The following is a 128,158-nucleotide window of genomic DNA, read 5'->3' on the forward strand; positions in this document are numbered from 1 at the left end:
TCATAAGAAGGCAGATTTACCGGATCAGACCAAGGGAAAGATCTCACCGCGTCTCTGATGAACCTCCGCTGCATAGTTTCAATTCTAGATATCCAAACTTGCGTATACGGGCTCTACACTACAAAGATTGTATCAAGAATGGAGTGTGCTAACGAAAAGTAAAGGGCTCGTAAACAGTACGGACGACGAAAGTCTTTAGATTTGCGCGTTATGAATCTCAGGTTGCAGTTTGCTTTCGCTATAATGCCAGAAAAGTGGTTTTGGAACGTAAGCTTGGTGTCCAGTTCCACTACTAAATCTTCGATGTTCGCAACACGTTGCAGAATAGATCCAACAATCCGATATGCATATGAGTTTGGAGTTTTGCTTCTGGTAAAAGAGATGACTGAACATTTGGGCACGCATACAGTGAAGTTGTTCAACTTCATCCAGTTGTAACTTGCATCCAGATGTATGTTAAAGTCTATTAGAAAAAGTGGTGGTCCTATTTTTTTGACTCGGTCGAGTTTATTTCATGAATGGTCGTACCGAACCGCTTAAATAATCCATGGTCGCATTTTTTATTCAACAATGATCGTACCGAATCATTTAATTCATCTATGGTCGTACCGAACCATATACTTCATTTAATAATGACCGTACCGAACCATTTTACTTATCAATGGTTGTACTGAACCATTTAGTTCATTTATGGTCGTACCGAACCATATATTTATTTACGCAATGAACATACCAAAATATTTCACACGTATCGAAGTTTTTTTTATAACAGGACCAGCATAACGTATGGATATTTGGAAAAAAATACTTCAAGTACTTTTCAAACTTCAAAGCTTTTAAAAGTTTGCTTGGGTGAGACGGTACTGTCGAATGAATAAAAATTGAATCACAGCGATAGAACCATTTCTGTTTACGTCTGATTTGTAGTTGACCGAAAATATCAGAAAACATCACGTATATTGTTACATGAAATATATGACGAAAAGCACATTTTCATCAAGCGATTGGATGGTTTTGCCACATCGTTAGAGCGGAATCAGTTTAACCTAACCGTTCTAACCTTTTCCGCACCGAAAAATACCGCACGATAAATAATCTTCATCATTCTTCCTTTTTATTGCAGCTTACGTTTGGCAGCACTCAAGTAATAGGACAAGTCTTCCGCCGTACCGAATCACAACTCGAGCAGTGGCAGTTCATAGAACGAGCGAACAATTCCGGCAAGGATCAAAGTGTGAGGAAACACATTAATTCAAGCAAAAATATAACACCATTTTTATACGACTCCTGTCTGAACGAGTGCAGTAACCGGATAAACTAAACTGAAGAAAGTCCGGGGAAAAAATCAAGAATAATGTGTCAATAAAGTGAGAAAAAAAAGCTGCCGCTACCTTTCCCCCCTTTCAAACAAAAGAAAACAGGCTCCACGATGTTCGGCGGAAGGAAATCGACGTTACCCGCCTACTAAGCACTCACTTAGGCAGTAGTAGCAGCAGCAGCAGTAGGCTTAGGCCGGTGCGGTGGTTCCTCCCCACCGACCGGAGTGTGTTTTTGCTTTATTTTCCCGGTGGGAGTTCGATACGTGTCCCGAATCGTAAGATGGTGATCAACAACAACAACAGCAACGACGGAAGCGGCCGGACAAAAGCGACCGCCGCTACCACCGATGCCGCCGCATTCGGCCGCAGTTGGCACTGCTGCGAGCGGCAACGACGCCGTCGACGACGACTGGTGCCCGTGCCGGCAGCAGCGGTGATGACGGTGCTAAATCCAGTTTCTACCGGAGCAGCGGCACTGCTGGTCTGGCTTGCGGTGCTGGCCGTGTTTGTGAACGGTAAGTGGGTTGGGTCCATTGAGCGGGACGTTTTTCTTTTTATTTTTCCTGGGAAAGTGTGTACCTTATGGCACGTGGCCGCACCACCGGACGCAGCGCACGTGGGTGTGTCTTTCATGTATTCCAGACTGCAGGAACGTTTTTCCAATCGGATCCGGACAATTTTTAACACATTTCAACATGTGTTCTGTATTCCGTATTTTTTGGGTTTTTGTTCGGTGATCCTATTTAAGCTTCGGCTGTTGTTACGGAAGTCGAATATTTTGAAAATGAGATGGCATTTTGTAAGGGAAAGCCGGATGACCAGCAAAGTTTAGTCAGAAGCTAAATTTGTTGATTTTGGGATTGAAGACGAAATTGTTTATCTTCCGGTTTTTATCTAAATTTTTAATTTGAACCTGTACCTTTTCCTAATTGGAATTAAAGACATCTAAAATACGAAGCTTCGATTAATTTTAATTTTAATTTTAAATTCAGACTTAATGACGCAGAACTGATTTCACCTTTTGAATGTATGAAAACATGCAAACATCCTTATCGGGATGTGATCTTTCCACCGCACAGTTATCAGCAAAATACTGTGGTAGAATGGAAATTGCTTCCGGAAGAGATTGTCACAGCGAGAGTCACACTAGTGTTTGGACGTCTTCTCACCGGAATTTAGGTGCTTTCCGGGGCGAGGCGACTTTCTACCCGGACCAACGGACGGGCGAACGGACGCAGCCACTTTCGTTGAACTTTCGTTAGTATGCTGGGATTAATTAAGAGATGATGTGCTTTCCGCTGTTGGGACGTTCGCGTTGACGTTGGTAACACCGGCCGGCTAGTAACGGCAAGGGCGGCAATCCCACAGGCATTTTCATGGCTGCTGACAAGGCGTAATCCGACGAAGTGAAGGTTCATTAAATATGCCAAACTTACACAGGCACGAACCGGAGCGAACGGAACGGTAGTGCAGTAATGTCGGTGCAGGAACTTTAGCCCCTCGGCTTAGCAGCCGTCATGCCGCCAAGGAGGGTGCGTTCTAGGCTGCCGCTGGCCGCTGCTGCTGTAAAATGTCGGAGATGGAGGTTTGCTGTTGTAATTATGAAGATGTTAGGCCTTCCCATTAAACTACTGCGAGTAATTTTAAGTGGAGAGATACTTGACACCGAGAATCTCGGTATTAGCATGCTTATGAGCCGTGTTTTTATGAGCACTTTTGGGGTAATATATTTTGGCTCACTGCCGAGCTGAGTATGAAAACGGAGAAAGGATACTTGATATGGCTTTAGGCTTCGTTGAGGTTTGCTGGAGAATTATTCGTGATTTTGAAATTAACTTCATTTTAATTTCTTTGTGCGATGTTACTTGCAAATAAATTGGCGAGGCCAACACTAAGTCAGCATGTTTATCATAATGAAATCATAATGAAATCTGATGAAATCATTTAGTTTAGTCATCTGAATTCAAAAACACGTATATACGTGCACAGTTTCAAAAAAAAAACCAAAAAGAAAACTACAATAAATCTTATCAAACTTACCGGAAAGTTATTTCCTCACCAGGAATCTGTCAAACGATTGCACGAGCAACAAGCTCGCCGCCCCCTGAAGACAAATGACTTCGTCACTCGGGTAGAGGAAGAACACAAACATTTTTTTCCGCGGTTAGAACATCGAGCCGTTTCAATTCGCGAAGTAACAGTAACGATTTTCCACTCTGGTGCCCCGGATGCCGGGATAGTACACTGACATCCGTGTAACGTTTCTCTTCCACGGCACTAGCAATAAAGTGGTCTGTTCGTCTGACCATTTTTTTTCAACATCCTCGCCTTTTGTGGGAACATTTGTTTCGATTTTTATCTTGAAATAGTCACATTAATCATTTCTTTTTTTCCCCCAAATTAAGATTCACGTTTTGAAAAAATTTCATTCAATTGAGATCACTGAGACGGTGTCGTCAATTGAAAAATTAATTTACATTTAATTGAAAATCTCAACAAAGCTTTAAAAGGTTCATTCCCGGTAAATGTTGTACTTTTTGCACATTTATGTGAATGCAAAGTCAAGATTTTTAACGCCGAGGAAAATGCTTGCTCAAGCAAGTCGTCAGACTTGCTGTGTCAGTAATAAAAGTCAATGTTTAAGCTGGATATAAAAATGTTTTACAGCTGACAATAATATCAAACTGAAGTATGGTATTAAAAATACTGTTTGAAGTATTTTGTGCATGCGGGCTCCGGGCCGGTTCAGACTTTAAGTGAAGGTGGAACACTGACGCATTTTAATATAGCAAATCATAATTTAGAATTGCACATTTTAAAGAAAACGCTGGCTACACCTGTAATTCGAAATAGAATTAAGACAAAACTGCAACAAATCTTAACACAATTTCTACACAATCAATGCAACATTATGAAATCGTAACGGAAAGCATATATGTAAGTGAAATAGACGACAAAGCTGGAGTAGAATTTAAATAAAAATTTAAAAGAAACAGTGCTGGGATAAAGCTGTACCACAACTGAAACGAAGTAAAATCCATGCAGATTAGGGTGCCAATGAGCATGGATTTTAACGGATCAACCAGCAAAATATTCATTACCATGAAAAAACCCTCTGTGCAAAATTTCAGCTCAATCGGATTTGATTTAGACTTGGTGGACTATGGGGCAGAACCCGGAACAAAACCTCAAAAACTTTTTTTGAACTCTGAAATATAGGTGAAATGTAATGTAGAAAAGACTTGAAAAATGAAAAAATGAATGTCACTTAAAAGTAAGTAAAACGCTAATTTTTACTACAATATTCAATACGAACTAGCAAAACAGGGCCGACCTGAACCGATGTGATCCTAATTAATTTCGTAGGCTAATATATTACTAAACATCTGTACAAAATTTGATTTGCTGCTTTTGAGCAGTTTTTACGTTATTGACATTTGAAAAAACCATATTTTTTTAGAAAAAATGCCTGTAGCTTCCGAACCGAAGGAGCTAGCAACTTGATTCCTTCAAACAAAATGTGCGTTTTTCATGCGTGTGAAAGTGCTCAGAAGGCATGATTTGTGAGAAATAAACACGAAAGAAGATATAAAGAAAAAACGGATTTTTGGGTCCACTCCGACCAAAAAAATTTAGGTAGCTCCAGCCCATCAACCATAAGAGATAGAACTATGATTTCTTTAGCAAAGTTATTTAAAATTTATTGTTCTTTAACTTTGCTGAACATTTTATTCAGCTAACTTAAGCCATAAAAAAGTTTATATTTTGCACTCGCTTACTATGATGGTCACCCTAATGTCATTTACACCAAAAAATGCGGAAGATAAAATAACAAATTTACTCCGAACATACTATATACCTAGGACTAACAGTTTTAGCGTAAATACTTTTGTCCACCTAGATTTGGGTTTCATCCCACGGTGTGCCGATGGGGTTCTTGAAGAGAACCGTAGTTAGATAATAAGGTAGTAAAATTAATTTGTAAAAGATTAGCAATAATATTACAATGGCTGTGACAAGCCGGAGGTAGTAATTAAAAAAGGTTGTACCTTATACTTCTGGAAATAAACAAATGACAAATGAAAATGAATTGACAAATCGTTTTCCGGAGGCGGAATTTAAGTCACAATTTTCTACTTTCGACTGATAAATCTGTTGTACATCAGTTAGTAAATGATATTATCCCAAATAAAGAATAATTAGTTGAATATAACATTGGAAATATTTCCAATATTCATTGCGAATCATGTCATGTTTTCGAAGCGATGAGTTCTATCCTCAGTCACCTCACTAGTCGATTGCTAAACTGCTCGGTTGCTCAACTGGTTGACTAGACTGCTCGACTGGTCTGGTCAACTGAACTGCTCGACTGAACTGTTCGATTCGACTACTCCACTCAATTGGGTATTTTAGCGGTATATAAATTTTCACATATTATGGTAACATATGATGTCACTGTATCGTCACATGAAGACTTTTTCAAATTTGACGAGTGAATGTAATAAAAATAGCATTTTTTTAATTTAAAATTTTTTTTGGGATAAGACAATAGCTGAAAAGTATCCCACTTTTCTTCTCAGCTCACCTCAGACAACACAGTGAATAGATAAACTATGGTCATCGGACGGTACAGGTTTCATAAGGGAGCTGTCAAAAGCTCGGTCAAAATGAAGAGCTCTATCAGAAAGATAGAAGGGAGGGAGAGAACTTCTGACATCATTTCAATCAATCAGCTTGATCGATATCTGTCAAACAGCAAATCATTCTATTTTTGATTTTTATTAATTTTTTCATTAAATATTGACCTAGTTGAAATAAAAAAAGAACTGTTAGATGCAGAAAACGACGAGCTATCAAATAAGGTGAAAAAATCCACTTTTTTGGGGAAATTAAAATAGCCAATTGCTTGATTGGACAGATCGACTTGACTGCTTGACCAAACAGCGCGATTTAACAGCTCGACCTGACGCTCGACTTAACTGCACGATTGAACTGCTCGACTGGACTGTGCGATACGACTGCTTGACTGGACAGCTCGACTCAACTACTAGACTAAACTACTCGACTCAACTGCTTAACTCAACTGTTCGATTATACTGCTCAAGTCAACTGCTCGACTAACCTGCTCAACTGGACTACTCGGTTAAACTGCTCGATTTTGCCGCTCGACTCGACTCAACTGTTCGATTTCTTTCCAAAATTAACTGCTTGACTGAACCACGTGACCCGACTGCTCGACTAGACTAGAGGTTGACTAAACTGTATGATTCGACTGCTCGACTCAACTGCTTGACTCAACTGCTCGATTCGACTGCTCGATTCAGCAGCTCGATTGGACTACTCGACTCAACTGCTCGATTAAACTGTTCGATTCGACTGCTGGATTCAACTGCTGGACTGGACTACTCGACTCAACTGTTCGACTGGACTATTAGATTAAACTGCTCGACTAGACTGCTCGACTTGACTGCTCGATTCGGCTGCTCGACTGAACTGCTCGACTCAACTGCTTGCTTGAACAGCTTGATTCAACTGCTCGACCCAACTGCTTGGCTTGACTGCTTGATTCGACTGCTCGACTCGCTATAAATCAAACAAAAACTCAAAAGCTGGTAACACTGTTAAGACAAACTTTGTTATCTACTGTAAAAATGCTTTCCGGATATGCCAAAATATTTTCACAATGCCTAGAGAATCACTGCTTCAAGAAAAAGTTATTTTGTTCTTAGTTTTGCATTAAAAATGGGAGATTGCTTACTTTAAAACGCTGTATCTCGGGATCGGCAAAGAATACCTCGGGGCGATGAGTGATTCTTGTATAAAAAAAATCTGCGAAATACGATGAAGTTGAAATTTCTGAGATCAAATCCAATAAACAATCCTTCTGCTTTTTCGTAAATCACGTAGGATAAATCACCCGATTTGGTCGTTTTGGGGTATTTCGTCGGCAGGAAAATTTTCTATTGGGAAATTTGGCAATGTTGTTCCCATATCCAAGACACGAACCAGCAACATGTTTGCCACCAAAATATCCATGAAACAGCAGCGACACTGGCATTCTATATATACAGTCAAATTTCGTTAATTGCACGAAGGTTATCGCCGATTTTGAGAAAAACTTTCCTTAATCGGGCTGATCTAATAAAGTCAATCGATGACATGAACATCAATTGAACTGTTGCCTATCACAGCACAGCCCAATTAATGAAAGTTTTTGTGAAAATCGGTGATAAGCTTAGCCCAATTAACGAAATTTGACTGTATTGATTTTATGGGAATGACCATTATATTTTCCGGATCGTAAGATTCGGGCTCAACTAGTCTTCATAAATATAAGAGGCTTATGTCTGTCGCCAAAACGAGGGGCGCGATATGTATTTTCGTGGTAATAATTGCCCACATTAAGCAAAGGCTCAAACCAATCATAGCAGATTACATTCAAGACGAGCAAAAGTAACGTAGTTGCACTTCATAGAGTTACATAGCGTTAGCGTCCCGAGCAGGAGCGAAGAGCAAAATAATATCAAAATGTATTATTGGAAATCGAATAACTCATATCAAAATTTGGTCTTGTTTTGGCTGACATAGTTGGTAAAATAACAAAAAATAATATCAAAATGTTACTCCTTTAAGGCTAAAAGAATAACTACTGTGTTTTGGTCCCAAAAACGGCTTCCGAAATTGGGCTCTCCGACGAAAAGTTAATGATTGCTAATTTCCCGTTAACTGAACTGCTCGACTCAACTGCTCGACCGGACTGCTCGACCCAACAACTGCTTGACTCGATTGCTTGATTCGACTGCTCGACTCGCCTGCTTAACTCGATTGCTTGTCGCGATATCATATGGTCGGTGTTAAATCAGACAGGACCAAGTCGCAAAATTTAAAAAAATGAGTTAATGATAGCAAACGATCAAGAATTTTCTAAGCAACATTTTGGTTATCTTCAAGAAACAGGACTTTTGGAAATCTTAAGCAATCCGAACCGAGTGTTTAACGCAGATGAAACAATGTTTCTATTTGACCCTGCCACAAAATCGGTAGTTGCGACAAAAGGCAATCGAAATGTTTATGTGGTGCAGCATGCCGATGCTAAAAAAATACTACGGTCATGTTTACTTTCGATGCCTCCGGATTCATGTATCCACCTGATGTGATTTTACCTTTGAAACGATTATCAAAGCAACTATTGCTGAGTTTCTAACTCGATTGGGGTATCGGAAAGTCAGAAAGAGGGTGGATGGATCAGGAAAATTTTATTGCTTATATTCAAAACATTGTATATCCATCACTCGTACGGCGACAGATTTCGCTTCCAATAATTTTATTTGTAGACGGACATTCGTCCCATACGGGCGTTGAAACGGCTGAATTGTGTGTAGAGTTGGGCATTATACTTATAGCACTCTACCCAAATTCTACCCATATTATTCAACCAGCCGACGTTGCGATTTTTAAGTCACTCAAAAACAGCTGGGCAAAGTGTGTTGAATATTGAAAGCTATCAAATCAAGGAAAGGCGTTTACGTTGGACAGTTTTGGCTCACTTTTGCAGGAAGCTATAAATGTTGGTATTAAGACAGAAACCATTAAAGCTGGATTTCGCAAGTGCGGTCTTTTCTCATTCGATTCAGAAGCGGTGAACTACAGTCGTTGCTTGGCGAAGCCCGCTAATGGCAATGATAACGTTACCGAGGAACAGCAGAATCAGGTTGAACAAGCAGTTCTTGTTAACCTAGAAAAAAATGAAAACTGTCTAAAGGTTATTGGACGTGAAAAAATTCAGAAAATTAAAAATACGATTGCTTCGAAACCAGCCTGATGCTACTGATGAATTGAGCGATTCTGACTAAATCATTTCTTATATATATCGCGAATTATTAGCTGACTTTGATGAATGCCTTGGAGACAAAACTGTCGATAAGATTTGCTATGAACCTTTCTCTGTACAGACAAATTCCTTTGATGCGATATTAAACGAAAACACTTGCTCTTCAGATAATAATGAACTTTCACTTATTGACAGTGCTGAACCGCAGAAACTCGATACATTTTCAAAACAGGAACGTGATGAAAGTGGTACAACGAACTTGGGAGATGTAATTTTAAACAAGCTGGATCGCCGTATAAGCATTTCCGCTTTGCTAAATGTACCATCACCTACTCCAAAGCGTAAAATGGTAAAACGAAATTATTCGCAGCGACGTCATTTTATTTTAACTTCCTCTGAGCATCTTCTGGAACTCAATAAGAAACAAAAAGAATAAGAAGAAATTTTATTAAAAAAAACAGATACTTGTCGAAGAACGCGCACTTAAGAAAAAACTACAAGAAGAGAAAAAATTACTGCGTTTGAAACTTAATAAGGAAAAGGTATCAAAGACGAAAATCAAAAATGTAAGAAACAAAAATGTAAAATAACTCATGCAATCATTTAGTACTATGTGATGACCACTTATAAACACTATAAAATAAAAACGGTAACATTTCTATTATTCGTAAATCTATGTTTTCATTATCCTTGCATTTGTATGTCAGCATTCCATGGTTGTTAATTGTTCTTATCATTTTGTTCTTTGCGGTGCAACAATTGGGTTGAAAGTGTGCAAAATTAGGCAAATATGGCTAACCAGGTGTGCAACAATTGGGTCTCTATGCTGTTTCAGAAAAACTTCAATCACAATATTTTTTTAATTTTTTTACGCTAGTTTTTTTGAAAAATGAGAAAAACTGAAACTTACTACATTAAGTGGGCAACAATTGGCAAATCACCCTATATCTAGTGTTAATGGAGGGTAAAATCCGTCTGGTGAGGCACTTACAGAGGCGTTACAAAATACTGGTTTTCACATTGGTTCGAAAGAGACAGATCTCACGCCAAATCATGACTTTTTTCACGAACTGATCCCCAAAAACAATCATGCATCTGCTGCGAACCTTACCGTGAATAAGCCTGTAGAATTTAACCCCTTTGGTTAAAATCGGCTTTCTCTGAAACTTGGGGCTCTATTCTGTCACGTCGAGTGTCGCTTTGCTCGACTAGTATTATCACTTTTGGTATTATGTAAGTCACATGCGGCACGATTTTGTCGAGTTACTCGATTGAGTCAACCGCTAAAAAGCTAGTGACTCAACTGTCAACAAACGACGCCTGAGCTTACTTTGTTTTAATTATTCATCGAGCTGCTATGCTACCCGTTTTCCCCGCGCCCGCTCTCTTCACCCGTCAGTGACTGAGTCGAGTCGAGTTGCTCGATGTGACTTACAGAATAGGGCCCTAATTAATCGTCGAGTCAGACACATCTTTCGCGTTCCGCGAGCACTTGGACGTATAGCTTTCGAGACCGGACTTTAGTCACTGTTTATTGTTTTAAGCTTCGGTTGGACTCTCTACTTGCTCAGTAATACTTGACAATGTGATATATACAGGTATGGAAATGTTGGTAAAGTGATGATAGTGCATTGAAGAATCTTCATCATGGTGTGGATAGCATCGTAAATCGGCCAATCATGATCAAACGTGACTCCAAAAACAAACCCAATTGTCCGACGCAGTTTGGTATTGCAGTTTGACGTCCATAACTGATTTTTCGCTACTTTCACACCTCTTTAAACCTCATTGCAATTTGTAGCCTTTCCGAGATGGATTTGCCATATAGTACAGCGGACAGTATTCAGTTTTTTCGCTAAAGCATAATCCGTAATTTTGGAAATAGCCTTGACTTTCCGAATGACCTTCAACCGCAGTTGACGATCAAGAGTTCCATTCCAACGCTTAGTTTGAGCTTTGTGGGCAGCCTTGAGATTTTTCTTGTACTTTTTATTCCCTCGCACTACAGTTTTTAAGATAATCTGATAGTTTAGTCAGCTCGACAAAACGTTACCAAAAGTTTGCCTTACCGGCCACTGGAGCGCCAGTTTAGCAAATATGCCATTTAATATGTCCCGCATTTATCGAAAAAAAATCTGGTCACTTTAATCTGTTTTTTTAACGAGTAGGGAAATCTGCTATCAGACACCTGAGAAGACAGCTCAGGGAGTGGGGTTTGGTATCCCGACCCTCCTACTGGGACGTGAGGATCCAGACCCACTAAAACTCTACTCGAGTCTCCAACCTCAATCCCCCCTGGCACCACCTTATCGGTATTACTTCAGGGAGGAGCTATTGTGTTAACGCACTCTCTTAGATAACTACTGGGCTATGGTAGTTAGGCTGTTTATACGCCGTTGATCGGCTTTCCAGCGGTTTTGTAGCTCAAGTACGATCTGGGTAGCAGCCGCATTGACCGCTCCCCAGACGTCCGAGCTAGAACACATCCTTTGGGTCACTTTAATCTAGATATTCAGCAACGCAAGATACAGCTTGTATAAGAATATGACATATACGGTAGCGCCCCGTAGTGAGACACAATTCCGCAATAATATAATCCAATGAAAACCCGTTGAGGTACTGAACAGCTCTGTCGAAGACACCAACCTTCTATACGGTCAGGATCACGAGTTATTCCATGTTGGAACCAAATAAGTCAATTCCCATATGCTACGTAGACTCCAATAAGGACGTTCGACCGCATTAATGGAATTACTCGATACCGTCCTTATTGGAAACGTTCTTATTCGAAACCGCGTTATTCGAGGGACTGCTGTATTACATACTAGAAATGGAAGATCCGCAGAAAACTGCGTGCTCTACAGATGTTGGCCGAAGGAAAACAATGTTTTTCCGCTGATTAAACAAAAAACAAACGTTTGGCAAAGTTTCGATTTGACAGGGGCTGCAATACACCAGCGCAAAATGAGAAAGGTGCAAAATAAGAATATTCCTTACCGAAACATAACGTAGATTGAAGATAATATGGTTTTGTTAGCTACTGCTGTGCTAATTTCATGGATTCAAACTTCGCGCTTTTGCCCCGCGGCAATCGCACTTTTGCCCCGCTAGTGGGATAAAAGTGCGAATTTATTTATTTATTTTACATAACACTATTATTCCAGACGATTTATAGTTCAATGTGAAGACATTGAGTTACTGCATCACTATAAAATATATTTTGTTGTTGTCCTTCTTTATATCTCAAGAAAATTGATGACAACTTCAAACATCGCACTTATGCCCCGCCCAACTCTGCTATATTTTCATAGTGGAAAGGCAAAAAACATCCACTGAATTCATGTCATTCAGTTAGTGGAATGAAAAGCAGCACACCTAACGGATATGGTAGCAAATGGTTCTCTCATCGCGGTAGATAATCGCCAACGGATTTGAAGTCAGATCGGGAACCGGCAAAAAATCGCTACATCGAAGCATCGAAACACATCAAGATAAATGGGTTCGAAAGTACGCCACCTACATAATGTATGCTGGCCGCGTGCGTCCCGTCGTCGGTGTCGCTTCGGTGCATCTCAACCTACCTACTAACCTACACCGTAAAAACGATACAGCGAGCGAGAAAAAGTTTCCGCCCGGAACAAGCTTTCCGAAAACAGGAAGTTGAACGAATTCGGTTAGTTAGTCTAATGCAGTCTCGCGCTGGCTGTGCCCTCGTGTGCGTCGTTAGAAATGTACAATCGCGCAGTTTTAGAAAACTTTCTCCACAAAAGTTTACCGTGTCGATTGGATGATAGCAGTGTAGTCGGTCCCGTGTACGGTGGACCACCACCATCAGCCAGCATCAGCAACAGCAGGACGAATGAGAAATGTTCCCAGTTCCCGCTCACCGCACCGCTGGACACCGCCAGTGGAATTCGCTTCGTATCCGTCCAAGTGTTGATGCAGCTTGCTGAAGCTGTAAAAGTAGGGTGTGGTACGAACAAAAAAAAATTGTGCACTATAAAAAGGCACGCTAAAAATGCACACTCCGGTCGGTTGGTTGGTTGGTCGGAAGCTGTGCCGTGGCCTTCGCACCCTCCGCGCACGGGAACGGCCAAATGCGAACCACGAGAAGCGGGCCAGCTAGTGTTTGAATATGCAACTATCGTTTCCGCTGGTTTCTTTTCTCGCCTCGAGTTCTGTGCACTTTTCCAGCAGTAACAGCAGCAGCACCGTCTACCTAGTACCTACCTAGCAGTAGTCTTTTACATGCTGAAACATCGGTGCAAAATGTAAATTCTTGTGGTTCACTGAGCACCAGGGGAGTAGAGCGAAAAAAATGGAAGAATAACGAGTGGAAAACTGACGCAAGGAGAATGCTGAGTATTGGAATTTTTATATGCACGGTCGCTCGCCATCACGATCGTGCGGTTCGGGAAATATTATTCCATTATAATCACTGCATGCCCGTGAGCGGACTATCGGCTCTGTTCAGTCCGTTCGGTTCGGTCGGTTCTTCTGGGCATGTGTCGGTTGGGTTGTGGGTAAAAGTTTGTCCGATTGGGATGGGATGGGGAGGAAAACTTGAATACACACTTTTATTTTCTCACTGCACTGCACACGGAAGGTTGCTTCACGTATTTAGTATGTAGTTTGGTTAGTGGAATGAGAAAAAAAAAATTAACACCGACTGTGTTCCTCAGCTATCTCCTTCGTTGAACTTCACAGCCAAACTGTCTGCTAATGAAACATTCATGCTTTTACCACTCGGTGTTTTTCCGAATTCATTTTGCATTTAAATTCGCTGGGATTTTCATTCCGGCGGTTGATGACTTGGTGAATATTTAAAATGTAACTGCGAAAATGGCAACAAACGAATGGAATAGTCCCGGCAAAGGTTGTACCGTTTCGGAACGGCTGTTAATTTTCATTGCTCGGTGCGGAACGCGTTCGCTTTTTCCAAGAATTCCGGAATTTTTAAAACCAGACCGAATGAAATTCTTTTGATCTTATCGGCAAGCAAAAACTCCTTTCTTGTTGGTCGGAAATCAGATTACAGTTTGACAAAACGAACTCATTTGCGTTGGCTTTTGTTTTCAATTTTCATTGTTAAAAAGGTTAGAACCGTTCACTTATCAATTTGTTCATCTTGTTTTTACTTACTTTTTCCCAGGATTAATATTACTCCTGTTATCACTAGCGTGCCCAGACATCAACAAAAGGTGGGGCACCCGATCTTTCAGCTGAGTGTTTTAGTCTGGAAAATCGAGTCACAAGAATGACAAAAATACCGGCCGACTAGTTTGAAAACCCCCGGACTTTCGGGGTGCAATTGGATTTAAAATCAAAGTTGAAATTCAACTTTCAATTAAAACTAAACAAGACATTAGAGCTGAAATTGGATTTAAATTTAGAGCAATTCGGACTGGAAGTTTTACTTGGAAGTGGACCTGAAATCGGACCCAAAACAGAATTTGAAGTCTTTATTTGGAATTGGAATTGAATTAGGCTTCTAATCAAATTTGAAATTTAGCTCGAAAAGCAACGCAAAGCAAAGCCTAGGTGCTACATTGAAATTTGACCTTCTGTTTTTATACGACAGACTTCGCAGCCAGCTGTTAGAGTAGAGGACAATTGCAGGGCCAATTGCTACGATCCTCTTGACTCTAACAGCCTCTCCCAGCCAAAATTCGAGCGTACATTTACGAACATACGAATATACATCGAACATTTAGCTCGAAAGTGAACTTAAAATTGGACATAAAATTGGAATTTAAATTGCGCTTGAAATGGGACTTTAAATCAGAAATTAAATTGAACCCGTGAATTGAAATAAAGTTCGATTTGAAATTGAGCTTCAAAATGCATATAAAATTACTTAAAATCGAATTTGATATTGGACATTAAATTACATTTGAATTTGGACTAATTTGAACTCAAACTTTTACTTCAAACCCGATATGGACATTGGATTGACACTTTTCGTCTCATTCTCGTTTCATAGTACCTCTTTTCTGTTCCGTTTTTTCTCTTCTCCAGTTCCGCTTTTGCCCTTTTTGTTACGTTTTTTCTCCTTTTCTGATTCTTTTTGTTTTTCTTTTGGTTTTACTCCTTTCCCCTTTTTATTCTCGTTTTGCTTTGTTTCTGTCCCGTGTTTCCTGTTTTAATGTTCCGTTGGGTTTCACTCGCTTGTATGTTATCTTGTTTCTCGTTTTCTGTCTTTTCCGTTGTTCTCGTTTAAAGTTTTTGTCTTTTTTTTAACTCTTCTTATTTCTTTTCCTTCTCGTTTATCGTTTTTGTACCGTTCTCCCGTAATTTCTGTCACGTTTGTTCCGTTTCTGCCTACCTCTTTTGTCTTTCTCCTTCGATTTTTTATTTTTATCTGCCGTCTTTTTTCTTTCGTTTTACCCTTTTCTTTAGTCTCTTCTTCCTGTTTTTCTGTCCCATTTTCCGATTTTTGGTGCGATATTTCTTTTCTGAAGTTTTTTCTAAGTTTCTAAGACGCTCAGTAGAATGCGAATCCTGAAATTAAATAAAAGAAAATACCCACTTTGCATGCCCACACATACTGATTTTAAGCTCCTATAAAAACTGTAAATTTGCTTTGGTTCATTTAGTTCGAAAACAGACACTGATGAAACCTGCAAGTCGTAGGCGAAATACGTTTCTGTCGCGAATAAATAAAAAATAGTAGAATTTAATTTGGGAAAAGTTTTCTTTTATTTAATTTCAGCTTTCGTTTCTGTCCGTTTTTTCCTCTCCTTCTATTCCTTCTTTTCTTCTTTTCTTCTTTTCCTGTCCCGTTGTTCGCCTTTTTCCTGAGTCCTGATTGTTATTTTTCGTTTTTTTACCTTTTTTCTTTCGTTTTTTCCGTTTTCAGGTTAATTTTTCCTCTCACCCCCTCATTTTTTGTCTTTTTGTGTCTATCTCTCTGGTTTTTCCATTTTTTTCTGTCCGTTGTTTCCTCTTTCTCTGTCCCGTTTTTCACCCTTTTAAGAATTCTGATTGTGTTTTCCTCGTTTTTCGCTTGTCTTTAATTTTCCGCTTTTTCTTTCGTTTTCCTTTATTTCTGTCCCGTATTTCCTATTGCATTGTTTCGTTGGTTTGCAATCGTTTTTCTGTTATATTATTTTTCGTATTCCGCCTTTTCTCCTCTCTTTTTCATCCTCATCTTTTTCAACTCTTTTCATTTCTTTTCCGTCTTGTTTTTCGTTTCTAGACAGATTTTCCTCTTTTTGCTGCCGTTTTCCCGTCCTTTCTCTCATGTTTTTCCGTTTTTGGCTTTCTTTTTTTTTCTTCTTCGGTTTTCCAATTTTATCTTCGTTTTACGTCTTTTTCGTTTTTGCTTTTACTTTAATCTATTTTTACTGTTTTACTTTCCTTGTTTTTCTGTACCATTTTCCTATTTTTTGTCCGATATTACTTTTCTGTCCGTTGTTTCCGCCTCCTCTGTTCCTTTTTTTCTTATTTTTTGCGTTCTTTTCTTCTGTTATTTTTCTGGTTTCCAAGTACAGTTTTCCTCTTCTTCTCGCATTTTTTTGTCATTTTCTGTCTCATATTGATTTTTCTTGTTTTTCGGTCTAAATTTTTGTCTTTTTTCGCTTTTTCGAGTTCGTGTGTTTTGTTCTTCCAGTTATTTTGTCCTGTTTTCCACCTTTTCTGTAACATTATGTTTTTCTTTGCCAATCCCGTTTTTATCTTAATATTCTTTTTCTGACACACTTTTTTTCTGTTGCTTTTTATTTTCTTCTGTCCGTTGTTCTTTTTCTATCCCGTTTTTTGCCCTTTTTAAGAGTCTTGATTGTTCTTATCCGACTTTTTGCCTTTGTTTTTCTATTTTTATTCGTTTCCAGGTCCATCTTTTCTTTTTCTATATCTCGTTTTTTATTATTTTTTGTTCCGTCTCGATTTTTCGGTCTCGATTTTCGTTATTTTTTTCGCTTTTCTTTTTTTTGCGTTTTCGGCTGTTGCGTTCTACCTCTTAATTGGTCCTGCTTTTTATTCTTTTCTGTCACGTTTTTTTTCTCTTTTCTGATCACTTTACGTTTTACCTTTTTCTTTAGTCTATTTTTCCTGTTTTCCTGTCCCACCCAAAACCAAAATCATAAATGTTTTGCCTGATCTTTCTTTTCTGTCCGTTTTTTCCTGTTCTTTTTTTCTTTTTTACTGTCCCGTTTTTCCTAAGCCATAATTGTTCTTTTCCGTTTTTTTTGTCTTTTTTCTTCTGTTTTTGTCTCGTTTCTAGATTCATTTTTCTTCTTCAATTTGTTTGCCATTTTCTGTCCCATTTCGATTTTTTATGTCTTATGTTTTATGTTATTTTATCCTGCTTTACCACTGGTTTTTCCTGTTTATCTGTCCATTATTTCCTCTTACTCTGCTCCTGTTTTTCTTTTTCTGTATCGTTTTTCGAGAGACCTTCTCAAGAGACCTGATTGTTGCGATTTTTGCCTTTTTTCTTCCATTTTTCTTGGTTTCCATGTTAATTTTTTTCGTTTTCTACTTCGTTTTTGTCATTTCCTGCCCCGTTTCGATTTTTTTTGTTTTTTTTTCGATCCCAATTTTCTTATTTTTCCGTTTTCCGTTTGCTGCTTTCGTTCTTTTCTTGCTTTTCATCCTTTTCTGTAGCGTTCTGTTTTACTTTTCCGATCACTGAGACCGATGTTTTGTCTGATCTTTCTTTTCTGTCCTTTTTTCCGCTGTTCTTTTTTTTTACTGTTCCGTTTTACCTAAGTCATAATTGTTTTTTTCCGGTTTTTGTCTTTTTTCTTCTCTTTTTTCTCGTTTCCATATTCATTTTTCTTCTATCCCTCACATTTTTTGCCAATTTCCGTCCCGTTTCGTCTTTTTATGTTATGTTATACCACCTTTCTGTCACCTTTTGTTTTTGTTTTTCGGCTGCCTTTTGAATTTTATTTACTTTTTATTTTTTTCTGTCCCGTTTTTACTTTTTTTCACTGGTTTTTCCGGTTTAACCATTATTTCCATTTATTCTGCTCATTTTTTTCCTTTTCTGTTCTGTTTTTTGCCCTTCTTTAGACTGTTTTTTGTTCTTTTTTTTCGTTTTCAACCTCATTTTTGTCAGTTTCTGTTCCGTTTCCATTTTTTTCAATCCCAATTTTCGATGTTTTCCGCTCTTCCTTTTTTACGATTTTCATCTGTAGCGTTTTTCCTCTTACTAGGTCCTCCTCCTTTTCTGTAGCGTTCTGTTTTTCTTTTACGATCACTTGCTGTCTTCCATTTTTCTGTTCTCGTTTTTCTATTCCCCGTTATTTTTTACCGTTTTCCTCCTTTTTCCCGTTTCCCCCCTTTGCTGTCCAGATTAGTCTATTTTTCTTTGTTTTTTCGGTCTTCTTCCACTTTTTATCTTTTTCTCTCCGTTTCCTCGTTTTTTGGCTCGTTTTTCTTCCCGTTTACTCTTCCATTTTTTCTTTTTATGTCCCGTCTTACTTTCCATTTTGCATGTTTTTTTAGTTTCTGTCACGTTTTTCCAGTGCACTTTTCCATTTTCTCTTCTTCTATTTCATTTTTCCGTTCATTTTTGCTTCTTTTTCTGCACGGGCAATAGGAGATGGACGTCTTTAACTAACTAATGCTGTCTGTTGCGTTTTTCATCCTTCAGATGCTCCGTTTACCTCCTTTTCTGTCTCGTTTATACTTTTTTGGTTCCCTTATTTCGTTTTGCTCTTCGGTTTTTTTCTATTCTGTATCCCGTTTTTCTTGTTTTTCTTTTTATGTGTCATTTTCCTTTCGTTTCCTACTTTGACCCATCTTTTTATATTCCTTCTATATGGGGATAGACCTTTTTTTCTTATTTCTCTATCTATTCTTCTTTTTCCTTTTGGTAACTTTTGTTTTCTGTTTCGTTTTCTTTTTTTTTGTCCGTTTTTCCACCGCTTCTGTCAGGAGTTTTTCTTTGCGTGACAGACTTCCCTTATTTTCCCTCCTTTTCTTTTTTGTTTTTCTCTTTGTCTGCTCACTGTTTCCTCTTTCCTGTCCCGTTTGTCGCCTTTTCCAGTCTTGATTTTCCTCTTTTTTTCTTTCTTATCTGTTCCGTTCCTTTATTTTCAGACCCACTTCCTCTTTTCTAGTCTGGTTTTTGTTTTCTGTCCCGTTAACACCTTTCCCATTTTTTGTTTGCTTTCTTCTGTATCATTCTTCTTGTTACCACATTCGCCTTTTCTGTCGTTTTGTTTTTCGTTTCTTCACAGTTGTCTTCAGTTTTTTTCTCCATTTTTCACTTTTACTGTTCTGGTTTTTTAATTCTTCGGAATTTTCTTCTTATCTGTTCCACTTTTTCTATACCATTTTTCAACCTTATTTTTACCGTTTTTTCTCCTTTTCTGTCCAGCGCAACCACATTTTCTTCGTTTTCTCTATTGTTTTCTCTATTGTTTTCGCTTTTCTCCCTTTTCGCCTCTTTCGCGTTCCTTTTTTTCTGTCCAGTCTCCTCTTTTTTACTGTATTTCCTTTTTTCTCCCGTTTTCTTCTTTTCAAATTTTTCAAATCTAACGTCCAGTCCTTTTCCCTTCCATTCTGTTTCGTGTTTTTTTGCATGCCAATTTTCCTCTCCCGTGTTATTTCCTCTTTTGCTATTCTATATGTCCATGTTTTCCATGATTTCCCCCGTGCTCTTTCTGTATTGTTCTGTAGTGTTTCTAACTTAGATCCAAATTACACTGAAATTGTTTTTGGAATTGACCTTGAAACTCAAAATTGGATTTGAAATCAGTGTTGACATCGGGCATGAAATTAGAATTGAACTTTGAATTGAAATTTTTCAGAGAAGGGGGACACCTGTGCCCCAGCGTGCTTCAGCCTGGACACGCCAGTGGTGCGCTGTGTTAGCATATTTCCGTTATCATTTCCGAAATGTCTGCTGCTAAGAGAACGGTGCAGATCCACCAGATGAAGCTGGAAATAGAATTAATAATGCGATAAGAAGGCAAGATTTACTTCCCGAGGCAATGAATCCGTAGAAAACTCCTACCGAGTAAACAACTGTCCCATTATCGTTTGTTCAATACGCTAAACGCAGTCTACTGCGATGAAAATGATGATGATGATGATGACGACGACGATGATACTGAAAAGCATCAAATTAGCCTGACAGATAAGAGAACAGAAATATCTTTCCCACGCTTGAAATACCGACTATTAGGGAGGGCCTTGATGGGTTCCATCGTTTACGTGCCAGGAAAGTCGGTCGTCCGCGACCCGGAAGTAGGCGGATCAGTCGTTAATGTAAAGCAACCTAGAGTCATCCCAGCAACTTGAGCTGACAGTATTTCCATTTGAAGGTTATGAAAACCTTCTGGTGCATGCACAAACGGGACACCTATTCCATGCGATCCAAGTTAATTCCATTTTGCAGTTTTTGACTGTATTTTTGAATATTAAAAGTTGGCCCTAACGTATTCCACTAGAACGTTTTCAATTTAGAGTGCTACAATTCAATGAAATATTATTTAACATTTCATATAACAAAAATATATCCTTGTCATTCAAATCCATTTTAAATTCTTCTCAAGAAGTACGTACGAACCACACACACACTCCATCAATCAATCATTTGAATACCCGTCGGAGTCGTATATCACGTGAAAACGGCGCGGTTGTGGTTGCGGGAAATCTTCCCTGCGTCGCCGTCTTCGGTGCGAAGCGAAAACCGACGGACGGCAATCCGCTGTAATAAGCTAAAATATTTAATAAACGAATTCAATTTTCCATCACCATGAGCATCGTCATCATCGTCGTCATCATTGCCATCATCATAATGATTGTCGTCGTCGTCGTCGGAGGTCGCCAAACGCCAACAGGGCGGGCGGTGCCATTTACCGGGACCGGGAATCCCGAACGACGACGACGGCAGCCTACTGTGCGGTGGCATTGCGGAAAATTTAACGACACAAAAAAAAAAGAATGAAAGAAAACAGCACTTTTGAAATGAGAACAAGCAAACAGCACACACATACACACGTACTTACCCACACAAAAAGGCCCGCTTTTCATCCACCTGCTTCTGAGAACCTTTTCATCCAACTCAGCCTCAACCTAGCGTGAAATAATTTCATCAACTTGTCTGTTCAAGTTTGCTTCATATGTTTGCCTGAAGTGGGAACTTTCTCCGCCCATGCCATGCGATGGTTTACATTTTAAATTGCTCCAATTTGGTAATGCACCTAGCCTTCAGCACCTAGCCGAGTCCGCTGCTAGCGGTGTCCATTAATCAAATCATCGTTCGATTCCTATAAATAAGCGTCATTTTTAATTAAGTTAAAATAATTCGAAGGTCAAAAATTCGGAAACAACCGTATCAAGCGACGATATAATTTGATTGCCTTACAAAATCGGACACCCCTGTTCCCTTAGTGGTAATGAGATTTTTCATCTCACTGCTCACTTGTCAGTGTGCAATGAAAGCAACCATCTAAGCAGTCGTATTTTGTTCGGACATTCAGGGTAAAATCCTTTTCGGTGGCGCCATAACGTCAGCCAGTATAGGTATAGTAAAATCAGTAATATACAAACCACAAAAAAAAAAACTCAACAATCTCAAATGTATAATTTAGCATAGAGAGGACAATTACGTCCTTTCCACGTAATGGTTCATTTTTTTATGACAACTGGCGTTTCCATTGAAAGTGCAAAAAACCCAGCAAGCGACTTTACAACTTATTCGAATACGGACGCAATATAACTTCGATGCCCAACCTCGTCTGAATGAAAATATAAAATCTATTTCACTATATTGCTACCAACACAGGGACGATTTCAACAAATCTTCAGTGGATCTATATCTGAATTAGGCCAATGACTCAAGAATCAAGAGAAATAGTCAAAATATGCATATAAGTCTTGAACCCAAAAATTGAATATTCAAGAAGGTTTTTCATAATAACTTAGTTTTCAATTCTTGGTATCACCTTTTAAAACCGTAAATAATACTTATTGGTAGTAAGTAGCCGAAATAGGATACTTATTTTTATTTGAAATCTGCGTTTATATACTTTAGGGGATTCAATCAAGTTTTAACCTAGTTTTAGGTAAGCTCAACGATTTTTTCGGAAAAAATATTTAAGAGTGTACAACTTTTTTCGATTGAAAATAAAGTGACAAAACTTAAATTAATTTAGAAACTTCTAGCCGGAAAACCATTGCCCAGAATCTGATAGCGTAAATGGTAAAATACTGAAATTGATTTATGGCAACTCAAACTTTGCGTTGCAGCTCTGCGCTGACAATTAAACCGTGAGAAATGTTTCAAATAGCTTAATTAAATTCGTTTCGTTTTTTCGATTCGATTCAGAGTAGGCTGAAATGAAATTTTTCGTTTTTCTCCTTCCTAGATTATCCAATCAAACGTCCCGAAAAATGAAGTCTCCAAAACAGTAACAAGAAAAGTCTTTCGAGCAGTATCTTGAAAAATCACCCGTACAATTTCAGAAAATGTCGCTCTAATAGTCTTCCGAAAACTCTTCTGAAGTTTGCCGAAAAATGCTTCTCGAAAAGTCTTTAAGAAAAAACTTCCAAAAACTTTTCTGAAAAGTCTGACAAAATGTCTACGGAAAAGTCTCCCGAAAAGCCTTCCGAAGTCATCTCTAGAAAATTCTCCCAAGAAGTCTCCCGAAAAATATCCCGAAAAGTCTTCTGATAAGCCGTCTGAAAAGTCTCCCAAAAAACTGCTGAAAAATCTACAGAAAAGTCTCTCAAAAAGTTTCCTGAAAAGTCTCTCTAAGGTCTTTTCGTTTCTTTTTTTCGTTTTTCGTCTTTTCGTTTAGTAACACCAAGAGTCTCCTGAAAAGTATCTCGAATAGTTTCTGAAAAAGTCTCCCGAAGGGTCTTCTGAAAAGTCTTCCGAAAAATCCTTCGAAATGTCTTCCGAATGATATCTTAAAAAGTTTCCCGAAAAGTCTCACGAAATGTCACTCAAACAGTCTACCAAAAACTGTTCTGAAGGTTACCGAAAATGTCCCTATAAATCTCCCAAAATATCTCTTAAAAAATCTCTTGAGAAGTCTTCGGAAAAACAGTGTATTCTAAACAGTGTCTCGAAAGGTCCCGAAAACTCTCCCGAATAGTATCTTGACAAGACTCCCGAAAAGTCTCAAAAAGTCTCGCGATAAAACTCTCGAATAGTTGTTCGAAGAATATCGCGAAAAGTTGCGAAAGGTGTTTCGAAAAGTCTCTCGTAATGTCTCCCATGTAATCTTTCAAAAAGTCTTCAGAGTAGTTTCACGAAGAGTATTCCGAAAGTCTTCAAAGAATTTTCCGAAAAGCCTTTCAAAAAGTTACTCGAAATGTGTCCCAAAGAATCCCGCGAACAGCCTTCCGACAAGTCTCCCGAGACTTGTTTCACGAAGAGTCTCCTAAATCACAAGAAGTCTCCCGCAAAAAAACGGAAAGCCTCTCAAAAAGTCTTCTGAAAAGTCTCCTGATAAAATGCCTGAAGACTCTCCCGAAAAAACTCCTGAAAAATCTCCTGAACAATCTTCTGAGAAGCCTCCTGGAAAGTCTTTCAAAATTGTCGAAAGGCCCGGGAATTTTTTCAATAGATCTCCTTAACAACAAGATTTTCGAAAAGTCTGCTGAAAAGCCTATCGGAAAATCTCTTGCAGTGTCCCAAAAATTCTCAGGAAAAGTCTCGAAAAGTCTCATGTAAACTACCCTGAAAAGTGTTCTGAAATCCTCCCAAAAAATGTTTCGAAAAGTCTCGAAAAATCTCTTGAAAAGTCTGTCGAAAAATAGTCTACAGAAAAACCTTTCGACAAGTCTACTGGAAATTCTCTCAAAAAGTCCCAAAGTTACGTGAAAAATCTCTCATAAAGTCTTAAAGTTACACGAAAAATCTCTCGAAAAGTTCCAAAATTACGCGAAAAGTCTCTCGTAAAATCTGCCGAAAGTCTTTCAACATGTCTAACGAACAGCCTTCAAAAGGGTACAGAATATTCTTCTGAAAAATCTCTCGAAAAGCATCTTAAAAAGTCTCTTGAAAAGATTCTTGAAAAAACTTCCGAAAAATATGACGAAAAGTTTTTGGAAAAAATTCTCCTGCAAAGTCCCGCAAAATCTTCGCAAAATCAAAAAAGTCTTTCGAAAAGTGTCAAAGAATCGCTTGAAAAGTGACCCAAAAAGTCTTCTAAAAAATCTTCCGAAAACTATCCCTCCCCCAAAGACTCTGGAACAGTCCCAAAAAGTCTCCGCAAAAAAGAGGTCTTTAAGAATTTGATCCTTCAGACTTCGCAACCGGTTGTTATAGTACAGGAAAACTACGGAGCTAGTGCAAAGATCTTATTGATTCAATAGCGGCACCGCCCAGTCGAGATTCGAATCTACGACGACTGACATGTTAGACCAGCTTCGTATCCCAGAGCTAACCTGGCAGACAAATTCTTCCGAAAAGGTCCCAAAAAGTCTTTCGAAAAATCCCTTCGAAAGTGTCCCAAAAAGTCTTCTACAAAATCTCTCGAAAAGACTCTTGAAAAGTCACCCGAAAGTCTCTCGAAGAATTTCCTAAGAAATCTCCTAGAAAGTCTCCCGAACAGTCTCTTGAAATGACGGTTGCCGGTATGCCAGATAAAACTGGATTTTACCAGATTTTTGATTGCGCGCCAGACAAACAGACAAAACTTAAAATCTTCCAGATATTTGGCAACGTGCCAGATTTTTGCCAGATTTTCGATCCTCCGTCTTGCAAAAAGGTCATCACCTCTAATTTTGGACAAAATTTTGCATCTACGGTGAGCAAAACGAGCAAGATTTTTTCAGGAAAACGCCTCTCCATCGGACTAATTTACCACCAGATTTTTGCCAGACACTTTTATTCGTGTTCGCCAGATTTTCGGGAAAACCTGTTGGCAACCTTGCTTGAAATGTATTCTGAAAAGTCTCTCGAAAGGTCTTCTGAAAAATCTCCAGAACAAAACTCTCGAAATCTCTCGGAAAGTCTGCCGAAAAGTATTTCGAAAAGTGCTGAAAAAGCCTGAAAAGTCATTCAAAAAATCTCCCGAACAGTCTCTTGAAAAGTGTCTTGAAAAATATTATGAAAAATCTCTCGAAAAGTCCAGAAAAGTCTCTCAAAAAATAAAAAAAATCTCTCGAAAAGTCTCTCAAAAATTTTTGCAAAAATTGTTTCGAAAAGTTTTCTGAAAACCCTCTCGAAAAGTCTTTATAAAATTGCTTAAAAAGCTTCTCGCAGAGAGTTTCGAACAATCTCGAAAAGTTTCCTGAAAAGTTTTTCGAAAGGTGCTTCAAACAGCCTCTTGAAAATTGTCCTGAAAAGCCGTCTAAAAGGTCTGCCGGTTTTTTGTTGTAGTTTTTTGGAAAGTTTCCCTAAAAGTCCCCAAAGTCTTGCGAAAGGTTTCAATGTCTCTCGAAAAGTCGCTAGAAGTGTCTCTCGTAAAATCTCTCGGAAAGTCTCCCGAAAAGCTTTTCGAAACGTCTTTCGAATAGTCTCTTGAAAAGTATCTTGAAAAGTCTGCAGAAAAATCCCCCAAAACGTATTCCAAAAAGTCTCTTAAAATTTCTCCCAAAGACTCACCCGAAGAGTCGTTCGAATAGTCTTTCAAGAAGTTTCTTGAGGAGTTTCTAGAAGGGCTTCTCGAAATGGCGTCTTCCGTCCTTCCGTATGTCCCATTATCCCAGGAAATCTACTGAAAAATATCCTGAAAAGACCCATGAAAAGTTTTGCAAAAAATCTCTCGATCGATCTTCTAAAGAATATCTTGAAAAATCTCTCGATCGATCTTCTAAAAAATAGCCTGAAAAATCTCTCGAAAAGTCTCCCGAAATGTCACCGAAAAAGTCTTCAGAAAGTCTCCCAAAAAGATTCTTGAATGTCCCCGGAAGTTCCACGAAAATTTTTTCGACAAATCTCCCGAAAAGTCTCATGCAATGTCTCCCGAAGAGTTTCCCGAAGAGTCCTCCGAAAAGCCTCCAAAAAAGTAAGCTGAAAAGTTTCTCGAAGAGTCTCCCGAAAAGCTTCCCAAAAATTCTCCCAGGAAGTCTTTTGAACATTCTGCTGACACGCCTCCTAAGTAGTCTCCTGAAAAGTTTCCTAAAAAATTTCATGCGAGGTCTACCCAAAAGACTTCCAAAATGTCACCCGAAAAGTCTCTAAAAAAGTCTTCTGAAAAGTTTTTCGAAATGTCTTCCGCAGAGTCGTCAGTCTGCCAAAAAGATTTTTGAAATGTCTCCTGAAAACTTTCCTGGAAAGTTTCGTGAAAAATCTCCTGACCTCCTCCTCCCCCGAAAGGTATTCCAAAAAGTCTCCCGAAATGTCACCCAAAACGTCTCCCGAAGAGTCTTCAGAAAGTTTACCAAGAAGATTCCTGAAATGCCTTCGGAAGTCATTGAAAAGTTTTCTGAAAAATATCCTGAAAAGTGTCCCAAAAAGGCTCTTGAAATGTTTCCCAAAGACTCTACCGAAAAGTCGTCTGAAAAGTCTCTCAACAAGTTTCTTGAAGAGTTTTCAGAAAAGCTTCTCGAAATGTTGTCTCCCTTTCTCCCGTATTGCAAAATTCCCTGAAAAGACACCTGAAAAGTTTTGAGGTAAGTCTCTCGAAGGTTCTTCTGCAAAACATTTAAAAAAGTCTCTCGAAAAGTCTTCCAAAAAAATTCCTGAAAGTCACCGGAAGTCTCCTGAAAAGCTTTCTGAAAAATCTTTCGGAAAAAAGTCCCTTCAAATGTCTCCCAAAGAATCGCCCAAAGGGTTCGTCAGAAAGTTTTCAAAAAAGTTTCCCGAGAAGTTTCTCGAAGAGCCTCCCGAAAAGTCGTTACTCGAAAAATTTCCCGAAAAATTCTCCAAGGAAGTCTTCTAAAAAGTCTCCTAAAAGCCTCCTGAAAAGTCTCCTAAAAAGTCTCCTGAAAAGACTTCTGAAAAATGTCCCAAAATTTCGCCCGAAAAGGCAACCGAAAGCTTTCCGAAATCTCTCAAAAAGATTCTTGAAATTTCTCCGGAAGTCTCCTGAAAAGTTTCCTAAGAAGTTTTCTGAAAAATCTCCTGAAAAGTCCGCCGAAAAGTGTCGCGAAGAGTTTCTCGAAAATTTTTTTAAAAGTCTTCTCTAAAGTCTCCTGAAAAGACTTTTGAAAAGTATCCTGAAAAATCCACTGAAAAGTCTACTGAAAACTCTTCCGAAAAGTTACGAAAACTCTTCCGAAAAAAATTCCAAAAAGTCTTTCAAAGAAAAGTTTCTCGTGAAATTTGCAAAAAGCATCCTGAAAAGTTTCTCGAAAAGTCTCTCAAACAGTCCCTTCGATAGTGTCCCAAAAAATCTTCTTAGAAATCTTCTAAAAAATCTCTCGAAGTGTTTCGAAAGGTCCAGTAAAGTACCGAAAACTCTCCCGAAAAGTGTCATGTAAAGTTTCACAAGATCTCGCGAAAGATCTGTTGGAAAGCCTTTTGAAGAATCTCCCGAAAGGTCTCCCATAAAGTCTCTTGAAAAGTTTCTTGAAAAGTGTCTCAAAAAGTTTACTGGAAAGTCCTAAAATGTCTTTCGAAATGTCCCGAAAAGTTTTTCAAAAAGCCTATTGACTAGTCCCTTGAAAAATCTCCCGAAAAGCCCCGCAAAGAATATTTTGAAAAATTCCGATAAGTTTTCTGAACAGTCTTTCGAAAAGTCTCCGGTACAGCCTCTTGAAAAGTTTCCCGAAAAATCCTGAAAAGCCACAAGATCTCGAGGAGAGTCTCTCGAGCATCTCTTGAACAGTCACTCGTAAAATCTCTGGGAAAGCCTCTCGAAGAGTCTCTTGAACAGTCCCTTGAAAATTGTCCAGAAAAATCTTCCGAAAAGTCTCCTGAAAAGTCTCACCAAAAATCTTATAAAGTCTCCCAAAAAGCCTTTCGAAAAATCTCCCGAGAGGTTTTCCAGAAAGTCTTTCGAAAAGTAAAAGTCTCTTCCAAAGTCTCCCAAAGTTCTTTCGAACATTATTCCGAAAAATCTTCTGAAAATTCTGCCGAATAATCTCTCATAAAGTGCCGAAAAGTTCTAAAAAAATCTCGAAAAATCTAAAGGTCTAAAAATCTCTTGAAAAGTGTTCCGATAAGTTTTCTGAAAAATCTCGCAAAAACTTTTTCGAAAAGTCTCCAGCAAAGTCCTGAAAAATCTCTCGAAAAATCCCGAAATGTTTTTTTTAAGATCTCGAAGTCTCTTCAAAAATTTCCCGAAAAGTATATCGCAGAGTGTTTTGAAAAGTCCCGATAAGTCTTCTGAAAAATCTTCAGTAAAGGCTCCCAACCAGTCCCTTGAAAAGTCTTCTAAAAAATTTACTGAAAAGTTTCTCGGAAAGTATCTTGAAAAGTTCTGAAAAGCCCCAAGATCTCGGGAAAGGTCTCTCAAATGTCTCTCGAAAAGTCTTTCGAAGAACCTTTCGTAAAATCTCCTGGAAGGTCTTTCAATCAGTCTCTCCTCTCTCGAACAGTATCTTGAAAGTTGTCTGGAAGTATCATCCGAAAAATCTCCTGAAAAGTCTCTCGAAAAGTCTTTCGAAAAGTCCCCGAGAAATCTCTTGAAAGATAATCAAAAGTCCTTAAAAATCTTCCGAAAAGTCTCCCGAAAAATCTACCAGAAAATCTCCCGAAAAATTTCTCGAAAGATCTTTCTGTTTCACGAAAAGTCTTACAAAAAGTCCCCCGAAAAATATTCCGGAAAGTATTGCAGAAAGTCTCTTGAAATGTCTCCCGACAAGTCCCAAGATGTCTCATTAAAAGTCTCTCGAAAGGTCTCGCAAAATGTTTCCCGAAAGTCTCCAAAAATCTTCCACAAAGTCTTCCGAAAAGTAGGAAATAAATAAAATTCTCACTATTTAAGAATCTTCTTATCATAAGAAGTAAGAAGTAAGAAGTAAGAAGTAAGAAGTAAGAAGTAAGAAGTAAGAAGTAAGAAGTAAGAAGTAAGAAGTAAGAAGTAAGAAGTAAGAAGTAAGAAGTAAGAAGTAAGAAGTAAGAAGTAAGAAGTAAGAAGTAAGAAGTAAGAAGTAAGAAGTAAGAAGTAAGAAGTAAGAAGTAAGAAGTAAGAAGTAAGAAGTAAGAAGTAAGAAGTAAGAAGTAAGAAGTAAGAAGTAAGAAGTAAGAAGTAAGAAGTAAGAAGTAAGAAGTAAGAAGTAAGAAGTAAGAAGTAAGAAGTAAGAAGTAAGAAGTAAGAAGTAAGAAGTAAGAAGTAAGAAGTAAGAAGTAAGAAGTAAGAAGTAAGAAGTAAGAAGTAAGAAGTAAGAAGTAAGAAGTAAGAAGTAAGAAGTAAGAAGTAAGAAGTAAGAAGTAAGAAGTAAGAAGTAAGAAGTAAGAAGTAAGAAGTAAGAAGTAAGAAGTAAGAAGTAAGAAGTAAGAAGTAAGAAGTAAGAAGTAAGAAGTAAGAAGTAAGAAGTAAGAAGTAAGAAGTAAGAAGTAAGAAGTAAGAAGTAAGAAGTAAGAAGTAAGAAGTAAGAAGTAAAAAGTAAAAAGTAAAAAGTAAAAAGTAAAAAGTAAGAAGTAACAAGTAAGAAGTAAGAAGTAAGAAGTAAGAAGTAAGAAATAAGAAGTAGGATTATTATTAAATTTTTTATCACCAAATACTCAAAAACAATTAAAAAATCTTTCGAAGATGCGTTTAAACTCGTCAATGTAAGAATGTCGACTGACCAGGATTTTTTTTTAATTTACTCTGTAAAACCTGACAGGAGCAATATCAAGAACTATCGACAGATAATTTTTGAACCTCTCCAATCCATCAACGCACGGTTATATCTCAAATTTTGAACGTTTTGCTTTGTCTGCTTTCTAGCTTCTGTTTTCTGTATTGTTTCTTTTTTTGGTTTTACATCGACCATATTTCAAATATTCGATTTAGTTTAATAGTTGTTCATTTACCTATTAAACGACTAAACGGCCATTGTTTAGCCAATCTCCAACAGCAGCCATACTTTACTCGGCAGTGTATTTTTCCTAACTCGTGGTCTTGAATTTGGCACATTTCTGGACCGCTGCCACATTCCGAGTTCACTATCCGACCAGCCAGCCACCATTCATTCGCCAGCAACCGGGAAGCCAGTATATGGAAAAACAATGTTTTCACTTCTGCTCACTTAAACCCAGGCCCCGGCCCGGGGCAGAGCAGCTCATTGAAAGCGGGTTTTGCTATCTCTCGTTGGCTCGTTCGCTCCTGCCAGCCTCTGCCCCGGACCACCGACCGGGACCGGGATGTCGTGAACCCATTATTTTCAATTTAAAAGCCATGTTGGCACTTGTTCCAATTTCCGAACCAGATGCTTTCTTTTTGTGCGGTGCGTTTTTACGCCTTTTTCGTTTCACCCTTTCAATTCCGGGCCGAGCTTAAATATATGTGGGACGAAATTTTTCCAGATTCCAACACGACTTTACCAGTAATTATTGCCTGCACACTGCATGTCCGCTGTTCCTGTTCTCCTTTGTACTGTGGTATAATTTATTCTCGCAATTATGGTGAATAATAGAAGCAATTAGATAACTTTTGCCAACTTATGGGAATCGGTATACATACATACGTCTGATAGAGCGAATGTGTGAGCTTAAAAGCTTTTGATTGCTGCTCCCAACCGAATGTACGATATCAGCCCGGCGGAATGTCCCTTCGGGTGATCCCCAAAATAATTAAACATTTCGGTTTGCTCGCTTCATTTGGCAGAGTGTAGAATGAAGTTCGAACAAGCGCTCGCTCGCCATAAGCTTTTGGTCACATTTTCGGCCAGCAACCAGCTGAGGCTATCTATTTTTCTTTTCAGTTCGGTTAGGTCAGGATCGTAAATCAATATTTAATCCGCGTACACTGACTCTCCTCGGTTGGCGAGTGCCTTTTGATAGTTCGTTCGATCGTCCTGCCTGGCCTGTAGGTACACACAGAAAGATAGAGACAGAAGGGCACTGGATAGTGCGAAAATAACCACAAATCCACAACTTCTGGTGCATAAATTCCCCTCCATTGTCCGATTAGTTTGTGGCACTGCATTATTAATGTTATTAGTTTTAAATGGGACTTGTTTCGCTCTAGTTTTCAAACTCTCACTCGCTTGTTGGTCGTGTGAAGAGGCACTACTTCAAGTGCATAACAGGCCAGCAGCGCCGACGAGAGATAGAAATAGAATGAATTGGTGGACGCCGACCGACGGTCGGGCAAACGGAGTTCGGATTGTGTTATGTTCCTCTCGATTGCTGCCGGCATGTTGCCTCATTTTATTCGTTGTTATGTCGCTGTGCATAGACACAGGGAAAAGGATTGTAGATTTCATCCAACATTTTCGTGGCCTGCGGGAATACATAAAGCGCATTTTTCTCTCCTCTGCTAGCTAGCGCAGATAGTGCGCCCGGTCTTAGCCGGTCAGTGTTTGGTACGTCAGTTTCGTTTATTGGTCGTACAGAATGAAAAACACACATTGGCTTGCATTGCAACGAACGCCGGCTTGCGATAGACGCTTTTGGATAGGAGATGTTCACTGTTATGGGACAACAGAACTTGCTAGAAATTCAATGTCCTTCCTGGCAGAACGGAAGCAACGAATAAATGCATTTGTGCTCGTATAAACGAGCCGAGCAGTTGATATGGATAATTTCAACTTTTATACGGGTAAATATAATGGTTTTGGATTACTTAACATGGGACGTAACGCAGTACAGTGCAATTGTCTTTATGATTTCGAGATTACGAGGATTTTTAGGAATCAGTATGCAAATAGGTGTAGCTTAAAATGCTAATCGTTTTTGTTTGATTGATACATTTTGTTATTTTCTCTCGTTTACCGTTTACTCGTTTAAGCATTATAATTTCCAAAGCTTCCAGCTTCTTGTTTGCTTTTCTAATTAGAAGAACAGAGAAGCAGGGGAAGAGTAAAAGCATGAAAACAGATAAACAGGAAATCAGGAACTCAGCAATACAGGAATACAGGGACACAGGAAAACAGGAAAACAGGAAAGCAGCAAAAAGGTTAGACATGAGAACAGGAAAACGGTAAAACGGAAAAACAAAAAAAAAACAGGAATACAGGAGTCTCAATAATTTTCCCGAAGACTCTCCGAAAAGTTACCCAAAATGTTGTCTGAAAAAAGATTGATAAAACGTCTCCTGAAAAGTCCCCTAAAATATCTATTAAATTGTCTCCCAAAAACTCTCCTGGAAAATTTCCCGAAAAGTGTTCTGAAGGGTCCTCCAAAAATTGTATTGCAAAATCTCCCAAAATGTCACCCGAAAAGTCCTCGAAAAAGTTCGAAGTCTCCCAAAATATCTCTTGAAAAATTTCCCGAAAATTCTTCTGAAGTGTTTTCCGAAAAATATCTTAAAAAATCTCCCAAAATGAACCCCGAAAAGTCCTCCGAACAGTTTTCCGAAGTGACCCAAAAAGTATTTCGAAAAGTCTCCAGAAATGTCTCCCGAAGAGTCTTCAAAAAGTCTTCCAAAAAATTCCTAAAAAATCTCCTGAAATGACTCTTTAAGTCTCCTTAAATCAGTCTCTCGAATAGCCTCCGAAAAAGTCTCTCGAAATGACACACAGAGAGTCTCCAGAACAATCTTCCGAGAAGCTTCATGAAGAGTTTCCCGAAACGCCTGCCGTCTATTGGAAAATCTTCTGAAAATCACAAGACGCCTCCCGAAAAATATCCCGGAATGCCCCCCAAAAATCTCCCGAGCAGTCTCTCCGAAGCAGTCCGAAACGTCCTTTTTAAACAAATCTTTCAAAAAGTCTCTTGAAAAATGTTCCGAATGGCTTCTGAGAAAACCCCGAAAGGTATCTCAAAAAGTCTACTGAAAAATCTATCTAAACGTCTGCGGAAGAGTTCCGAAAAGTCTTTCGAAAAATCTCTGGAAAATCTCTTGAAAAGTTCCGAAGACTCTTTCAAGAAGTCTCTCGAAAGATTGTAAAGTGTCTCGAAAAGTTTGCTGGAAACTCAATCGAAACGTCTCTCGAGTCTCCCAGAAAATCCTTCAAACAGTCTCCGAAAATGCTTGGACATGAAAACAGGCAAACGGGAAAAAGGTAAAACGGTAAACAGAAAAACAGGTAAAAAGTAATTCAGTAATACAGGTGCCTCTCAATAATCTTCCCGAAGTGTCATCGTCTCCCAAAGTCTCCCAAAATGTTACTTGAAAAATTTCTTAGAACGTCTCCTGATAAGTCTTCCAAAATAGCTCTTGAATAGACCGAAAACTCTCCTGAAAAATTTCCCGAAAATTGTTCTGAAGTGTTTTCCGAAAAATATCCTAAAAAATCTCCCAAAATGAACCCCGAAAAGTCCTCCGAAAAGTTTTCCGAAGTCATCCGAAATGGCTCCCAAAACGTGTCCCGAAGAAGTCTTCAAAAAGTCTTCCAAAAAAATTCCCGAAAAGCCTCCCAAAAAGTCTCTCGAAAGGGCACTCAGAGAGTCTCCAGAACAATCTTCCGAGAAGTTTCATGAAGAGTTTCCCGAAACCCCTGCCGTCTATTGAAAAATCTCTTAAAAATCACAAGACGCCTTCCGAAAAATATCCCCGAATGCCTCCCGAAAAGTTTTTCAAAAAATCCCGCAAAGTCCTAGGAAAAGTCCCGAATAGTCACCAGCCCGGTGTCACCAATACACTCTCACATATGATTTGACAGTACCCCCATACTGATGGGCCACTCGCTGCTGGGCCCCAAACAACAATGGCCGCTCCATAGAATTTCAATGAACTGATTTCACGCCCAGTGCTTTTGACGTTTAGATTTTAGTCATAGAAAAATGGCGATGTGCCGAAGGGTCGATAGTCTCTCGAAAACTCTCGTAAGTCCTCCTGACCAGTCTTTTGTAAAGTGTCTCGAAAAGAATCCCGAAGTGTTCTGAAAATTCTACTGGAAATTCCCTCGGAAAGTCTTCCCAAAAAGTCTCAAAGCCTTGCAAAAAATCCTCTGAAAAGCGTTCCAAAAAGTCTTTCAAGAAGTTCCTCGAACTGTCCTCCCGATCAGTTTCTTGAAAAGTATTCCGAGAAGTCCCAAGTCTGAAACGTCTTTTTTAAAAAAAATCTTTCGAAAAGTCTCTTGAAAAGCGTTCCGAAAGGCTTCTGAGAAAAACCCCGAAAGGTACCTCAAAAAGTCTCTTAAAGAGTCTACCGAAAAATCTATCTTAACGTCAACGGAGGAGTTACGAAAAGTTTTTCGAAAAATCTCTGGAAAAATCTCTCGAAAAGTTCCAAAGGTTCTTTCAGTCTCTAGAAAAATTCCTTGTAAAGTGTTCCGAAATATCTTCTGGAAATTCGATCGAAACGACTCTCGAATTCTCCCGAAAAATCTCTCAAACAGTCTCCCGAAAAGTCCCCACAGAAGTCTCAAACAGTCATTCGAAAAGTCTTTTGAAAAGTGTCCCGAAAGTTATTCTGAAATTGGCAGCAAAAATTCTTTCGGGTAGTCTTCCGGACAGTCCCAAAGTCTCGCAATAAGTCTCTCGTAATATCTCCTGGAAAGTCTCCCAAAAGTCTCTCGAAAGATCTCCCGCTAAGCCTCTTGAAAAGTATCCCTAAAAGTCCTACAAAAGTCTCACGATAAGTCTCTTAAAATGTCGCATAAAGAATCTCTCGAAAAGTTGCGAAAAGTCTTCTGAAAAATCTTTTGAAAAGTTTCTTAAATAGTGCTCCGAATAGGTTTTTGAAAAACTTCCGAAAGGTATTTGAAAAAGTCTCTTGAAAAGTCTCTCGAAGAGTCAGAGAAGTCCCGAATAGTCTCTCGAAAACTCCCGTAAAGCTTAAACAGTCTTCTGAAAATTGTACCGTAAATTCTCTCGGAAAGTCTTTCGAAAAGTCCCAAAGTCGCGCGAAAAGTCTCGCGTAAAATCTCCTGGAAAGTGTTCCAAAAAATCTTTCAATTCTCATTCAATTCAATTCAAAATCACTAAAAGCTTCCCGAAAAATATCCCGGAAAGTCTCCCAAGAAGTCTTCTCAAAAGACTCCTGAAAAGATTTCCGAAAAGTCTGTTGAAAAAACTCCTTGGAAAGTTTCTCGAAAGATCTCCCGTTCAGTGTCTTAAAAAGTATCCCGAAAAGTTCCAGCATGTCTTGCGACAAGTCTGTCGAAATGTCACTCAACGAGTGTCTTAAAAAGTTTCCTGAAAACTCTGTCAAAAAGTCTACGGAAAAGTTTCGAAAAGTCTATCTAACTCACGAAGAATCTTTCAAAAATTCTCGAAAAATTTCTCGAAATGTGTCCCGAGAAGTTTTCTGAAGTGTTGTCCGAAACATATCTTAAAAAAATTATTAAAAAAAGTATCTCAAAAAGTCTTCCGAAAAGTCTGTCGAAGAGTTTCTCAAAAAGTCCCGAAAAGTCCCCGGAGAAGTTCCGAATAGTCTCTCGAAAACTCCCGTAAAGCCTACTGAACAGTCTTAAGAAAAGTCTCTCGAAAAGTGTCCCGAACAGTGTTTTGAAATTCTATCGGAAATTCTCTCGGAAAGTCTTTCGAAAAATCCCAAAGCCTCGCAAAAAGTCTCTCGTAAAATCTCCTGGAAAGGGTTCAAAAAAATCTTTCAATTCTTTCCTCGAACTGTCGCTTGAATTTCCCGAATAGACTTCTGAACGGTGTTTCGAAAAATATCTTAAAAAGTCTCCAGAAATGTCTCCCAAAATGTATCCCATAGCCTGCTGAAAGTCTTTCAAAAAAAAATCTTGAAGAGTCTCCTGAAATGTCTCCCGAAAAGACCTCTCGAGCATTCTCTCGAAATTTCACCCAGAGAGTTTCCTAAACAATTTTCCGACAAGTCTCCCGAAAAGCCTGCCAAAAAGGTCGTCTCTTGACAAACCTCCCGAAAATCACTAAAACCCTCCCGAAAAATATCCCTCCCAAGAAGTCTTCTGAAAAGACTCCTGAAAAATTATCCAAAAAGTCTGATGAAAAAACTCCTTGGAAAATCTCCCAAAAGTCTCTCGAAAGATCTCCCGTTCAGTGTTTTAAAAAGTATCCCGAAAAGTTCCAGCATGTCTCGCGATAAGTCTCTCGAAAAGTCACTCAACAAGTGTCTTAAGAAGTTTCCTGAAAACTCTATCAAAAAGTCTACAGAAAACTTTCGAAAGGTCTATCGAAAACTCACGAAGAGTCTTTTAAAAATGCTCGAAAAATTTCTTGAAATGTGTCCCGAGAAGTCTTCTAAAGTGTTTTCCGAAAAATATCTTTAAAAATCTTCCAAAATGTACTCCGAAAAGACTTCTGAAAAAACTCTCTAAAATTATCTCAAAAAGTCTCCCGAAAAATATACGAAAAAGTTTCAAAAAGTCTTCCAAAATGTTTCTCGAAAAATTGATAAAAAAGTGTCTCATAAAGTCTCCCGAAAAGTCTCTGGAGAAGTCCTGAACAGTGCACTATGGGCCAGAAATTAAAATTTCAGGACAAATATATTTGCGGTTAAACGGCGTATCTCAGCTCAATGTAGTCTTCGGCAACTTTTTGAATGAAAAAATGATGCATCTATTGAAGGGGTCGTCCAAGATTTACGTGTTACTTTAACAACAATTTAAGTAATAACTTTTTGAATAAATGTTTTTTCACATTTTTGGTTTCAAAATATTAAAGATAAACCAATTTCAAGTATTTTTTCTGACGATATGAAACTTCTACCTTTTACCCATTTTCAGCAATAGACCTTTGTTTATAAACGACCCCTCAAATCACATTTATTCTTGTAACATGTTTATTTCAACAGACAGCTTAATGTGATGTTCTAGACAATATTTTGTATATAAAATAGGAATATTTTTGCTGAAGACTGTTTTGATTTTTCTGTATTAATTAATAAGATATAACTGTTTTTAGGCTAAAAACCGTTTGATGAAAAATCTGTATTTTTTCAAGGGTGGTGTCTTCGGAGAATTAAAATAATAAAATATAGCGCATCTTCCTGCACTATTAGGGTGACCATGAATTCACCTATTAAGATGATACAAACTTTTGTTTTCTTAAAAAAAATTTAAAAAAAGGTTTTTTCTCCAAAAGTTGCACAAAAAACTAAAATAAGCAACTTTGCTGAATAAAGTAACTATCTATCTCTTACCCGTTACGAAATATAATGATGTGTTAAAAAAGAGCACTTAAAAATCAATTACACTCAATAACTTTGCACACGATTATTTTATTGCTTTCAAATGTTCTACAAAGTTATTTAGTATGTTGAAATACATATTTTATGCGAAGACTGTTTGACGCTAGGACGCATATTTATTAAGTTATAAAATGTATGAAAAAAAATCCGCTCTATTCCCAGGTATTTCCAGTCATGTTATTCCCAAGTATTTTCTGAAATACACATTTGGGCAGATAGCTTTAATAATTCCCTACAAATTGGTATGCAAACTAATTGCAGATACTTGCAGATGGCTAAGATATTCGGATTTTTTATCAGACGGTTTTTAACCTAAAATCAGTTATATCTTATTAATTAATGCATATAAAGCAAAACAGTCTTCAGCAAAAATATTCCTCTTTTATGTGCAAAATGTTTTTTAGAACATCACATTGAGCTGTCTGTTGAAATAAACATGTTACAAGAAGAAATGTGATTTGAGGGGTCGTTTATAAACAAAGGTCTATTGCTGAAAACGGGTAAAAGGTAGAACTTTCATATCTTTACAAAAATTACTTGAAATTGGTTTATCTTTGATATTTTGAAACCAAAAAGGTGAAAAAAAGTTTACTCAAAAAGTTATTACTTAAATTGTTGTTTAAGGAACACCTAAATATTGGACGACCGCTTCAAAATATGCATCAATTTTTTATTCAAACAGTTGCTGAAGACCACATTGAGCTGAGATATGCTGTTTAACCGCAAATATTTTTGTCCCGAAATTTTAATTTCTGGCCCATTGTGCAGTGTCTCGAAAACTCCCGTAAAGCGTCCTGAACAGTTTTTCAAAAAGTCTCTCGAAAAGTGTCCCGAAGTGTTCTGAATATTCTACCGGAAATTCTCTTAGAAAGTCTTCCCAAAAAGTCTCAAAACCTTGCAAAAAATCTCCCGTAAAATCTCCTGTAAAGCGTTCCAAAAAATCTTTCACGAAGTTCCGCGAACTGTCTCTTGAAAAGTACATCGAAAAGTCTTCTGAAAACTGGAAAATGGAAAGCCAGAAAAACAGGTAAACAGGAATCCAAGAATACCGGAATCAGTAATCTCCCGAAAACTCTCCTGAAAAATTTCCCGAAAAGACTTTTGAACGGTGTTCCGAAAAATATCTTAAAAGGTCTCCCAAAAAGCATTTCGAAAAGTCTCCAGAAATGTCTCCCAAAAAGCCTCCCGAAGCCTGCTGAAATCCCGAAAACTCTCCTAAAATTTCTGCTTATGTCTCTTGAAATGTATTTCGAAAAGACCTCCCGAAAAGTCTCCCAAAATGTCACCCAGAGAGTTTCCTAAACAATCTTCCGACAAGTCCCCCGATAAACCTGCCGTCTCTTGAAAAACCTCCCTGCCGTGCTCGTCTCTTGAAAACCCTCCCGAAAATCATAAAAGGCCTCCCGAAAAATATCCCGGAAAGTCTCCCAAGAAGTTTTCTGAAAAGACTCCTTAAAAGTTTTCCGAAAAGTCTATTGAAAAAACTCCCGGAAAGTCTCCCAAAAGTCTCTCGAAAAAATTCCCGGTCAGTGTCTTCAAACGTTTCCCGGTCAGTGTCTTCAAACGTCTTAAAACGAAAAATTCCAGAAAGCCTCGCGACAAGTCGCTCAAAGAATGGTCTTAAAAATCTTCCTGAATAGTCTATCAAAAAGTCTACGGAAAAGTTCCGAAAAGTCTTTCGAAAAGTCTCTGGAAGAATCTCTTGAAAAGTTCCAAGTCCTTTCAAAAAGTCTCTCAAAAAATTTCTTGAAATGTGTCCCGAAAATTCTTCTGGAAGGTCTACCGAAAGGTCTTTCAAAAAGTCTGCTGAAAAGTCCCTTAAAACGTCTCCGGAGAAGACTCTGGAAAAGCCGGCCGAAAAATCTCTCGAAGAGTTTCTCAAAAAGTCTCTAAAAGTGTCCAAGGAAGTCCCCGGAGAAATCTCTCTTAAGCTTCCGAAAAGCCTCTCAAACAGTCTTTTGTAAAGTCTGGAAAAGTGTCCTGAACAGTATGCTGAAAATTCTTTCGGAAAGTTTTCCGATAAGTCCCAGAGTTTCTCAAAAAATCTTCTGAAAAGTCTCCCAAAAAATCTTCCACAAGTTCCTCGAACAGTCTCCTTAAAAGTGTGCCGAAAACCCTTCTGAAAACAGAAAAAATAGGTAAACAGGAATTCAGGAATACACAAATACACAAGAATACAGCAAAACAGGATTACGGGAAAACGGGAAAATTGAAAATTTAAGCAAACTGAGTGCAGAAAATTCTAAAATTTAAAATAAAACAGAGAAAATTCTTAACAGCCAAGGAGGTTTTTATTAAAAGTTAAAAGTCAAAATATCAAAACGTAGAATTATCAAAAAGTCGAATATTAGAAAAGTGAAAAACACAAAAACGACAAATCAGAAGACGAGTGAAAAATCGAAAGTAAAAAACAGAATTCAAAGGAGGAGGAAAATAAAAAAATTAAAAGAGAAAGGAGAAAGGAAAAAAAAAGGAAAAACGTAGACGAAACACGGAAAGCACAAAAAGGAAAAAAAGGAAAAGGAAAACGAACAGAAGAGAGGAAAAAGTCAACAAGAAACAGGAAACATGAAAAGGAAAAAGGAAAAGTAAGAAGAAAAATTCAAAGTTAAACGCTAAAGATTAAAAGTCAAATATCGAAAGTCAAATTCGTCATTCGAGAAAATCGAAAGTCAAAAGTCAAAAGTCGAAAGCCCGAACTCGAAAATCAAAGTCAAAAGTCAAAAGTCAAAAGTCAAAAGTCAAAAGTCAAAAGTCAAAAGTCAAAAGTCAAAAGTCAAAAGTCAAAAGTCAAAAGTCAAAAGTCAAAAGTCCAAAGTCCAAAGTCCAAAGTCCAAAGTCAAAAGTCAACAGTTGAAAGTCAAAGGTCAAAAGTTAAATGTCAATAGTTAAAAGTCAAAAACATAAGTAAAAGTCAAACTTCTAAAATCCGAAATCAATTGTCAATGATTGAATCAGAAATAAGGAAATGAAGATTGAGCAAACTCAAAATTATAAAACGAATTTAAAATAAAATTTCATTCTCGTTAGATAAATATTCAACTTCGACAGTTTTTCTTCAATTGGGATGCTGCGTATTCCAAACTCTTATGAAGAATTTTGGAATTTTCAATTGCACTCGTTTCGTCATTTAATCCAATTTTGGAATTTGAAAAGGAAAAAGTTCAAATTCGCACAAACTTCTAAGCCGTATATATTGTGTGCGCCGTGAAAATGTGTTGATTTATTTTAAAGTCAACACTTGTTCCTGTTTTGTTAGACGAACGAAAATTCCTGCTACCGACCGATTCCGTTGTAGCACCGAGCAATACAAAGCGACAAACAATCGACAGACGGTAGCCCAGAATCCAGAAGAGAAAGAAAGTTCATTAAAATGTCTCCCTTCTAACTCACTTCGCAACTCAACAGCACACAGTTGTCTTGCTTCCGTTGTCTTGCCTCCTTATCAACAGCCACATCTAAGCCGGTGCTTGATTTGCCCTTCCAGCAGCCAGTGTGAAACTCGCTGATTTGAATATGCGAACAAACCCAAACTTCCCAACCAGCCCAACCCGCCCCCTCGGTCGAACCAATCCGGCCCGGGACGTCTTTCCCAAGTGACAGCTTGAAAGTCACAACAGGCTTACTAACTTGTACTCGCACTCGCAGCGCCCCGCACGCATATATTTGGCCAAAAGTGCGCCATTTAGATTACAGCAATAAACATACTCCCCCGCTCAGTTCATCCGAGGTTACCACGTGCCATGTAGGGAGAGCTCATCCGGGGTGGCAGGAAGCCGGGTTATTTAGGCTGACAGCTTAAAACACTCGCAGGAAGGCAAAAAGTTTAAATCATCCAAACCATTTCCGTTCAACCCCCGTTAGCACAGGACGAGTTTTCCTAAATGACTCCCTCCGCTTCTATGTATATATTGGAGTTTTGTCGAAGTGAAAAGGCCACTCCCCCGGGGGTGCCGAGGTTTACCAACGGTTAATGAGCAAGTTTAAAACCATTTAAACTTTTCACACACTTTTTACCGGCAGCGGAGGCTGATCTTCCGTGCTCCCGACCGACTCGGTTCGGCTCGGCTTTCGACCGACGCGACGCCGACGTTCCGGGAAAGTGAAAACGGAAGTACGTTGATCCTTTGTTCTGCCGGTGATAGGTTTCTTTCGCTAAAAGCTTTTTCCGCCTATGCAAAACAGGTATTGGATTCAGCTTCGCACTTTTACTACACGGATCCTGACTGACGACATTTCCCCCAGCCAACCGTGCTTGATAGTCAACCATTTCCGATTGTGCTTCTCTGTTGTTGTTGTTGTTGTTTTTTCTTCGTCACCCACTCGGGTCGATGCTTCCGGGTCGAACCACCACGTGCATGGAAACGTATTTATTGTGTCACTTCTAGTTATAGCGTGGGTAAACTAACGAGCACTCGCGCTGGTTTTTTGTTGAATTTACACAACCCTATCTGTCAAACGAAAAAAGTTAGTTTAGTGCAGACGCACCCCTCGGCGGAAAAACAGCGAAGTTGCTTTGATTGATTTTATTATCGCAGTCTGTCACATGTTACTATTGGTAACGGACATTAATATTTACACTCAATGACAGCAGTTTTGTGTCAGAAAGTTTTCGACATAAAATATATCCGATTTCTAGAAAGTTTACCAAATTCTAGTCTAGATTGTCAGAAAATGCTGAACAAATATTTTCGCCCTAAATTTTGGCCATTTGTGCTGAGTCGAAAAACCAAATCCAACCAAGGTAACCTGCCTGAGAACTCAGAGAATTGTATCGCAACCAGGCACAATCAATGAATGGAGTAGCTTAGCTAAACGCGAACCGGGGATGGGAGTTTGACAAACTCGTAATTAAGAGAACGGTCCTAGGCTAGGCGGGCGAATCCAGCGTAACAAGTCTCGCTTCGGTCGGTTGGGGTTGGTTTCCGGCAAATTCCATGTACCGAACGAACGGACGTACAGCAGAGAGTTTTCCCACGACGGAAAACGATTGCTGCGAGAAGTGGAAATCAAATTTGCTTAAAACATTTCCAAAGCTAACGGACGAACATGTCCGGGAGGCTGAGACGAGAGCCCACTTTTGGATAACGGGTGTGAAATCCTTGAGGCGATAGGAGCAAAACAGACCACTGTCGTTGAGATTTGACAAGCCAAAATAGATCTTAGCGCTCAACGTTTTACCACTCACTTCTTTCAGGGGTGCTCATCTGCATGCTAATGGTACCTTACACTATCTATCCGGCACAAATTCTACATCGCCCTTGTCTGCATGAAAGATAGAATGCATTGGACTGTACTGAATAGCAAATTTTCACGGCTAATATCAGTGAAGCGGATTATCCCTCAAAGACAGTCTAAACTAAGACTTTTGTTATCAAGCGTAAAAGCGATAGAATTTGTTATTAATTAACAAATACGAGATATAATTACAATAAGGGTTGCCAGCTTTCCTCCATGTTACTCGGCAAGGGGAAAATTGTGAAACCTCAAATCAATTCCGCGGTCCCGGCATAGCTACTAGTTACCTGACGTGAATTTATAACTACCTCCAAAAGGTAGCAGAACCGGTCCTGTCCTCCTCCCCCAGTCCGGAGAGCACCGAAGCCCCGCGCAAGACTTTCGGCATTAATTAAATTATTTTATTTGGAAATGCTTTATTCATTAGCCTGATGTAATGCTGCCAGTCAACCGACGAGGACGCTGCCGCCGCCGCCGCCGCCGCTCAGGAACGAGGTTTAATTTCCCGGATTTGCGTTCCGTTGGATCCACCCGAACAGGAGCTACTGGGAATTCTGTTGGGCTAATCTGTCCGCCGGCGAACGAATACGACTACCAGTATCATGATATTTGTGTTGTGTACGAATTTGCTTACAGCTTGTACAAGCACTAATTGTAACAGGAACTCGTTTGTGGACATTTGCATGACGCTGTCTAATTGAATCAGTAGCTATGGAATCGTGCGATTCTCGTGAGCTGAGTTTGCGATTCCGAACATGGCGGGTGCGGTTGAAATTCTGGCGGGTAGTTGACAATGGCAGTTGATATTTCTAATTTAATTGACGTGAATGCGAGACAAATAACGGTTTGTTGTTTCCGAAGAGTTTTTACTCTCATACAGTTAGGTTAGGTTAGGTTAGAATCGAAATACCTAGGAAAGACTTTTTATATGTGTCAAATGAAAATGCTTTCAACAAATCTTAAAAGTTTTTGGATAATTTTTCGAAATATCAACCCCTTGAAATGTGGTTTTCTTTATTCCACTTTTGTAATATTTCTGGATCGAATTTTGATCATAAAAATCATCACAAGAGTGTAAGAAAACCCAACTTGTTACTTGGGAATTATGAAAGAATATAGCAAGATTTTTATAAAATATAATTAGCCAGTTCTTTCCAGCAAGTCTAAAGTAGTCCAACTTACTAGTTTGCTATTGTTCTTTCGTAGTCTACGTTTTGTTGTAATATTAAATGCGCTTATTTTATGACTCTTCCTGTTCCTTGCTCTGCGTTTAAATTCAATATAAATTTGCGCTTTTTCAGTACGTTATCAAAATGCTGAAGTAACTATCTGCCCATATCAAACTGTAGTACATGAACTGGCTGGTATAAGAGTTTAATTTATCCCTGCTATGATCCGATTCTGTACTGTGGAAAGGTGACAATGAACCGAAAAAATGAAAATGGAACTTTTCGGGAGACTTTCCGAGAGGTTTTTCGGTAAAGTTTTCAGAAGATTTTTTGGACAGTTATCAAAAGTCTTCTCGAATGAATTTTTGGTAGCATTTTCGGGAATTTCGAAAGACTTTTCGGGACACTTTTCAAGGCACTTCGAGCAACTTAACGAAAGAGTTTTGCTTTCGGCACTTTTCGAAAAACTTTTCGAAACTTTTCCGCAGACTTTTCGGGAATTTTTGAGAGACTTTACCGGAGACTTTCCAAGAGATTTTTTGAGATACTTTTCAAAATACTTTTCGAGAGGAAGATTTTTCGGGAAACTTGCCGAGAGTCTTTCCGGGAGATTTTTCACAAGACTATTTGGAATTGTCAAAAGACTTTTCGGGAGATTTTCCAGGAGGTTTTGCGGGACTTTTCGGGACTTTTTGGCAGACTTTCCGAGAGACTTTTCGATAGACTTTTCGGGACATTTTTCAAGAGTCTCTTCGAAAGAGTTTTTGGGAGCACATCCGGGAATTTCGAGAGGCTTTTCGGGACTTTTCAAAAGATTTTTCGGAACTTTTCGAAATTTTTGAGGACACTTCGGTAGACTTTTAAGAAGACTTTTTGGACTCTTAAAGAGAACTGCTCAAAGACTTTTCCAAAGACTTTCCGGGAGAGTTTTTGGGACTTTCCTGATGAATTTTTAGTATTTTTCGAGTGACTCTTCGAGAGGCTTTTCGGGAGATTTTTCAGAAGACTATTTTGAACCCTTTTCAAGAGACTTTTTGATAGAATTGTCAAAAGACTTTTCGAGAGATTTTCCAGGAGATTTTACGGGACCTTTCGGGACTTTCCTAGAGACTTTTCGATAGACTTTTAAGAAGACTTTTTAGGACATTTTTCAGAAGTCTTTTCGCTTGAGTTTTTGGGAGCACTTTTGGGAATTTCGAGAGGCTTTTCGGGACTTTTCAAAAGAATTTTCTAGACACTGCCCACCAGAGACCAGAGACTTTTTGGAAGATTTTTTGGGAGTCTATTCGGAACTGTTCGAGACTTTTCCGCAGACTTTCCGTGACTTTTCGAAAAATTCTTTCGGAGATTTTTGAGGAGACTTCGGTAGACTTTTAAGAAGACTTTTTGGACATTTCAAGAGAATTGCTCAAAGACTTTTCCAAAGACTTTCCGGGAGAGTTTTTGGGTCTTTTCCGATGAATTTTTAACATTTTTCGAGGGAATTTTCGGGAGATTGTCAGAAGATTATTTTGGACCCTTTTCAAGAGACTGTTTGATAGACTTCTCAAAAGTCTTTCAGAGCGATTTTCGGGAGTTTATGGGAGACCTTCCGAAAGATTTTTCGGGACATTTTTCAAGAGTCTCTTTGAAAGAGTTTGTAGGCGCACTTTCGGGAGTTTCAACAGACTTTTCGGGTCTCTTCCGAAGGCTTTTAAGTAGACTTTTTAGAAGACTTTTCGGAACGTTTAACTAGAGTCTTTTCGAGAGAGTTTTCGGCAGCACTTTCTTGTCGGAAGAGTTTTTCTTTCAGCACTTTTCGTTGGGAAAGACCTTTTGGCACTTTTCGAGACTTTTCCGCAGGTTTTTCGGGATTTTCGAGACACTTTACGGGGACTTTTCAAGAGATTTTTCGGTAAACTTTCGAAGAGATTTTTCGAGTTGAAGACTCTTTGGGAAACTTGTTGAAAGGCTTTTCGCAGATTTTTCAGAAGACTTTTCTGGACCTTTTCAAGAGACTGTTTAATAGACTTGTCAAAAGACTTTTCGGGAGATTTTCCAGGAGATTTTTCGGAACATTTCGGGAGTTTTTGGGAGACTTTCCGAAAGGTTTTTTGGTTGACTTTTCGGGACATTATTCAAGTATCTTTTCGAAAGAGTTTCTGGGCGTATTTTCGGGAATTTTGAGAAACCTTTCGGGTTTCTTCGAGGATTTTTCGGGACACTTAACAAGAGATTTTTCAAAATATTTTTTGCGAGATTTTTCGGGACACTTTTCAATAGACTTTTCGAGAGACTTTTCAAAAGCGTTTTCTTTCGGCAGTTTTCGAGACTTTTCCGTAGACTTTTCGGGACTTTTTGAGAAACTTTCATGGAGACTTTTCGGCAGATTTTTAGGGACACTTCAAGATTTTTCGAGAGGAGGACTTTTCGGGAAACTTGTCGAGAGTCTTTTCGGGAGATTTTTCAGAAGACTATTTTGGACCATTTTCAAGAAACTATTTGATGGACTTTTCGGGAGATTTTCCAATAGGTTTTACCAGACTTTTCAAGAGTTTTTGGAAGACCTTCCGGAAGATTTTCCGGGACATTTTTCAAGAGTCTTTTTGAAAGAGTTTATGAGAGCACTTTCGGGAGTTTCAAGAGACTTACCGGGTGTCTTCCGAATAGTGTTCCAAATCGGAACGAAAATTGAAGTCCGGGTTCCGATCCGGTCCGGTTAAAAATCGGCTCGAACTTTGTTATTCCGATTTTATTCGGGTCCGATTTGGCTCTATTCCGGTTCCGGAACCTGAACAGAATAAAGTCGGAATAACAAAGTTCGAGCCGAACCGGGTCGGATCGGACCGGAACCCGGACTTGAATTTTCGTTCCGATGTCGAACACTACTTCCAAAGGCTTTTAGGTACACTTTTTGGAAGACTTTTCGGAACGTTTATCTAGCATTTTTGAAAATTTCGAAAGACTTTTCGGGTCTCTTCCGGAGACTTTTCGGGACATTTTTCAAGAGATTTTACGAGAGACTTCTCTTTCGGCACTTTTCGAGATTTTTTCGCAAATTTTTCGGGATTTTCGAGACACTTTACGGGGACTTTCAAGAGATTTTTCGGGACACTTTTGAAGAGATTTTTAGAGTTGAAGACTTTTTGGGAAACTTTTCGAAAGTCTTTTTGCAAATTTTCGCAGAACACCGTTCTGGACCTTTTCAAGAGACTGTTTGATAGACTTGTCAAAGGACTTTTCGGGAGATTCGGGGGATTTTCCAGGAGATTTTACGGGACATTTCGGGGGTTTTTGGGAGATTTTCCGAAGGGTTTTTTGGTTGACTTTTCACGACATTTTGCAAGAATCTTGTCGAAAGAGTTTCTGGGTGTACTTTCGGGAATTTTGAGAGACCCGAAAAGTCTTTTCCGAAGACTTTTCGGGACAATTTGTAAATGATTTTTCGGAAGACTTTTCGACAGATTTTTCGGAAGACTTTTCGGGACTTTTTTGGGAGACTCTCTGTAATTTTTCAAAAAACTCTTCCAGTGACTTTTGAGGAGACTTCGGGTGACTTTTCAAACGCCTCTAGAGAATTACTGAGACTTTTCCAAAGACTAAGGAAACTTTTTGGAACTTTTTCGAAGAATTTTTAAGGCTTTACGATAGATTTTTGGGACACTTTTCGAGAGACTTTTCGGAAGATTTTTCAAAAGACCTTTTGGGACACTTCATAAGAGAAGAGAAGAAAGCCCTTCATTAGAGAAGGTCTTCGAAGACCTTCATTAGAGAAGGTCTTCGAAAGATTTCAGGGCTTTTCCGGACTTTTCAAGAGATTTCTGGGAAACTTTTCGCGAGATTTTTTGGAAGAGTGTCATCAAAAGACTTTCCGAGACTTTATGGCAGACTTTTCGTAACTTTTCGAGACTTTTTGCGAGGCTTTTTGGGACTTTGCGGAAAACTTCCTGGGAAACTTTCCGGGTTATTTTTCTGGACGCTTCTTGGGAGAATTTTTAGTAGATTTTGTGGCAGATTTTTCGAGAGGCAACTTTTCGAGAGGCTTTTAGAGTCTCTTAGTGAGACTTTTGAGAAGACTTTGGTAGATTTTTCAGAAGACTTTTCGGACACTCACAAAATTTTTGTTTATTGTTATTTATAATTCACATACAAATTCTGGCGCATGCATTTAACTCCTTCACTCAGTAGTCACGTTTACTAAATTTCCTGTGCCCGCAGTCTAACGTTTGGATTCGTCATGGCAATGGCCAGCTGTTTCGCACGTTCGACGATCAGTAGAAACTTCTTGGACGACACGCCGTACACAGTTTCGGCACTGGAAACACGGTTCTGCAGCACTTCCAACTCGCGAATGCTGTGAACCAGGAATTTCTTGACCTCATTCGTCGGCATATGATTGGTGCGTTTGTTCGATCCACAACCGATGTTCGGCGTTAGGTTTTGGGTAATGACCTTTGAAGCGACGAAACACTCGATTGTCAATAAGTTACGCCAGTTTGGTGCAAGTTTATCATATCAATCCGAATTACTGAAAGACTTTTTCTAACACTATCCGTGAGACTTTTTAGGATTTTTTCGATGAACTTTCGAGAGATTTTTCGGGACACTTTTCGAGTGACTTTTCGGAAGATTTTTCAAAAGTCTTTTTGGGACACTTCATGGGAGGCTTTCCGGAAGACTTCTTGGGAGAGTTTTTGGGAGATTTTTTGGCGGATTTTTCGAGATACTCTTCGGGAGACCTCGAGGCAAACTGGATCGCAACCATTTAAGGCTTCAAATTTCAGGTTCTTGACAGTAATTTGAATATTTTTGACAAATTTGCCATTTCCTGTATCTCACTTTTGACATTTGACCTTCGACTTTCGACTTTCGGCTTTCGACTTTCGACTTTCTACCTTTGGCCTTTAACCTTTGACTTTTTTATTTTAATTTTTGCCTTTGACTTTTGACTTTTTGTTTTGAGTTTTAAGTATTGAGTTTCGACTTGTGTTTTTTGGCTTTGGTTTTTGGACTATGGACTGACCGTGGACTTGGGGCTTTCAACATTCTGACCTTCGACTCTCGATTTTCAATTTTCAATTTTCAATTTTCAATTTTCAATTTTCAATTTTCAATTTTCAATTTTCAATTTTCAATTTTCAATTTTCAATTTTCAATTTTCAATTTTCAATTTTCAATTTTCAATTTTCAATTTTCAATTTTCAATTTTCAATTTTCAATTTTCAATTTTCAATTTTCAATTTTCAATTTTCAATTTTCAATTTTCAATTTTCAATTTTCAATTTTCAATTTTCAATTTTCAATTTTCAATTTTCAATTTTCAATTTTCAATTTTCAATTTTCAATTTTCAATTTTCAATTTTCAATTTTCAATTTTCAATTTTCAATTTTCAATTTTCAATTTTCAATTTTCAATTTTCAATTTTCAATTTTCAATTTTCAATTTTCAATTTTCAATTTTCAATTTTCAATTTTCAATTTTCAATTTTCAATTTTCAATTTTCAATTTTCAATTTTCAGTAGTTTTCTGTTTTCTGTTTTCTGTTTTCTGTTTTCTGTTTTCTGTTTTCTGTTTTCTGTTTTCTGTTTTCTGTTTTCTGTTTTCTGTTTTCTGTTTTCTGTTTTCTGTTTTCTGTTTTCTGTTTTCTGTTTTCTGTTTTCTGTTTTCTGTTTTCTGTTTTCTGTTTTCTGTTTTCTGTTTTCTGTTTTCTGTTTTCTGTTTTCTGTTTTCTGTTTTCTGTTTTCTGTTTTCTGTTTTCTGTTTTCTGTTTTCTGTTTTCTGTTTTCTGTTTTCTGTTTTCTGTTTTCTGTCTTCTGTTTTCTGTTTTCTGTTTTCTGTTTTCTGTGTTTGTTGTTTCTAGTAAGAATTAAATTTGTAAGTTGCAACTTAACTAATTTCCAATTCCTATTTCGAGTTTTCTCTTTTGTTTGCAATCGAATGCAGTCAGTAAAAGGTTGAATTATATGACATGCTGAGCGTTTTTTCAAGCTACCATCGCACACCGGCACTCAACAGGTGTCAAAGGTAAACATTTGGACTGACGACACTGCACTGCTTGCCAGCAAAGAAGCAAACTTCTGTGACCCTGGGTAATTTATCAATATTTTCACAACGCCCAAGAGTTTCCCACCGGGAGCTGAACATAATTTCCTTAAACTACAGCGCACTGCTGTTGAGTGCCGCACATCGAATGGACGAGACGAGCGGCTGCTGGGAGCTTTGAAGAATTCCGAAGTTCATGAGCCTCATTTCCGGAACCGTAAGAAGCGTTCCGTTGCTTGCGGCTATGTCTGTGGAAAAAGTCCTGCACTGGAAGGAAGAAGACTCTTCAGCTCGTACGCCTCGACACCAATTTCGCAGTGTGTGTGTTTGTATGCTGCAGCAACCCAACGAAAGGTGCGGTCGGTGCCGGGTAGATGCCTAATGAAGTGGGCTTCTTGTTACTGCTGGATACACCGCTAGAAACATCATTTGCACCATAAATGGGGCTCTCATCCTCATTTGATGTGCTAAAATGACACCAGGCAGCCATTAGCCCAACCGAGGAGAAGCAGTCAGTAGCGAACCGACTATAAGTTAGTCACCACTCTACCCTCAAATGATATACCTGTATAGAAGTACACGTTCTTGTGAGATCCTTGCTAGCTAGCTAGCTAGCTAGCTAGCTCTCGAGGAGATCCTGTCACACTCTGCCTCCTCGTCGGATCACACTGCTGTTCCACAGGATGATTTGTACCGTCGAATCCTATCGCGCGAAGCTCGGGCTCGGGCTCCGGTGTGATCCTGAATGGCTTAACCGACAGATAGAGTGGGAAAATGTGGGGGTAATTGTGGTGCTTTCTAGTAAAATAACGATAATTAGGTGCACGCCTTTTGATGCTTCTTCATCCTGCCGGCGAAAGACGGGCGGAGCCGGTTTCGTGTAGTTTCACTCCTAACCAGATAGCTCCGGCAGATAGGTTGATGATAAATTATGACAGAGCGAGAGACGCTATGAAGAAAGCTTGTGGCTTGGGTTTGGGGGAAAACGGGAGGTGATTTTGTGGATGGATTAAAGTTGGTAAATTCGAGGGAATTTAGTGGAAAGTGCTTAATTGTAAAACTTTCATGGGAAGGTACTGAAAAAATTATACCCCATGAAGAGTTTGAAATGAGTTTCGAATTTGCAGTTTTTATTATGCAATTATATTAGGAACCCAATTCCTAGTTTCGGCTATAAGCTGCTTAACTCTACGGATTCTGTATCAAATTTAATTTTAGAAATTCACATGTTTTCCGACAGGTTGCTACGGGTTTTTCCATTCACCCGTCCTTGGCCGTCTTGTTGCCACATCCAGCAGTGCCTGTCCGTCGCAGGCAATAGATTACGTAAATTCTTTCCATTATTCAGTGAAGCACCGCATTAGTCGCAGCCGCATATGAAAAACAAATCACTCCAAAGTGGCATATCCATACATTTTACATTTCCATGTACGGGCACGAGCAATATGAATATGCCAACGGAACTGACTGTGGAACAGACTGTGCGAAGCACAGTGAGATGGGATCGGACGTAAAAATAACCATTTCGTTTAATTTTGTCAGTTTCAGGCGACAGTAACTAACAATTTTTTATTCTGCGCTGCTTTAATGAACCAGAGATTTCGTAAATTGACCAACCGAATTCACCTCACTGTGCACCGAAGATCTAAGCATTGCCAGTCACTGTCCTATTGTTTGCAGCACAATGTCTAGGCCAAAGTTTTTTCTTTCCTCAAAACAAATACAAACTAATCCGGAGTGATATATTCCCCGTTGGTGGACTGACTGGTTTTTATCATTCTGCTTCCAATTCTTCCCTCTAATCATTCAACCTCTTTTGTCGCGTGTAACAATGGGGGCCAGCAGAAGGAGAATAGATTGAGCAATCTCATTTCCAATCCCATCCTATTCCCAATAGAACATTATTACTACTGCTAGTGGATCCTTACAGAAACAAGATGGGAACGAGGGGAACGTGTTGTTCGAGTCACATTTACTTACTAATACCTGAAGGTGGGAGGGAGCGGAAGGAGACGAATGGCCTTTGTCTTCGTGAAGACTCACTTTGCTTTGCTGAATCGAGGTATCGGAGGGTACGGAATGAATGAGCCTGCTGGAATGTCTGGCAGGCGCATTTCCTCTCTATACATCCCCGAAACCGGAAGAACGACACAATATATCGAAACCACAAGCTGAGCAGCTTCCGACCGAAAGCATTATTGTTTTGCATTCGAAATTGGCAATAAATCTACATTTAAATGCATAATTCAATGATTGTGCTATCAGTGATTCTCCACTGGTAGGTCGGACGGTTCGTCGAACGCCAGTTAGGGACAACAATGATGGCAGCAAAATGGCTCCTGTTTTGCGGAAGAAAAGCAGAAATACATGTGCATATTTAGATTATGTGAGTAGCTTTTATCGAGCCAAGCAGGGCATGGTTTTTCTGCATAAAGAGTAGAAGGACCTAAAGGAATATCTTATTGTGAAAAAAGAGGTGCAATAAAATCAATCCAAAATATTGATGCTTCATACTGTCATGAAATATAAAAACAGACATTTTCTTTTCCATAAACTTTCAATTTGGACTCACATTTACTACTCGATAGTAGTTAATGTTGTTCGATTTTAACTACAATTAATCAAATGAAATATAGCAGTGCCATTCTTCGATTCTATTGGTTAGCTCTTAACACAAGAGTTCCAAGTTTGATTCAGATTTGTAGCAGCAGTTTTCATTTTCAAAGGATACGCCTCATGATAAAATTTTAAGTATTTATCATGGCCTTAATTGCCTCTGTAAAAGATACAGAAGGCCATAGAATTTAACATTAAATTATTTTAGCTAGGACCTATTATATCATGCACCTAAATCATGTGAGTTGCAAAAATGAGTATTTCTCGATCAAGCAAGCCTGCTGCTCACACGGATTCTTTAAATATTGGAATTTTTGTTCTTGATTGGTTGCAATGCTAAAAAAGACATGACACTTATACTTTCAATTCCTCGACACAAAGGACCTGTCGTTTGCCAACGGGGTTATGCAGTTTGCGAAAAAGTCTTCAGCATAATTTCACGTCTTTACCATTCGATTTTTCTTCTAATTCTGCTATGAAACAAGTAACAAATGACACGGTTTTGTTATCACCAATAATAAGGGTTTCAATTAGAGTGTAAATCGCCCCTTTTTATGTGTTAAAATAAATAAACTGCATTCAGTGAATTTAAAATTTATATAAATTACTAAAGATTCCCTCTATTCACATTTCTTTCACATAACTTGCAAACTACAAGTTCAATCACTACCAAATTTGGCTGTTAAGGGTTTAATATGGCTCCTTTATGATTTGCATTGATTTTGCTTAAATCAGCTAAGAAATGATTTTTTTTCACATGTCTTGATTACTTTTGAGTTAAAAATTCAATCAACATGAAACTCGATCTATGACGAAAGTAGACATTTCATTTGATACTAAAATCATCAGAATCGGTTCAGCCATTTCTGAGAAAGATGAGTCAGATTGCGGGGTGTTACAATTCCAATACCTAATACAGAAAACAGAAATTACTCCCGAAAAACTTTCCAAGAAGCCTCCAAAAAATAACCCGTAAAGTATCCCAGGAAGTCACCTGAAAAGTCTCTTGAAAAGACTCCTCAGAAGCCCCATGAAAAGCTTCCTAAAAAGCCCCCTGAAAAATCTTTTGATAAGACTACTGAAAAGTCTCCCGGCCAAAAAGCCTTCTGGAAGTTCTTCCGAATAGGCTCTTAAAAAGTGTCCCGCAAAGTCCCAAAAAGACTCTCGAAAAATCTCGAATAATCTCTAGAAAAGTTACGAAAAGTCTCTCAAAAAGTCTTTCGAAAAGTCTCTTGAAGCCTCTAACAGAAAAGAGTGCCGAACAATTTCTTGAAACGTGTCTTGAAAAATCCCAAAATATCGAAGTCCCTTTCTCTTTTCTCTAGGAAAGTCTCCGTTAAAGTCTTTCAAAAAGTTTCTCGAAAAGTGTTTTGAAAAATCTTTCGAAGAGCCTCTCGAAAAGTCCCGAAAATTCTTCGCAAAGGTCCTAAAAACTCTCCCGGAAAATCTTTGGAAATGTATTTCAGTATTTCTCTTGAAGTGTCCAAAAAGTCTTCTGAAAAGTCTATCGAAGTCTCCGGAAGAGTTTTCCGAAAAGTGACGGAAAGTCTGCGGTAAAGTCTCGAAAAGTCTCGGAAAGTTCCGAAAAGTCTCCCAAAAAATCATTCGAAAAATTTCTTGAAAAATCTCTTGAAAAGTGTCCCGAAAAGTCTTCTGAAAAGTCTACCGAAAAGTCTCCCGAAATTCTCGAAAGTGCTCCCAAAAACTCTTTCGCAAACTCAAATTGAATAAATATGCAAAAGAAGGGACAGGAAGAGACCGAAAATGCGCACGAACGTAGACTACGAAGAGCTACCTAGTATTATTTTATTAAATGCTGGCTATATTCTTCTATTTTCAAGAAACAATTTGGGTTTTAATACATTCTTATGATGGTTTTAATTACCAAAATTCAATTCAGCTATATTATAAAAGTGAAGTGAAGCATATACATTACTCATAAACAATTTTTGAGATCAATCGTCTCTTGAAGCGACAAGCCATAAGCTCAAATAGGTTTATTACGCTCGCTTGAGAGCAGGAATAAGACCGATTATGCCTTTCGCTGCCTGACGCCAACTTAATCTTGTGAGCTTCGTTCGACATTTTGCAATTTGTAAAAACCAGTTAGTTAAACAAAATAAATATATTCGATTAGTCAATCTTAGTATCTAGCAAAATAATTTTAGCTGTATTCTGGCATGAACACTTATTAATAATAACTTCCTTTCTGTAACTCACAGTTTGTTTTGCTGAATTGTTGTTTAGTGACTAAAAATATGCCAGAAAACGGCAATATTGCGAAGCCAAAGGGAAATGCGGCGCTGAACTCTCATATTCTTCATAATAGCAGCAATAAATCTATTTAATCAGAGTATTACCATAGTAATAGCATCATAAAATTAGCAGTTTTATTGCGGTTTGACGAACAACCGCAATCGGCCTTAGTTCCGGGATACTGACCGGATTAGGCTCCTTGGGAACTACAGTTTATTTATTTATTTATTTATACCGACAGACATATTGTTGTCCTAATGATAACTTTATTCTAAAAAGTACGGAAAATGTTTGATAAAAGGATATTCGAGAAAGTCTGAACAGCAACATTGATACAGTTATTCTCTAGAATCTCGTCCCAGTAGATCTCTAGTAGTATATCTAGAACACCGAAGAAGTCAGTTCGTCTAAAAAAGGAGCTAACGGCATCCGCTGTGCCACTGTGACATTCTCCGAAATATTCACCAGTGTCAGGGGTAAGGCGAGCTGATGATAGATAGTCATCACGAGAGGATGTAAAGCAGCAGTAAGTCGACGTGCGAATCAAAATTACTGACGAAATATGAATCGAGCATTCGACTGTTCTCATTAGTGGCAGAGTTGATTTGCCGTAAAAGGCTGAGATTATAGCTGTTCAGTAGTGCGTTCATACCGTCGTGGAAGATCGATTGCAATGGTTCTGCATATAAAAATCCATCAGACGAGGTCTTCCACTTCAAACTAAGAAAATTAAAGTGCTTGAGAACCACCAGTTCGTCGACAGGCAATACTCGCGTATAGATAACACGCAGCGATTCAGTATGAGTAAAGGCTGCTTCTAGGCCAGAATCTGGATCCTCAAATAGGCTAAAAGCGCAGAAGGGATCAACAGTTTGGTAATTTGGGATACGAACATACTTGCCATTCATGGCAGCTAGGAAAACCCTTTCGCCGCTCTCACACACAGCGTTGGGACGAATGATGATCGCAGGCCGCAGCTGCGCGACTGTGGTGGAAGGTTCCAGGGTTTCTATGGGGCCAACTGCAGTGCGTCCCGATGTGCATTCAACTACAGGAAACCCCTAGAATAAGGCGATGGGTGATGCTATATGGCCACCGTGATTTCTCAGCTATCTAACGGTCAACAATTATTGGCAACCCTGAACGTGAATCTGGGTTGTTAAAACCATATGGGATATGTGATATGAAGTAACAATAGAGCAAACAATGGGACTGGCGGGAGTATTTTTACCCGCTGTTTCTAAAGCCCAGTTTGCCGAAGAGGGGGATAAATTGTGTAGTGATAAAGCAGTTAACTATTATAAGTAACATAGATATCATAAAAAGTTAGAAGTAATCAAAATTATTTGTGTAATAAGCTAATAACAAAATTAAATATTCTCGGATACTCAGTGAAAAGGCCTTATGATTTATATTGCCATCCCTTTCGTGGCATTATGTGCAATACGAAATCGGAATGGCAGAAGTGATGTGAAAGTTATAAAAATGGCAAAAAAAGCAGGAAACGAAGTTGCCGACCATTATTATCAATGGCCCTAAGTACTGCTAATGTGCCTAAATAACAACAGAAAACGAAGCCTTATAGTGATTAAAAATTAACGTAGCAGTTGCGAAAGGGAAATAAGTATAGTTCTGGAGTTCAAGTTTTTTTTTTATTTTATATAACATGTTATTAATATAAATGAGAATTCCGATAAACTGGCAACCACCACAAGGCAAAAGGCCTTTAAATAACTAGTGCTATCTCATTGCATGTATATGGTCATCATGCGATGTTTTCTGTAACACTATCAAAAGAATGATCAGCAGGCAAGATAGTTGGTAAATCATGATTGTCTACTGCTTTACGCGATGCTTGCATACATATTCATCTCCTTAATTGCTAGAGATGGAATACAAATGCGTGAAAAAAAGCTTGTGAGGATTCTACTCGGTGCTTTCGTGGTGATAAATAACGTGATCAACAATCACCGCTTTCAATGTGTAGGTCGGCATAAGAACGTATGTACCAAGAAATGAGCATTACTTACCACAGGGAACAACGAATTTTGTTGTCAGTTGAATCTACCGCTGTTAGTGCATCTACGGGAAAGCTATATGCTTTATGGATGCATTAGTATACAGTACGGTGTAGAGCAGATTTTGTTGCTATGGTGGTCTATTGCTAGTGCAACCATTCGAATCATTCAAAAACAACATAAAACAATTTCAATTATAATCTAAGCATTGTTTACGCGTAAAAAAAAAGATTATCTATATATATTTATTTATTTATTTATCAATTCATATATTTAAATTTTTTCCTATATTTTTGTTTTAGTATATTATTTATTTATTTTTCTTTATTCGTCCATTTACTAATATTTTTTGTTTGTTTGTTTTATCGTGTTTTCAAAAAGTTTCTACGATGGAAAATATTAAATCGCGAATTCGATTTTGCACTCGATTTTAAATTTGGGAGTGCTCCAATTAGGAAAATAATCCCAAAACAAAATAAAACTGAAAAGATGGAAATTGACCATAACTCGGAGGCTATCCATGTTGAAAAGACCCCCAAAACTGGTGACGACAAAATGGTTAGAAGTAACCAAAATGTTCCAGGACCGAGCGGTGTCCGTAACATGCTAAGGACTCCAAAAAACACTTGTGAGGCCAACAGTGATAAAAGGACCCGTGAAAGAACTGGAGACGATATAGTGGATGGCAACACCACTACCAAAAATGTCCCAGGAGCAAACGGCGGCCAAAATACTGGACGGACTCTAGTTACACATGATTATAGAACAATCGATATCGAAGCAGGCTATAATGGCTGCAGAGTATTTATTGGGGAGCGAACTGAAGAACCCAAAAAATTACCAAATCAGCACATTCCATAGTCACAACAATATCAAATGCATCCAGATAAATCTCCATCATGCAAAGGGTGCAAGTGCTGTACTTTGCAGGAGATTTATCCAAAGTAAACTGGATATCGCTTTTATCCAGGAGCCGTGGACTAATAAAGCAAAAATATTAGGAATAGATACTAAAAACTGTAAGTTAATATATGATGAAACACAGCAATCTCCTAGATCTGCTATTCTATTAAATGGTAATATTAAATTATTACCCATCACAGAATTTATAAATCGCGATATAGTAGCAGCAGTAGTAGAAATACCTACCGCACGTGGAAAAACAGAAATTTATGTAGTCATTTTGTAGGTCTAAGAACAAAGCCTTCATTATAGGATGCGATGCGAATGCGCACCATACAATATGGAACAGTAACAATATTAACAAAAGAGGTGACTGTCTGCTAGAATATTTAAATGATAATAATATAAACATTTGCAATAACGGTACTGATTACACTTTCACGAACTCTATAAGACAGGAAGTTCTAGATTTAACACTATGTAGTAACACACTCTCGGAAAAAATTCATAATTGGCACGTTTCTGCCGAAATATCACTATCTGATCATAAACATATCCTTTTTGAATATAAAGTTAATGACATTGTTAAAGAAACTTTCAGAGATCCCAGGAAAACAAACTGGGAGCTTTATTATTCAAAACTAATAGAGGGGGGTACCTTCCCAGAAAAGAGTATTAGCACACACAGAGGCTAGAAAACACATCTCTTCAAATAACAAATAAAATAATCGAAGCATATAACAACAGTTGTCCAGTCAAAGTACGATCTACGAACAGGGACGTTCCATGGTGGAACACAAGGTTAGAAAGCTTAAGGAAACAGGTGCGTAAAATGTCTAATCGTGCGAAACGCACCTTACAGTGGGAAGACTACAGAAAAGCACTAACTCTGTATAATAAAGAAATAAGGAAATCCAAAAGAAAAAGCTGGAGGCATATATGTGAAAGTATCGAAAATACTCCAGCAGTTGCCAGATTACAAAAAGCACTGTCAACAGACCATTCCAATGGTCTAGGTACTCTTAAAAAAGATGACGGAAGTTTTACTTCCAATGCTACAGAAACCTTAAGTTTGATGATGCAGGTACACTTTCCAGGATCCTTGCCAATCTTGACTGGAGAAACGACTTCTTTGGATTCATATACTGGATCAGAAATGACCAGGTTAAAAGAATCCGAAGGACAAAATGAAATTGCAAGAACAACTGGGCAAGATACGACCAGAAAAGAAATGCAAGATCTAGCAAGTCGTATTTTCACTCAAGCAAAAGTTGAATGGGCCATCGATTCGTTTGAGCCGTATAAAACTCCAGGAACTGACGAAGTTCGTCCAGTAATGATTCAAAAAAGTAAAGGTAGTTTAACACCCTGTCTAACTGAAATGTTTAGAGCCAGTTTGAGGCTAAATTATATTCCCACAAGCTGGCGGCAAGTTCGAGTTGTCTTTATTCCTAAAGCAAATAAAAAATACAAAAAAAGTCCAAAATCTTTTAGGCCAATAAGTCTTTCGTCAATCATGTTAAAATTGATAGAAAGACTAATTGACGACTATATTAAATCAAAGTACCTAGAAGCGATCCGTTTAAATAGAAATCAATTTGCATACCAACATGGAAAATCAACAATAACTCACTAGTAACAAAAATCGAGAAAACATTCGAAGCCAAAGAAATTCTACTAGCTGCCTTTTTGGATATTGAAGGAGCATTTGATAATGCATCTCATAATTCAATCAAGAATGCTATGATAAGACGAAATTTCGACAAAACTATTGTAAATTGGATTTTTGAAATGTTACAAAACAGAGAGATAACTTGTAGTCATAGAATGACAGCAATCACGATAAAAACTGTAACAGGCTGTCCACAAGGAGGAGTTCTCTCTCCTCTGCTATGGTCACTTGTCGTTGATGAATTATTAATACACCTTGAAACGGAAGGAATCGAAATTGTTGGTTTCGCTGATGACATTGTAATTATAACCCGTGGGAAATATGAACAGGTCATCACCGAAAGACTACAATATGCTCTAAATTTAACAACATCGTGGTGCACATATGAGGGGCTTTCTATTAACCCTTACAAAACCACTGTCGTTTCATTTACGCGAAGAAGAAAAATTAAAATACCGAATTTGTATTTGGAGGGCATCAAATTAGTCCTGTCTCAAACCGTAAAATACTTAGGAGTAATTCTTGATAGTAAACTAAATTGGAATTTACATTTGGATCAGATAATTAGTAAGGCTACAAATGCCTTATGGATAAGCAGGAAAACTTTTGGAAGCAAATGGGGACTGAAACCTAAAATGATTTATTGGATTTATACAGTCATAATAAGACCCAAAATAATATACGCGGCCCTGGTGTGGTGGCCAAAAACGAAGATTAAATAGGCACAGAAAAAACTGGAAAAGTTACATGCAAATATATGTATATTTTCTGATAGCCAGGCTGCTTTAAAAGCACTGAAGTCAGTTTCGTGTTCATCCAAACTGGTTTGGGAATGCATTCAATTACTACAACAGGTGGCTAAAAAAAGCACTGTAAGTCTTTTTTGGGTACCTGGGCACTGTGGAATTGAAGGCAATGAAAAAGCGGATCAGTTTGCAAAAGCTGGATCGATAAAAACTTTCATTGGACCAGAACTATTCTGTGGGACCTCAATATGTACCCTCAGAATGGAATTAAGTAACTGGGAAAAATCAATGATAGATAATATATGGAATAACAATTTAACAGCTCGCCAATCAAAGCGATTTATATCACCTGACAAAGCAGTAACTCAGAGACTTCTTAGTCTATCCAAAAAAGACTTACGTACTTTCTGTGGCCTAATAACGGGCCACTGCTCTAGTAAGTATCACTTGAAACAGCTAGGCAAACTGGAAGATGACTCTTGTCGCTTTTGTAACCTAGATAGCGAGAATGCGGAACATCTGCTTTGTAACTGCGTGGCACTTTATCATAGGAGGAGTAAATTCTTTGATGAAGGTTTAATACCACCCTCTGTTGTGTGGACAAGTTCGCCCAATAAGGCAATAAACTTTATTCGTTATTCAATACCTTATTGGGACAATGCCATTAAACAAGTGGAAATCACTCATACTAATGGTGATAGGACACCGTGACGTGGCTACAGTAAATAGGGGCCCGCCACAATAGATCAAATAACTGGTCGCAGTGGAGAACGTACCCAAAAAAAAAAAACGGTCAACAAAACTGATTTTTGGTTTATTGTTAGAGTCAGTTATAAGCTTATTAATAGGACCATTTTCGAAAATACTGAAATATTTTTTTTCCGAAAAAAGTTTTTGTTAGAAAAACTTTTTTCCCTTAAATATGCCCATTTTGCAATGTATGGAAGAATTATAGACCATATAGGGTAGTTGATCCAATAGTTGTGGTAGTACCAATAGTTGCGCCACTATTCATTATTAATGCATATTTTAGTCACCGTAGCATTTTAGATAAAACCATTACATTCATTATATAAAACAGGCTTTTAGAAGTATTGGTAGTTAGACTACACCATTTAAAATTAAAGCATTATTTGCTAAAATGCCAATTTTCCAAAATCTAATGCGCAGTTGGAGCGCACAACTATAGGCGCTCATCTATAGTTTTGCTACGATGTTTTTTCACTTAGCAACCTAGCAATGTATATGGAATAACACAATTACAGGAACATCAAACTTAATTAAGGAAACATTAGCGCAACTGTTGGTACAATATAATTGAATCGGAAAATTCATTTTTTCTTTATAAAGCTTCTCGTACAACGAAAGCAATTGTCTTGCCTTGTGACAAATACCTTGTATTTGATAAATTTATATCCCACAAGCATTAATTGAAGCATATAGCTCAATAAACAAGCAAAATGAAGTTATATTGTGCTTAGTGGCGCAACTAATGGATCATCTACCCTAATTATCTATCTTCAAAAAAAAATTTCATCAATTTCTGAGATGGCCTTTTTTGGATAATCGGATTTTAGTTTTTAAAATGCTTTTTGTTCCTGTGTAGAAATGATTTTTTGTTTGTTTGTCCTGCTTGAGATTGAGATTTTGGGTGACATGGTTTGTTGAGTATTCCGGTTTAACTGTAGTTTTCGGAAAATTTCGTCAACAGAGTTAAAAACGGGTTTGAAAATGGTCAAGTTTTCAAATAGAATGCTCGATCATTTTCCAATCCTTTTTATAACTGCAAACGGCGATATAAAGGCATTGTATATGCCACGTATCTTGTAGGATTCTAGCATAGCGGATTCCTTAAATGCTACATCTTAAATGAATCGGATTTCAGGAAACTGAAATTGCGTGACATTTTGATGTTTCCTACCGCCAGCGGTATAAAGCTATAAGCTCCTATTTATCATGTGTACACCTCCTAGGGGGTATACTATTGATAAGTTAACTACCAAGGATTACGCACCCCCTTGAGGGTGCAGAAATTACTTGGTATGTGTGTTTGTGTTGTCAAATTTCCTTATCCACCCCCTCCTATTCCCTCTGTTTTCCTTCCCGTCCTCATTAGGTAAATGATGACACGGGCAAGATGGGCAAGGCACAAATCTTCCATACAATCGCGAAGAACGTGCTGCTCGAGCCACAAATGCTGATACCTGATTGTGCTGCTTGGGTCATTCGTGACAACTGCGGGGTTGGAAACGATTTTTATTTTTTATTTATTATAGCATCATCTCCATAGCATCTTACTACCAGTCATCCGAGAGCCCTGAAAAGCTAAAGCCCTATAAAGATCCATTAATAGGGCTTTATGAAAAGCCTGGCCGAAAGCCAAAAGCTGATGTACTTGCGACATTTCAATTCGAAAAAATTAAATTTCGCGACATGAACGCAATAAATAAAACAATGTTTACCAACCAGGGGCATAGCCAGAAATTTTTCTTGGGGGGGGGGGGAGGGGGTTTACAAAAAAACACTCTGACATAGCCTAACCTTAACGAGTTTATTCAGGAAATGGAGAATTATTTTCACGTTTAAGATTAGCTCTAACAAACACCACCCAAGTAGCACAAGATAGGTCCATTTAGTTTAAGCTACCGGATTACGACTGAAATTAGTCATATTTCGGTTAACGCAACAACTTTGTAACCACCGTGCTAGTAGGGCAGGATCAAGCTGGCTGGGTATACATTAGATTGATTGATTGATTGAAATAGAGAATTATTTTCAATTAAAAGCTATTTTGGGTTTATACTCAGGGTTTTTCGTTTGACAAAAAAAGTCGAATTGAAATAAAAGAAGGTAAATGTTGAAATTGCGCCTCCCAGTTGGCACGTTGTATATTCAAATCTCGGCTGGGGGAGACTATTAGAGTCAATAGGGTCGAGTCCCCTCGAGGTGCAACAAGAGTCGAGACAAGTTGACAGCTTATCCTGCATGCTTTTCAACATCACCCTTGAGAAAATGACCCGGCGAGCAAAATCGAAACGAAAGACTCAATTTTCAGTGAAGGTAGCAAACTTCTTGGCCACGCAGATGACTTTGATATTGTTAGCCGAAACTTCGCAACGGCAGAGGCCATTTGCGTTGGACTGAAGGCGAATGTTAATAGGATTGGGCTAAAAGTAAATGAGTCGCAGACCAAAAACACTATTGGTAGAGGCTCAAAGAGACGAACATGCACTTTTCGCGGACGGTAATCGTTGACGGTGACGAACCAGAAGTGGAAGTTGTGTTTGTGTTTTTGGAAACGCTGGTGGCCGCGGATAACACAAGTAAGGAGATCTTGCGGTGCATTTAAGCAGGAAATCGAGTCTACTTTGCCCTTTTCAAAACGCTTCCATGCGCTAGCAAATGATAGTCATCGTACGATGCTGACAAAGTACACATCCCTTGTTAGACCGGTAGTTTTGATGGATTTGACGATGTTCAGGGAGGACATGCCCGCCCTTACAGACTATATTTAATCGAGCAAAAGCTGGAAGCGGGGAGCGGCGGAGGTACACTGGAATCTCTTTTTATGTCCATTCATTTAACGTGATTTCCTTCTCCGTCAACATTTTTACGTCCGAAATTTGAATTAACGTCGTCTCGTTTTACGTCTAAAATTTGAAATAACGTCTTTTCTTTTTACGATTGATTTTTTTACGTCCCCCAATAGTGGACAGAAAACGAGACTTGAGTGTATAGGAATCACGAGCAGCACGACATAAGACAGATAGTCATAAGGAAAACGGTTCTATTTAACAACCCCACGGACACTTAGATCAGAGGGGCCAACGTGCGGGATGGCTCAACTTGGTCTTGCGACTCGCCTTCTGAGACGCCTGGGAAATAGGTGACGAGTAATCCAAGATTGAGTGGAATGCAGCCAACTAGTTGAAACAGCACGAGCCACCCCAGGTCTATGCTACTGACGATGACAACTAGGATCGTACAACTAGTCCTGGAAATTTTCCTGTGCTCTAAGCAGTTGGTAGCAGAAATTTCAAGCTTCAAAGTGTAGAACAAATTTTCTTCTGGGGGGGGGGGGGGTTTGGACCCCCTTACCCCCTCCCCCCCCCCTCGTCGCTGCGCCCATGTTACCAACTATTTATTGGTTCAGGTGTTAAACGTTATACATATTGCGATTAGCGATAGAAAGAATAAGATTGTTGTGATCAGTAAATTTTTTGTCGCGCGAAATTGTTACGGAAATGCACAATATGCATTACGAAGTAGCGACATCTGTTGTTCAATAGGGAAACATTGATAGTTTCAAGCATACTCTCACGAATGGCGCATGATAAAACACTTGCGCCAACTTCTGTTATTTATACACACAAAAAGTTTCATTGAAATCTGAGAGGGTGCTGCCAACCCCAACTGACGAGTTGGAATAAAATCTGTCATTTACGTTTTATAATGGAAAAATATGTCGGATTTCAGTTTATGTCGAATGCGAGATTCATTTTTTCGTTATGTGTAGAGCGGTTATATGGTTTGGTGATACGGTTTACTACGTTTGCGTTCGTTTATCCCGATAACCTGAGCCACGTTTTTTGAACAGTAGTCTTCGAATTCCCGAAAGTATACGTTTTCAGCCCAGGGGTCGCTTGAAAGTGCATCGTCTTTGAGTTCTGATGCAACTCCTATTTTGAATAACATGAAACGTAGTGGTGATGGATCTTTACTCTTTGAGACAAGTTTTTCAACCCTCGCCCGAAACATTTACCCGAAAACCATTGTTTATTGTTTATTTTCTATGGAGTAGGGAAAAGCCCTCGGGAGTGATACTCTATGTCGTTGTATCTTCTCCCGTGGGCACAAAACCTCTCATCTTTTAACTGTACAACAAATAACATGTCATCCTACAGTACAACATTGCTTATATACTATCCTATGCGCTAATTCACAAATAATACTAATTTATACACACTGAATAAATACTTATGAGGCAGATATAACAAGACAAAAATTCTTCTTTAACGTAGCACGAGAGACATTGAAATCGAATTCTTCATTACAAACGTTAAACACGCGACATACACTTACTAACGGTTCATTGTGGCCGTAGTTTGTGCGAGAGCCAGGGATGAACAGGAGATTATTACGACGTAAATTTCGAGGCCATTCTCCAGATTTTTTTCGCCAGAATGCAATTTGCCCGATAACCATTTCCCAGAAAGTACTATTTCCCAGAAATATTTTTCCTAGAATGTACCATTTCCCAGTAAACCATTTCCCAGAGCCAGAATTATTACTGTATTAGGAATTGACTGAATTATAAGCCGAAGCGTGAAAATGCGTTACCACTTTGATGATGTCATTTCCAGCAACCAATCATGCGAGGATTTCTTCTAGGTGGACAATGCTCCATTATATCCAATTTTTTAATAGTGCGCACTAAAAAATCAATAGTTTTCTTTATTGGTGCGGATGCGTAGAACATTTTCCGATCGATTGGTGCAAAAATATTTAAAATCGATCAGGAAACGGAACGGAAACGGAACGAGAACGGAAAGAGAGACAGGTATATGACGCTTGAAGAATTTGATGAAAGGGGAAAAAATTGAAGAGCACATATTGGAAAACAGCCTGACGTGCGCAATATTCGAATCGATGATTACTCGATTTCATCCAATAATTTTGTCGGTACTCCGAACTCGGTATACCTAAATTGACCTTCAAGTTAACTAAATAATAGTGCACGAATGCACCGAAAGATGTAAAGTGTCTTTAACCGTCTTTCCATCAAACAAACACAAACCTTCAAATTAACTGAATAATCTCGTTTCGAAAAACAAAACAAACCTTTGACACATGAGTTTGCTCTAAATTAATGTTTTTCATGTTTTCTATCTCCTCTTACCAGGAAGCACAGACTCACGGAACGAGCAGGAACCGAAGCCGAGTTTCGCAGGGCCAATAGAAAACGTAACAGTTCCTATCGGTAGAGAAGCGACGTTAAGTTGTGCTGTACAAAATTTAGGTGCCTATAAGGTAAGGCTTTTAACGTCACTTCACGTTAGGTTTGAAGCAGCATACTCATAAGTCACCACACAAATTGTTTCACGCAGGTTGGATGGATGCGTGCTTCCGATCAGACCGTGCTAGCCCTACAGGGCCGGGTTGTGACACACAATTCACGCTACAGCGTGACCCAGGAGGAGTCGAACGTATGGCGGCTGAAAATCCGAAACGTACGCGAATCGGACCGCGGCTGCTACATGTGCCAGATCAATGCGGCCCCGCTGCAGAAACAAGTCGGCTGCGTCGATGTTCAGCGTAAGTTAAGCGAGAAAATGCGTGTCTCGATGCAAATCATCCGCCCTGATTGATGGTTGTTTTGTTTCTTTCTCCCTTCGGTCGCAGTGCCGCCGGACATTTCGGACGAGCAGTCCTCGTCGGATACCACCATCCGGGAGGGTGGAAATGTGACATTCTTCTGCAAAGCCACCGGCCATCCGACGCCGAAGGTTACCTGGCGTCGAAACGATGGCAGTCCACTCTATCTGCATCGGAACGGAACCGACGTGCGGAAAGGTAAATTAACTCTGCAAGGCTGCAGGCGGGTTGCCCGGGGGCGGTAAACAGTTTCGGAAGGATATCCATTACTCATTCAATTTTGCGGTTATGACACGGTCGGTCTGTCGGTCGGTGGGTGAGTGGGCGGGTGGGTTTATTGCCGTTGGCAAGCCACTAAACTTCGCTTATTTACTCCCTTGTCAACTGGCATGGCGGGTGGGTGGGTGGAATATTGACGCGAACTTGAAGCTCTCGCTCCCGAGAATAGCAGAATGCCTGCTGTCTGGTGGAAGTGGAAATTAATTTAGCAAAATTAATGATCCGTTGAAGCTCGTTTTCTGGTTTGACACAGCGCCAGCCAGATATAATCTGTTTGTGTTGGTTACCAATGGAGACGGTGTGGAAGTGCTGCCAGATGTGTAGCCGACCGCGAGGAGGATTACCGAATGAATTAGAACGAGCCCGAATTAGCCTTGGTCGGGTTGTGTGGATTGGATCGTTTTTACTAGGATTAGATTAGCTACTTGAGGAATGATTTGTTTTCATTATCTCTTATTTGATGACTGGCAGAAACCATTTTCTCAACTCATGCCAGTTACGGCAGTTGGTGTTCCGTGACCAACCCCAGTTTGGGCCGCCATTTGCTTTCAAAGAAATGCCAGTGGGCTTTTGTCCTTTTCGGTGGTTAACGTGATTGATTTATGGCTGTGTTTCATCACTGTGCGGTGGCTTGTTGCTGCTTTTTTGTTGGTCTGTTAGCCTTTCTCGTTGTGGATGGCGGCTAATCGAGAAGAGAAAGAGATGTCGAGAAGTCGTGATGCCATTTGCCAGACCAATCGTTGCTCATTTTCCCGTTCGTTAAGATTGATTTTAATTGCAGGGTATTTCATTAGATTTATGATTTGCTTGCGGAAAGAGTGATTGAGTCATTAGCTTTAATTAGAAAGTGGCGTTCGTTTCTGATAAATACCGAAAATGAATCTAATGATGAAGTTATCTGGTTAAAGTGTGAAAATCAAATTTTTTTGGCGCTTCGTGAGATTCATTCTCATTTAGCATCATGACCAGGGAAAGGAAACAAGTGACAATGCCGACTCCAATAAAGCAAAATAGGTAATAAAGTAGTGTGCCTTGTTTGCAGCACCCAGGAATGCTGTGAAAATTCCGCCATTTGAATTCCGACACAATTTGCTGGCTGTGCGCTTTCATGTCGAACATACGAGATGTGAAATGGTTCCGGGAGAGCTTCAGAGAGCTGTCGTCGCGTTTGATATAATAATTTATGAGGCAATTTGCCAGCATCCAACGGCGTCTATAATTCATGCTTGGGGTGAATTGTTTTACTAACGCTTTCTTTATCTTGCCTTCCGCCGACCGCTCGCAACCAGTTGATACGCACGTCGGGAACCTGCTGAACCTTTCGAACGTGGACCGAAGACAAATGGGTGCTTACTTGTGCATTGCGTCAAACGAAGTGCCACCAGCCGTCAGCAAACGAGTCTATCTGAACGTGCACTGTAAGTATTGTGTGTTAAATCATTGTAAAGATTTGTATTAGCATTACTCTAGCAGCAGAAATTTTCAAGATGCAAGTAAAAAGTAAAAAGTAAAAAGTAAAAAGTAAAAAGTAAAAAGTAAAAAGTAAAAAGTAAAAAGTAAAAAGTAAAAAGTAAAAAGTAAAAAGTAAAAAGTAAAAAGTAAAAAGTAAAAAGTAAAAAGTAAAAAGTAAAAAGTAAAAAGTAAAAAGTAAAAAGTAAAAAGTAAAAAGTAAAAAGTAAAAAGTAAAAAGTAAAAAGTAAAAAGTAAAAAGTAAAAAGTAAAAAGTAAAAAGTAAAAAGTAAAAAGTAAAAAGTAAAAAGTAAAAAGTAAAAAGTAAAAAGTAAAAAGTAAAAAGTAAAAAGTAAAAAGTAAAAAGTAAAAGTCCAAAGTTCAAAGTCCTTAATCTGGAGTCTATAATCCAAAGCCAAAGATCAAAGTCAAAACTTAAAAGTTAAAATTTTAAAGTCTAAAATCTAAAATCGAGAGTCCAAAGCCTATGTTAAATATTTAAAGCTGAAAAGATAAATATATTTTAAGAACTAACTCATGGAAATTGCAGACTTGTAAATTTCTAAACTTGAAAAGTGGAAAAGTGGAAAAGACCAAAAATTGAAAAGACAGTTAGAAAAGTCTAAGCGTTAAAAAGTCGAAAATTAAAAAAAAAAGTCATTCGGTTCAAAAATAAACAGTCTTTTGTGAGAAGTAAAGGATGGTGAAGTCGAAAGTCCAAATTTCGATCTAAAAATCTAAAAATTAAAAAGTCGAAAATACGAAAAGACGAAATTCGAAAGCTTGAACTGCTTAAATAGGAAAATCGGGTAATCGAAATTCAAAAAATCAAAAATGTTCCAGCTAAGCGAAAATTCCAAGCTGTAAAAAAACTCTTAATTTAAAATTAATTTAATTAAGGAATTAAAGAGTCAAAAAGTTGAAAGATGAACAGGTCGAGAACTGAAAAGGCCCATCCGCCAGAAGTCTAACTGAAAAGTTACTAAATAGAGCGCATTGCCGTAAAATCGAAAAGCTGGAAAAAATCGAAAGTCTATTAAAAGGACAATACACTCAAGTCTTTTTTTACACGCTTTGTATTTTTCGATTACTCAAGAACGGTGCCATTTAGGGACCATTTATAAAATATGTGACGAATGTCGGGCCTCTCCCAAATGTATTGAGAAATAAATGAGTGACCCTTAAATTGCCCCGTTCTTATAATTCGAAAAAACAAACCGTGTAAAAAAATCAGAGGGGTTGTGTACAAGACACGACCGCATATATAGGTGACGCAGGACTACGTACGTCTCTTTGTAGTGATAGTGGCATGTATTCATGCTTGTAATCATTCGATTCTTCATGTATACATGCTATATGCAACATATATGAATGCTACATGCGTTATATGTTACATTTATCAAAGTAGTAACATTGCATACGTTTAATTCTCAAAAGATTGTGCATTTGAAAACAATTTAACAAAATCAAGAACACAAACTATTGCTTTCCTGCTACCTTACTGACATTAAAGATTGTTTTTATTACCCATGGTTTCCCACGTTGAAGGGATTTTACCAATTCAATCCTATTTTATCAACAGCACATCTTTCCACTACACTTCTAATGAAACGGCAAGCATGCGTATTCATACAAAGTCGTATTATAACCGAACACTACAGCTGTAGCACATTTTTCCAACACAGCTGTCAAGTTCGCCGAGGTTTAGTCGTCTCCCAGTACAGAATTTGCGATCTATCGGGACAACGAACTTGCGTCATTTTTTCTGGCACACTTCCCTAACACAGACATCAAATTGGACTAGGTTTAATCGCGTTCGTAAGAAATCTGTTGGCACGAGGGGGCTTTGTTACTCTCTCTGGCGTACTTCCCAAGCAAGGACATCAAAATGGCCTAGGTTGAACCGCGGTGTTAAGAAATCTTGTTGAAATAAGGGAACTGTCACTTGTTTTGGCTTACTACCCAAGCACAGATATCAAATGGGTATAGGTTTAGATCATCGTAAAGAATCTTCCAACCAATCACGAAGAGAGAATTCTGGTAAAACATAGGTTCATTATTTTCAATTTTTCAATAGTTAAACATCCAGAATCTATACTTTTCTTCATTTGGGTCAATTCTTAGAAGATTTCCCGATCGATTGGTGTAAGAATATTGAAAATCGATCGGAAAACCGCTGAGCTATTAGCGCTCAAAACCTTTCATTTTTCGTGACGCTCGCATTTTTCGATTTTTTGGAATCTCAAAACTTGGCGTAAGACGTAGTCTTACGTCAAAAGCATTTGAGTGTGTGTCGAAAACTTGAAAAGTTGACAAGTACAAAATTTGAAAAGGTGAAAGCCAAAAAGTTGCAAAGTTGCTAAGTTGCCAAGTCGACAAGTCGTAAAGTCGCGAAGTCACAAAATCACCAAGTCGCAAAATCGCCAAGTTATAAAGTCGCCTCGTCGCTAAATTGCGAAGTCGCCAAATCGTCAAGTTGCCATGTTGTGAAGTTGCGTAATCGCCAAGTCATGAAATCTCGAAGTCGCCAAGTTGCCAAGTTGTGAAATCTCGAAGTCGCGAAATCGCCAAGTTGTGAAGTTGCGAAGTCACCAAGTTGAATAGTCGAATAGCCAAAAATCGAAAAGCCGAAAAGTCAAAAATTCGAGAAGTCGATTGGAAAATCGAAACGTCTGAAGGTCGGAAAGTGCGAAAATGGAAAAATAAGAAAATCAGGAAGTCGAAAAGTCCCAAAGTCAAAAAGCCGAAAGGTCTAAAAGTCGAACAGTAGGAAAGCCGAAAGGCTGGAAAACCGTAGAGTTAAGAAGTCGAAAGGTCCAAAAATCGAAAAGTCGAAAAATCAAAAACCTGTAAAGTCGATAAGTCAAAAAATCGAAAACTCGAAAAATCTTAAAGTCGAAAGGCCGGAAACCGAAAAATTGAAAACTTGAAAAGTCCAAAAGTCCAAAAGTAGAAAAGCCGAAAAGTAGATAACTCTAAGAGTCGAAAAGTTGAAAAAATAAACCCTTTCGCAATAGTCGAATAATCGAAAACCGGAAAAAACGATAAGTTGAAAAGCTGAAACGTCGAAAATCGAAAATTCGAAAAGTCAACAAGACCAGAAGACAAAAAGTCAAAAAATCGTAGTTGAGTCGGAAAATTGAAATGTCGAAAACTCCGAATGCGAAAATCAAAAAGTAGGAAGTTGAGAAGTCCAAAACTCGAAAAGCGGAAAAGTCAAAAAGTCGGAAAATCAAAAATTCGAAAAGCCGGAAAACCAAAAAGTCCAACAGCTGAAAAGTCGGAAAATCGAAAGGTCCGAAAGTCGAGAATTACTAAACTCGAAAACTATGAAAATCAGGAAGTCAAAAAGCCGAAAAGGCAAAAAATCGAAAAATCGAAAAGCTTAACAATCGTAAAGTAGGAAAGTCAAAAACTCAAAACGACGGCCCAAGTAACAATTTCAGTTTTAAGGTTCCCTTGAAATGGTTTTCAGCATTCGCTCCTTAAAACCGATCGTGAAACTTGTAACTCTACAAAACTGCGATAAAACGGCCATAAAACACTTATAAAACTAGGAAGGCCCAAACTATACAAGGTTCTCAAGAATGTTCCCAAAGGTCCTCTTAAAACTTCTAATGTTTATCGATGTATATTTAAAGTGACTACCAAGAGTCGCTTAAAACTAAAGCAAAAGCACCACCAGTGTTGACGATTTTATGGTTCTCTTCATAAAGAACACTTGCAAGGCATCATACATTTTTCACAGGCTAAACTTTCTTGAAATTGACTAAGAGCTATAAACGAAAAAAGAATTCACAGATATAGCTTTACCAAAATAGATATGAATACAAATTGAAAATAAAAAATGCTACTTTGTTGCAAAAAAAGAGATATTTTTTATACCACGCTCAGTTTGTCGATGTTTTGTTTTGACATGAAAGTTAGAAAATTTTAACGCGCCGGTTATTTTTGCAAGATTAAATAATTTGGTGAATTAAAACAGCTAAATAATTTCACGAAGAAGCTGGCAGCTACCAAATCGTGGTAAGAAGCCTTTTCTACGTTCAAACATTTATTTAAAAAAGTTAGATCACTTATGATATGGGAGAACACCATGCCCATAAACGCCCATATGCAATTGGTTACCATTTCAAAAATAATCAAAACAGCCTTGTTCGCCATTTTTTCAATGGTTTTATCTGAACTCAGTAGATAGTGCTTATTAAACTAATATTTCTTGCACAAGACAAAGAACATTTTTCCAAGAGGATGATAAGTTCATCTATACTTATTGTATTCTTGAAGAAGACAAGTTGTGCTTGTATAAGAATTGTTTGAATGACTTAAGGTAACCAAGTTTTTTTTGCTAGATGCCATTCTAGTATAAACAAACAAAACGTCAACGATGTAGCAAAGTGTTTGTGGTGGAGATTCGTTTATTTCCATTGAGTTAATACATTATATTTTTAAAGTACAACAGCCATGTTGATTATCAATATAAATTGATTCTAAAAATTTAATGAGGACTGCACGACAGCGCAAAATTTAATCTACAGAATTAGTACAGCTTTTATAAAATATGCTTCAACAACTGCTCCTTGATAGCCTTTCCAAACAAAGACCCCAACTTATGACCTCTATATTTAGTTCAAAAAATACGAAAAACTCTAGAGATAACCCGCGCCGCTGAAAAGCTTTTTTAATGTTTTGTGGTGCCGATTGTTCTTCTGACTGAGTTTTTAAAATATTGGACAGATTTATGCTTAGTTTTAGTTTAAAAGATTCATATTATTTCAATTTTCGCCAGGTTCAGTCACCCATTTTGACAGATTAGTTGTTTACGCTAGAATGTTCTTTCTTAAGAATATGCTTTATCTTTCAAAAATATGCGGTTTTAAGAAAGTTTTGTGGCGGTATTGTTAAGATAAACCAATCTTACAGAAGAATGTCTTAAATTTTTGTCAAAACTATTGTTAAGTTTTAAGGAACGTCGTTTTTCAGCGATAATGAAGTATCCTTTAAAACCGCTTATTAGATGAATTACACCTATTGATAATGTAGTTTTATGGGTGTTTCTTCAAGTCTACTGCAGTTATACTTCAGACATGTTAATCAAATAAGATAAAATTCACTTGAGGAAGAACATTATAAAATCTGATAGACTTTACAATGCTATAAAACTGCTATAAGAAATGAATAAGACTAATTTGCTATTGGATTGTTACTTGGGGGAAAACCAAAAAGTTAAAAAGTTGAAAAATCGAGAGGACCAAAAGCCGAAATGTCGAAAAGTCAAAAAGCTGAAAAGTCAGAAAACCGAGAAATTGAAAAATCGAAAAGTTCGATAACCGAAAAATAGGAAAATCGGAAAGTTAAAAGTCGGATGTTCAAAAAATCGAAAAGTTGAAAAGTACGAAAATCGAAAAGTAGCAAAATCAGGAAATTGAAAAGTCCAAAACTCGAAAAGTGGAAAATCAAACCATTTTGCATAAGTCGAATAAATGAATAATTAAATAGTTGAATAGTCGAAAAGCCGAAAAAACGAAAATTCAAAAAGTCGATAGTCAAAGTCTAAAAATTGAAAAGTTGAAAAATCAGTAAATCGAAAAGACGAGAGTTTAAAAAGTCCCAAAGTCTAAAAGACAATTTTAAAAAGGGGAGCAGCCCGAAGTTAGAAAGTCGGAAAATTGAAAAGTCTAACATTCGGAAAGTTCCAAGATCGGAAAATCGATAGTGGAAAAGTCGGAAAGTCAGAATAGTTGAATAGTCCGAAAGTCGAAAAGTCCGAAAATGAAAAAGTCTAAAAAGCAAAATTCGGTTATTTTAAAAAATTAAGGCGTTAAAAATTCTAAACGCTTGAAATTTAAAAAGTTGATAGTCGAAAATAGTTGAAAAGCCAATAGTCGAAAAGTCCGAAAAGTCGGAAAATCGAAAAGTAGAAAAATCAGGTAGTCGAAAAGTTAAAATTCGAACATTCGAAAATGAAAAACGTAGAATGAAAAACGAAAAGTCGGAAAATTAGAAAGTTGGTTGTGGAAAAGTCAAAGTCAGAAAGTCGAAAAGTCGAAAATTCGGAATATTCAACATTCGAAAAGTTGAAAGAAATGAAAGTCAAAAAGTCGATTGTGAAAAAGTCGAGAAGTCCGAAAGTCGAAAATTCGGAAAGCCCAAATGTCGAAAAATCCAAGTCGGAAACTCAGTCGAAGAATTGATAGTAGAAAAGTCGGAGTGTCAAATAACTGAAATGTCAGCTATTTGAAATACGTATCTGTCGTGAATAAAATATACATAGTAGAATTAAATTGGATAAGTTTTCTTCTTTTTTAATTTTAGGTGCAATTCAGAAAAATTGGCTAGTCGAAAAATCAGAAAATTCAAAAGTCGAAAAATCGAAGATTTGAAAAATTGAAAAGTTGAAGAAGCGGAAAGTCGAAAAGTTCGAACGATGAAAAATTGAAATGTCGAAAAGTCCGAAAATCGAAAAATCAGGATTTCGAAAAACCCAAAAGTCGATAATCGAAAAATCAAAAAGTCCAAAAAATCGAAAAGCCGAAAAATCGAGAAGTCGAAAAGTCGATCAGCCCGAAAGTTAGGAAGTTATAAAAGTTGAAAAGCAAAAAAGTCTATAGTCGAAAAAATAAAAAAATATTGTTTGAAAATCGAAAAGCAAGGATTCGAAAGATCGAAAAACACGGAAAGTCAAAATTCGAAAAGTTGTTCGTCAAAAAATCGGTAACTCGAAAGGGGAAAAAAATAGTAAGTCAAAATGTCAAAAAGTCGTGAAGTCGAAAAAAGGGAAATCGAAAAGTCGAAAAGCCGAAAATTGAATAAAAGTTAAAGTGTTGAAAAGTTGAAAATCAAACCATTTCGCAACAGTCGAATAGTCGAATAGTTACTTACTTGCTTAGGTGGCTTGCTGTGCTAAGACAAAGCCTGTTGAACAACGTTTGTGGCGAATAGTTAAATAGTTAATTAGTCGAAAACCCGAAAAAGCGATAAGTTAAAAAATAGAAGCGTCGAATAGCGGAAATTCGAAAAGTCAAAGAGTCGATAGCCGAAAAGTCTGAAAGTCGAAGTGTCGGAAATGTCGAAAACTCTGAAAGTCGAAAACTGCGTAAGATCAAAAAGTAGGAAATCCAGCAAGTCGAAAAGTCCAAAAGTCGAAAAGCCGAAAAGTCAAAAAGTTGGAAATCAAACCATTTCTCAATAGTCGTATATCGAATAAGGCCATTGCAAATATTTTAAAAAGTTTTTGTCCCTCCGGTGCTGAACTACTGAAAGAGGGGGGTGAAAAAAATAAAGATTTTTTTAATCGAGCAAAAAAAAATATGGATTTTAAGAGTCGATAGTCGAAAAGTCTAACAGTCAAAAAGTCAAAAAGCCCGAGAATGGAAAAGTCGGAAAATCTAAAAGTAGAAGAGTCAAAAAGTAGGAAAATCGAAAAGTCAAATTGTAGAAAAGTCGATAGCCAAAGAAGCGAAAAGTCAGAAAGTTGAAAAGCGAAAATTTGAAAATTGAAAAATGTCGAAAAGTTGATAGTCGAAAAATCGAATAGTCCGAAAGTCGAAGAGTCGCAAAGTCGAAAAGTCGGGGTACCACGTACCAAGTAAAACGGGGTACCACTAATCATCGGTGTCAAATTGATCAATTCAGGAAAGTTGGTAGATGCTGTTTATTTCACTTATTTATGAGAGGGGTCTAACTGATTAAAGTTACCCCGTTTTGCGAAGGTCGAAAAATCGAAAAGTCAGAAAATTGGAATGTGGAATAATTAAATAAGGCCTTAGCAAATCATTTTCAAAGTTTTTGAAAATGATTTGCCTCCCCGCCCCCCCCCCCCCCTTTGGAAATTGGCTTGAAAAATCGGGGGGCAGAAAAATAAATTTGTAGGATATGAGTCAAAATTTTTTTCATAAAATCAATTGGGCTCTACAGTTGAAAAACTCGAAAAATGAGTGTACAAGTTAAGTCAACGCGTCTAGCACGAAACAAAAATGAAAATTCGAACAATGAAATTTCCGAAAATCGTCCAAAAATTTTTTTTTCGGTTTTGTCTTTTTTTCGTAGATTTTTGCATAGAAAATAATAACGTATATATTATAAGCAAGAATAGATTCGGTTTTCACGTTTAAACTTTAAATAAAAATGCTTGTACCCAAGTTTTTTTGCTCGATTAAAAAATTCACTTTGTTTTTTTTCGTCCCCCACTTCAGTGGCCGGACACCGGAAGGACAAAAACTTTATAAAATATTTGTAATGGCCTAATCTAATAATGGAATAGTTAAATAGTCGATAGATAAAAAAAGTTGAATAGTCAAATAGTCGAGGTTGAAAAGTTGAATAGTCGAAAATCAAAAATTCGCGAAATCGAAAAATCGGAAAACCAAAAAGTTTAAATATCGGAAAGTCAAAGAGTCGATAGTGAAAAAGTCTAAACGTCGAAAAATAGAAAATTTAACAAACCAAAAGATCGAAAAGTCCGAAAGTGGAAAATTACGAAAGCTGAAAAGTTCGATTACCGAAAAGACGAAAAATCGAAAAGTCGATAGTCACAAAGTCAAAAAAAGAGGGGTAAAGTCGAAAAGTCGAACACTCTAATGTCGAATGACTGTAAAGTTTAAAGGCCGAAAAATCGAGAAGATGAAAAGTCGAAAAGCGAAACATCGAAGAGTCGAAAAGCGCGTAAGTCCGAAAATCGAAAAGTCGGAAAATCACGAAGCCGAAAAGTTGTATCGTTGTAAAGTTGAAAAGTCGAAAAGACGAAAAGTTGAAAATTCGAAAAGTCGAAAAGTTAAATAGTCGATATTCGAAGAATACGAAAAAGAGGGGTAAAGTTCGAAAGTCGAAAAGTCGAATACTCTAAGGCCATTGCAAATTATTTCTAAAGTTTTTGTCAGCCCTCCCTTGGAAATTGGCTTGAAAAATCGGGGGGCAAAAAATAATTTTAATGACATACGCCAAATTTTTTTATAAGATTAATTGCCGGAGAACTCTGCAGCCTAAAAAACTCAAAAAATGAGTGTATGAGTGGAGTTAACGCTTCTAGCACGAAGCAGAAATGGAAGTTCGTAAAATGGAATTGCCGAAAATCGGCAGAAGAAGCTGAAAAACCGAGAAGTTAAAGAGTTGAAAAATCGAAAAGCGTAATGACGAAAAATCAGAGACCCGAAAAGTCGAAAAGTCGAGAGTAAAAAAGTAGCAAGGTCGAAAACTTGAAAAGCTTGAAAATCGAAAAGTTAAAAAGCTGAAAAGTCGAAAAATAAAAACTTGAAAAGTCGATAAGCTGAACAGTCGAAAAGTTGAAAAAACGAAAGTAGAAAACTAGGAAAGTCGAAAAACTGAAAACTCGAAAAGCCGGAAAGCCAGATAACCAGAAAACCAAAAGTTGAAAAGTTGAAAAGTCGAAAAACCGAACTGCCGAAAAGTCGGAGAGTTGGAAATCAGACCATTTCTCAATAGTCGAAGAATAATCGAATTAATTAAATAGTCGAATAGCAGAAAACTCGAAAAACCGATAAAACGTTAAAAAGTTAAAACGTCGAAAATCGAAAATTCGATTAGTCGAAAAGTCCGAAAGTCAAAAAATCGAAAAGTTGTTAATTCGATAAGTTGAAAAGTCGAAAAATCCAAAAGTCGGATAGTCGAGAAGTCAAAAAGTCCAAAAATGTCAAAAAGTCAAAAAAGTCCAAAAGTGGAAAATCAAAGCATTTTCAGTGTACTGTTTCTGCCACAATTACATTTATTAGGTCTATAGATTGAAGATGTCCTGTAATTGATCTCTTTCTCTTTTCCATCCATCAAACCTCGCCAGTCGCACCGAACGTAACAACGGACAAAACGCTCCTGGGGGTGTTCGAAGAGTCGGACATCGAACTGGAGTGTGCCATCGAGTCTTCGCCCCGCTCGGTGAACTACTGGACCAAGGTTTCGCCGGCGGGTGGTCTGGCCAATGCTCCGGAAGGATCGCGAAGCAGCATGCTGTTGGGTGCTGCCGCTGCCGGTGGCAGTTCCGGGGCGGCTCCGCTGCACCGGCAGGAGGTAATGCAAAACGGCGATCGGTACGAAATTCGGGAACAGTACAGTTCGCACTATTCCGGCCGCATGACTCTGCGGATTCGCCGGTTCGGTGCCAGCGACGCCGGCAGCTACATGTGCATATCATCGAACGCCTTCGGCAAGGCGAACCGAACCATTAGGGTTTATGGTAAGTGTCGTGTCGCTCGGTAGCGTGGATTTTATTAGTTTCGTAGTTTAAGCGGTGGGTTGGAAAACGCGATAAAACGAAGAAACTGTACTGCTAAATTTCATTTCGCAAACTTACCGGACTGGCAATTTATGGACGCTGGGGATCGCCTGGTGCTGGGTAGAAGTTGTCGCGCCATAAAAGAAGTCATAAAATTAACGGACAGGGTTGCTTTTTTTTTGTTGGTCCAACGTGGCTCAGTTCGTAATCATGCAGGGGCAGGCAGAAGTTTGGGGCTTTAAAGATTGGAGCAACGAGAAGCTATAAGTCGACGCAAAAGAAGTGTCTTGCTAGTGGCTCTGACAGGATGTGTAAGCGAGTTCACACGGCAACGCACACAGCTACGTTCTTCTATGTTTGCTTCTGCTTTTTTTATAGTCTCATAAATAGGGGATTTTACGACTCTCACTATCAGACTGCTTGGAGTTTATTCTAAGTTGTTTATTTCGGTGAAAGCAGGGCAAACTGAAAGTGCCAGTCAGAGGAATTAAAAAAGGACGGAAATATTTGGTCGAAAATCTACAACCTGCGAGGTGTTTGGCAGCACGTTGTAAAACATTTATGTGGAGAAATAAAAGGAAACTCATTACAGGCAAATTGTGACATTTTTGTTTAAATTGAACTTTTCCCTTTTCTCTGATTGTTCTTTCGCAGAAATCAAGCGGCCAACTACGACCACAACAACCACAACGACAACGACAACCACAACAACAACTACCACAACCACAACGACGGAGCAACCAACGACCGTTCCGATGCGGAGAACAACTCTAATGGCACAAAGTAAGTTTTCCACTTCCGCCGGGCTTGGAAAATTGATAACTCAAATGCCACACCTCGCATTTGCAAAAAATAAAAAATAAAAACAGAAAGAAAAATGAACATACTCACCAATATTCCTTTACCTTTCCTCCGCAGGATTCCCGGAGGCGACACCGCACGGTCACAATCCGGCGGACTTTATCTTCGAGTACATCACGAATCCGCCGGCCTACGTGGAGTACGGTGCCAACGGGGAAACGTACATCAACTATCCCCAGCTGACGGCCTACAGTAAATCGTCGCCATCCAATCATGGCGGAGATCATGGCGGTCCTGGTGGCGGCGGCGGCGGCGGTCACCCGGGTCACCACGATGGCGATGTGTCCTCGTCCCGGTCGCTGCTGATACCGACCGGGGAGCAGCGGCTGATGACGATGCTGGCCCTGTCGGCTCTGTCTTGTGTGTCGTTTTTTCGCTTCTTTCAGATCTATCTGCCCTGGGTAACGTTTTTTCTGCTGCTTCTGCTGATCGGAAGAAAACCGAAGGAAAAGAGCTTTTCGCAGCTGGGGTTGGCCGGCGGTGAAACGAGCGGCCGTTGGGTGTAGGCGGTGGGGTGTGGCTCGAGGAATAAAAAGGAAGTATACACGCGGACGGTTAGAAGAGTTGTTCGATTTTTTTTTTATTTTCGAGATTGCTAAGTTAATAGGATTATGTCGGTATCGGTATGGTTGCATATTTAAAGCTCCGAGAATATTGTATGCGCTCTCTAGGGTAAATGGGAAATGGAAAACAGAGCGGAGAAATCGTAAAGCAACATATTAAATTTTAGTAAAATTGTACATATAAACAGCAGTTACAAAAGCAGTCATAAAGCCGTAATACGAGTAAAAACAAACACAAATTTATGGGAAATAAATGAAGTGACATAATAGAATTCAGTTAGGAACAAATGAAAGGATTACGTTTAATAAAGGATGTATATTATAAAAAGGATTTGTTGTGAGATTTTTCCATCCGAATCGCCATTCGACTGGGCATAAGGTAAGTACTGCCATTTCCTTTTTATTTTCAATTTTCAATTTTCAATTTTCAATTTTCAATTTTCAATTTTCAATTTTCAATTTTCAATTTTCAATTTTCAATTTTCAATTTTCAATTTTCAATTTTCAATTTTCAATTTTCAATTTTCAATTTTCAATTTTCAATTTTCAATTTTACTTTTAAGCTTTTACTTTTTACTTTTTACTTTTTACTTTTTACTTTTTACTTTTACTTTTTACTTTTTACTTTTTACTTTTTACTTTTTACTTTTTACTTTTTACTTTTTACTTTTTACTTTTTACTTTTTACTTTTTACTTTTTACTTTTTACTTTTTACTTTTTACTTTTTACTTTTTACTTTTTACTTTTTACTTTTTACTTTTTACTTTTTACTTTTTACTTTTTACTTTTTACTTTTTACTTTTTACTTTTTACTTTTTACTTTTTACTTTTTACTTTTTACTTTTTACTTTGTACTTTTTACTTTTTACTTTTTACTTTTTACTTTTTACTTTTTACTTTTTACTTTGTACTTTTTACTTTGTACTTTTTACTTTTTACTTTTTACTTTTTACTTTTTACTTTTTACTTTTTACTTTTTACTTTTTACTTTTTACTTTTTACTTTTTACTTTTTACTTTTTACTTTTTACTTTTTACTTTTTACTTTTTACTTTTTACTTTTTACTTTTTACTTTTTACTTTTTACTTTTTACTTTTTACTTTTTACTTTTTACTTTTTACTTTTTACTTTTTACTTTTTACTTTTTACTTTTTACTTTTTACTTTTTACTTTTTACTTTTTACTTTTTACTTTTTACTTTTTACTTTTTACTTTTTACTTTTTACTTTTTACTTTTTACTTTTTACTTTTTACTTTTTACTTTTTACTTTTTACTTTTTACTTTTTACTTTTTACTTTTTACTTTTTACTTTTTACTTTTTACTTTTTACTTTTTACTTTTTACTTTTTACTTTTTACTTTTTACTTTTTACTTTTTACTTTTTACTTTTTACTTTTTACTTTGTACTTTTTACTTTGTACTTTTTACTTTTTAATTTTTACTTTTTACTTTCTACTTTTTACTTTTTGCTTTTGAAATTCGAATTTTGAATTTCAAAATTTGAATTTTGCTTTTTAAGTTTTATTATGTTACTTTATGCTTCCTGATTTTCTGTGTGTCATTCTTAGTTATCTATTTTCCTGTTTTTCTATTTATGATTTGTGTTTTCCAAAGAAATACGAAAAGAAAATGATTATTTTTAATGTTTTTGTAATCACTGAAAATTTTTAAGGCCATTACAAATATTTAAAAAAGTTTTTGTCCCTCCGGTGTTGGGGCACTGAAGGGGGGGGGGCAAAAAAAAAACAAAGAGAATTTTTTAATCGAACAAAAAAAATATGGATTTTAGGCATTTTTACTTAAAGTTTAAACGTGAAAACCAATTCTTGCTTTTAATAAATACGTTGTTGTTTTTCATGCAAAAATCTACGAACAAAAAGACAAAAACGAAAGAAAATTTTTTTGGCCGAGTTTCGGAAATCCCACTATTTGAACTTCCATTTCTATTTCGTGCTAGAAGCATTGGCTCAACTCGTACACTCATTTTTCGAGTTTTTTAGGCTGTAGAGCCCACAGACAATTGATATTATAAAAAAAATTAACTCATATCCTACAAATTATTTTTTTGCCCCCCGATTTTTCAAGCCAATTTTGAAGGGCGGGGGGACAAAAACTTTGAAAATGATATGCAATGGCCTAACTTCATTTTTATTTTATTTGGCACCAAAATCACTGAAATCGGTTCAGTGGTTCAAAAATTATAAATGTTTGGCATATAAAAGGTTTGCAAAAGGCCGGATTTTGGGATCACCCTTCTTAGGAAGGCGTACTCTGAGCGCAAAAAAATCTTTTTTTTCCAGTGCGGGTTCTCCACCATTTGTTCCGTTTTGCTTCGGTACAGTACAGTACACGGTACAGCCGTTTTCTTGGGGATATCTCTCATTTTACTTCTATATTCTTCCGGTTTTCGTTCTGGTTGAACGAGAGAAAAGTTCTACTTTTTTCCGTTTCGTGTTCATTGATTAATTGTTCCATTTTCTTCGTTTCCTGTTCCATTTCTTCTTATTCTCATAGTTCTGTTTTTCTTTTGTTTTTCGCTCATTATGTTGCTGTTTTCTTTACGGTTTTACAGCTTCTCTCCTATCTTTTTAATTTTCGTTTCCATTTTTTGTCTTTTTCTAAATCACCTTCTCGTTTTTCGTCATCTTCTGCTTCTTTTTTCCTGTTTTTTTTTCTGTTGTTGGTTTCCCGTTTCCCCTTTGCTCTCCGGTTTTCGTTTTGTTTTTCCTAATATTACCTTTTTCTTTGATCTGTTTCTTTTGTTTTTTATATCTTTTGCTTCAATCCCATTAACCCATCTCACTCCCTTTTCTCGTTGCCATTTCGTCTTATCGTACTCCTTTTATATTACGTTTAAAGTTTTTTTCGCGTTTTCCTCGTTTCCTCTACCGGTTTCCTTATTTCTTTCTCGCTATTTTTCTTTTCCTTTTGGTTTCTCAGAATTTCTTTTTTCATATCGCCACTTTTGCTTTTTCCGTTTTCTCACCTTTTCTGTCACTTTTTTCCGTTTTCACTTTTTCTGAACGCTGTTTCCTTTTTATCTTTTTTCTGTGCCGTTATCTTCCCTTTTCCGACCTGATTTTCCTCTTTTCTGTTTCGTTTTTCATGTAATTTTTAATGTAAAACTAAGAGCAAAATAACTTTTTTTGAAGCAGTAATTCTCTACGCAATGTAAAAATACTTTGGCATATAGGAAATCATTTATACAGTATATAAAAAGGGGCTTCTTAACAGTGTTGCCTACTTTTCAGTTTCCCGCATGATTGGTTACATTAATTAAGGGAGCATTAGTCTCCTAGCAACAGTAAACGCAATAAACAAGGAAGGTAAGACCTCATGTCTATTAGCGAGATGAAAAACAGTTTACAATAAGGCTATGATCAAACAACTAACGTATATTTTACGCCATTTTAAAGTAACGTTTCCTCATTTAGTGCTACAAATCAAACGAAAAACTGAAAAGCTGGCAACGCTGTTAAGAAAAACTTTGCTATATATCGTATAAATGCTTTCCCGATATGGCAAAGTAGTTTTACATTGCGTAGAGAATCACTGCTTTAAAAAAAGTTATTTTGCTTATAGTTTTACATAAAAAATGGGGTTTACCTCGGGGCGAGTGATTCTTATGTAAAAAAATCTGCAATACACGTTGAAGTTGAAATTCTTGAGTTAAAATTGTCTTCATGTATGTTAATGTAAATTTAGTTTTCAAATTGAATTTAAAAATATTTGGCAGCACTAGTGCTTAAAAATAATATTCTTTTCAAATTCCTTGGGTCCTTTCAAAATGTGAAAATAGTGTCTTTCTAAACCCAACACTTACGGAGATAAAAGCAAAAGAAAATAAGAGGTTTTGACAAAAAAGGGTATTTTCCTTAAAAATGGAGGTGCTCCCATCAATTGAGGGAATGTCCGATCGGCACCAAATTTTCGATTTTTGCTTTCTGACCGAAAACGAACAACCTGGCGAAATTTGGTTCAAATTCGTGAAGCTCGATTACACGGGGCTCGGACACTTCGCGTGGAATGACCCATATTTTTTTTATTTCAGGTTTTGATTATGCAGTCTTTTCCGCTTATTTTGTTACTTTGTTTTGTCAAAATCTGAAATAAAAAAATTATAAAATTTTCAAAAGGTTTAGTCGTTTATGTCCCCTTAAATCTGTTAAAACCCCACATATTAAAATTGAGACAAAAATCCCCTCCCCAGTTTTTGATGTTTTGCGCAGAAAATCACGTTCTTTCAAACGCAATCAACAGATTTTAATTTTGCTTGCATCTTTCTAAGACACTAACATTTGAAAACGGCCTACTTTTAGCACAAAATTTAATTTAAGTGTAGAAGTAATGTCGATAGCTAGTTTCTTTTGTCACCACAAGTTGCGTCTTATTGAGCCCCAAAAGTCATCCAAACAAGTGTTTTGCGAGAAATGCAAAATAGAAAAGTTATGGAGAAAAATCGCAAAATAGCAGAGTCACCCTAACTTGATTCAGGAAAAACGCCCTAACTTTGTTGTCTGCAATATTATTCAAAATACTTCAAGCTATAAAATTGCTGAAGTAAATATCGCTCTATCTTGTTTTGTTTTAAAGATAATTTCTAGATCTTGGTTAATTTAAGGGTCACCCTAAAATAGCTCATGCCAAAAGAAGTGACATCCTAAATCGAGATTTTGTTGCTAACTCGTAAATAGTCTAAAATCAACGACTACTGAGTAAACAATTTATTCCACCTAATTTGGCCTTCTGGACCACAGTGCAATGTCTCACTCGCTATCCTGACGCTTGATTTTGAACCATCAAGGGTAGCACGTATCAGCCTAGTCAGTTTTGTTGGAAAACCATGTTCAAGCATAATCTGCCACAGTTCATTTCATTCAACTGAACCGTACGCCGCCTTAAAGTCTATAAACAAATGGTGAGTCTGCAAGTTGAATTCCCGGAATTTATCGAGGATTTATCGCAAGGTGAACATTTGGTCCGTCGTAGAGCGTCCCTCTCGAAAACCGCACTGGTATTCGCCAACAAAGGTTTCCTGCAACAGCCTCAGTCTAAGAGACATGATCCGGGAGAGAATTTTGTATGCAGAATTGAGTAGAGTAATGCCTCGATAATTGCTGAATTGAGACTTTCAAACTAGTCCGTAGGTAGTTGCTCCTCAGTACATACCTGATGGATTGCAAAAGAAACAGCCGTTCGGTCGTGACTTTCAAAAGTTCGGCGGGGAAGCCGTCCTTTCCAGCTGCTATGCCGTTTTTCAGCTCTCGCTGCTTTTCTAGTTTAGTGCAGAGTTGGTGGATCCACAGCGTTTCCATCATCCTCAATCGTTATCCTATTTCTGTTAACTGCTCCGTCTCCGTCTAGGCACCTGGACATTGTTTAGCGTGGATTTGTTGTGGTCATAATCGACAGTGCGATGAAGAAATTTAAAGTTATCCACACCTGTCGTTTGTGTTTCTTTACACGCCTATCCTATCTCTCTTCAAAAATCTCTGTAATTTTCGGCTATCACTATAGCCTTTTCTCTCATTTATTTTGCAGCTCAAATTAATTTTCATATTTCGTTGCTCTACTGATTTTTTCGCGCTAAGAACCATGTTGTTGTATATTATTTTCCATCCATTGACCTATCACCACTAAGCTCACTCGACGTTATCTTCACTATACATTCCGCCCCCTAACGGTAAGTGGGTGGAAACTATCCTGTATGACTGCATGCTTCGTCAGAAGTTGGGAAACGCCTTCTGTCGAATTACTGTCTTGTTTCTCTGTGCCCATTTCTTTATCGCAGTGACATTTTTTTTCGCAGTTGAGTTGATCGCTTTTCGTAAAAATGTCAGAAGAACAATAACATAACGGAATTTGCTCAACTTTTTCGGTAACTGGGCCGTATGAATAAAACAGCTAGCTTTTCTTTTCCCGTGTAAATCTTATTGGAGAAGTAAAGCAAACTCTTTTATTCATACGGCCTATCATCTTTAAGTTAGAGCAAAGCTGACCGTATAGAAACATTCACTGGACGCTTTTACATGCAAATTTCTTTCCATGCTAAACGAAAAAGCAAAGTAGAAAACAATCTTTTCTTCCTTGACCATGCCAGTTGGCGAAACTGGACTCCGGAGTATCGCCCAAACCTGAGAACTATAATAAACAAATTTTCATATTTTCCGCTCATTAAAGTAAAAATACGCTCTCCTTTAAATACTACAACTCAACTCTCTCAACGTCTTCGCTTCGTCGTTCTTTCAGCTATTAATTTTCAACGTCGTAATAATCAAAACAGAGGAACGATAGCTGTTTGCTGTTTCAGTGTAGATTTGTGTAAAATTATCTCTTAGTTAGTTTATATTAGTGTTCATCAAGACAATATTGTGTCGAATGAATTTTATAAATAAATAGCAAAAACTAAGTAAGGGGAAAGAATTGCTGCAACCTTAAACTAATAAGGTAGTATTGGTATCCTTGTATTGATCAATGTATCCAATCGATGAGATGAATGATGATGATGTTCGATGAGATAGCTAGAATAAAAAGTAGGGGAATTGTGTATAACATGCCCCCCTGACTAACGTCCCCCCCCTGGCCAATGCGCCCCCCCCCGCTTCGTTTTTCCCTAAACAAGCGAAATTAAAATGCAAAACCACCCAGAAACCATAGTTTTTGATGGAACTAACCTACTATGCAAGTATGAGAGTTGTCACATGCTGTAAAAACAAAACAAAAATAAATTTGTTTTTGAGCAGCTTCCGATGTAACTTTTGGCGTCATTTCCATAAGCTATTTTCTTGTCAAAATCTGTAAATAACCGGTTGTTGCGATTCGATTGCGTAAAGTGAACTTCAAAAAGACATCCCTGCCAAAACTGACGGCATGAAACGCTTGCTTTACTTTAGTATTTAATATTTTTCAAATAAGTAAAAGCAGGCCAAAATGCCCCCCTTGCGGTGGTGCAATTTGTCCCCCTTGAAAATGTGGCTATAAACATAGTTAAACAGATCTAAGTTAAAGTCAATTTCCATTATTTAATTCAATTAGTATTGTAGAGTAACCGTGGTGGGAATAATTTATTACCAACGTCCAAATTCCAGGTAATTCAACTACGCGGTGCAAAATGCCATAGTTGCAGTATAATGTGCCCCATGTAGAAAAGAAAAAGTGCACCAGAAGGCCGAAACTAGGTTTATATTATATATAAAAATGGATTTCTGTCTGTCTGTCTGTCGGGATATTTTGATTTCTATATAGAATCACAAAACTACTGAACCAATCGGCGTGAAAATTTGCGTACAGAGGCTTTTGGGGCCAGGAAAGGTTTTAGTGATGGTTAGAGACCCATCCCCCCACTAAGAGAAGGGGTTCCCATACAAATGAAACACAAATTTCTGCATAACTCGAGAACTAATCAAGTAAATAGAACAAAATTTGGCATGTGAAAGTTTTCGAGGGCAAGAATATTTTCTGTTGTGAATTAGGACCCCTCCCCACTTTAAGAGGGGGGGCTCCCATACAAATGAATTTCAAATTTCCCTATAACTTGAGAACTAATCAAGCAAATGGAACCAAATTTGGCATGTGGGAGATTTTGGAGTCTTGAATTTATTACTATATATAGTTTCCTTGTGTCTGACTGTAACGCTAGATCCAAGCAAGCTGTTAAATAAAAAATTTTCTGGACTACAACACACGTTGTGAAGGTAACAACGATTTCAGCAGTGGGTGGGTGGGCGAAATTGGCAATTTGATGGGATGCCACGTAATGCGATACTGATTTCAACAAGTCCTACGGGGGAACAAAAGAATTTGGTTTTAAAACAATAATTGAAGCAAATGTCAACCATTTGAGTGTGATGAAGCATTCTTAACGTGTGGTTTGACATATAAGGATAGCCTGCAATTTAGTCAAGCTATAATTGATAATCAGAAGCTGCCAAAGTAGCGCAAACTCAATATAAAGCGCGAAGGCGCATATCCCGTTGATTATATGTTTATAACTATATTTACTTTTTCCGTAGTTCCTTACGAGAATGGTAGCTAAACCCGTCCCGAGTCAGGTGTGGGATGATATCTGAATTACACAGAGGTGATGTAGCGTGTTTTCTTAAACAGTCATATGTTTTATCAAGGACACATTCAAACTTTGGTTGTAAAAAAAAACTAGAATTCATCAAAATGTTGTTTATGTGAAATGTGTTGTTCCATGATTTAGTTGCAAAGCTGATATACAAACGCGACCTAAAATATCGAAATATAAAGTAACATAAGTATTGAAGTCTGCATATTTAAGTTCTAAATTTAAGAATTTAGTAGAAGTAGCTTTAGATATCTACTGCAAAGTATTTAAAAAAAAATTTAATTTTTTTGAGGAACTGGGTCGCAAAAAGCCGTCGAAATATCCAATATCCAAGACTTTGTGTTGCGATCTTGCGTTGACTCGATTTCAAGCAAATAACTAATCCAAGAGTTTGTCCGATTTACTAAAACGAAGGGTGTTTTTGTAGTTGTGGTCCAACGAGTGGCAGCGGATTAGACAGCGAGCGTCTGCCCGAATATGCAATTGATATTTTCTGCAATCATAGTTTTGTCAAAACCGAATCTAAATTTTGTCTTGGTTCTAAAATTGAGTGCTTTTTCGAAATGTCCTCCCTCGCGGCATGGTTCTCACAATTGGTAGATTTTTGCCCTTTTATCTAAACCACATTTGCTCCGTTGTAGATTACATGTGTTTTTATTGAGCCGTTCCGAATTATAGTGGTCTATTGACCATTCAGCAAATTTTACAGGAGACGCAATTGTCTCTATAAAAAATTCTATTCAATTATTTTCACCAAACCAACTGTTCTGATGGGGAGGGTATAGGGATTCAACATCATATACATCTAACTTAGCTAAAATCCTCAAAACATTCCGCAACATAGTGGTCTCTATCCATGGGATTTGTAAATATCAAAACCCCCATAAAATGGGTTTTGGTGAAATGGTATGACGACTGGAACACGATATTCCATCGTGTTCTGACGCCATTCTGGAATTAAAGATGGCGACTACTAGTTTCCTGAAAATGACCGCATATGACTGGAAATATTGCAAAATCCCCATAATATGAGTATCAGATGAAAGGTTCATTCTGTTCCAAAACAAAAATTCAACATGAAAAAAGCAGGTTAGTAACTTAATTTTTTGTAATTTCTATTGTTTGCAGAGTACATCTATGCAACGATACGATTTATGTAAAAATCTCAATTTTGACCACTATAATTCGGAACGGGTCAATTAATAGAAGGTTGTCAATTCTAAAGCTGTTTCATTAATAATTTTTAATACGTGCTTTTTAATTGTAAACCATATTACATTTTCAAAGGTTTTGGTATCGTGGCTAGCCACGACGGGTCAACCTAGTTTTATGATAGTTAGAGACCTCTGACCCCTGTGGTAGGGGGATATGGACTCTCATACATATAAAACAGATTTTTTTGCGAAACTCAAAAACTAATCGAACTCGAAAACTCGACTCTTCTATAAAACATTAGTCAATACAAGACCACAAAAACTATCTATAGTAACACTAGATCATTCAGGACGAGACGGTCGCGAGTGTTGCCGGTGACCCGCCGTCGGAAGCGCCGCCCACTGGGGGGCTTGCAAAACTCGAGATTGTAACAAAGATCATCCGAGATTCATAATTTATGTACAACACAGGTTAATTTGTGGCAATACGAAGTTTGTCGGGTCAGCTAGTACTATATATTTATATAGTAGAAAGGCAAAAACATGAAAATTCTGCTCTCTTTCAAATTTTATCTAAAGATGTTCTTCTATGATTTGATAAGAGATGAATACTGAACAACTTGCCGTTTTCAGAATTCCGATAGTTAATTTTTAAACAGCTTTTACTTATCGTGACGTACGTTTACCTATGTAATTGTGGGGTTGTTCACAAATTACGTCGCGCAGTGGGAGGGATGCTAAGAAAGTGAGACATAAGTAATAGCATCGAAACCTTAAGACATAGCATAATAGTTGCTTCAGAAAAGTTTCTTCCTTCAAAAAGCATTTTCTAGTGGAGAAAAAATATTCGGACCCTAATGTCCTCAAGTAGATACAAAAATATTTTCTCTGTTTTAAGTCAGAAATGATTGCTGTCTACAAAACATTTGTATAAAAACCAATTTTAAGAAACTTTGTTAAATACTGAAGATTTATATTTCGTACATGAAAAAAGTTATAGAGCCAAAATCTTAGGAACACCCTCAAAAATAGTTTTTTTTTCGATCTAGCTCTTTAATAACGCTTCGTATGGCTTGAAAATGTTCTAATAAATTGGTAATCTAATTAAATTGCACATTTTTGTCGAAAATAGTAGGGAAAAAAATAGACTCCCTTTAGAAACTATTACTGGCTGTTTTATTTTTACATGTACTCTTTAATGTACTGTATCTCGGAGAAAAGCAGCTATAAGCAGCTAATCTCCCTTGTTTTTTGTGAGTCAAATTATGCTGTATTCCACCATGTACAACATAGGGTAGAACACTGTGGAATATCTAAAAGAAGGTATTATGAAGGCAACCGTAGGTGAACATGTCGAAATAAAAAAAAACAAGGGAAAAAGATAGAGCTCTAGTATCTTTGACGAAAATGTGCAATTTAATTCGATTACCAATTTATTAGAACATCTAAAAGGCGTACGAAGCGTTATTAAAGAGCTAGATCGAAAAACCTGTTTTTGAGGGTTTCCCTAAGAGTTTGGCTCTATAACTTTTTTCATGTAAGAAATAGAAATTTTCAGCATTCAACGAAGTTTCTTGAAATTAATTTTTCTTCAAATTTTCTGTGGACAGGTATCATTTCTGACTTAAAATAGAGAAAATATTTTTTGTATCTGCTTGAGCACACCTTAATGTCCGAATATTTTTTTACCACTAGAAAGTGCTTTTTAAATGAAGAAACTTTTCTGAAGCAACTTTTATGCAATGTCTTAAGGTTTTGATGCTATTACTAATGTCTCATTTGTTTTGAATCCGTACGGCTGCCCGCCGTGACGTTACAACGCGAGCTTCAATTAGTTGTAACTTAGGTTCTACATTACTTATCATTATTCTTTAGACACCGTTTTAAAGTTATTTTTGAGTACAAATAGAATACGGATTACAGGCATACCTCGATATAAGACAGCCTCGTTATAAAACAACCTCGATATAAGACAATTCGATATAAGACAATTTTGTCTTATATCGAAACAAATCCCTTTGACATAGCTGGTAACGATACCAGAGCTGGTTTTCCATTCTGGAATCGGTGCCATGAAGTTGTTCATTATTTCAAAATAACCCCAAAAATAGTAAAAAACTAATAGCTCAAACAATAATAAATAGTTCAAAAACCGTAAACACATAAAACAGAGCAAAACTCGGTCGCCAGTTGCAATGCAATTTTTTTTTGAAAAAACCATGTTTCGATATAAGACAATTTCGATATAAGACAACTTTTAGAAATTATAAATTGTCTTATATCGAGGTATACCTGTATTAGATTGTTCAAATTTGTACTTTTCTGCGAAAGCGAAAAAGTACGCCTTTTTCGTGACGTTACAACGCAAGAAAATGGTCCTATTTCATCCACTTGAAATACAAAATAACTGCAAAATTACATTCAAACTATTTTTGGAATGGATTCAGCATATATTCCTTTGTAAGTTGGTCGAAAACAAGTGCTATTATGAAATGTTTTAGCGGACTGTAGCAGCATTTTTAAAAATATCGCGAAAAATAATTTATTTCTTGTAAATTTCATTTATCTTCGACACACGTTTTAGATAACTTCCGAAAATGCTAGAATACCAGTTAGGGCAGTTTTGAAAGGTTCAAACTTTACCCAATCATAGAAAAATATTCAACCATGCTAAAAGCAACTTTTATAAAATGTCTGGTTGGTATACCGGCCCGCGGAATGCGTCATTTATTTGTGCTTGAATAAGCAAGAATAAACGCATAACAGTCACAGCATGCCTTGATCCTTGCGTTACCGGTGACTCGGTAGTATTTTCAAGACCACGAGTCGTTGTTGTTTCGATAATTCACGTGCTCGTTCAATTCAATTGTTCAAAATGTCCTTTTTGACTCAAATCTCTTCCTGGCCTTCTCTCCTTTTATTTGTAATTTGTTAGCTTGTGTTTATAGTGGGGTCGCAAGATGAGGTTTGTTCTACTCAGAAGCTGGTCCCTTTCCTGTGTGTTCGGAACACTCCCAGAACGTGTCCGAGTATGACCAACGTGATCCTGAACACTAGATAACAAATAAACTAATTCGAACTAGTTTTGCAATTTCGAGTACCAACTTAGGGATGTCACATGTTGTATTTTAGTTAAATTCAGAAACTAATCCCAGTAGAGGTATCCGGAACATTCACGGACATGTTTAGATGTGGTCAAACACGTCTTGAACACTTTATTCAACTACCAATAGACTAGATTTGCAAATCCGTGTACTTATAGGTGTCACATGATGAGTTTGTTGTAATTAAAGGTGCTTCTATGTTCAAGTTACACATATTCCGGACTATCCGGTTCAAATTCTCTTCAATAGTGTTCTTCTAGGTCATGAAATCTTCCGTTTGGTAGTTGTTGCAGTCGAATCGGTCCAGGCATTTCAAAAAAACAGATGCTTATTGATATATTTCGACTACTGTGACTGTAATGCGTTTATTTGTAATATGGGACTGACATAGTTTGATGTTTTCTCAAAATTTTGGGAACAAACTTAACGCTTTTGTTTGAAATATTGAAAGAATAGATAATTTGAAGACGATTCCCAGGTTTATCTCAAAAGTGGTGAAAAGTCACATGGGTATTCAAGGGGAATTGTAACTGTCAAGTAAAAGAAACTATATTCTTTTTACGAAAGAAAAATTGATTATTAATATGTAAATCGGCTCATTCTTAACATGCTAAACTATATGCCGTTTTAAACCGCGACCCCCACGAATTCATTATATTTACTAGTAGCGAACGAGTATATTATTTAAAAAAAAAACACTTTTTTGACTTGAACTTTTATTTACTAAAACAAAACTAACGAATATTTTAAAAACAAACCAAAACAAAAAAATTACTTTGCATGCCAAGATAAAATGCACTATAAGTTTTTAACACACGCCGAAAACATCATTTGCCGGTTTCGACCGGGCTCCAACGGGCACTTTCTAATCGTTCAGATACCCAAACCTGGCAGCATCGCGAAGCATTCCGCGTATCCGGCTCTGATACAGCTTCAGCGATTCGCCCTTGGCGGCGAACTGAAAGCTAACGTCCGCGTCGCCGGCATCCGCCTTCTCGATGAACTCGTCCATGTCGGGCAAATCCTCCGGTGACGTGCACATCATCGGCACCTGAATCAATCCCATGATCATGCCGAACCGGCCGTACTTGTTCCACTGTCCTTGGTAGATATCGGCGGGATACAGACGCTCCGGGTTACTGCCCAATCGCTTCAGATAAGCGCACAGCGACTGATAATGGGCACGGATCAGCGGTTCGTATTTAACACCGCGCAGTTCCGCGTTGGTGCTAATGAACATAAACTGGGACAGGTCCAGAACCGGTGACACGTAGCGACTCAATTGCCAATCGATCAGCCGGATGTTCGTTGGTTTTGGATCCTGTGAGAAAAAGAAACAAAAAAAATTGATAAAATCCATATCAAACTACCAAAAAGAACAGGTTCTTACATTTCCTATGTAACTGTACATCACATTGGTGCCCGAGCAGTCCCCGTGGGTGACGGCCGCATACGGATCTACCTTGGAAGCGTCCACGCATTCAAGATACTGTTCGATTAATTTTCCTTCCAATTTTTTCATCCGTTTGATCACGTCCGCATCCGCCTGGCTATCCAGACACTGAATTGCCCGATCGAACATTTCCGCAAATATTTTTTCGGTGCTTCTATTCTTATCTTTGGCAATCAGCACCTTACTGGGGTCGATCAGTTTTTTAAAAGTCTCAAACTGTTCCGGTGCCTGATCTCTCATCGCAAACGAAAGGGCATGCATTTTCCCCAGCTTCTCCATCAGCAGCCGAACGTGATCCTCGTTCACCGCTTGCAGTTTATTCAACATGCGGAAGTTTGTCTCCCGCAAATCTTCCATTATGATCACACCCTCCAGTTTGTCTGGGTCGCAGTGCGCATAGTAACACTCGGGAGCATGCCAGAAACCAGCCTTTTCGAACAGTCCTCTTTCGGCCTGAAACGTTTTCCACGCCGGCAGAACATTATTAAACATCAAAGCTTCCCGCTCGAACATCCCGATGGCATGCTTTCGACGGGGCACGGTTTTCGGCATATCCTTCACCAGCACCTTTAGATCCTCGACGCCATCTTGACGGATCAACGCGGGGAACATATTGCCCATAAATCCGTCGCCCCGGTTGGACCAGTTTTCGAACGCGATCCGATATTTGCCCTCGCTGAACCCGTTATCGGTGGCCACCTTTTTGAGGCCAACCTTCACGTATTCGCGAAGCGTGTTCATCTTCGATGCACCTCCCAAGGCCATGATGCTTTTGTGTCAATTGTTAGTGCTCTAAACAATGTAATTCTATGGGATCCTTTGATCGCTGCACGTTGAACGTTTAAACACAAAACTACTAGCGACTAGCAGACAAACGAACTGATACTGTTCACTGTACGACACACAATAAACGAATGATGATGGCGGTAAAAGAATTCGTTTTGAGGAACAATAGGCTAAGGATCGAAGTATATCGATATGATCGATACTATCGATAGATTCTGGCTTTTTTTAGTACATTACGGGAAATCATCCTACTTTAGTTGATTTGGCATATTGAATTAATTTGAAAAATTTATTAACTTTTAAAAATGATAGAATATTAAAATTTAAACAAAAATAAATTCGTTTCTTCACTTTCGGAACTAGTTTCTGCAAAAAGTGTTTGTAGTGTATTATAATCATGATAATTTCTATCTTGGAAATTGAAGTGAATAATCATGCAGGCATAGCACTAATGCTATCTACCATTTGAGCGTCTGCTAGGTACGAAATAGTTTTGAAAAATCGTACATATATTTATCAAAACTATTCATAGTGATTTTGATTAACTTTTTAAGCGCAAACTGCACTACCGGAATACAGTTGAAATCAACTGATGCTCGTTCGTTTCACCGTTACTAAGAAGTATTTGCACATTATTGTCATTTTGAAACGTTTAGGTTTTCGAAACAAAATTAACCCTAGAGCGGTCCCGATACGTTTCCCGAAAAAGTCCTCCCTTCGGTCAGACCCCGATTCGCCAGATTTTGGTCAGACATTTATTCGTGTTTGCCAGATTTTCGAGTAAACATATTAGCGACCTGGGGAGGAATAGGGACTCAAACATTCTCTAAAATATTTTTGCACAATGTGATGGAAACGTTGCATGGGTTTCCAGGAATCTTTTTCTGGCTAGACGATGCACACGACGAAATTGCTTCGTCAAAAGAATTTTGATCAGCCTGTGTTCTTTTTCTCGTCTTTCGATAAAAGTTGAAGAAATACGTATCAATTGCTGTTGCCAGGAAGCCAATAGCTGTTGATTGGCTGGAATTGACAACGCCATAAATATAACGCGTTTATAACGCGTGATAACGCGTTTTGACTACAAAAACCACTTTGTAGCGAATAGCAGTGTTCTATGTCATTCTGGTTCCGCAATATTCCGAAAAGAATTTGATTTTCTCGTCATCTCCACCAACTACTGAGTTAATTCCGAATTTTATTTACCATCATCGGAAGTATCTTGACCTGATAAACAACTTTGTCGAAAACATCAACCTTCTATATCGTCATGGTTCGGAAATATCGAATTTCACCGTTCAGTGTTAAGTTCAGTGATCAAATGCGTTTTGATTTTACAAACAACTGTGTAGCAACTTTCTAGCTCATTACGGTTCTAAAATATTCCTAAACTAGCTGAGTGCCCGATCTTACTCGATCTTACAGGAGCAAGTACGCACAAATTATTGGCTGAGCCCACTCTGGAGCATGTCACATAAAGTTTACCTTGGGAAAAACATGGTGTTCTCAGATGAACTCCACGCTGGCGCTGTTTGAATGAGTGCCCCTGTGACTCAAACAGAGTCGGCCAACAACAATTAGCACTAATGATCGAACACTTTTTATACAGGTCACCTTGATTCGGTGCATAATTACACTTGACAAATCTACAGCTGCGAGTATTGCAGTTTAGTGTTTCGTATTCTGATTTTTTCTACTGTACGGATAAATTGTTAAAGTCATATGGGCGTTACTCCCCCCTTCTCGTCAGCAACCTCCGGCCATCAGCTCCCTCTTTTGTCCTACCGTCAGTTGTGGGAGAACCATTTAAACATTTCGGTCCCCCTGTTGTCAATGCCTTCAGTTTTGATTCTCTTATGTCAAGGAACGTGTGTGCCAAGTTTGGTGGAGACCGGTCAAGGCGTTCTGGAGTTATGGTGGAACATACAAACATACTCACGCTCACTTTTATATGTATAGATGAATTTAATTTCTTGATTATTAGCGCCATCTAACGAATCAGTTCCGAACTTTGTTGTATATCACCGGATGTGTCTTAACTAGATAAGCAACTTTGTCGAAAGCCGCAACCTTCTATCTCTTTACGTTACGTTGCGTTAGTGGTCGCGCTGGTGTACTGAGTACATGCGCGCGGACACACTCTTTTGATAAGCAATTTTCGACCACTTTTTCAATTTCTTTCAACCAACACCTGGTATGATTTGATTAAAATTTCGATGATTTTTTCGCTTTTTTCGAAAACGCGTGTACTCAGTACACTAGCGCGACCGCTCTAGGGTTAAACAATTGTTTTTTTTTTAATAGTTAGGCCATTGCAAATCATATTTAAAGTTTTTGTCACCCCCCCCCCCCCCTTGGAAATTGGCTTGAAAAATCGGGGGGCAAAAAAATAATTTGTAGGATATGAGTCAAATTTCTTTTTTTAAAATCAATTGTCTGTAGGCTCTACAGTCAGGAAAACCCGAAAAATGAGTCTCCGAGTTGAATTAACGCTTCTAGCACGAAACAGAAATGGAAATTCGAACAATGGAATTTCCGAAAATCGACCAAAAAAATTTTCCTTCGTTTTTGTCTCTTTTCGTATATTTTTGCATAGAAAATAATAACGTATGTATTATAAGCAAGAATAGACACGGTTTTCACGTTTAAACGTTAAATAAAAATTCTTAAAATCCATGTTTTACCTTAGTTATACTATAACCCTTTAAGTCCGAGCCCTCACAATTGTGTAGGTGAGACATGACTACTTTTGAAAATTTTTTCTTTCCTCTCTAAACGTCGTACTTTTACATATATGGCGCCAATCTCTTGTGTAAACATCGTAACTCGTAAAAAAATAGAAAATAGCTGAAAAGAAGTTTTCTTTTGTGTTTGGATTAATTATTGTCTAGTCTTCAAAATCTTGTGAAAACAGCAAAAAGTTTTATCTGTCGTATTTTCTTATTGGATCCGTATTTCGAAATTGCGTAGATAAAAAATTATTGGTAATAAGTATTTCTAATTGATGTAATTAAAAATTTACGCGAAATAACTTTTACAACTTACTTATGCACATTGATTTTCATACCTACACAATTGTGTGGGTTCGGCCTTATTGCATACCTACTTTAACCTTTACGTTCCCACCGGGACTTCAAAAATTAGTGTACTTGCCGTTACACTTTTGGCTCTATCTTTACTATTTTTTGATCGATTTTTATACAACTTGTCTTCAAAGAACCACCTTAGATTGACCTTCAATGAAAAAATATAATAGCAAATTTTGGATCCATTTTCCCAGAGATATTCCAGATCGCAGTGGGATTATTTTTTCACGTCATAAGTAATAGATAAAATAAAACGAAATTTGCTGCTGCCATCTCATTTTGAGTCAGTAAGAATGAATAAATTATACTGTAGAGCATTCGTTCATGCTCCACACTACGGAACTTCCGTTTAGAGTACTACCAGAACCTAAAACTGGTCATTTATAAATTGTAAAATAATATAGTGTGGCAAATGATGTATTCAACTACGGTATTTTCTAAGACAAATTCTTGGATCAACATTTGAATGTTTTAAGCCAATCTGGACGTTCCGGTATATCTGTTGTATTAAGATTAGTAAAAAATTAACTTGCAAAAAGTTGCGCGTATTTCCATAGCTACGTCGCGACCGTTCCGCTGCTTCAGAAGCTGAAGTTTATGAGCCTCGAAGCGATGATCGAAGTTTAGAGCGAAACTAAACGGGGTCAACCCTATTCAATTCTGTGGACTTCTTTACACAAAATAATTTGGTTTTTCATGTTTTGTTTTTTCAAAGTCTGGCTTGGTATAGTCCAAAAAGGGTAAAAATAAAATTAAAAATAAGGGAAAATGGGCAAAATGGGGCACTTCCCGATGACAAACAGGAAAGCGGTGGGCACCATGCGATTCACCGGAAAATTTTACATAAGATCACCTACATTTTATCAGCCTGCAGGCTATATCTTAATTGCATCCGTTTTTTCGGCTCGTTTTTGCCCATAGTGCAATGGTATAAGATAAGGCCGAACCCACACAATTGTGTAAGTTGCTAAATTTAGCAAACATTTATTGCAATGTGTAGAATACACTGGTTTTGGTATCCCGAGCGATAAAAAAAAATTATATTGATCCAAAAACCAAAAATATCGTAACTAAAACCCTCCGTGCTTAAAGGGATAACAAAGGTTTAAAAATTGGTCGAAAAACACAAAGTTGATCCGAGGCCCGGAGGGCCGAGTCACATATACCAAACGATTAGGCTCGACGAATTGAGCAAAGTCTGTGTGTGTGTGTGTGTGTGTGTGTGTGTGTGTGTGTGTGTGTGTGTGTGTGTGTGTGTGTGTGTGTGTGTGTGTGTGTGTGTGTGTGTGTGTGTGTGTGTGTGTGTGTGTGTGTGTGTGTGTGTGTGTGTGTGTGTGTGTGTGTGTGTGTGTGTGTGTGTGTGTGTGTGTGTGTGTGTGTGTGTGTGTGTGTGTGTGTGTGTGTGTGTGTGTGTGTGTGTGTGTGTGTGTGTGTGTGTGTGTGTGTGTGTGTGTGTGTGTGTGTGTGTGTGTGTGTGTGTGTGTGTGTGTGTGTGTGTGTGTGTGTGACGCTTGACTTTAGTCGTCAGTTTCTCGGAGATGGCTGAACCGATTCGTTTGCTATTACGCTTATTTGAAAGGTGTTATCACCTTGTAGATCACTATTGAATGGTTTCACCACAGACAAACAGACATAACTCTTGGAAGAAAAATCAACAAAAATTATCGTACCTCACATTTAGCCTGAACACTAGCACCATCTATGATCGACATTTCCAAATACCAAATAGCAATATGGGTGTCCCTCGAAGTAGCAAGTATTTTTTATGGGGAATTCCCCTTCTTTCGTCAAAAAGCGCCACTTTGACCAAAACGGAGACATTCCCAACTAAGCCCAAATTTGAAATGACGGTTTTATCGGTACGATGAATGGAAAACGAGTGTTATGTCTGTTTGTCTGTGGTTTCACGGTCCTTTTGTTTAAAAGTTATAAGCAAAAATGTAAAAATTACGTGACATGATTTTCTCCGGAACCGCTCAACCGATATCAACAATTTTAGTATCAAATGAAGGCTCTTGCTACTGCAAATTTTTTGGGAGAGCTTTATCGAAAACAATCAAGCGGTTCAAAAGTTATGCTTAAAAATGTGCTTTTTCAAGGTGTCAATTAGTCGAACGTTTCTCAGAGATGGCCAAACCGATTTATGCGCTATTAGTCTCATTTGGTAGGTAAGAAAGCCTCATAGATCACTATTGATTTGTGTTTTGATTGGACGTTTAATTTGCAAGTTATGAGCAGTCGTGTACAGCATAAAAAAATTTACAATTATTCATAACGATTTTATCCAGATAATTAATCAGATTTCAATTATCTTAGTATCAAACGAGAGGCCTTAACGCTGTGAACATATCTGCCAAATTTCATTAGAATTGGCTTTAGCAATCAAAAGTTATTTGAAAAACATTGATGAAATTATTTAAGCAAACTTCTCTAATATGAACCAAATAGAAAAACACGCGATCATGTGCTCTAGCGCAAAAATGCTTAATTTTACAGGTAGTGTGTCTTTGAAAGAGTTTATTTAAAAGATATGGCGTAACTTTCTACACTATTAGGGTGACCGTAAATCTACCTATTAGGGTGTTACAAATTTTTGTGTTATTAAATGCGTCCAAAAAAGTACAGTGTCTCCATAAAAGTTGAAGAACACAATAAAATAAGCAACTTTGCTGTACATAGTAACTATCTACCTCTTACTGGTTGCGAAGAGTAACGATTTTTTTAAAAATGCAGCGAAAATTGAAAAATTGAGATATCGAAAAGCACAATTTAGATAATTAATTTTTACACATCAAAACAAAAATCAGCCAAATCGGTCCTCTAGATACTGAGATACAGGCACCGTCGCTGAAGACATATGGTTTCGAGGAGAGCGCGTTTAAACTATTGTAGGTACACCATTGCACTTCCCTCCAAGCGATCCCACAGTTTTACTGTAAATTCTCAACGAGACCACGTACCGAAAAATACTCTGGGCTCAACATTTCTGAAGATAAAAGGCTCCCCCTTAAATATCAATCCTGCCCAAGAAAAAAATATTCTACAAATTTATCAGTATATTACATACACATACATATGTGTTGATGACCATTACTACCATTACTGCCCATAAATGCATAACAGTCTCATGTGAATTTCACCACTTTTGAGATAAGCCTAGGAATCATCTTTAAATTGTTCATGCTTTCAATATTTCAAACAGTAATATTATGTTTGTTCCTAAAATTTTGAAAATAATATCAAACTATGTCAGTCACAAGTTACAAATAAACGCATAACAGTCTCAGTAGTGAAAATAAAACAATAAACATCTGCTTTTAGGAAATGCCTGGACCGATTTGACTGAATAACTACCAAACGCAAAGTTTTGTGGCCTAGAATAATTCTATTGAACAGAATTTGGAACGCATGTACGGTTCCGAAGATATGTCTGGAACAAGTTCCGGAATATATGAAACTTGAACATAGAAGCACCTTGAATCATAACAATCCCGTCATGCGACACCTCCAAGTACTCAAAATTGCAAAACTAGACCATTGGTATTCCAATGTTCAAGACATCATCGACCACGTTTGAACACGTCCGGGAACGTTCCGGATCGGGGATCAATTTCTGAATTGAACTAAAATAAAACTTGTGACATATTTAAGTACTCAAAATTGCAAAAGTAGTTCATTTGTCGTCATATAAAGTGTCCAAGATTACATTGGCTACAACCGGACACGTTTTAGAAACGTTCCGAATACTTCCAGCAAAATGGCTAGTTTCTAACTTAAACCAAACCCCAGAATGCGACCCCCCAATTAACTCAAAATAACAAATTACAATTAAAAAGAAAACATTTTTGGATTGCTTTGAAATATATTTGTATAATATAACCAGTATATTACATAGACATGCGTATGTATTGATGATAACTACCATTGTGTTATCAAAAAGCTGAATTATGTTCCGAAGGCGTGTCGAATTCTAACTCAAATGACAAATGAGATGGTATAACAAAGGTTCCTTTCACGAATAGGTGAATTAAACCGGGTTTCTATAGCTTAACACTAGAATACACAATAGATTTTACAATAGACTTTTTACTTTTCACAATACATTTTTTTACTACTTGAAAATTCCTAGTTAAGTCCTTTTAGCTTTACACAACACACGACAAAATCTTCGTTTTTATCTCACCGACAATAATCAAACAGATATATATATATTTTTAAAATAGTAACATACAAAACGATTCTCGCGCACTATTATCGTTTACTTTCCCAAACATCAAATGATATGTTTATCGAGCCTGAACCCTTTTATAAGTTCGATCAGTTAAAAATTGAATCTTTAAAAGTTTTTCAATTTTTAACAATCTTTTGTCCTGGCAACCATTATTTACGGTATAATACCCTATGGCTCTGAATACCTTGGTTGTGTTTCTCATGGTATCTGTGGGCAACCCTGTGGGGGGGGGACCCCTCCGTCTATCGGGGACGTGGAGGGTTATCCCACTTACAGAGGAATCTTCTGGTTGTATTTGAAAAGGCCTTTCCGAGAGAGTTACACCTCCGTCCCAGACGAGAGACGCCAGACGTGGAGGGATATAACTCACCCAGTCGATCGCATCACCGTTTCTCTGACAGATAATTGAGAAAGCTTTCCGCCGTGAGCGACCCGTCCGTCCCGGCCGCGAGGCGACAGACTTGGAGAGATATCGCTCACCTCGTTGACTGCTAACTCAAACCTGTTGAACTATGCCAGAGAGAGCTTTCCTGAGTGAGTGACCCGTCCGTCCCTCGCAAAGCGAGAGACTTGAAGCGATATCACCCACCCAGTAGACAGCTTACTCAGGTTGTTTTAGATATGACCAAACAAGCTTTCCCGTGTGAGTGACCGCTCCACCCGAAGGTTTGGAGCGCTATCAATCAGACAGTCGACAGCTTGCTCAGAGATGGACTTAGGAAATTTGGATTGGGAATAGGAATGGGCGATACCGTATCGATAGCCGCGATATCGATACTCGAAGGCCGATATTTCGATATATTCCATCGATACTGACGGCGTCGATATTATGCTAAATCGATAATTTCATCCCCTGTTTTGATAAAGCGGAATATGCAGCTGAAAAAATATAAGCTAAAACTAGGCCAGGAAATGCTCAAGAAAGCAATATTTTAGGGATTTTTTCTCGTGCTGTTTTTTACTAAGTTTACTTCTCAAATTTACTTTAGGGGCCATTCAGATACCACGTGGACACAAAAATGCCAATTTCAACACCCCCCCTCCCCCTCCGTGGACAAACGTGGACATCGATTCAACCCCCACCCCCCCTCATTGTTTGTCCACGTGGACATTTTTTTTCTTATGTGAAATTCTGTGCTCAATTCTGTTTTCATTCGCGTTATTCTGTAATATAAAAAAATTAAGAAAAAAGCTTACGTAAAAGCAAGTTAAACTATGTTATCTAGATCTAGTTCTTCTATCCATGCTGATCTTGTCCAATGCAAATAAATGATGAACTACTTGAAAGCCTGTTCCGGCTTGATCTTCGCTTGAAGATTCATCTGCTTCAACCCCTGTTCAACCAGAGTACCTTAGCTTGGTCGCTGACTTTAACACATCACAAGACCTCTCCGTTGTGTGAAATTTTAGGAAGACGAGTTATTTTTCAAATACGTTGTCAATGGATTTTTTTTTCGTGGCGAGCTGCATTTGATTGTAAGGCAAAATACAATACACGTCGTGACCTAATTTTAATTAATTCAAAAGGCACAAATGAAAGTTATATTTATTGCAAAAAATGTCGCTTGTCCACGTGAACATTTTCTATACCCCCTCCCCCCCTTCCGTGGACAAGCGTGGACATTCACGTACCCCCCACCCCCCTCTAAGCTGTCCACGTGGTATATGGATGGCCCCTTATTGGAATTGACCCTTATGCTAAACCTTGAACAATGTCACTTACATGTTTAATGCTTATTGAACAGTAAGTGCATACGATACGCGATTTTCAGCAATTCAGAACTGACCAGAGAGCACAGAGAGTAGTTGGGCGTTGACGGCATTAACAAAAATTTTCCAACTTTTTATGCGCCATAATAGTGGTAAAAGTGGCAGAGGTGGAGCAGAGATCGAGAAGAGCTAGAACCAGAAAGGAGCAACTCCCGGCGGAACTCTGCAGAAATGGCCAAGAACTGCCAGCAACGACACATCACTGGATGGTTTCAGAGGTTTGGGAGAGGGCTGCCGGATGAGTGGATTGTGGGTGTAGTTTGTTCTATCTACAGAAAGGGTGATCGGATAGATTGCTGTAATTACCGCAGCATAACGCTGGTCAAAGCCATCAACAGGGTGCTCTCCCAGATTTTGTTGCATCGTCTGTCCCCAGTGGCAGGAAAGTTCGTAGGGTAGTACAAGGTGGGCTTTATGGAGGCCCGTGCTACTACGAATCAAATTTTTACTCTTCGGCAGGTCATCCAGATGTGTCGGGAATACAACCCATCATATTTTTGTGGATAGGGGCAGCATATGATTCAGTCGGACGCGAACAGCTCTGGCAGGCGGTGCGGCTTTCCGTACAAAGCGATGTGTCCGAAATAGAGCTACACTGGAGCGAGTGATGCGTGCGTATTTTGGGGGCACTCTCTTTGCTCAACATGTTTTTTATTGATTAATTTTTATGAATCCCTGTTTTTTGTGTAGAATTTCCTATTCCCAGAATGCCGCCTTAAATAGTATCGATAAATCTAATATCGATGCTTCACGAACGATATATTCACGGTATCGATAAAGCGGAGGATTTGATATTGATATTCAATTATCGATACTTTCGGGAATTTTGCCCAATCCTAATTGGGAATTATGAGCAGATTGAAATAAGCATGTTAAATTGGCAGAGCTAACTTTAAATAAAATATGTGTGGCGCGTGATATCGACTACATCATGTATCAATGACTACTTTTAAAATATTGAACCTGGTTCGAAGGCTAGACAGCCTTTTTATTAATTTCCCCCTTGCGTCCCTTTCGTAGCCCTCTTTGTAGGGGTTCTCCCCTAGGAACATTTCTAATCTAACGGTTTTCTACTAGGGTTCCACCCTAGTTGCCTAAACATTCTATTGGGGTGAATATACATTATTCCCCTACTGCTACTATAACTAAACTCCTATGCTTTTGCGCATGGGTTTAATTTATGGCTTTACATCCCTAAATGGTAACAGCGCGTGCGCTTCGTTAACCCCTACTCAAATTGCGCGTGCGCTTAAAAAGACATATGGTCAGAATGAAACATCTGCTAGATTGGTGTGCTTAGAACGACAAAAAACCGTTGACTAATAATCGCTAAACTGCTAAAAGAAAGCTACGAAAGCAAATAGAAAAGAATAGTGATATCATCATATCACATATGTAACCGAAGGTTACAGCTTCAAAACGGTGAAGCTTAAGGTTGAATTATATTCCATCGACATGGCGACTAGTAAAAGTCATCTTCATCGGTTCTGTTGAAAACAATTGAAAAAGTTCTGAAGGATTACATCGGTTCAACGTACATGCAATAGTATCCATTATCTACCCAGCTAGCATTTTCATATGTATTTAAAAGATAATAATCAGCATTACGTACAGATATACATGCAAATAAATCGTATTTGAAGCGCAAAATTTTCATATCCGTACTATTTTGGAGGCAATATACGTGATGAGGAATAATTATATGCGTTACGACTATGTAAGTATTTATATACGATAATATACGATTAAGCGCGACCCGCTTCGTACTGCTGTACGATTCCGTGCTGAATATCTTACGAAACTCAGCTATTATCATTATATACGACTGAAAATCATTTTATGCGGATTTTATTAAGCTTTAGTTACGATTCCGAATTTGTTAAGAGTTATTTACGATAATTTTCGGTTATTGAAGTACGATTTGGTGCTAGCTGGGTATATTTCAATATGAATACCAAGCTGGCAGCTGAACAGTCACAGCGCTCCGCTTGTGGGAAAATGGAAAAATCGCTTTCTGTTAAAGAACTCGCCCTTTGTTCGTTCTTGGACATTGAGGGAGCTTTCGATAATACTTCCTTTCCTACACATCTATGGAGAATGCTATGAAACGAAGAAAATTCAACAAGTGCATTGTTGATTGGATTCATACAATGCTTGCAAAAAGAGAAATCACTTCTAAGCTTCGTGGATCGCCTATAATGATAGAGGCTATGAAAGGTTGTCCTCAAGGAGGTGTTCTTTTGCCACTTATGCGGTCCTTGGTGGTAGACGATTCACTTAGGACCCTTGAAGCAAAAGGTTTCGAAGTTGTAGGCTTTGCAGATGATCTGGTCATCATGGTAAGAGAAAAATTCGATAATACAGTTTCAGAAAGAATGCAACAGGCTCTGAAACATACCCAAATTTGGTGTAGAAAGGAGGGCCTTAGCATTAATCTGGCAAAAGTCGTAATCGTCCCATTCACAAAGAGGAGGAAACTCAACTTGAAGCCTCACGGTTGTGCTCGAAAAATGATCATGGGGAACTACACGGCTATCATAGGACCAAAAGTAACGCACGCCTCGTTGGTGTGGTGGCCAAAAACAAAAGAAGTTACCACTGAAGCAAAACTTGCAAAACTTCAACGACTTGCGAGCATTGCAATAACGGGAGCGATGTGTAGCACTCAATCTGCTGCCTTTGCATGAATTCGTACAAATAGAAGCGGATAAAGGTGCTCTAAGGCTTAATAGGTTCAGGCATATTTCGGATCTTTCTGGTCACATGAATATTCCGAAACTTTTCAAAATAGGGCCCGTGTTAAGTATGAACGGAGATTGGATGAATCCAGAAGATAACTATGATACTCCCTACAAGGTGTGTGAAACTTCGCGCTCCGACTGGAAGAGAAGAGTTCCTATGGTTCGTCAAGGCTGAACGATATTTTTCACGGATGGCTCAAAAATTGGATCAAAAACTGGTGCTGGAATCTATGGCTTTGGACCAAAAATTAGAAGAATTAAACATGCAAATATATGCATTTTCTCTGACAATCAAGCAGCATTGAAAGACTTGTTCAAACTTTGATGGCGTCTTCTACAACCAATCAGGATGCGAGGATTTCTAGTCGGACAATGATTCTGACAATGATTATTTTCAATTTTTCAATAGTGTACACTTACGAAGTAATAGCATTCTTCATTTGGGCCATCGCGTAGAAGTAGTTCCGATCGATTGGGGCGAAAATACTTAAAATCAACCGGGAAACAACTAAGCTAATAGCGTTTAAAACCTGACCACTTATACCCTAGGAAAATGGAAACTGAAAAGACGGGAAACGGTAACGAAAATAACAAAAAAAGAGGGAGAAAAGTAAAAGCAAAAACACGAATAAAAAAAAAGAGTCCGGAGTTTTCAACATAATCGGCCGGTTTTTTGTGCTAACTAGTAGTAATAGATTCATCATCCTACGATTACTCGATTTTCCAGGCCAAAGCATTCTACTGCAAGGTCGGGTGCCTCACCTTTCGTTTATATCCGGGCACGCTAGTGATTGAACATCACACGCACAAATGGATCTCCGTTACGTAAACCCCAGTTGATCGCCATCGAAAAGGTATAGGCAGGATTGATGATTAATGATATTTTAATGATTAATCAGTGGAATTAATCGTATCGCAACCATTACCGATAGCGTTCGCGCATTGGTAATACTCACTCCGATCGGTATCGTACTTAATTCGACAGAAATGCAAAAATCTCCGTGGGAAAACAATAAATAACCGCATTTTTGTGTGCACCAGCCGAGTGCACGCGCGTGAGTGTGATTATCCCTTGAAGGGGATCTACTGGAAAATGGATGTCATTCCGTGAAAGGGGATTCGGAATTCCCGAAGGATTAATAGCGTAAATTTTTAAAATGAAATCAATTGCCTGACTGACTGCCAGCTGGCACCATCCATGACCTGTCCTGTCCTGTGCTGTCCCGTCCAGCGTGTGTGATTGAACAGAACGCGTACAACAAGTGTCAACCATCGCACCAACCTAACGCAACGGACTAACTCAGCCAGGCACAAATAAAAATAGTTGTGGCAAAATTAATGGGGAGAAGTAAGTTCGATTTACCACACCACTCACGATGCCAGAGCAAGCGTGCTGATGTGGCGCCATATTTCTTCGCGCATATTAATTATCTAATGGGCCATTAAATTTCAATTCGCCGATTTATGGCTCTACGCTGGCTGCGGCACCTCGCTCATTGTCACCCCAGCCACCCACGCAATGTGTCGGTACGGGACTTTTTCCCTGTAATGTCCCTGCAGAACACAGTCAGCGTGCCAATGTGAATGTGTGGTTGTGTATGTGAGTGCGTATGTGTGTATGTGCGGTCGTTTGTCGCGATTATCGCATCGTAACCGAAGCGGAGATAGTTATTACGGCCTACTGCGGTTTTATTTACAATTTCCCGGCTGCTCACGACGCAACAACAGCAACAACAACAACGGTTGGAGTGGAGTGACATATTGCCGGTGTACTTTACTGAAGCGGATAAGCACTGCAGCAGCACATCGCCATCGTGCGGAATGTGTAGGTATCAGCTTCTGCCGGGCACAGATTATGGAGATGGTAATGCTGTGATCAGAGCTCTCGGGTAGGTACTAAAAAAACTACTCGCTGTGAACGAAAATATTTACCGGAGGAGTACAGGATAATTTTCCATTCCGGCTCTAATTGTTTTGTTTAGCAATTTTCTACGGAATAAACTCCATTTGTCATTATTCCAATATTTGAAAATGAATAGGTATGCAGGGCGTTACCGTTTATGACAAGGTGAAAATTAAATGTTGTCATTTCTAATCCCGTTTTTCCACTTTTTGTTCCGTTTTTTCTTCTTTTTCTCTTGTTTTTCTTTTTTGTTCTGTCACGTGTTTTCTGTTTCGTTGTTCCGGTTTTTTAGTTTCCTGTCTCATTTTTTTGCTATCTAGAGTTCTGTTTTTCTTCTTGTTTTTCACTAATTTTTTTTGTAATTTTCTTTAAATATACAATCTTTTCTCTTCCCTTTTCCCTCTTTTCCAATTTTCGTCTTTCTCAAATTTTTTACAACTCCGTTCTTCTCGTTTTTCGTCCTCTGCTGCTCCGTTTTTTCTTTTCTTTCATCTTTTTCTCTTCCAGTTTTACCTTTTTCTTTGAATCTTTTTTCGAGTTTTTCGTTTCTTTTAATTGGTTTTATTTTTTCTCCCTCTCGCTATTCTTCTTTTCCCTTTGAGATCTCTTGTTTTCTGTTCCGTTTTCCCTTTCTTGTCTTGTTCCTTCTTTTTTCGCCGTTTTCTCTCCTTTTCTAATACGTTTTTTATCGTGTTTGTCTCATCGTCTCCCTATTTATCCTTTCCGCCTTTTTCTCTCTCTCTCTCTCGTTTGTCCCTATTTCTACCCGCTGTTTTCTTTTTCTCTTCCTTTTTCTGTCCAGCTTTTCGGCCTTACTGCATCTTGATTCCTAATTGAATCTCAAATTTCCTCTTGTTGTTTACTTTTATGTTCCATTTTTGTTTTTCCTTATTTCTCTTTCCCTTTCTAGATTTTTATTGTTTTCTACCGCATTGACTTCTATTTGATTTTTTTCTTTCTCATCTGTTTCATTTTTTCTCTTATTGGGCCATGCTCTTTGCTCCTCTTCCGTTATTTTGCTTTGTTAGTTTTATTTCGTTGTCCAGGTTTTCTCATTTTGTTTTTTTTTCTTTTCTCTTCCGTTCTCCCTATTTTGCTGTCCAGTCTCTTTTTTGCTGCATTTTCTTTTTATTGCTCCGTTTACTTCTTTCCCACTTTGTTCCCCATTTTATGTTTTATTTTCCCTCCTGTTCTGTCACGATTTTTCTTTCGTTTTTCTTGTTTCCAGGTTAGTTTTTCTTCTTTTTCTCTCTCGCGTTTTTCCTCTTTCTCCCGATCGTCCAGTTTTTGTCATGTTTTCTCATGCGCGCTTTGTATTTTTTTTCTCTCCAAGAGCAATACGAGACGAATTACCTCTAGATATATGCAAAGAAAACTTATTAACCGTGCCACTTCATTGTCGACATCGAGCCGGTAGATGTAACTGCGCGCCAGAGATTTCATACGGTCCATCTCAGAATGTCCACGAGGCAGCTAACGATTGATTCGGCGGAACGACGATTCGATCGCTGAATATAACACATCCGTCGACAACTTAAGCTTCATTTCGTTTAGCGAAGAATTTCTTGAAATCAGGGTCGGCAATCTGTTTCGCATTCAATGGAAATCCCGTAGTCCGATCGACGTTGGTATAACATCAGCCGAGATAGGAACTCAGGATTGACTGAAGTTTTTGGAGCGAATCCTTGTTACCGGTGTTATACCGATGACAATAGCTCTCCGATACAACCAACCATACGCAGTTTTACAAAACAATTGGGACCGAGTGCCTTGAAAAGTTTAGAAAAAATCACTAACTGTGAATAGTTTCTATTAATCCCCACCCCTGGAGAAGACGTCTAGCATCCTGCACAAGAAAATTCGCCTAAAAATTGACAGCCCTGTGGTATCCGGGTTTTGACAACGAAGGAGAGCGAAGATCGGTCGCTGTCTGATTGGAAAACGCGGACAAAAGAGGAAATCGAAAACGGAAGGCAGTAGGCTGTGGACGTCCGTTTGGAACAGAAGCCACGTTAGTTGTCGCACATTTTGAAGTGTTCCGCGTGTGGAAGTTTTGATTGGCCTTGTAACCGGTATTAAAAAGTCGTCAAGTTATCGGAGCCGTTCGCGAACCAGCGAATTGGAAAGTTTCCGGAACGGAAACCGAATTGCGGGTCCGGCGTTTCCCACGGAATCAAGTATCTGCATCACGCGTTACGGCCCATAGTTGCTGCAGTTATCTAGATACCCTCACGACGCCCAGCCAACGAGTCACCAGGAAACAGTACTCCGGGACCAGTATAGTACGATCGTTGTTGTGTACCAAGTGCATTTACCGGAACTTCGTCCGTTGCGGCCCGTAGTGGCATCCGATTACTTCTATAACCTCACAGGCAGAAAATTTGTGTTCGAATCCGGATATAATTGGCTCCCATTAAGTATAGCTTATGTCAATCTGCGGATCTCCCAATCTGTTAAAAATAACTACGAACCTATAAGTGTTCCTTCGATGTCCCTCATCCCTTGAACTAATTTTCGCTTTTTCCCTCATCACTTCTTGCCTCTTGCCTCATGAAATACTATAAAACACCCAAGTAACAATTTTGGTTTTATTATATTCTTATGATGGCTTTTACGTCCGAAATTAGTCGTGAAAACCGCAATAAGAGTGCAATAAAACTCACATTGTTACTTGGGCAGTCATTTCTACTATTTCCTTCGTTTCTTGGAAAGATTATCGTTATAAAAAAATCATTATTTTATGTTATCGAATGATGAATTTGAAAAGAAAACTGAGTTGAGAAATGATAAAGGCGTCAAATCGGATTTTTGCCAAGGACTCACGAATATCATGCTACGGTTCATTTTTCCCGAAGTCAAATTCCGCTTAAGTACCTAGAACTCCTTAAAACAAATGAGGAATGTCCTATTCTGCCTCTACTTTCTGATAATAAATAACAGAAGTTGGCGAAAGTGTTTCACCTTGCGCCATACGTGAGAGTATGCTTGAAACTCTCTGTTTAATATAACAGATATCATTATTTCGTAACGCATATTGTACATTTCGGAAACAGCTGAATTTTGCGCGACAATAAATGTACTCAACACAGCAACCTTACTAATCTTACTAATCGCTAATCGCAATATAACATTTGACACCTGTATCAATAAATAATCGGCAAACATTATTTTTTATTTATTGCGTTCATGTTGCGAAATTTAATTTTTTCGAATTGAAATGTCGCAAATATATTCAGCTCCTGGCTCTAGTACGGTATCAAATCACTTTTCCGGGCACTCGGATGGATGGTAGTAAGAAATTTGTTTTTTATCAAAATTAGGCAGAAGTTATGACAATTAAGTATAATAGAGTAACTGCACCACAAATAAAATATGATTAGTGATTGTTTTTCAGGTAGATAAACATAGATAGGTGAGAAATTTTGCCTCCTAGTTGGCTCCGAGGTATGACGCTGGCCTAATAAGCCAGTCGTCGTATGTTCGAATCTCGACTGGGAGAGGATGTTAGAGTCAATAGGATCGTAGCAACTGGCCCTGCAATTGTCCTGCACTCTAACATCTGGCTGCGAAATCTGTCGTATAAAAAAAAACAGAAGGTCAAGTTTCAATAACGGAATGTAGCACCTAGGCTTTGCTTTGCTTTTTACTATCACTAGAAAAGCGCCATCTCTTGAAATGCAACGGTTCGTAATGTGTTCTATTAAACCTCATACTTTCTAAACTCCACGGCAAACAGCCAATATCTGTGTATTCCTGCCAGATCTCTGGCGACAGGAAGAATGTTCCCCACAAATGGAAACATAACGACCCTTCGGTTACTCTACAAATCTGGAAAAGCTAATATCTGTTAATATTTAATGTCAGACTTTTATTTTTCGAAATAGAAAAACGTAGGCTAATTATATTAAGATATTTAGCCTCATATTTACTCTACGTATTGCTATCATACAGAATTTAAAGAAAAATAATCATTTCGTTCAATTTTGACGTAATTTAAACATAATTTCGTTTCGATTCGAAAATTCGAAATTGGTTCATATTTAGTTTCGAATAATTTCGTCCAATTAAAATTGAGCTTGAATTTTGATTTGTTTCGTCTCGAAACCGAAAAAGTCAATCTTGGACAGCCTTACGCTTTAAAGCATCTATTTATATAAGAGGCTTATGTCTGTCGCCAAAACGAGGGGCGCGATATGTATTTTCGTGGTAATAATCGCCCACATTAAGTAAAGACTCAAATCAATCATACCAGATTACATTCAAGACGAGCAAAAGTAATGTAGTTGCACCTCATAGTTACATAGCGCTAGCGTTACATAGCGTACCTCCAATTTGCTCTCAATGGATTATTGAAAAAGCTAAAAAATTTCACAGATGGCTCCAGCATAGCCACCCAGCTAGCACCAACTCGTATATCAAAGTACGAAAACTATCGTAAATATCTCCTAACAAACTCGAAATCGTAACTAAAGCTGGATAAAGTGGGATCAAGTTGATTTTTTGTCGTATATTTATTTATTTATTTATTTATTTATTTATTCCCTAACATCATCGGACTACTTGGTCTACATGATAAATTTACTTTACATTAAATTACGCAAACGACACTTAAAAACTTCACAACTAATCGAAAAATCAAACAGATGATACACATTGTTAAAACAAATACACATTGCACGGATAGGTTCGTTTTGTCCATACATCGTCCGATGATAGGGCAGGCGTAGAAAATCTGTTGAACGCAGAAATCTTGATGTGGCAGTGATGCTTAATTTCGCCAAGATGTTCGGAGCATCAATTTCACCACAAAGCAACTTCGCAATAAACATTGCTCGCAAGTCTCTTCTCCTTTTCGCCAAAGTTTCCATGTCCAGAAACTTGCAACGGTCTTCTTATGGGGGAAGTTCGAGTGGATTGACCCACGGTAAAGGCCTTAAGACATACCGTATAAATTTTCGTTGTATGGCCTCAATTCTGTTGGACCAGATTGCGGTGTAGGGGCTCCAAACTACTGCAGCTGTTTCCAGTATCGAGCGCACTAATGCATAATATAGTGCTCTCAGGCAATAAGGGTCTCGAAACTCTTTGGCAACTCGCATTATGAAGCCAAGATTACGATACGCTTTACTGATTACGTGGCTATAGTGCACCTGAAACGTTAGCTTGGCATCCAAAAAAACTCCCAGATCCTTCTCAAGATACTCCCGTTGAATTGGTTGACTGTTTATCAGGTAACGATGCTCAATTGGAGATTTCCGTCTGGTGAAACTTACTACTGAACACTTTGCGACACTAATGTTAAGCCTGTTGTTGACGCACCAACTCGAAAAAATATTTATGAGTTTTGCAGGACTTCGCAATCAGCAGCTGAACGGATAACCTTAAATAGCTTAAGATCATCAGCATACACAATTTTACACCCTAAAGGAAGTGCTGAACAAACATCGTTAAAGTACAACGAGAAAAGGAGCGGTCCAAGGTTGCTTCCTTCATCTCGACTGCTCGACTAAACTGCTCGCTGAACTGTTTGACTGAACAGCTTGATTTAACTGCTTGACTAGACTGCTTGATTTGACTGCTCGACTCAACTGCTTGACTTCTGTTTGATTCTACAGCTCGACTTAACTGCTCGATACAACTGCTCGACTGGACTACTCGACTTAACTGCTTAAATATACCGTTCGACTGGACTACTCGACTCAACTGCTCGACTCGACTACTCGAATGAACTGCTTGACTCGACTGCTCGAATGAACTGCTCGGCTCAACTGTTCAACTTGACCCGCTCAACCGCTTGACCCGACTGCTTGACTAAACCATTCGATTCGACTGCTCGACTCAACTGCTGGACTTCTGTTTGATTCGACAGCTCGACTTATCTGCTCGATTCAAATGCTCGATACAACTGCTCGACTGGACTACTCGACTCAACTGCTCCACTGGACTACCCGACTCGACTGATCGACTCAACTGCTCGATTCGACTGCTCGAATGAACTGCTCGACTCGACTACCCGAATTAACTGCTCGACTCAACTCATTCGTTTTGAGATAATTCACAATTTATGATTTTTAACACGTATTTGCAAAGCTTTTTCTTTCAGTGTAATTCTTTACTGAAAATACACTTAATTTACTACAACTTTTCCTTTGACGTCATTTTCATAAAATAGTCTTCGAGATAGAATTTGAAAACGAGTTTTACTAGTCTACTTTCTCAGCTTACCGCTTCTTACATAGTAGAAAATATGGCACATACGCAAAAATTTATGTTTTATTCATATGAGAGTCCTTATCCACCTACCACAGGGGTGAGGGGTCTCAAAACATCATAAAATAAATTCATGGCTGCAAACCCCCTCACATGCCAAATTTGGTTCCATTTGCTTAATTAGTTCTCGAGTTGTGAGGAAATTTGTATTTCATTTTAATAAGAGCCCCTCCCCCCCTCTTACGCTCGTTCGCGAAAAAAATCGTACTTACTTACTTCAGCAGCAGCAACATCGTACCATCGGTAAAAAGTTGGGAGTCCCGAATTCTACGGTTTCTCGTGGCATAAAACGGTTCGAAGAACCTTTGACTGTCGATCGTAGGTCAAGATGCGGAGGAAAAAAGGCCTCCGTATACTGTTAAGGATCACCCGCGCGTTGTTGGGATCTTCGACGGGAAACCAAACTCTTTCGTTCTAGCGGTAGCAAAAAAACTGAATCTGAGCAAAAATTTCGTACAAATGGTCAAAACTCGAGCTAAGTTACGTCCGTTTAAGGTTCATAAGGTCCCAACAGAATATGGTCACGAAAAGCCGTGCCCAGAAGTTATACGAACCAAAGCCCGACAACACCTACTTGAAAGAGCACTTCAACCAGACTTCGGGGAACCAGTTTCATAGGTTTGATGTTCCAGAGAACCTCCGAAAACAGAAGAAGTCGAACTTTGCTAAGAAATTCTTGATTTGGCAAAGAATGTGTTCATGTGAAGAGTGGAGTACACCTGAATGGACCGGTATTTGAAACAATGTCTCCAAAAGCGACTTCTTTTTCTTCTGAAGTCTCACAACTGTCCTACGATCTTCTGGTAGGATATGGCTTCATGCCATTACGCAAAGGTCGTGCTGGAGTGGTATAAGGCAAACAATGGTGTTTTCGTTCCGAAAGATCTTAACGTCCAAAATACATCGGAGCTGTGGTTAATCGAGAAAAACGGGGCTATCATAAAGCAGAATCTTCTGAAACATCCTAAAGTAGACAAAACATTTGTAGAAATGAAGAAAGCATGGGTTTATAAGCAAAACAAAATATGTAAGATTGTGCAAAATCTCATGGGTGGGGTTAAGGGCAAACTATTGGCATTCGGACACGGAAGCGAAATTTAATAAAATAGAGAAGCTAAAACTAAGTTTAGTTGTTTCACTTGACGCTCTGAAAGTTTGATGGCAATCGGGTAAAAACCCGCATTTTGTGAATTAATTTGGTGTGATGCCATTTTACCGTGGGCACCCTTTAATATTGGAACGATTGTGGATTGCTCCCTCGAGCAGCTATTACTATAATACACAAAATCATCGAAACAATCAAACCAACTTTAATATACCCTGTCGAAAATATACCATCACGTCCGCACTTACTTATACTTTTAGGTTCATTTAAAATTCATTGTTTCACAGGAACCTCACAATATCACAACACTTTCTCAAAAATTAATGACATATCATTTCACTGAATGAGTACATTTTAATCATGATTTCTCACAGACAATACACAGACCAATAAAAATGATTTAGTCTCTATCTGGCGTGGACCGTTGCAAACTCACAAATTCACATGATGCTATAGAGCATGATCGTAGAAAATTCGCCATGCATGGTTTTTTTTTGTTTTCATGCCATCTGCAACGGCTCGAAGATGATGCACTATTGCAATCCTTTTAGGGTTGATTTTTTTTCTCTCTCCAACCACAATCACTGTAGTGACACCGCTAAGTACGTAAAGAATCGCGTACCATCCATAAACATTACCGCGTCAAGCATTATTCAGCATTCAACAGTATCTTAGACGTGCATACAGAAGGATGTTCGCGTATCGTGCGGAGCATAACAAGAAAAACCTCATCAAGTAAAAGAGTGCGCCATCTATGATAATAATGCGCTACCAACCAACCAACCAACGGTACGACGCGACGTACTGCTTGCTCTTGTGCTTGGTTGCTTTGTTGGTTGGTTGGTTAGTTGGTTGGTTGAATGGACCCACAAATTGACACTTTTCACCTCTCCGTCGCATCCATCCGTCGCTTCAACCGGTTGTTGGCCGCCTGACGAGTCGTTCTAAATACGAAACTTCCTTCGCACCATGCTCTACCATCAGCATTCTGCGGAGCTAGGTCATTACTTACCGGCGTAACGTCGCCGGAATGTAAACAATAATAATTTGAAACAATTTATTCATGAAGAGATCCTGAAATATGCTTTCGGAATAATTTATATTATGGTGCTATTATTCTCGACGGTGAGGTAGCGTATAAGTGTAGAATCTCAACCGACCAACCGACGGCTTCCGGAATGGAACGATCCAAGTAAGCCTCGGCCAAGCGGTGCATTGCTTTTTATCTCGAAGAAGTTTTCAACTTAAGCAAAGTCAAACTAAAAACTAATATCTAAAAGCTAATAACTAATTAGTAAAAAGTGCAAAATTAAATCTCATAATTCAACTCTATGCTGTGCTTCCGACGAGACAACATCCGGCGTGCCGCCCTACTCGACAGGACACCGTAGGAGAAAAAAAAGAAACAAAACGTACCGGCGGCGGCGGCAGTCGGCTCATATTTCATCGTCCACCGGAATCCTTTCCCGCCCGGTTGGCTTTATTAATGGGGAGGATAGCACGCCGGCCACCGACCTGGCTGGGCTCACGTTTCAATTTGCATAATATTGTGTTTGACAAAAGCTTTTGCTTCTAATTTTTCGCCGACGGACGGACAGAGGCCACGCACCCACTACTGGCACAACGATGCTGACTGGAGTGGGGCAATGAGAGTGCAACGGGGAGCGGACCACGGATCATCACCAACAGCACTCCGGCACCGGACAACCGACGCTACCGTCGAGTTAGTGGCGAACGTGTTGAATGAAAATCGGGCTGCATTAATTTGTACGGCTCGGGTGTGAAATTGGGAGTTTTTCAGATTATTCCGGGGCAATTTGTAGTCATCAAAAGGTAGCTAGGAGAATCGAAAGTGAAGTGATTTGCATGTTTTCGGGGACGTTCGAAAACCAGGTCGATGGCCGACGGAAAATTATTCTTCCGTTGGTAGGCTTTATTTATTGGAGCCACGCCGTTGCAAAGTGCTTCTTCATTGGTGAGGTAAGTAGTATTTTCTTTTAAATGTTTAAGTATCACAAATAAATTTGTACATGGAATTTAATTGTTTGCTTGCAGTTAATTGCTTTTGTCATCTGTATATTATATTAGTATCCTTATTATCTGATTTTTGTGTTATTTTTGAGTCCTTATTGTATAATTTGTTGTCACTTTGATATTGTGTTTTGTACCTCTCTAATGCTAATTTTATGCCATTGTGGAATCATATTTATAATTTTGTCTCGCTTCGAGTAATGTTGCTGAACAAACCTCACGGGCTACTGGTCTCTCCTGCTACCGATAGTACTATATCGTCCGCAAACCGCATCGGTCCAAAGGATGGAACCTTGAGGAACTCCCGCCGTGTTCACCGATCTCTACACTTTGGCTGTCTCGTAGACTAGAACTCTGTTCTGAAAGTAGCTCTTCAAAATCTTGCACATGGTGCCGGGGACCCTCATTCTGTACAGTGATGCGGCGATGGTCTCCCAGCTGGCGCTATTGAAGGCAATTTTGACATCGATTGTTATCACAGCGCAATATCGATCGCCCCTTCGTTTTTGTTTTCTCGATTTTTCGATCTTTTCCACTACAGTACGAATTGCATCAACATTTGAACTGCGGTTTCCCGAACGCCAAATTGGATCTTAGGTCTGTGTACGCTGTCCGTAAATTTCGTCAGTCTAGTGAAGATAATCGTTTTTAAAAGTTTCCCGAATGAATCCGGCAAACAGATTGGTCTGTACGATGCTGGATCTTCAGGGAGCTTTCCTGACTTCGGTAGTTCTCTGGTCCTTTGACCTTCGCCATTACAATACGGCACGGTTCACTTTGTTCGATTTTATTTCCGAAGCAACTACTGCGAAGGTTGCTGAGTTGCTCGCTCCATCAATACATTGCACAGTAGTCCAAAAGGGCGAAAAGTGGAACTTTTTTCCTAGAGTCTCTTGTTTTCATTTTATCATTTATGGTTTTCAACACTTTTGTTCGCATGAATATCCCCCTAAATCTAAAACTGTCAAAAGTTCGTCATCACTTACTACCGTGACCGCCCCTAATTCTGCGCAGCTCCTAATTCTGCGTATTTTTCTTTATATAAGTATTTTTTTAACATTGTGCATAACTATGATCATTGTGTTATTTTTTTATAAATGTCTGTTTATTATTACGCCATTATTCACAAACGGACCATAATATTTGAGAGCGGAATAATTTAACGTGAAACTGAAAGTAATTTATATGGCAGAAAACATCGTCGTTAGCACCAACGCTAAGATTGTCCTGCTAGAAAATTAACAAATTTATGATCGAAATTCTTTGCAATGATCAAATTACGCAGCATAATTAGAAAGAATAAATAGTTTTAATCGTGTTTTAGACAAAAAGAGTGATTGCATGCATTGCTTTCCATAGAAAAATGCGATTCAATAATGCGCAGATTTAGGCACAGATTTTTTATTCATGTTCCAAATTCTGCGCAGTAATGTATCCTACGAAGAAAGCGCGAAAGAATACGCAACCTCACCCAAATGGCTGAGGTATGGAGACATGAAAATTCAAATAGAATCTTTAACTTCCATTGATTGGAATCCTGCGCTGTGTCTCGGGGTCCGAACCCACGAGCGCCAATTCATGAAACCATGTCTTCTATTTTTTTTAATGTCCAATCTCAAGGGGCTGTCAGAGAGTGAGGCAGTGGTTTCTATATGAAAACACAATTTTTGGAATTAGTCTAAAGTGTAATGTTCAGAAAACCCGAATAAATTCGCCCTTCACGTTATCGAGAATAAAATATTTAAAATGAAGCAATCAAAATGATAACAATATTCCTTTGCCACCCGGACCGCACAAGAAGGTCGGATCATAGATTTAATTATGGTAATGGCTAATGTCAGATTTTTTGGTGTGCTTTCAGCGTATAAAGACATAAACAGCATGGCAGGAGTATTTATTTTCACTTTTTGGGTGCGCAGAATTAGGAGCAAACATGCGCAGAATTAGGAACATTGACAAGAAAGTGTGCAGAATTAGGCACCGTGGATAAGTTTACAAAACGAAAAATATACTCAATTGTTGGTCAACTTATAACTCCCATATTTTTTACCAGATATTATAGACCGTAGCACTACACCTTGCTGCTATCCACGTTGTTAATTTAAATCTAGAATACTTAGAATAGCGGAAGAATCATAAAAATGTCTTAACTGCGCAGAATATGGTACGTTTACGGTATAATGAAAATAAAAATATAACTTTTTTGTGTTAGGAAATATAGACATAGTTTCTTCGGCAAAGTTGTAAATATTGTAAAAACAAGCAACTTTGCTGAAAAAATGAAATTTCTATCTTTATCGAGTGCTGAACTATAGGGCATATTCTTTAAAACTTCTTTAAAAATTGGTTTTTCATACTTAGTTTTTCTTAGTTGCATTTTACAAGAATACAATGTTCTAGGCAATTATCGAAGCTCTCAAAATACACGTTTTTGCAGAGGACCGCAAATTTCTTGGACCTTTACTTGCTGAGTCACGCATACTCAAGCTTTAAATTTCATAGGCTCGATACACGTTCATTTTTTTGTGTTCGTAGATAGACACATGGTTTCTTCGGCAAAGGTATAGAAAATATAAAGATAAACAATTTTGCTAAAGAAAAGACATTTCTATCTCTATCGAGTGCAGAGCTGTACAGCATTTTATTAGGAAATTCATTGAAAATAACCAAACTCGTGATTTTAGTCATGACCTTGAAATGCGGTCAGGCATATATTAATATTTTTTTGAAACGATGATTCTACAATTGGTGAAGGGACGGTAAGAGAAAGTAATGAAGAAGGATTTTTTGAGAATGGAGGGGAAGCGTGGAAAGGAACGGGGGGGTGGGTGGTAATAGGTAGCTACGCTTAACAAGATGTCGTTGTTACTACCAAGCCTTAACTCCACGAGCTAAAAGCGATAACTTTGTAAGGAAAGACCCTAGAGATTTTCAACCTTCTGCAAAAACGTGTATTTTGAGTCCTTCAATAATTGCCTAGAACCATATATTCCTGTAAAATGCAACCAACATAAGCTAAGTATGAAAAACTTATTTTTAAAGAATTTCCATGGAAAATGCTCTATAGCTCTGCACTCGATAGGAATAGAAATGTCATTTCTTTAGCAAAGTTGTTCACCTTTATATTTTCCATAACTTTGCCGAAGAAAGCATGTGTCTATCTACTAACATAAAAGAATGGACGTGCATCGAGCCTTTAGCGAACGCGAAACACATAAAACGTATGCTTGCCGTACTCTCATTTGGGTGGTTGGGGACAAGCGGAACCCATTGTATTTTGCTGTATAACATGCACTGCATTTTTCAGCTATAATTGCTATTGAATGAGCGATATGCTTATTAAATTTTATGCGTACTTTCTTGTAGTTAGGTTTACCCTTCCTTCAATGCTAGATCTATTTTACCCACCTTGCTCCTCAATGCCAATACAGTCTCCAATTACAGCAATCCCTGGCGAGGCTTGTCCAGTACATTTTAACTATAAGAGTGACTATTTGCACTGTCAAGAGTGCTGTTATGGAGATCGTATAGAAATCAGCATGAAGGAAGGGTAATGAGGGGCCTGAGAATAAACCCATGCTAAAGTCACTTGACATCGAATGGCCTGATCCTAGTAAGATTCGAACCTATGACCACTCGCTTGTCAAAGCAGACTCGGTAACCACGGAGCCCCCCGGCTACTAGGCATAATGGACAATAGGCATAATAGACGATAGGGATGATAGGGAATGGACCTGCGGGAGGCAAAACGGACGTTAGGCAATCTGCCGTTAGTTTGCAAGCGGTCTAAGCGACTCAGTTTAAAAAAGCATTGCATCTTAGGTCAGTCAGATTACATAATAATGGCCGAAACTCAACTGGAAGAAATAACAAATAGTGTAGTAAATGTAACGGCTAAATCACAAATGGCCGAAACACACACGGTCGCATCACGAATGGCTAAATGTGATAAAAAATATTCGAGGCCTTGGACCTGCTCAAATGTTGGGTATATACTGTCCTTACTCACTACCGCTCGTTCGGACTCAATTAAGCGATAACCCCTACTAGTCAGTAAACCTAGAAAAATTCATGCACCTAAATAGAGGTAATCGCACTGGTCGGTGCTTCCGACGGCGGAAGGCGGCCTGCGGCCATCTCGCCCTGAATAATCAAGGAAACGTTTGTTACTGATTATTAATCATCTATGCCCTTGTGTTTGTACTACAAATAATTACAAAAATAAAAAATAAGATGCAAAGTGTGTGTTTCGTTGTTCTACGACAAAGGTGCCAGTATTTTACGTAATGCTTTTTTTCCATTATTTTTATCAATGTTATTCGAGACAATAGTTTTCGGTTAGATTCAGTCAGGTATGGGCACATCATTTACAAAAAGTCGTAAAACATTTTTCACGGAACTATATGAAAAGCTCGTAGTGCCTAATGTTTTTCTGCCAAATTTTCCCTTATTTTTATGGCTGATATTTTTATGGCAAACGACAATTACCATTATGCCAAATGAATTTATAAATGGGCGTCCCCCGTTTTCAGTGTATTCCCAAGTAACAATTCTAAGTTTTATTATGTCCTATAGTGGTTTTCATGACCAAGTTCAAAACCGCTAATAAAACTGTGAGCTCCACCAGAACTTTCTGACGACCGCTACAAAACTGCCTTCTGACCAAGTGGCCCACTCCTCAGAATGTTTTCATAACCGCTGTAAAAATCAGGTTATAAATTCAAGTAGTCGTATCACGCTCTGCTGAAAGCAGCAATAAAACCGGTTAAGCTTTCGCTGCTTGACAGCCACCACCATAATTTAAGAAAGCTTTTCGCTTTTCGCTCTGGGAAAAGCTAAAACCAGTTCACCAGTATCAACTTGAAAATATATCCGTGAGCAGAAAAGTTAAAGTTCTACTGTCAGATCATTCTGATTTATTTCGTTTATAGCAACCAGAATAAAATATCCCATAGAATATTTATTAAATTTTAAGTAATTTCGTTGGTTTGCATCATATGCGCATTTAATTTTATCGTGCATATACTGATATGACGGGCGGATAAAATCAACGCGCCACTGAAATTTTGCTATTTTCGAAAACTGGTTGTTTTAACAAAACAAGTATATTCAGTTAGTCAATCTCAATTTCTAGCAACATCATTTTAGTTGCTTCCTGTGACAGGAAAACCAACTGATAATAACTTTTATTCTGCAAAACACTTTGCTCTGATGAATTTTTGATTGCGTGCTAAAACAAAATACTAGAATATGGAAATATGGCCTCGTATAAAAAAATGATGTTGAACTTTAGTATTCTTCATAATAGCAGTAAAAAAACTGTTTGGTGAGGGTGTTACCGTTTTAATAGATCTATAAAACTAACAGATTTCTTGCAGTTTGACAAGCAACTGCGATAAGATTGATTTTGATTGGTGCACCATTTCGTATTACTACGCCACACTTATGGTAAGTTTATAAGAGACGTGGTACAGCCAGCAAGTCTTAACGTGGTAAAATATAAGCAACCACAATCAATTTGCTTTATTAAGAGTTTTGTTATGATTTTCTAGCTAGCTATAAGTGTGTTTGGACTCATATCCTCTTGGTGTTGCGCAATACCTCAATAAAACCAGAGGTAATGATTAATACTGCAATAAAACCTTTATAAAATTTAAGTAAAACCAAGTGGCTTTAGAATTGTTATTTGGGATTGTGGCGCAACCAACATTGACTCAAGTGAGTATTCGTAGGAGAGCGAAATTTTGTAAATTATGCCTAACGTCCATTATGCCTAGTGTCGAGTCGAGTATGAGTGTGGCTGGGTGTTTTGTTTAGTGCTCGGTTTCGTTGCCTCATTGGTTGTTATTGGATTTTATTTCGATCGGACTTTTAGTTCAAAAGTTGTGTATAAAAATGTGCAAAATACGAAACTCCATTTTCACATAGGTCCCTTAACCTTAAATAAAAGTGGAGATTTTCAACCAATTTACTTCCAAATTTGATTATTATATTGCCGCGGCTTAAATGTTACACACAGAAATGTGAAAAAGAGTGTTAAACATATTTTTGTTATACAGTAATGTTCCGATTTTGTCAGCCCCATGTTGAATTTTGACAAAATGGGGAAACTGACAAAATCGAGAAATTTTTTTTTTCAAAATTCAAGACTTAAGACCTTGCAATATCGAAGACTTCTACTAAAAATTAAGTTTTAACCCTCAATTGGTCAACCGAAAGCTCAATGAACCGGGCACAGCACACTGGTCCAGAACCTTTTTTGGTGCGCATCAGCTTTGGACAGGAAAACTTGGTTTTAGGTTTATCAAACCTTTGGAAGAGTTTCTTAAAATTAAAAATGCTATCGTCTAGCGGAATTCAAATTTTGACTAATCCCCTTAAAAGTGCAATGAACAATTTATTTTTCTTCAGTTTCAATATAACACATTGATGTGTTCTGTAAAATTTTACAGGATATTATTATAAAAAATTTTGCCGAAGACGGTAACCTTCTTTCTTTTCAGCAAAGATAGAAAAATGCTATTTCTCATAAATGAAAAATCGTTAAAATCAGTTTTTCTATTTTAGCTGTTTTTGTAATTGTATGACTTTTTCCTGTTTAACAAAGTTGTATACATAGTAAAAATACACAACATTGCTAAATATAGTATACCTCTATCTTTTTTTGTTTAGGAAATATAAAACTTTTACTATAAAAATACCTTAATAAGAAAAAATATTTCAGTAATAATTTAATAATTTGAAAAGTAACCTTTAGATCTAACAAATAAAACCACGCTATTGAAAATCGGCCGTTTCATTCAAAAATTATTCAAACTTAAATACTTAAGTGCGTACCATAAAACCGTTAAAACGTTAAAAACGTTGTGGCTGGCAAATGAGTGAACATGTGCAAATATATCACCTCTGTTTTCTAACTCCTATCTCTACCTCCACGAGGTGCCGGCTGGGGTACGGTAGCCAAAGTTGCGCACCTGGTGGTACGCAACCTTGTTTGTCGTATGCAGACAGAGAAGGTGGAACACTCGCCGTGTGGTTTCCGGCTACCTAATCATGCAGTTCGGCGCAGGATTTTCGGAGGGCGCGGCTGCGGGGTGTGAGCACACCGGGAGAGACTTATTTTCTCAGCTGGCTTAGCACAGAGAGAGAGACTCTTAATCGGTCTGTTTTACACAATCTGCACTTAGGCCCTTTGGCGGTTGGTGCCGAATTGTACGTTTGGGCAAAAATTGAGCCACGAGACCTGATCCTGCCGGGAGTCGGCACATCAGGTGCCCCTAAGTCACGGTCTATCTCCGTGCCGATGACTGAATGGCTGGAGGGGTGAAAACATGCCAGTCGCGAACGGAGTGCTTTGGGCATCTTGCCCCTACTGTGCCATGCGGGGCTCTGGTACGGTCGATCTTTGTTGTCCCTTGCGTTTCGTGGGAACAGCATAGTAGTCCTGCCCAATTTCCCTTATGGGTTTTACGCCAAGTGCGTTCTGGCCAACTTAATTGGCTTCGCTTACAATTTGCTGTCTGATCTGTGTTGGAGATTGTTTGTGCATATACTCCGCTAGTCAAATAGTTAGAGTCGCACAAATAAATCTTCAACACAAACGGGCAGCAAATTTTATTTATGCGAAAAACTTTTTAATGGCTCTGTCACCATCGCATTGGTCCAGGAGCCATATTTTCGCAAGGGGTACTTTCATTCGACGGATATTGGAAACCAGAACTTTGCTGTTTTCAGCAAAACTGGTATGACAAATCCTCGTTTGATGCCCAGGGCATGCATACTGTTGCATAGGTCAATAAGTGCATGCCTTATCTCTGAGTTGACTACTCGAGATATTTGTGCAGTCACAGTAGAACTCGTCGTGGATGATGTCCATAGGCGCTATGTCTACTGTTCTGCATACTTACCACACGATGAACCATCTCCCAGCGACGATTTCAGAAATGTGGTGAGATACTGCCAATCTAGTGGGCTTCCGCTCATTGTAGGCAGTGATGCCAATGCCCATCACATCATTTGGGGCAGCTCGGATATCAATCTGAGAGGCTCTAATTTGATGGAATATTTGAGTAGTACCAACCTTGGAATACTCAACATTGGCAATTGTCCAACTTTCATACGAGCTGGTAGAGAGGAAGTGTTAGATATAACACTCTGCTCTAACACGATCAGTCATGAGTTGGCACAATGGCATGTTTCAAATGAGACACCAATATCTGATCATTGCTTTATATATTTTGATCATTTGGGTGTTTCCTTGAACGCTGCAACATTTCGCAATCCGAGATTTTCTGACTGGGAACTCTTTGAGGAGGAACTGGCGACGAAATTTCAAGGATTCGAACCGACGATTGAGTCATCGATCGACTTGGATGTGGCTGTAGATGTCACAACATCTTTTATTGCGGAAGCTTTTGAAGTAGTTTGCCCGCTAAAAACTATTACAACGACTAGAGGAAGACCGTGGTGGAACTCTCATCTCGCGGAACTAAAGAAACGATGCAGGAGAGCCTGGAATAGACGTCGGAGGGATGGCGTGGAGCCTTTCAAGCAGGCCCGGAAAGCCTATGCAAAGGCTCTACGATCTTCTGCACGCACGAGCTGGGACAGGTTCTGTAGCAACGTTTCCAGTTTCGGCGAGGCAAGTCGACTTAATAAAATTCTGTCAAAATCGAAAGATTATCAGGTTAATAACATTCGAAGTTCGAACGGTGAATACTGTTCGAATGACAATGAAATCCTGGAATGTCTCTTTTATAGTCACTTTCCGGGCTGTGTGAAACCTGAAGTTCGAAACGATCCAGAAATCGTTTTAGGTGGCTTAGACTCATAGGCTTTTGCTCGGAGACTTGTCACAACTGAAGCGATTGAGTGGGCCGTGAACAGCTTCTCTCCATACAAATCTCCTGGAACAGATGGAATATACCCTATTCTACTGCAAAAAGGATTCAAGTACTTCAAACACATTCTGAGAAGGATGTTGTGTGTAGTATTGCTATTGGGTGCATCCCAACTCAATGGCGTGAAATAACCATTAAGTTTATTCCTAAAGGTGGACGCGCGACATACGAGCAAGCAAAAAGTTTTAGACAAATCAGTCTAACGTCTTTCTTGCTTAAATCACTTGAGCGGATTGTTGATCACCACATCCACGAAACAAGCTTAGTAGAAGTTCCTCTTCATTCAGCACAGCATGCTTATCAAAGTGGCAAGTCTACAACCACTTTATTACATGATGTGGTGGATAAAATTGAGGTTGCTTTTTCACAAAAGGAATCTTGCTTAGGAACTTTTTTGGATATTGAAGGCGCGTTTGATAACGTATCTTTCGCTTCCATTTTGGAGGCTGCTCGTTATCATAATGTGCCTTCAATAATCATAAAGTGGATAGAACAAATGCTTAGTAACCGATTGCTTTTTTCGTCCTTACGGCAAGCAAGCATTTGGAAGCAAAGTGTTTGTGGATGTCCACAAGGTGGCGTTCTCTCGCCTCTTTTATGGAACCTTGTGGCGGACGGCCTATTGAGGAAACTCAATGGTCTAGGCTATCCGTCATATGGTTTTGCGGATGACTATCTCATCCTAGTAGTTGGAAAGTGCATAAGCACATTATTTGACTTAATGCAGCAGGCACTACGTGTCGTAGAAACGTGGTGCCGAGAAACTGCACTTTCGGTAAATCCGAGCAAAACATCTATCGTCTTATTTTCAAGACGTAGAAATACCAATGGAGCTCGCGCTCTGCTCTTTTACGATTCGGATGTTGATGTTGTGAACGAAGTGAAGTACGTGGGGTTGATTCTCAACTCCAAGCTTGACTGGTCCACAAATATTGATTTCCGAATTAAAAAAGCGTGCATGGCCTTTGGGCAATGTAGACGAGCAATTGGCAACTCTTGGGGGCTTAAACCCAAATACATACACTGGTTATACACGGTCGTTGTCAGACCAATACTGGCGTATGGTTGTCTTGTATGGTGGCAGAGAGGGGAAGTTGTGACTGTCCAGACAAAGCTAAACCATCTTCAAAGGATGTGTTTAATGGCAATGTCTGGTGCATTTACTACAACTCCTACTGCCGCCCTAGAAGCTATTTTCAATATTAAACCTCTACACTTCCACCTGAAGCAAGAGGCACTAATATGTGCTTATCGACTACACGCGATTGGCCTTTGGCAGTCTGTGGACGGTTCCACTGGTCATACTCGATTGTGGTCGCAAAGTGTTGCTGAGGACAAGTTTGCCCTTGCTCCTAGCGATGTAACGCTCATGCGTACTTTCCCGTATAGGACTTTCTCAAGTGACTTTCCTCCTAGAGAGGATTGGATGTCAGGCTACATGGAAAGGAAAATTTCCGACTATGTGGTCTGTTATACCGATGGTTCCTTGTACGAAGGTCGCGCGGGTGCTGGTGTTTACTGCCGTGAGCTGGAATTGGAGGAATCCTATTCGTTGGGTAGTTACTGCACCGTTTTTCAAGCTGAAATCTTTGCAATTATGTGCGGAGCTCAGTTTGCACTTCAGAAAGAACTGATAGGCAAGATTATCTACTTCTGTTCTGACAGTCAAGCCCTTTGTGCGGCTAATTCTAAATCTAAAACAGTCATCGCCTGCCACACCCAATTAGAAGAACTAAGCATTCTAAATGCCGTTCTGGTTTGGGTTCCTGGCCATTCTGGTATAACCGGAAATGAATGGGTTGATGAACTAGCAAGATCTGGAGCATCTTGGTTTTCATCTGAACATGTACGTTATTGGGAAAATCTTGAAACTTGTCGTCAAACGAAAAGTTTCATTGTTAAGCCTTGTGAGAAGGTTGCGAAATTTCTTTTGCAACACTCAAAGGTAAATTGCAGTATTCTTGTCAGATCACTGACTGGTCACTGCAGACTAAAT

The 128,158-nt window shown here is 38.3% G+C and overlaps 2 protein-coding genes across 2 annotated transcripts; one reads left to right on the forward strand and one right to left on the reverse strand.

The window, feature by feature from the left end:
• The first annotated feature begins 1,599 nt into the window (after positions 1-1,599).
• Positions 1,600-79,498, forward strand: LOC128739329 (hemicentin-2-like). Its single transcript, XM_053834807.1, has 8 exons — positions 1,600-1,834; positions 65,706-65,833; positions 65,911-66,118; positions 66,206-66,376; positions 67,747-67,875; positions 77,700-78,092; positions 78,786-78,914; positions 79,050-79,498. Exons 1-8 carry the CDS (start codon positions 1,600-1,602, stop codon positions 79,496-79,498), a joined length of 1,842 nt encoding a protein of 613 aa, XP_053690782.1.
• Positions 79,499-92,751: 13,253 nt separating this feature from the next.
• Positions 92,752-94,104, reverse strand: LOC128739330 (uncharacterized). Its single transcript, XM_053834809.1, has 2 exons — positions 93,277-94,104; positions 92,752-93,207 (listed from the first exon to the last, which is right to left on the reverse strand). The coding sequence occupies exons 1-2, from the start codon at positions 94,102-94,104 to the stop codon at positions 92,752-92,754; spliced, it is 1,284 nt and encodes a 427-aa protein (XP_053690784.1).
• Between the last annotated feature and the right edge of the window lie 34,054 nt (positions 94,105-128,158).

Source organism: Sabethes cyaneus, chromosome 3 (assembly GCF_943734655.1).
Source record: "Sabethes cyaneus chromosome 3, idSabCyanKW18_F2, whole genome shotgun sequence".
Classification (NCBI taxonomy): Eukaryota; Metazoa; Arthropoda; class Insecta; order Diptera; family Culicidae; genus Sabethes; species Sabethes cyaneus.

Excerpts from the sequence above, each read along its gene's own strand:
- LOC128739329 (XM_053834807.1), top strand. The coding sequence starts at position 1,600 with ATGGTGATCAACAACAACAACAGCAACGACGGAAGCGGCCGGACAAAA. Across the intron at positions 67,876-77,699 it reads AGTCTATCTGAACGTGCACT|TCGCACCGAACGTAACAACG; the intron begins GTAAGTATTGTG and ends AAACCTCGCCAG. Across the intron at positions 78,915-79,049 it reads AACAACTCTAATGGCACAAA|GATTCCCGGAGGCGACACCG; the intron begins GTAAGTTTTCCA and ends TTTCCTCCGCAG.
- LOC128739330 (XM_053834809.1), bottom strand. The coding sequence starts at position 94,104 with ATGGCCTTGGGAGGTGCATCGAAGATGAACACGCTTCGCGAATACGTG. Across the intron at positions 93,208-93,276 it reads TGTACAGTTACATAGGAAAT|GATCCAAAACCAACGAACAT; the intron begins GTAAGAACCTGT and ends TTTTTCTCACAG.